Source organism: Cynocephalus volans, chromosome 11, assembly GCF_027409185.1.
Source record: "Cynocephalus volans isolate mCynVol1 chromosome 11, mCynVol1.pri, whole genome shotgun sequence".
In the NCBI taxonomy this organism is placed as follows: Eukaryota; Metazoa; Chordata; class Mammalia; order Dermoptera; family Cynocephalidae; genus Cynocephalus; species Cynocephalus volans.
The window spans coordinates 98469815-98584003 of NC_084470.1; the positions used below are offsets into that span (position 1 = coordinate 98469815).

A 114189-nucleotide genomic window follows, 5' to 3' on the forward strand; every position below is an offset into this window, starting at 1 on the left:
GATTTTAACCTCTTCCCACCTTCAGAGGCATTTGGGACCTCCAGTTCCTGAGCTCTCTTTCCCTGCACCCCACCTTTGCATGCAATTGGCCAAGAGAGGAAAATGAAATCACTTCATGTTCTGTTTTCCAAACTCTGAAGTTCTTTGACATATCTTACCTTTTACTGTCTTTCTCCTTTTCTCTTTGGCCTTGTGTGTTTTTATCTTTTTATTATTGAATTTTCATTTCAGTGGGGTGACCTGAGGGAGCAGAGAGAAATTGTGGGGTAAACTTTTGCTAAAAGGCCTACAGAAAAGTGGGCAAATCATGAGTCAGAGCTCAATGAAGCTTTTCAAAGTGAACATGACTGTGCAACCAGCACACAGACTGAGAGCAAGAGCATGACTGGTCCCCCGAAGCCCAGATGGTAGTTCCAGTCACTGTCCCCTTCTCTAAGGATGGCTACTACCCTGCCTTCTGGAACACTTTTTATGAGGACCAGATAGTAAATAGGTCATGGGGTCTCTGTTGTAGCTATTCCACGTTGCCCCTGTGCATGAAAACAGCCATATGCAACAGTAAGTGAGTGGGCACGGCTGTGTTCAAGTAAAACTTTTTTTTACAAAGAAAGGCACGGGCAGGATTTGGTCTTCAGGCCAGTAACATTAACTCTTTTTTGCACATGGTCCCCTCCCCTGCCACCCAGTTATGTGAGACTAATTTCAGAGACTAATTTCTAGACAAATGTGGCCGAGAAGTCAAGGGCTCCCTTCTTCCACCCAGATCCATTCATAGAGCCGAGTCTCTACTTCAGGCCTGGGTCCCTACGACCGTCATGTTGGCTCATTCACAGGGTGGAGACTACTCCTGGAGGGGCAAGCTGAGAAGACCAGAGGCTATTTCCCTACCCAGCACTCTGCCTACGGAACTGGGTGTCACTCTGAGAGAAGTGAATCACTTCTTCTGCCCCCAGGTTTTTAGCTGCGGCTCAGAGGTTTTGCCTAGGGTGAGAGACAGATCATAAGTTCAGAGAGCTCCAAAACAGTCCCCCCAAAATGGACTTCATTTATCACAGAGAGTGGGGAAATTCAAACCTAAAAGCACTCTCAAAAACAATGGAGATTTTGGTGATAACTTTGTGACAGCAATAAGATAAACTGCAGACCTGCGAATTTACCAAAGACCCAAAGTTAACTGGATCAAATTGTGGAGCAATTTGTGCCCCAGAGCATCATGGAAAACCATAGAGCAATCAGCCGGCAACTAATGACGGCTCATCTAGGTGTGATACCAACAGAGACAGACAGCTTAATAGAAAGATCTGGAAAAGAAGACAGCCAGAGAGAGCCTGCTCAATTTATTGTCACTCCAGGGTGACTGTGGGCATGCCTGTGGCTACAGCCTCTGAGGAACAATATCAGAGGCTACCCACTGTGGGGGAAATAGACCTCACTAAAATGATCCAGCCAAGGCACTAAACAAATTGACAAGCAAACAACAACAAAGCTCCTGGAGAAGAGCTGGACATCAGTGAGCAGAGCTGGTACAACATATTACCTAAAATGTCTACCTTCCAAAAAATTATGAAACATAGAAAGAAAAAGTATGACCCATACATGGGAGAAACAAAGCAGACAACTGAAACTAACTGTGAGAGGAGCCAAGGTCAGATTTAATATGCAAAGATTCAAAGCAGCTATTATAAATATGGTCAAAGAACTAAGGACTCCATGCTTAAAGAAATAAAGGAAGGTCTGATGACAATGTTGCATCAAATAGAGAATATCAATAGAAGGTTAGAAATTATGAAAAGAACCAAGTGGAAATTCTGGAGTTGAGAAGTATAATAGCTGAAATAAAAAAAATTAACTAGAGTGGGCTGGGCTGTGGCTCACTTGGGAGAGTGCGGTGCTGATAACACCAAGGCCACAGGTTTGGATCCCTATATAGGGATGGCTGGTTAGCTCACTTCAGAGAGCGTAGTGCTGACAACACCAAGACAAGGGTTAAGATCCCTTTACCAGTCATCTTTAAATAAAAATAAAAATAAAAATAGCTAGAGTGTTTCAACAGTAGATTTAAACTGGAAGAAGATGGAATCAGCAAACTTGAAGACTGATAGAGATTATGCAATCCTGAGAATAAAGAATAAAGAAAAATGAGCAGAGCCTCAGAGAATGTGGGATACCACTAAGTGCACCGACATTTATGTAATGGCAGTATTAGAAGTAGAGGAGAAAGAGGCTATTAAAAGAAAAACGGTTGAAAACTACCCAAATTTGATGAAAAACTTTTACATATCCAAAAAGCTCACTGAATTCCATGCAGGATAATCACAAAGAGATACACACCCAGACATATCATAATAAAAATGCCAAAAAACAAAAACAAAGAGAAAATCTTGAAAGCAAGAGAAAAATGGTTTACATACAAGGGGGCCCCAATGAGATTAGCAGGTGACTTCTCATCAGAAATAATGGAGATCAGAGGGCAGAGACATAACATATTCAAAGAGTTAAGAGAAGAAACTATTAACCAAGAATCTTATATGCAGTAAAGCTATTTTTCAAAAATGGAGGCAAAATAAATACATTCCCTCACAAATCTGAGAGAACTTATTGCTAGCAGATCAGTCTTGAAAGAATACTGAAGGAAGCTCTTCAGTATGAAAGCAAGTGACTCCAGACAGTAATTTTAATACACATGAAAAAACAAAGAGCACAGATTAAAGGTAATTATGTAATTGTAAAACACAGTTTAAATGCATATTTATTCTTTTTTCTTCTCTTAATTGATTTAAAAAGTAATGTATAAAATAATAAGTAGGGGCTGGCTGCTTAGCTCAGTTGGTTAGAGTGCGATGCTGATAACACCAAGGCCCAGGGTTTGATCCCTGTACCAGCCAGCCACACAAAACAAAGCAAAAGAAAAGAAAAACAATAAGTACATAATTATATTGTGGGCCCTACGCCACATAGAAATGCAACATATTAGAAATAAAGCACAAGGGAAGTCGGGGGAGCAAAACTGTATTGGAGTAAGAATACCAGATGGGAGCTCAAATGCATAGGAACAAATGAAGAGAATCAGAAATGGTAAATATAAAAGGTTACTATAAAAAATTCTGTATACTTATCTCCTTTCTTCTCTTATATATACATTGTGATTTTATAAAGTAATGCAATTATTACTTTAATTTTAAAAGATATATAATTATATAAAGTAATAATTATAACAGTGTATCATTTGGTATCTAACATGTATCGATGTAATATGTATAACAATAATATCATAAACGGAGAAAGAGAGAAAAGAGCTATATAGAAGTGACATTTCTACATCTTACTAAAGTTAGTATAATTCCAAAGTAGATTCTAATAAGTTAAGATGTATATGATAAGTCCTAGAGAAACCACCAAGAAAATAACTTTAAAAAATACATGAAGGGCCGGCCCATGGCTCACTTGGGAGAGTGTGGTGCTGACAACACCAAAAGAAAAAGAAAGGAAAAAAATTAAAGGACTTAAAATGTTACACTAGAAAAGATTCACTTAATGCAAAAGAAAGCAATAAAAAAGGAATAGAGGAACAAAAGGACATGAGACATATGGGGAAAAAGTGAGATAGCAGATATAAATCTGACTATATCAATAATGACATTAAATGTGAATGGATTAATCTAAACAAAAGGCAGAGACTGTCTGACTAGATAAAAGTCAAAATCCAAGTATATGCAGTCTATAGAAGACATAATTTATATTGAAAGATACAAATAGGTTGAAAGTAAAAATTTGGAAAACGCCCCCCCCAACATCTGCAACCTGCCCAGCAATGACCACTGAGCCACTACTGGAAATGCCCTGGGCTCCCAAGCCAGGCTAGTTGGAGAATGAGGGCTTCAGCCACACCCCCTGACATCTGCATCCAGCCTAGGAACGACTAAGCTGCTGCTGGAAGCCCATTGGTCTCCCCTGCTGGAATGAGGGGGGTGCCATGGGCCTTGACCACACTCCCCCTCTTTCCTCCTCTCCCCACCATATTTCCTTTCCCCTTCCCTTCTCTCTCTACCCCCAACTACTCTGCAACAATATCTTAGAATGTAAAAAAAATGATATTAATTTTAAAAATTGGGAAACATATTTTATGCTAACAGCAACCATAAGAAAGCTGGAATGGCTATACTAATATCAGACAAAGACAATTTTATTATTTATTTATTTATTTTGGCTGCTAGTCAATACAGGGTCCTGAACCCATGAAAGGTGTTACCAGCACCATACTCTCCCAAATGAGCTAACTGACCAGCCAAAGTAGACTTTAAAATGAAAAGTGTTATTAGATATAAAGAAGGACAAAAAGAATTATGAAAGGGTTAATCCATAAGGAAGATAAAACAATTATAAGTATATATGCATGTAACAACAAAGTTCCAGAATACATGAAGGAGAACTGACAGAATTGAAGGGAGAAAAGAGACAATTCAATAATAATAGCTGGAGATTTCAATACCCTACTTTCATTAATAAATAATAACTAGGCTGAATATCAACAAGAAAATAGAATATGTGAGCAACTTTATAAACCAACTAGACCTAACAGACATCTACAGAACACCCCACCCAACAACAGACAGAATACACATTATTCTCAATGTACATGAAACATTCTTCTGAATAGGCCACATGCTAGTTTATTAAACTAGCCTTAATAAAATTTGATAAAATTAATTTAATAAAATTAAGCCTTAATAAAATTGAAATAATACAAACTGTATTTTCTGAGCATAATTAAAAATCAATAATAGAAAGAAATATGGAAAATTTAAAAATATATGGGAATTAAACAACACATTTCTAAAGAAACAATGTCAAAGAAGAAATCACAAGAGAATTAGAAAATACTTTGGGATGCTGAAAATGATGACACAACATGTACATACTTATGGGATGCAGAAAAAGCAGTGCTTAGAGTAAAATTTATAATTTAAGGTCTCTAAATCAAAGAAGAAAGATATAAAATCAATAACCTAAGGTTCCACCTTGAGACACTGAAAAAAAGAAGAAAAAAATAAACCAGAAGGAAAAAAATGATAAATTTTTTAGAGAGAAAATTAATGAAATAAAGAATTCAAAAACAATAAAGAAAATCAACAAAGCTAAACATTGGCTTTCTGAAAAGATCAATGAAATGGACAAACCTTTAGCTAGACTGTTGGAGGAAAAGAGAGAGAAGACAGATTATTAAAATCAGGAATGAAAGAGGAAATATTACTATTGGCCTTACTGTAATAAAAAGAATTGTAAGAGAACAATATGAAAAACTGTATGCCAAAAATTAGATAACCTAGAAAGACACAAACTACCAGAATTGACTCAAAAAGAAGTAGAAAATCTTAATCAACCTATAAAAAATAAGGAAATTGAATTAGTAATAAAGGAACTACTCAGAAATAAAGAAAAGTCTAGGCCCAGACGGCCTCACTGGTGAATTCTACCAAATATTAAAAGAATTAATACCAATTGATTGCAAACCCTTCCATAATCTGGGAGAGAAGGGAATACTTCCCAGTTCATTTTATGAGGCCTGACACCATACCACACAAAGCATCACAGGGAAGAAAAAAGCAACAGACCAATATTTCTGATTTACATATAGAAATGGTCAACAAAATCCAACAAAAACCAAATCCAACAGCATATAAAAAGGATTATATACCAAATCAAGTGGGATTTCTCTCAGCAAGCAAGGTTGACTAACTCTAAAAGTCAATGAATATAATACTCCGATAGAATAAAGACCAAAACCAAGATGATCATCTCAATAGCTGCAAAAAAAGCATTTGAAAAAATAAAAACAACTCAACAAGTAGGAACGGAAGACAGCTTCCTCAACCTGATAAAGGGCATCTATGAAAAATCCACAGCTAACATCATACCTGATGGTGAAAAACTTATGCTTTTCACCTAAGATCAGAAAAAAGACAATAATGTCCACTTCTATTCAACACTGTACTGCAGGTTCTAGCTGGGCACTTAGACTAGAAATAAAAAAGAGGCATCTAGATTGGAAAGAAGAACTAAAACTATCTTTATTTGCAAATGACATATCTCGCATACAGAAAATCCTAAGGAATTCATTGAAAAGTAATTAGAACTAATAAGTGTTGGCAGCAAGATTGCAGGACCCTCCATGTATCAGTCAGCTGCAAACAAACAAACAAACAAATAAAAAGCGGTAGGATACAAAGTTGATATACAAAAATCAATTGTATTTCTATAAATTAGTGTGATGATTAATTTTATGTGCTAACTTGATTGAGCTAAGGAATGCCCAAATAGCTGGCAAAATTGTTTCTGGGTGTTTCTGTGAGGGTGATTGCTGAAGGAATTAGCACTTACATTGTTAGATTGAGTAAAGATCACCCTCACCTGAATAAAACAAAAAAGGAGGAGGAAGTGCAAATTTGCTCTCTGTTTGAGCTGGGACATGCATTGCCTCCTATTCCTGGACACCAGCACTCCTAATTTTTGGGTCTTTGGATTCAAACTGGGACTTACACCTTTGGCTCCTTGGTTCTCAGGCATTTGAGTTTGGACTGGAACTACATCCCTAGCTTTCCAGGGTCTCTAGCCTACAGATGGCAGATTGTGAGACTTCTCAGTCTCCATAATTCTATGAGTCAATCTCTATAATAAATCTTTCTATGTATCTATAATGAATATATCCTGTTGGTTCTGTTTCTTTGGAGAACAATAAACAATCCAAAAGTTAGAAACAATTCATTAAAAATAACATAAAAATACTGAGGAATAAATTTAACAAAATAAGCATAAGTTGTACATTAAAAACTAAAAAACAGCACTGAAAGAAATTTAAGAAGATCTAAATAAATGAGAAGACATCTATATTCTTGGATTAGAAGACAATATTGTTAAGATGTCAGTATTTACCCAAATTGATCTGTAATATCAGTGCAATCCATATCAAAATCATAGCTGAATTATTTGCATAAATTGACAAGTTGATCCTAGGATTCATGTGGAAATCCAAGATCCAAAACAATCTAGAAAAAGAGTACATGTGGAGAACTCACACTTCCAAATTTCAAAACTTATTGCAAAGCTACAATAATACAGAAGTACAGTACTGGCATAAGGATAAACATATAGATCAATGGAATAGAACTGAGAATCCAGAAAAAATTCCATACACTTATGGTCAGCAGATTTTCAGCAAGGATGCCAGGACAGTTTGATGGGTGTGGAATATACTATAAAGTATTTGTACTTCACAGGGCCTGGTTTTCCAAAGCCTTGCAGTTTCAAATATTGACCTTGCAGAGGACTGGAAATTTTCCTCAGGCTATAAAGTCTCTGGTATAAAATAAAGATTTGTGGCACAGCAAGGTTGCTGGCTTAAGGACAGACTAGTTACTGATTATTATGTAAAGATACTGAGAAATTGCTATAAGATCACTTAATTGTCTAATGGAATGTCATCTGACTCGTTTCACTGAATGTTACCAGCCTATATTGTTAAACTATAATTCCACCTATGTTCTTTTCCTGTAACTTCCTGGTCTGGAAAATAAATGCAGGAAGAGAAACCCATTTGGGGTTAATTTCCTGAGGAAGGGATGCCTCTTGCTGGAGGGTCCCGGGAAGATTAACCACTTCGGGGTCTCTCATTGCTCAGAAGAGATGGACTTTGAGTAATCCTTTGTGTCTCCATCACCCAGGGGAAGTGGGGTGACAAATCCATGGGGGGGCAAAGCAACAGATTGGGGAAAGAATAGTCTTTTCTACAAATGGTGTTGGGACAGCTGGATGTCCATAAGCAAAAGGATGTAGTTGTGTACCTCACACCATATACAAAATTTAACTCAAAATGGATCAAAGACTTAAATGTAAGAGCTGAAACTTTGAAATTCTTGGAAAACATAGGTGTAAATCTCCTGACCTTGGATTAAATAATGGTTTCTTAGATATGAAACCTAAGGTGTACAAGCAACAAAAGAAAAAATGGAATGGAAAAAAATAAGGGACTTGTGTCTAGAATATTGTGTCTAAAATATTTATTTGTGTCTAGATACTTACAACCCAAATAATTACAACCCAATAAAGACAAATAACTCAATTTAAAAATGGGCAAAGGATTTGGAAAGACATTTCTCTAAAAAAGGTATATAAATAGCTAATGGTCAATAAATGCATGAGAAGATGTTCATCATCAGGGAAATGCAAATCAAAACCGCAATGAGATCTCCCTTCACACCTTTAGGATGACCACATTCAACAGTACAGAAAATAGCAAGTGTTATCAAGAGTTTGGAGAAATCAGAATCTTTATATATTGCTGGAGGGAATGTAAAATGGTGTAGTCACTTTGGAAAACAGTCCAGCTCTTTCTTAAATAATGAAATGATTAATGATTAATTTGATAATTAAATTAATAATAATTATTATTAATTACTAATCATTTATTGTTTAATCATCAAATGAGTTATCATATGACCCAGCAATCCCATTGTTGATGGGGAGGGCCTGATTTTGAGACAGAAAACTCTTTTTTTGGATGGGGGCGGTGACAACTGGAGAGTGTGTGCCCGTATTGTTACTTCTTTTTCTGATTGAAAAGTTGCACCCATATGATTAGAAAACACTCAGACATGGCAAGCGCAAACAGCACTGTAGTGCAACTGTTGCAGAGATGACAGCTGTTAACAGTTGGGGACGTGCCCTCAGACCGGTTCCTGCACATGCACTGGCATCTGTCTGCTCACAGCACCATCAGAGCAGGACAGCTTTGCCTGTTCTGCACCTTGATCTCCGCAGTTCACGGTGTATCCTTGTGCGTGCACACTTACTTCATTCTTCTTGACAGCTCTGCAGTGCTCCATTACATGGCTCAACCTGATTTATTTAGCTTATCTGTTATTGGTACTCTTTTACGTTGGAGAAATTCTTTTAAAGCTAGCTCAGTCCCATTTTAGAGAAATGCAAATCAAAAAAACAAGGAGGTGTCATTCTATAACCATCCTATTGGCAAGCATTAGAAAGGTGGATAGTGCCAGACTTTGGAAGGGTGCAAGTCAGTGGAACCGTGTGCCCCGCAGGCGGGGTGTGGCCGGCACAGCCAGCCTTGCCCAGGGAGCTGGCACAGGAAGGCCAGTTCAGTTGGGATGTTCCCCACGGAGAGTGACTGCTCATGCTGGCCTTTGAGGAGATGTGGGAACTTGTCACTGTTGCATCATTTAGCAGGGAATTGGGGACAATGTGAGCACTGTTGGCAGGGGCAGGGGGACTGAGTGAGTGTACTGAGCACCTGAGATATGGCTCATCCTAATGGAGAGGTGCTGGAGTGTAAAATACACACAGGATTTCAGGGACTTAGTACAAAACGAAGAGTGGGAAGCGTCCCGCTCTATGTACACACCTTACTATACATACTTATATTTATGGATGTTTATATTAGATATGTTTCCAAACGACAATATTTTGGATATATTGAGTTAAAATACATGATTTACAATATTATAAGTAATATTATATGTTATTAAAATATATATTGAAATAATATTAAGATATATTATTTAAAATAATTTCATTTTTTTCTTTTTTTTACTTTTTAAAAACGTGTCATTTAAAATGACGGATGTGGCGTGTACTGAGTTTTTGCAGGACAGCACCACTTGAGAATGCTCCTCAGCGGTGAGTGGCCCTGAGCAGACTGATCAGATGTCCCTGGAGCCAGACGGCCAGATCTTGAGAACACAGGAATGGAGGCGCGGGGGCGTGAGATGGCAGCCTGGGGAGCCCCTGGCCCTCCTTCCTCCACGGAAACACTAAATAAACAACTAGAAACTGACTGAAATAACTTGGTAGGAGTCTGGAGATCAGTCAGATTGTACAGGTAGAAGGTAAGCCCTGCTATGGAGGAAAATAAGGCAGGGGAGGTTGCAGGTGGAATCTGTGGGGGCTAAATTCTGAACAAATGGCCAGAAAGGCCCACGGAGAAGGGGGAGGACATGGAAGAGGTGCAGGGACTGGCGTCTGGGATGTCTGGGAGGGGTGGACGAGGCCAGAGTGGGGGCCTTGCACACACTCTGGGGACCTGGCCCTTCCCTGGGATGGGAGCAGCCAGCGGAGCGAGGGCACGTGCTTCACGACTCAAAGGCTCACTGTAGCTGCTGTGGGGGACGGGGTGGAGGGGAAGCTGGGTCCCGCTGGGAGGCCGGTCGGTGGTCCAGGCGAGAGACGAACGTGGCTGGCTTGTGGGCGGCAGGGATGGAGATGAGAGAGGGCCCCAGATTCGGGTATATGCTGAACAGGATCTGCTGATGGGCCAAGCGGGCCCCACTTGAAGGAACGGTTTGTTGCCGGTTACTGACAGGCTTCTCCCAGAGGTCAGCGCTGGCCTTGGCTCGGGGCTGTCAGCTGACAGCCATCCACCGTTCAGAGCCTCTCTGGGCTCGGCCCGCCCCGTCCGCCGGGTCCCACTTCATTTCTCCCTGGGCCGATCCCACCTCTTCGCTCCCAGACCCCCGAGCTCCCTGCGCTCCCAGCTCCATCCCGGCGTGGGCTGCTGGGGGACCCACCCCCACCCCACTCTGGCAGGCGGGCAGTGGAGTGTTAGGAAAGGAGGGTCAGGATGACCCAGGGACTTTCGTCCTGAGCAGCTGCTGGCGGGGTCGCTGCAGCCGAGGTGGGCGGGGGCTGCTCCTCCCGGTGCCTCCCCTGCGGCCAGCACCCACAAGGTGGCGCTCGGCTTCCTTTCTGTGCCTTATTGACCACAGAGGCGTCGTGGCCCGGGCCGGCGTTGTGTGTACCCCACAGGGGCCGGGGCCTCTGAATCTGAGAGAGGAGGAGGAGGGGGTGCGGCACAGCCGAGGGGAGGGGCAGGCATGGCACAGTTTGTCAGCAGATGCGCCTGGCTCCTGGGCGGGGTGTGTTTTGTTTTGTTTTGCTAAAGGGCAAGACCATGATGCAAAAAGGCCACTGGTCCCTCCAGTTCCAACTTTTGGCCCCAGCAGTAGGCAATGATTTTGGTGGGCTGCTTCTCAAGAGGGTCACCAGGAGCTGGCCCCTTCCCCTCAACCCATTTTCCTCTCTACAGTGACAGGTTTATTCCTCCGCCCCAGAGTTCAGAAAGCCTGAGCTGTGCCAGATTTTTTTCTGCCATCTGTGGTCCCACTTCCTGACCCTGCAACAGGGGAAATCCCATCTCGATGGTTCATTTCTACCCTCCCTCAGGGTGCGGAAATGTAAACAGACGGGCTTGCCAGGCACTGCAGGACCCTGCCTGCCAGCCTGCTCCTTCTCCCGCATCCTTCCTCTCCTTTGCTCTGGTAGTAAATTGGTGAGAATTAGTTGTCAACACAAAAATTGGAACGTTAGCCTTCAATCCTATTTGGGGGGCAGAAACCCAGTAACGGGGCTGCCTGGGAAAGACCTAGGCCTGACTTATAACAGACACATGAGGACGTGGTGCAGTGTGGCGGTTCAGGGCTCTGGAGTCTGATTCAGAGCTTGAACGTTGTCCCAGCGTAGCACAATTGCTGCCACGTGAACCTCACCACAGCCGCTGCTGGCATGTGCCATCACCTTCTCTGACTGGCCCCAGGCCTCAATGTCTCCTGGGCCCATCATTGCTGTCCATCTGCCACCACTGCCTGGTCCAGAGCTGCGGTGACCCAGCAGAAGCTGGATAGAGGGCAGCTGGCCCTGTGGCAGCAGCTGCAGCTGTTGCTGGTCCTGGCAGTTGGGCTCTAGGTCCAACACCTGCTCTTGTCTGTCATGGGTGCCTGATTGTCCTTTGATTCAGAAATAGAACTTTCAGGATTTGGACTAAAAGAATCAGAGCTGTGGTGCTACTTATGGGCACAGGAAACCAGAAACCACCTAAACAACAGCAGTGATGGTGACGGTGGTGACAGCACACCGTGAGCCCACCAGCACCAGGTGCTTCTGGCTGAGTCCTCACAGTAACCCCAGGAGGCAGCCCTTACTTCACGGATGAGGAAACTGAGGCAAAGAGAGGTTAAGTGACTTGCCTACGAACTTCTGTGTCCCCAGCCACCTGCCCAACACCTCCCTGAATGTGGCCGGATGTCAGACAGTCCTTAGCATACCCCTCTCCCTGGCGGTTCCTTGTCCAGCCAGGTGGAAAGACAGCTAGGCACGTGCAGGTTAGGGTCAGCAACAGGCCTGGAGCAGAATTCGGTAGCTTCGCCTCTGAGCTGCCCCCTCCTCTTCTGTACTCTGCCCTGCAAATCCCAGCTCCCTGGCCTCCCTGGCGCCAGCCTCCTGGCTGCGCTCTGCTTGGGTTCCTGCCGCCCGCGCTGCAGCAGGGAGCCAGGCGGCCACGGCACCTCCTCACCTGCTTCCCTCTCTCCGGGATCACAGTCTGGAGACTGTGTCCAGTGCCTGCTGGCCAATGTCTGCAAAGAGGTATTTTGTATAATTTGTCCAGTTTCTAAGTGTTTACAGCTGGAGGGCAAGGTTCATCCAGTAATTTCCATGTGGCTAGAAGTGGAAGCCCTCTGTATATTAAAGAAAATCATGTTAACAAAAATCCACGTTTTCCTATTTTATTAAGAGGTTTAAAAGTTGAGAATCTATGTTGAATTTCTCAAAATCTCTTTTTGCCATCTACTGGGATGATCATGATTTTTTTTTTTTTGATCTGTTAATATGGTGTTTTATGTTATTACCTTTCCTAAAATCTGAACATTTTTTCCCCCAGTTGCAAGGCATTTCGTCGACATGGCCTTACTTGATCATGATCCTTAACGTGGAGTTGTCCTAAGGCTGGATGGAGAGAAAGTGGCTCAGGGAGGGCTGGCAGTGGCTGCCCCTCCCTTCCTGTGTCCAGTTTCTGCAGCCAGTCTTGAGAATATTGGTGTCCTAGAAGGGTCAGGCCAGTTCCAGCCCCAGAGGCTTCCATGTGGGGATAGCCCTGAGGCTCTGGGGCCAGGCCTGACTCCTGGTGGACCAGTCCCTTCTTCTCATGGGTTGGGGGGCTGGGTGGCCTTTTCCTTGGGGTTTGTTCAAGACCCAGAGAAGAAAGCCTTCTCTGTGCTATGGTCCCCTCCAGGCTGAAATGGGGTCCAAGGCATCCTCAGTTTGAAAGGGAGCTAATGGAAACGACACTTGCAGTTTTTCTGGCCATTTTCAGCTCAGTAATGCACACTGGGAGGATCCAGGTGGCTGGGATGACTAGAGCTTAGTCACAGCTGGTACATGTGGGTGGATGACCTTGTCCTTCTAAACCCTGGTCTCTCCCATTGTAAAATGGGAGTAATCATCCCAACCCTACGTGGACAACTGCAATATGGGATGGCAACTCCAGAGTCATGCTTAGACAAAAGAGGCACTTGCCATCGGCAGAATATGTAACCAGCATCTCATTTACAAAGAGAGAGAAGCACCTTGGTCTCTGCCCTCCGCCTCTTCTCCTCTTCCTGACCCCAGCAGCTGGGGAACTTCTTGCACCATTTGCCTCTGTTGAGAGTGTTGACTCAATCCAGTGTAGACACACGAAGGCCGTGGTGTTAATGTGGAGCCGACACCCTGTCTGGCTCGTCTGTCATGGCCACATTCTCCAGTAACGAGGCTGGTGTGTGATGTGCTTGGGGACAGCAGGTCTCTCAGCTCTTCAGTTGTAGAGGTCAGTGGCTCATCCTCAGCAGACGCTGCAGTCTGGCTGCCCTGACCTGCTTCAGGGACTACAGGGGACCCTATGAGCATCTGCTAGTTCTCATGAAGGTTAGGCCTCAGTGAGGGACCAGCAGCTTTCTGCAGTGGAAAGTATGGGTTACCAAATCATGGGTCTTGGGGGTCTGGGGAAGAAGGGGTCCACCCTGCCTTGGAGCCTGGGCTGTCTCAGATGGACGGCCTCCCTGGGGCAGAGCTCCCAGCTGGCTTCCAGAATCTCTCAGGAAATTTATCAGTGAAAGACTTATTTTTTATTGTGGTTAAATACACATAAAAGTTACCACTTGGACGTTTTAATGGTTCTGCAGCATTAAGTACATTCATGTCGTTGTGCAGCCATCACTACCATCCGTCCATCCACAGAAGCCTTTCCGTCTTGCAGAACTGAAACTCTGTATCTATTAAACATAACTCCCGTTGCCCCTTCCCCAGCCCCCGGTGCCCACCGTTCTCCTGTCTCTACGAATATGACTATTCCAGGAACCTCATATAAGTGGAATCATAGAATACTTGTCCTTTTGTGCCTGGCTTATTTTGCTCTGTTTAATGCGTGTTGCAGCATGTGTCAGAATCTCCCTCTTTTTTAAGGATGAATAATTTCCATTGTGTGGACAGACCACAGTTTGTTTATCATTCATCCGCTGATGGGCGCTAGGGTGGCCTCCACCTTTTGGCTCTTGTGAATGTGCTGCCATGAATGTGTACAAGTCTGTTGAGTCTCTGCTTTCAATTCTTTTGGGAATACACCCAGAAGTGGAATTGCTGGAAAATGTGGTAATACTCATTTAACTTTCTGAGGACCTGCCACACTGCTTTCCACACGGCTACACCATGTCACACTCCCACCAGCAAGGCACGAAGGCTCCAGTTTCTCCATGTCCCCCCAACACTTATTTTTTGTTATTTTATGTACATGCAGAAAAGCCAAACAGTTCAAATGGTTGCACACTGAAAAGTCAACCATCTTCCTACCCCGGTCTGCAGTCTCGCAGTTTCCTGTTTCTTGTGTATCATTCTAGATGGTTGTGTGCATACACAAGCTTATTTGTAATACATTGCCTGCCTTTTCACGAAGACGGCAGTTTCTGTACAGACACTCCCTCATCCTGGTTACTGGGCGCCACAGCTTATCCCGGAATTAAACCCGCAGCTCCGTTGGCCTTGACTTTTTTAACAACTGCAGAGTATTCCTGGTCCAGATAGGGTCCTCCGACCAAAGATGACAGCAAACTGGCCTGGATATGCACGAAGCAAGGCCAGGAGAGAAGCAGCCCTGGGCTTGGGGGCCAGACTAGGCTCTTGGAGTGACCAGCCCAGCCGAATTTGGCAATTGTACCACGTAAAACAAAGCATCTGATCAATAATTCACTTCATGACCAATTAATTACATTCCTTCTTTTTCTCTGACCTTTGGTCTTCTCAGCCATGTGGGGCCATCTAAGCAAACAGTGGGATTGATCAGAGCCTGAGGCCATTCTCAGGTCAAACACAGCTGGGGCTCAGCTCAGCTGAGGACGTGCCCCTGTGGGACTGTGGGCATCTGTGTGGCATCTGTGTAGCTCTGACCATCTCACAGTGGGGTCCTCGGTCAGCACCCCCCAGGCTGGAGTGGCCGGCCAACCTCCCACGAGAGCATCTTTAAGGTCCTGTCTGGCCCAGAGAGTCTATTATGCTGCGGCGCTACAAGACCCTCTAGTTACTCCCTTAAACATTTAGCATTTTGTCAACTAGTACTTGCACAGAAACATTCCAAAAAGTTAATGAGCAGCCACCATTCCTTTCCCTACATCCAGGCCCGATCCTCATAGGCAGCACCTTGAACTAAATTCAGCTGCCTTTTTTGGGAGGGTGGGTAGTTCCCCATTTTTCTTACCTTTTTTTTTTTTTTTTTTGGTGGCTGGCCTTGACCCTTGACCTTGGTGTTCTAATACCATGTTCTAACCAGTTGAGCTAACCGGCCAGTCCCACATTTCTATATAATATGTTTATACTGCCCTTTCTTGGTTTATCAATCTCGGATGCTACAGGTTGGTAGCCAAAGATTTAGCAATCTTACACACCTCTCCTCCTCCACCCTCCGCAAATAGTTACTTTTCTTTTTTAGGATATACGGGGCTTAGACATTGTGACTATGTGAAATTAGTCATTTCAGACCCAGTGGCACACTATAATTAAGTTTCCATTCATTTACCTTGTATTTTTTAAATTGAAACATAATTGATTATACATATTTGTACAATATACAGAGTTGAGTATCAATACCCGTGTGCAGTATGTGGTGATCGAATCAGGATAATCAGTATATTCGTCAATACACAACACACCGTACTTTTTGTTTCTTCTAGTAATAATTGCTTTATGTTTTCTTTGTTTTGTTTCACGGGTTGGCTGGCTGGTATGGAGATCTGAACACCTTGACCTTGGTGTTACCAACACTGCGCTCTGACCAACTGAGCTCACCGGCCAGCCCATGCTTCATGTTTTCGCTTGCATAATTCTCTGCATTTATGTACTTAATCTTTCCTTATGTTCTTTCATTTTGCCAGTAGCTCATCTAGTCTCTCTGTTTTTGTTTCTGTATTGGAACTCTTTCCTGGGGTCCTCCTTTCCCTTTCTCCCACCTGCGGTGGGTGCTCTCTGAGCCCACAGCAAGTTGGCTGCCCTGGGTCTTACCAAGACCATCCTTCTGGTAGGATCCACTGCTTCCTGGTCCCATGTCTTCCTTTTCCTTGGTTTCCTCCCACATTCTGCTTGAGCACATCCTTGAGGAGCCTCTTCAGAGGCACATGGAAGGTGGATGTGGCAGTCCTGGAGCATGGCTGCTCTTTCTCTGGCTCTCCTGTTGTTGAGAGGTGGGTCTCTGTCCTTCCCCTGGACAGCTAATAAAGCACAGAGGAAATGACATGAGACATCTGAGGGTGGGTCCTGCGAGGCCAGGCTGCTCTGCCTGGTTTGCTGGAGCATCTCCTTCTGGAGCTCTGAGGCTGCCACGTCCCTGTGGAGCCTGGCCTTGGGGCCATCTGCACCACCTAGCAGGCCTGTGAGTGATACTGGACGGGTATCACCAAGGACCTCCGTCAATGTGAGGAACAGACACATCACCCAGCTGCGCCCTGCCAGAGTTCCTGGCCTCCAAAGTCATGAGATATGATAAAAGGGGTGCTGCTTAACTGAGGGGCACAGTCATGCCGTCAATGACCTGGTTCTTTCTGCCCCACGTTTTCCCTCCACAGTGTGAGTTTTGTCTAGGGTGGCCCCTGTGCATATGAGCTCCCTCTACCTCTGCTAGGGAGCAGAGGGTTTCCCAGAGCCTCTCAGGTGTCCTCGCTGGCCATGGAGGTCCCCAGGGCGGAGAGCTTCCAACAACCAGGCATCCCTATGCACACTCCCCTTTCTGTCCTCCCCATGGCTCCCACCTGTGGTGTGTGAGAGAAATCCTATAAACGTTGTATGCACACAACTGTGTCCAGTTCTTGGGCAATTTAAGGGACCTGGGGGTTGTAATAGGCAGAGTAATGGTTCTCCTCAAACGAACACATCCTAGTCCCAGAACCTAGCCCAGCCTGGGCTGAACAACCAAAGCCATCTGGGTGGCAGCTCTCTCTAAGGAAACCTGGGAGTTCCCTTGCCAATAGGGGCCCCTCGAAAGACATTTTGGCTGGCTGTTCCCATCTGGTCATACTCCTGGCATCTTCTTGCTCTCGGAATCTGCCAGCAAGTGCTGGTAGCCTCGCCTCGGGCTGCTCTGGTCTCCACTGCTGTTCCAGCCCCACAGCTCCTGGCCAGTTCAGGCTCTGACATGGGCTCTGCACCACCTCCTGCTGGGTCTGTTCCCGCCTGTTCAGCCACACTGGGCTATGCAGTGACCTTCCCCAAGGACTTCCCTGCCTGCAACTGTGCTCCTGGGGCAGACCCGACTCCTCATCTCCTTTCCTTGGCATCCTTCTGGTTATCAGCCACCCTGGAATCAGCCCACCTGCTGCCCTCCCCCGCCCCCTGGCCCCTCACAGGCCCGACTCAGGGCCTCTGCTGCCCTTGCTCCTCCAGGAGGCACAGGAAGTCTTGTCCAGATAGAACTCACATTTGAAGAGAAATATGAAAAGCAAAATGAAAGCCATCTTTTATTCGTACAAATTTATCTTGTAAGTTCAAATTGAAAGTGTTTGCTCATTATGAAGTCAATCAGAGAGGACAGTGCTGCTGCCACCTGTCACACAGGCTGGGTCGGGCGTGGTTGACAGCCCAGCGCTTCACCAGCCCCTGGCAGCCTGATCACCCTCCTGTGTGTCTCTTGCTCAGTGTCCCACAACCCCGTGCTGTGAGATAAGAACTAGCCCACCGTAGTTTAGAAGAGCCTCCATGCAATATTGGGACAGCCTTCAATAAAAATCAAAAGAGTGCTAGGAAAATATTTCAAAGTTGAATCTCTGACAATATCTAACTACAGGAGGGCAGGGGCATGTTGTTTTTAATTGCAAATATCAGAGTCAGCACCAAGAAGCACCCGGAGCTTAAAATAAACTCTAAAGCCAGCCAGCCAGCAAGCCAGCCAGCCAGCCAGCCAGCCAGCCAGCCAGCAAGCAATCTATTACATAGAATTAAAGAAAAATTAAGATCCCATCTGAAATCTGTGAAGAACCTGTTTGGATCTCGGGGGTTCCACAGAACAAGTTTGGGAAATGCTGCCTCATGATGCCTGCCTGTCCTTCGGTGCTAAACCAGCTCAGGCACCAGCCGTCCTGGCTCCAGGCAGGGTCAGCACTCTCCTCCCTCAGCACTCTCTGGAGGGCTCGCATTAGACAGGAATGGCCTTTTACCTCGCCTTGCCCCTCACGAGTGGGCAGGGGTCTCACCTGGTGTGACCCTCAGGTGCCTCTGCTGAGCTACCTCCGGGCCCTGAAGGCATCGCCTAAGGCGTCAGGAGCCCAGACCTCAGCTAGCCTTCACTGGCTTGTCAGCCTCCAACTGGAGGGGCCAAGCGTCTGGTCCTGGGAAATTACGAACCTCCTCAAACCACATGCATGTCTCTCCCTAAAGTCCCGGGAGATCCCAAAGAAGTACTGGGTTCTGTTTGGGCACTCTGCTTTGGGAAATGCTGGTGACAATGACAATGGCATTAGTAATAATGACTGCGGCTTATGCGTTTGTCGCTTCGGTACTTAACAGGCACCTCGCCCAGCCTGTAAAGCGCGTGTGGTGCTTCCCTCCACTCTGCAAGTGGGGAAAAGAGGACGTGAGGAAGGCATCCTACCCAGGAGCGCACAGCCAGCCAAGGAGCAGAGCTGGGACTACAGCCAGACCTCGGACCCAGGGTGTGTAGGAGATGGGCTGCGACATTCCGACAAGGCCTCCTTGAGCCAGGGGAACGTGGTAGCTTCCAGTGTGCTCAAGAGGTGGAGCAGGTGCCTCACCCACGGCTGCCAGCAGCCGGCACAGCCCACTCAGAGGAACGGCTCTGTCTTTGCAGCAAGAAAGAAAATGTATGGATTGTGACCCTCCACCAGGGAGAAGAATGAACTCATTTTCACTCAGATCCCTAGATGTGCTGAGACCAAGCCCTCTGGCTCAGAAACACTGCTCCCTTCTGGCCACAGAAAGATTCTTCCATGTGCCAAGTGCTGCAATGGGCACTTGGGGTGCGACTGCAGAGAGAGACCTGGCCCTGCCCTCCTACAGCCTTGCCTACTTGGGACAACCTACGCTTGCCCTGCTCCCCCACCAACTGGCTCGATTCTGTTGGACCCGCCTCTCTGCCTGGGCTAGCTGGAACTCAGGGCATCGGCTGACGGCTACCACTGCCACACAGCTCTGCACCCAGCAAGAGCTGTCTCTATTCAGTCTTTGTCTCTCTCTGGGGAAACCCAAGGGAACATGCCTACCACTCCTGCTTAAAAAAGAACCTTGTGCAACACAAAACTCGAGAAATTGTTGAAGAACAGTTACCAAAATGCATCCTTTGAACCTGCTGTGCCTCCAGAAATACAGGTTGTGGGAAAAATAGATGGATTTCCCATGTATCATTTAAATGTCATCCCTAAAACATATTTCGGGAGTGACCGTTTCTGACTGGGCTCCACCAGGGGCTGAAGCAGCAGGCTTCATCCTTATCCTCTGACACTGGGAGGACATTGCAAAGGCTAGGCAAGAGCACAGCAGGCGGCCGGAGGTGCTGCCTCCTCTCCCCTCACTCCAGAGCCTGTCCTGTCTCTGGGTTGAGAGGATTAGGCCAGTTCTGTTCAGCCAGGGCCAACCTGGCAGAAGGTAGCGTATGTCTGTGAGCCAGGCAAGTCCAGCCCAGGACACTCCCTACCGACCCCAGAGTGCACGGGGGCCGCAGAGCCCACACCTCTGTTCTGGACACAGAGATAGGCGGGACTCTCTCTTCCGGAGGTCTGGCTTGAGTGCCTAGCCTGTTAAGAACCTGTGGCCACTGCCGGCCCTGCTGTTGGGTGAGGTCGCTGCAGCAGAAGGGTGTTCTGAATAAGAACAGGCAGTATTTTAAGACGGAAGCCAGGGCATTGCACGAAGAGAAGTCTTACTTTGGCATCAATATTTTGAGATAATTCTCCTGCTCACAGACCAGGTCCAAACCCCTCATTCTTTCAGGTGTTGGTCATTTAGCTACAATCTACTTTTTTAGTCTTAGTAGCAAGCCCTGTGCCCCAGACCTGGCTGGGCTGTGACAAACATGTTCAGGCCACCTCTCGGCCTTTGTTTGGCTGTTTCAGGACCTTACCATCAACTGCACCCATGGGACCATGTCCTCCTCATCCCTCACACCTGATGAAAGACATGCACTGTGGGGACGCTATTCTTGAGTCCCCAGCAGAGCGAACTCCCTCCATCCCCTGCATTCCTGTGGCCCTCCCTGCCTGCCCATGCTCCTCTGTGGCTATCACCCCTTCCCCTTGTAGTGTCTTCTCTACCCTGTGGGAATGGGAGGTCCCTGAAGGCAGAATCTGCACCCTCCTCCCCACCTGCCTGTGCTCCTCTGTGGCCATCACCCCTTCCCCTTGTAGGGTCCCTGAAGGCAGAATCTGCACCCCCTCCCCGCGCCCAGCACCCACTGCTTCACACGCTGCGCTGCGCATGCAATGCACATGTCTGCTGACTGACAGATGCCATGGCAGTCTGCTCTGAGGGCCTCCCTTGTGACACAGCGGGAGGCCCTCCGAAACACCAAGCTCAGTGTTCACTGCCTTCTTCTACCAAATCTGAAGGTGGAGGGATGAGGTCTCGGGGGTTCATCCTGGCCACCAGGCACACGTCGTAGCTGTCATGCATGAGGACGTTGATGGCTACCACGTTCCATTGGTTTTCCCATGGATCCAGCTCCAATATTTCTTTGGAGATAACCTCGTGGCGATCTGAAAAACAGTAAAGTGGGAGACACAATATCACAGGGGTATTAAGTTCAGAGGTCATTGTATTAAACGACTTCCTCTAAAAAGCATCAAAAAGTAATGAACAAACAACTGAAAGAAGTTGTTGTAATGGAAGATACCGTGTTCCTGTCACTGAAGAAACTGAGAGAGGCCACTTACAACCCACATGTAAAAATCATTCAGGAAGTTCTGACGGGATACACAACTGTCTTAGGTGGAAAGGATGTTCCTGTGCCATGCCAGTGATTCGGTGACGATGTGAGCACGGGATGAAACTGCCCTTATTCTACACCCATGAGAGGTGGCCCAGCCGGAAACATGTAACCTTGTGCTGGTTGCTGCCCTCCCTGAGCTTGTGTTTCCAGTAGAGATGGAAACACAGCTAGGATCCTTGCAGGAAATAGATGGTGCAGCCAAATGGGGCAACTTGGAGAGCGTTTACTTCAGGACTCCAGGCAGTAGGCAGCACCGCACCCAGACCCGAAGGCAGGGAAGGCATCGGCACCGTCTGCAGAGCGCCGCCTCCTCAGCAGGGAGAATTCATACTCTGCGCTTTGTACTTTTGTATGTGATGGTTAGTCAGGTGGGCCACACAGTGAACCAGGAGGGACCCAGGAAAACAGTTTATTAAGCTTATAGATCCCAGAGGCACAGGCACGGCATGCCACGCAGGGCCATGTGGGAAAGACGCTGGGTGGTCAGGAGGCAGAGGACAGGGGCCAGGGGAAAGGTTAGGCCTCCCCCCAAATTAGGTCTCTGCCTATTGGTTTTTTTTAATGTAAGATATTTTCTACTGATTTTCTCAATATTCTTTATTTACTGAAAGGTATTTAGAACACCGTTAGTTTTAATTTATTTATCTTTTTTCCAAGCATCCATTCAGTCGCTTGTTCACCCACTTCCTCACTGAGCACCTCCTGTGAGCCAGCTGCTCTGTTGGGGATGAACACATCACAGTGGACAGTCCGGGTCTCAAAGCGCCTGCTGCACGCACTGCTAACTTCTAGGCAAGCTGCCTCTCCTGGGAGATTCAGAAGGGTGGTCCTGGGGACCATGTGCCCCTCTGCTGCCCAGCCTGGCTGGTGCAGCCAGAGGTGAGCACTGACTCAAGGCAAGAGTGTTAATTTCCTGCCTGGCCAGCAAGAACATGGTGCAAAAAGTAGGACTGAATCAACCAGACTCTTTCTCTCTGGGATTTCAATCTGGAAATACCAAGGGAATGAAGCAGATACGTGTGATAGAAAAATGAAAATGGCAACTATACAGATTCTGCTATTTAGTTCTTTAATAAAAACAAAACTGCTGACCCCTGACATAGAGCAAGACCTGGGAGGTAAAAAATGGGCTACGTCCAAGCCAAAGTAAGTCAGAAAGCAGAAGCCATAAGAAAGCAGAAGCCAGGAGGTAGAGCCGTGAGTCTCAGTGTGGCCTCAAGATTTCCCAGGGTGACTCAGCACCACTGGGCGGGGATGGTGAGGAGAGGGCCCAAGGGACAGGCACCACCTTCCGCCTTTCTCACTCTAACCTGTTTTATAGACTGGGCCTCTGTTTAAGGTTCACCCAAATAAAGGGTTCTATTGATAGTAGAAGTTTGGAAACAACCGAGGCAGAGATCAGAACAGAGTCAGCGAGGCAGGCGGTCAGAGAGGGGAGCGACAGCCTCAGGGTGGCTGGCAGGCACAGAATGACTGCGTTGTGTGTGGGCCAAGGTCTAGGGTAGCTGCACTGCTGTGTTTATCGTCCTGTAGACCCAGAGCCACTTTTGAGTCTGTCCTGAGGCTGGGGGGTTGTGGTTATTTTTTCTCCCCTGGGTCCCCGTGCCCAGGCATCTTTCCAATAAATCTTCCTATGCTTGAGGAAGCTTGAGGAAGTACATGTCCTTTGCAACTGAAAGAACTTAACTAAAACAGAAATAAAGATGAACAAGACACGTGTGGTACAGTTCCGTGTTTCAGAGCGAAGGCTTTGAAACCAGACTGACTGAGACTGAATCTGGCTCTGCTACTGGGAAATAGGGTGACTTGGAACAAATTACTTCATGGTTCTGTGCCTCCTTCTCCTCATCTGTAAAATGGGTCTATTATGACAATACCTGCCTCACAGAGTTGATCTGAAGATTACACGAGCAATTGCAAATGTATTATATGTGAAGTCCCAAGAGCAGTGTCTGACATATATCGAAGGTTGGCTGTTGTACTATTAATATTGTGGAAATAACAGTCCAGTGGGAGGGAGAGGTGTGCAGATCCTACGTAACACGAGGGATGGGCCCACAGGGACATACAGACACTAGCTGGACCTAGATGGGAGAGAAGGGTCTAATTACACTTGTGTTTCCTGACCTTATATACAGAAACCCTAAGTTTTCCTTTGTGCTTTAGTCTATATACTCCTTTTGATGGTGTAAGAAGTTTAAGTGGAATACTTCTTTTTTGAGTTTGTATAGTCTTCTCATATTTTTTAATGCCAGAAAGAATGCGCATTCCAGTAAGTTCTCTCCACGCTCTGGCCAGTGTCTTCAGCTTGACTTCTGCCCACCAGAAAGGCCTGTCTTTGACTTTCAGTATAACAGAGTTCCCACAGACCCTTGAGGAGTTTATCCCACGTTTCATGTTGCTGAGGTCGGTCAGTGTGTTCACATATATTTTGGGACTTGAGGTTTGTTTGTTTTATTAGGTTTTGGGAAAAAATTCTATAATCCAGTGTCCTGCCGTCTTTCCTCAGAAGTTCCCAGCTTTCTCTCCAGCGTCTTTGTGACACACAGAGTTGTAAGAAAAACCATCTTTTTTATTTGACACCTGAAAACTCCTAAATCATTCTTCCTAACTTGCAAACTGGAGTCATACTGGATTCACATAATTAATCTGAAATGTGACCTGTTCAAACAACAATAACACAGGAGTAAATCCATATTTATAGAAGTAATTCTATTTGTGCCAGAATCTCTTATGTTAATAATAATTACTACTTATTGAATACCGTTAGGTGCTTTAAATGTATTATCTCATTTAGTCCTTTAAACAACAATCTGAGGAAAGATTTATTATTTTCTTCATTTTGTAGAAAAAGTAACAGGTCCAGAGAAACGGATTACTTGCCTAAGGATTTACAACCGGTAAGTGGCAGAACCAGGATCTGAATAAACACATGAAAAACGGTACCTTGAGACAGTCTGGAATCTAAACACAGAATGTGTATCAGATGATAGAACGGGTATCAGGTGAATTACATTAATTTTGCTAGGGGTGATATTGGCATGGCGGGTGTATTAAAAAATCCATGCAGTTAAAGAAGGATGCTGAAGTATTTACGGGTGAAATGGCCTGATTCTTAAATTTGTTTTAAAGCACTTCAGATAAAAAGAAAAGGAAAGAGAAGAAAAAAAGTTTGTTGGGGCATAGGTAAAATAAGATGGGCAAAACTGTCGAAGCTGGCGTGGTCATATGGATTTAAGTGCACTATTCTTTCTAGTTTGGCATATAACATGAAATTTCTAAAGCAAAAAAAACCAACAACCAAAAAAAACCAAAACAGGGGCTGAGCCTGTGGCGCACTCGGGAGAGTGCGGCGCTGGGAGCGCAGCAAAAAAAAAAAAAAAAAAAAAAACCCAAAAAACAAAAAAAACACAAAAAAACAAAATAGGATTAGTATAATTTTGATTTGATTTATATTAAATTTGTGAATCAAATTGGGAAGTATTAACTATTTAACAGTTTTCCTAATCAGAAGCATGATATATTCCTCAATTTTGGGGGTATGGAGAGTGTTTTATATCTTTCAATGTAACGTTTTTTTTTTTTTTTTTTTTTTTTGTCTTTTTCGTGACTGGCACTCAGCCAGTGAGTGCACCGGCCATTCCCATATAGGATCCGAACCCGTGGCGGGGAGCGTCGCCGTGCTCCCAGTGCTGCACTCTCCCGAGTGCGCCACGGCTCGGCCAAATGTAACTTATTTTTTAAAAAACCCCAATGAATATACTAGCAGTGCTGAAGCTAGGAAATGAGGTTAGACCTCTCACATCAAGCCAGAAACTTTGAAAAGTGCTAGAGACAGAATAATTTGAACCAAGCTGAAAGATGTATCTGAGAATTTCTTTCATTCTATTTGGAATTTTTTCCCATCCTCTTGAAATGGGTACTTAATTCATTTATTTTCATTTTTTAATGTCTTCTAATACATGCATTTAAGTCTATACATTTTCTTCTGAGCACTGTTTTTTAGAAGATTCCTAGTGCAGTTCAGATTTCTCCATAGTTTGTAATTTCAGGCTTGAGTTCTGTTTTAACCCAAGATTTATTTAGAAAGATGTCTTAAATTTTCTGATTGAGTGCATGTGAGTGTGAATGTATGTGTGTGTGCTCGAGTGTCCTTTCACTGTGAATTTCTAATTTAATTGCATTGTGGGCAGGATATGTGGCTTCTATACTTTCTACTTTGGAAAATATATTGAAATTTTGTTTTTCCCTAATTTATTAGTTAATGTTTTACAAGTATTTAAAAGGAATGCATATTTTTCTGTTTGGCATAGGGTTCTATATTTCTATGAAATTAAACTTACTAATTATGCTATTTAAGTCTTTTATACCAGGGCTGTGTCAATAGACCTTGCTGTGATGCGGGGAGTGTTCTGTAATCTACACTGTCCAATACAGTAGTGAATTAGTCCTTTTTTGTTGCTTATAACAAAATACCTGGAACTGGGTGATTTATAAGAAAACAAAATTTATTGCTTACAGTTTGGAGGCTGGGAAGTCCGCAGTGCAGGGAACACAACTGGTGAGGGTCTTGGTGGTAGCGACAGTGACCCAGGTGTCTCACATGGCAGGAAATGGAGAAGCAGAGAGAGACTAACCTGCTCATCCACTCTTCTGTTAGAGCTCTCAGAGCCACTCCAATGAACACCATTATTAATCCACTCACTCATCATTATTAATCCACTCATTATTAATTAATCACCTCTTCAAGGCTCCACCTTTTAATTACCATAATAGGATTTCCCAGCCTCATAACAGTCACCGTGGGATTAAGCCTCATTTATTGGGGGTTGCGGGGGGCATCCAGTCTACACTAAGTAGCCACAGCCACAGGTAGTGTTCAAGTAATTTGAAATGTGGTGAGTGAGACTGAGGAACTGATTTTTAAATTTTATTTCAATTTAACTAGCTTAAATCAGAATTCAAATAGACACATGTGGCTACTGACGATTGTGCTGAGTAGCTCAGCTTTAAGCTTCTTTTTGCTTTAGTTTTTTAATCTATTTAATCTGTCAATTTCTGAGAAAGGTGCCTTAAAGTCCATGCATTTTTTGTGGATTTGTCCATCTATCTTACAATCTCTAATCGTTTCTGCCTCATATGTTTCAATGTTGTGATGTCAAATACAAAAGGAGTCATGCTGTTGTATGGGAGCTCTTGATGGCAACGACAGAAACCAGTTCTGGCTGTTGTATCAGAGTTCTTGGTGGCAATGACAGAAACCAGTTTTGGCTGGCTTTAGCGAAAAGGGGATTTGTTGGAAGGAAGGTAGCTTACCAGATTGAGGGGAGCTGGAGGCTTGGCAGTAGCCCCATCTGGCCACAGTACTACCACTGCCCCTTCCAACTGGTGGGCACTGCTGCTGGACATGGCCGCCATCCCCTGCTGAACACAGGAGTGAGAAGCCTAATGGCCCAATACTGGGACTTTCCATCAGCGGGTAGATGAGAAAGGACCTCATTTGGCCTCCTAGTGGGAGCAGGGCACCACATCCTAACAGTGAAGGGCCTGGGCTGTGGGTGGCCAAAAACATGATAGATATCTAGTACAACTGTTAGGTCTTTTTGTTTGTTCCTCCTGTCATGGTGAAATAGCCTTCCCCGTCTCTACTGTCATTGTCTTGGAAAGCATATTTTACCATTACCACACCTAGTATTAGTTTTGTTTTGTTTTAGTTAGATAAAGGCTTCCAGTGTCTTTATTCAAATTAATGCAAGCTGGACCTTTTAAAATTTCGGAGTAGATGGACTTTTCTGAATTAATTTGCTCATTTCAGTGTTTATTGGGGACTTTTTTTTTTAAACCATGTATGCATATGCAACCATCTTCCCTAGAAATCTCTTACTTCATTTACGTGGAATAAAAATTACTACATTAATGGCAAAGTAAAAAATAATTAGAGAGCTTTCTTAACTGTGAAAGAGAGGGTATACTCAATTACAGACCTTTTGTACGACTTCAGAGATGAACTCTTGGGAAAAACACAGACTTGTCAAAATTTCCAAGAACAGCCTGACAACTCTGCACATCCTCTTGGGGGGTCATTCTTGGTGTTTTCTAAATTTTTACCGTAACAGAGCTCATAAAGCAAGGAAGAAATGGTTGGTATTTGTATCTACCTATTTTTGTGAGTTTGGGATTTTGAAATACTCTCCACTAACAAGGAAAAAGAAACAGGAGGTTGAACCCATGCCAGCTCTATTCAATTTCGTTTTCCAAAAATTGACACACTAGATGCAACAGCATCTTACTCATTAAAGGAGTCAGGAAATTCTCCTGCATTCTGCCACCTCCAATAGTAAGCATTTAAAAACATTATTTTATGTGAAAACAGGCGCAGATAAGTTATGGAGTAAATAAAACGTTCACATGATTTTTGAAGTGAATAATGAGGTATCAGAGAAATCCCATGCGTGTGGTGGGTGTCCTGGGCTGTCCCCCATGCTTTCTAGGGCGGGCTCTCTGCTGTTGGATGCACTCGGTGGAAAAGGTTGAGATGCAAATTTAGTCTAAGTTTCAATCCTTGAATTCAGTCAGACTATCCACAAACTGAAAACTTAGAATGTTTTTGGTCCCTTGTAGAATCATTTTTTGTTTGTTTGTTTTTTTGACTAACTTGCTATTGAGGACACTTCCTTCTACCCATGTGAGGCTATGGGGAGAAATTTCTCTCATGTTTAAAAGATGTAGATCTTCTAGGCAGTGGTTTGTTCTTGCCCTGAGGACACTGCAAATCTATAACAGGGCATGCTTTCCTTTTTGCTCTGGCCTCTAGCAAGACCAGAGATAAACTGGTGGTCTTTGGTGCAGCCAGCACATCAGAGCTTTGGGGCACATTTATATACCGACTTTACCCCTGTCTTGCTTGATTTATTTTTCTAACTGTTTTCCCTTCATCCCATTTCCTGATTTAATTTCTGTCTTGTGTTGTATGTTGCATTCTATCTTGTTATACTGATGACCCTCGATGGTTGATAAGCCATCTCAAATCCCATTTCATCTTGCACAAGTGAATGTATGAATAAGTAATAACTCACAAAATGAGGAACTGACCCAGTTCACTTAGCTTGCCCCAGCTGCTTGGCATATCCTTGGGTGAGGATGTTACCTACCTACTCTAATGGTGAAGGAGCTACCTGTCAGTGAAAGGGGAACTTTAACTCTCCTGACTCAAGGGAAAAGAAGAGGGTCATGAGTGTCACAAACAGGCATGACCAGCAGATGGTCTAGGCCAGTGGAAGAGGCTGATGGTCCATTCAGGCGGGCAAAAAAGAAGCTTAAGAGTGGCTGAGTACACGTATGTACTTGCTTGTCTGCAAATGCAGTGGAGGGGAGCAGCAGTTCTGTACAGTGCTCTACAGTAGAACAGAATAATTATAAAAGTTTGCATAGCAACATTCTTTTTCTTTACATGAATTTACTTAGTTAATGAAAAATTTTATATTTTCTCCAAACTGAAGGAATGGATATGCAAAAAATTTACAAAGAGATTAATACCTTAAAAAAATGTAGCAGAATTCCTGATGGATTCATTCAACAAAATAAAAAACAAACCGAGAGCTTAAGCAGCAGGTTAGAGCAAGAAGAAGAAATCATTTCAGATCTTGAAGACGATCTTTTTATAATAACCAAGGCAGACTTAAAAAAAAAAAAGAAAAAAGAATTTTTTTAAAAATGGAAAAATTCCTAGATATAGAGAGAGACACAGATCTTCAGATCCAGGAGGCTCAAAGATCTCCAAACAGATTCAATCCCAAAAGATCTTCTCCAAGACACATTATAGTCAAACTGACAAAGCTCAATGACAAAGAGAGAATCTTAAAAATAGCAAGAGAAAAGTGTCAAGTCACCTATAAGAGAGTCCCCACCAGACTAACAACAGACTTTTCCCGAGTGCGCCACGGGGTCGGCCCTAACAACAGACTTTTCCATAGAAACTCTACAGGCCAGAAGACAATGGGATGATACACTCAAAATACTAAAAGAAAAAAACTGCCAGCCAAGAATACCATACTCAACAAGGCTATCTTTCAGAAATAAGGGAGAAATAGTGTATTTCCCAGAACACAATAACTGCAAGAGTTTACCACCACACAACCAGCCCTCAAGGGAGAAATGCTCAAGGGATTCCTACATCCAGAATATGAAAAACAATAATCACTACCACAAATACACAAGAAAGAACAAAACTCACTGATAGAACAAAAAATGCAAATGAGAAAGAGAAACTAAATCTTACCACCTCAAAAAACTGACATAAATCAAAGACAATAAAAGGGGAAGGAAGGAATAAAAAATATTTAAGACATCCAAATGAAAATTGACAAAATGCCAGGAGTAACAAAATACCTTTCGTTTTTTCGTGACCGGCACTCAGCCAGTGAGTGCACTGGTCATTCCTATATAGGATCCGAACCCGCGGCGGGAGCGTCGCCGCGCTCCCAGCGCAGCACTCTACCGAGTGCGCCACGGGCTCGGCCCCAAAATACCTTTCAATAACAACCCTAAATGTAAATGGATTAAACTCCCTACTCAAAAGACACAGATGGACAGATTGGATTAAAAAACTAGACCCAACTAAATGCTGTCTTCAAGATACTCACCTCACCTGTAAAGACACACACGGACTAATGGGGAAGGGATGGAAAAAGATATAGCATGCCAATGGAAACCTAAAGTGAGCAGGAGTAGCTATTCTTATATTGGATAAAATGGGCTTTAAACGAAAAACCATAAAAAGAGACAAAGGAGGCCACTATATAATGATAAAGACATCTATCCAGCAAGAAGACATAACAGTCATAAATACATATGTACCCAACATAAAGCACCCAGATATATAAAGCAAATACTATTAAACCTAAAAAAGAAATAGACCCCAATAGTATAATATTTGGGGACCTGAACACCTCTCTCTCAGCATTGGACGGATCATCTAGGCAACATATCAACAGAGAAATACAAAATTTAAACTACGCTTTAGATCAATTGGACCTGGCAGATATCTGCAGAACATTTCATCCATCAACTACAGAATATACAGTCTTCTCATCAGCACATGGAACATTCTCCTGGAGAGACCACATGTTAGGTCACAAATCAAGTCTCAACAAATTTAAAAAAAAAGAAAGAAATTATTTCAAGAATCTTTTCAGACCACAATGGATTAAAACTTTATTAAAATCGATAAAAAGTGAAACTCTGGAAATTAAACAAATACATGGAAATTAAACAACATGCTCCTGAACAACCTATGGGTCCAGGAAGAAATTAAACAGGAAACTAATGAAAATAAAATTACATCATACCACAACCTGTGGGGATTTTCCTAAGAGGAAAATTTATTGCAATAAATGCTTACATCAAAAGATTAGAAACATTTCAAATAAACAACTTAATGCTATACCTCAAAGAACTAGAAAAACAAGAACAATCCAATCCCAAAATTAGTAAATGGAAAGCAATAATTAAGATCAGAGCAGAACTAAATGAAATAGAGACCCAAAAAATGATACAAAAGATCAATGAAACAAAATTGGGTTTTTTTGAGAGTATAAACAAAATGAACAAACCACTAGCTAGACTAATTAAAAAAAATGAAGACCCAAATAACAAAAATTGGAAATGGAAAAGGAGACATTAGAACCGATACCACAGAAATACAAAGAATCATTGGAGATTATTATAAACAACTATATGCCAGCAAATTTGAAAACCTGGGGGGAAATGGATAAATTTCTGGACACTTACAAACTAATGAGACTGAACCTAATGAACTGACCAATAACAAACAATGAGCTTGAAGTGGTAATCAGAAGTCTCCCAACAAAGAAAATGACCAGATGGCTTTACTGCTGAATTATACCAAATGGTTAAAGAGGAATACCAATCCTCTTCAAATTATTCCAAAAAATTGAAACAGGGGCCATTCTCCCAAACTCATTCAACGAGGTTAGTATTACCCTGATACCAAAACCAGACAAAGATACAATAAAAAAAGAAAACTATGGGTCAGTATCTCTGATGAACATAGACACAAAAATCCTTGTATTAGTCCTTTTTGTGTTGTTATAACAAAATACCCGAAACTGGGTGATTTATAAAGAAAAATGACATTTATTGCTTACAGTTTCTGAGGCTGGGAAGTCCAAAGTCCATCTGGTGGTGGCAACAGTGACCCAAGGGTCTCACATTGCAAGATGGTGGAAGCAGAGAGAGCAAAGAGAGTAAGAGACTCTCCTCTTCTTTGAAAGTCCCCAGAACCACACCCCCAATCACCATTTTTAATCCATTCACTACTGCACGGTCCTACAATCTAACCAACTCTTTAAGGCTCCACCTTACAATTACCATAACAGGATTTTCCACCCTCTTAACGGTCACAGTGGGGGCTAAGTTTCTAATACATAAAACTTGGGAACACAATTCAAGCTTCCATAAGTTTTGGGGAGACATTATCCAATCCTCAACAAAGTACTGGCAATCAGAATACAACAACACATCAAAAAGATTATACACCATGGTCAAGTGGGAGTCACTCCAGGGATGCAAGGATGGTTCAACGTAAGCAAGTCAACAAATGTGATACACTACATCAACAAAATCAAGGACAAAAAAATACGATTATCTCAATAGATGCAGAAAAACCATTCAACAAAATTCAACATCCCTTCATGATAAAAACTCTCAGTAAATTAGGTATAAAAGGATACTACTATCTCAACACAATAAAAGTCATATGTGACAAAACCATCACCAATATCCTGAATGGTGAAAAGCAGAAAGCTTTTTCCTCAAGAACAGGAACAAGACAAAGATGCCCACTCTCACCACTCCTATTTATCATAGTATTGGAAGTACTAGCCAGAGCAATCAGGCAAGAGAAAGAAATAAAGGTCATTCAGACTGGAAAAGGCAAAGTCGAACAGTTCCTGTTTGCAGATGACATAATCCTATATACAGAAAAACCTAAAGACTCTACCAAAAAACTCAGAGCTGATAAATGATTTCAGTAAAGTTGCAGGATACAAAATCAATACATAAAAGTCAGTAGTGTTTTTATACTCCAATAATGAATTAGCAGAAAAAGAAATCAAGAAAGCAAGGCCATTTTCAATATTCACCAAAAAAATAAAATAAAATAAAATACCTAGGCATCAATCTAACCAAGGAGATGAAAGATCTCTTCAATGAGAACTACAAATCACTGCTGAAAGAAATTAAAAAGGACACAAAAAGATAGAAAGACATTCCATGCATTTGGACTGGAAGAATTAAAACATTGTGAAAATGTCCATACTACCCAAAGTGATCTACATTCCCATCAAAATACCAATGACATTCTTCACAGAAACAGAGAAAACAATCCTAACATTCATATGGGACAACAAAAGACCCTAAATAGACAAGACAATCCTGAGCAAAAATAAATAAAGCCAGAGGCATAACATGACTTGACTTCAAATTATACTATGAAACTATAATAACCAAAACAAAATAGTACTGCCAAAAAGTAGACACTTGGACAAACGGGACAGAATAGGGAACCCAGAAATAGACCCACATATTTATACCCAACTGATCTTTGACAAAGGCAACAAGAACATACATTGGGGAGGGTTTTCAAGATGGCGGGGGCTGCAGCGGCTGGCGCGGAGTAGCTGAGGTGAAAAAGGTGGCCACTGGGCCTCAGGCAGCCCGGAAACTTATGGACCTTCCTCTCGCCATCTCTTAAGGGAGGACTGCTGCTGCTGACGGGTCGTGGGGGGTGACCGCCACTTTGCCCCCCAGCAGGAGAGGCTGCCTCATTTACAGGCAACAGCTTTGAAGTGTGGAGCAGGAAAAGAACTGTTTCTTAGCTGCAAAAGCGAGTCTCGAAACAGGGAACACGGCACCAGGGCTGCTGTGGATGCAGCCAGGATCCCGGAGGCCGGGACCGCGCTGAAGGCGGCCAGCTGCCCTATTCAGGATTCGAGGTTTCAGGCCAGCATTAAAGAAGATTCCAGGGAGCGCCCGAGCCGCGCCGCGACTGAACAGCCCGAGGCGGCAGCGGCCGAGAACTGGGAAAGGCGGCAAACCAGAGACAGAGAGCGAGCACCCGACCTGGCACAGCACTGTGAGTGATCCCTGGCATAGCTCTGTTCGGGGGGTGGATGCCCACGCGGCTCCCACCTGCACCACCAGGCCACTCACCGCCCGGTACTGCCTCCATTTTCCCAGGTGCGGGCAGCTCCGCCCTGCTCGGCCATCACTGAGCCCTCCCACTTGCTTGGCCTGGCGCCGGGCTTTCCAGAGCCTGCGGACCGGCCTCGGCTCCAACTCCCTCCGCGGTTCTCTGGCGGGGCTGGTGGCAGGGGTGTCCCGGGCCGGTGTCGGGAGGGCAAGGTAGTACCTGTCACTCCACCATACCCTGGACTCCGGCCCCAGGTAAACTCCCTGTTACTGGGAGGCAGACACCATCTCTGCGGCCACCAGTTTGGAAAAAAGCCTAACGAATTTCTGGTTGGGAATAGTGTGGTAGGAGAGTTCCCAGGTCCGCTTGAACCGGCCGGAGACCAGGCTGCAGGTGGGCGCTAGACTCGGTTTATACTGGGGGGATACAAAGATGAACAAGACCCGGGAAAGATCTACATAGTGCTACAAAGGCACCCAGAGAGACCGGTCGTCTGTGCCCAGCAGAAACCTGGTAGACTTCCTGGGCGAGGCGGTGCCGAGCAGGGTCTTGAAGGCCCAGCTGATAGACGAGGGGTGCAGAAGACACGCCCCAGCCCAGCACAGTGCGCACAGAGTGGGGAGACGTGTGACCTGGGAGGCGGAGACTCGACAGAAACCACACACCCGGTGGGGTTGCTATTGCAAGATCTAACAGCCTGGGCCAGAGCACACGGAACGGGGAGAAGTCCTGCACGGGAAGTGAAAGCTCAACAGAGATCACACACCCTGTGGTACGTGATCCACCAGCCCAGCAGAGTCCAAGCTGACCAGAAAGGTGGCTCCCCGGAGAAGCCCAAGACACGAGACAACCACACACACAAGGCACTAGAGGCCAACTGAGCAGTCACGGAGGGAGCCATACCAAATTGGCAACCACAGCAACATCCTAGTTAGTCATTAGTCTCAAACCGGTGGTCTGTGCAACCCCCTGCCACAATGAATAAACACCAAAAAAAAATACCAGAAATACAAAAAATCAAGAAAGTACACCACCAAAAGTTAATAAATCTCAAACTCTAGATCCTATAGAACAAGAAGCCCTTGAAATGACTGACAAGGAATTTCGAGTGATAATTCTAAGGAAACTGAATGAGATACAAGAAAACTCAGCTAGACATCATGATGAAATGAGGAAAAGTATACAGGATCTGAAAGAGGAAATGTACAAGGAAATCAATGTCCTGAAAAAAAATGTAGCAGAACTTGCTGAACTGAAGAAGTTATTCAACGAAATAAAAAACACAACGGAGAGTTTAACCAGCAGGCTTGTCGAAGTTGAAGAGAGAACCTCTGAACTTGAAGATGGGCTGTTTGAAATAACACAAGCAGACAAAAAGAAAGAAAAAAGAATCAAGGACATTGAAGAAATTCTGAGAGAGATATCAGACAACCATAAGCGATCAAATATCCGAGTCATGGGTATTCCAGAAGGGGAGGAAAATGGAGATTCCATTGAAAACATATTCAACAAAATAGTGACGGAAAACTTCCCAGGTATAGGAAAAGTCACAGATCTTCAGATCCAGGAAGCTCAACGATCTCCAAATGTATTCAACCCAAAAAGACCTTCTCCAAGACATGTCATAGTCAAATTGGCAAAACTCAGAGATAAAGAGAGAATCTTAAAAGCTGCAAGAGAGAAGCGTCAAATCACCTATAAGGGAGCCCCAATCAGGTTAACATCAGACTTTTCATCACAAACCCTAAAAGCTAGAAAGGAATGGGATGATATTTTCAAAATACTAAAAGACAAAGATTGCCAGCCAAGAATACTCTACCCTGCAAGGCTATCCTTCCGAAATGAAGGGCAAATAGTATATTTCTCAGACAAACAAAAACTGCGGGAGTTCACTACCACAAGACCACCCTTACAAGAAATCCTCAAGGGAGTACTGGGTTTGGTTCCTGAAAAATAACTACCACTGCCAGAAAAACCCAAGAAAAATCTAAACCCGCTAGTATAATAAAAATGGCATTCATGAAGAGAAAACAAGCTAACAAAAACACTATCTACAACCTAAGGAACCAACAAACACAGAAAACAAACGGTAAATCAGAAAGCAAGGAACAAAAGACACCTAAGACAACCAAACAACCAATAAAATGCTAGGAATAAATCAACACCTTTCAATAACAACTCTTAATGTAAAAGGCTTAAATTCCCCAATTAAAAGACACAGACTGGCTGACTGGATCAAAAAGCAGGACCCAACTATATGCTGCCTACAAGAGACCCACCTCACCCATAAAGATTCACACAGACTAAGAGTGAAAGGATGGAAAAAGATTTACCATACAAACAGAAAAGATAAACGAGCTGGAGTAGCTATTCTTATATCTGACAAAATAGACTTTAAACTAAAAACCATAAAAAGAGACAATGAGGGACACTACTTTATGATAAAAGGACTGATCCATCAAGAAGACATAACAATCATAAATAGGTATGCACCCAATGTTGGAGCAGCCAGATTTATAAAACAAACTCTATTAGACCTAAAGAAGGAAATAGACACTAATACCATAATAGCAGGGGACCTGAACACCCCACTATCAATATTAGACAGATCATCTAGGCAAAGAATCAGTAGAGAAACACAAGATCTAAACAATACTCTAGACAAATTGGAATTGGCAGATATCTACAGAACATTCCACCCAACAACCTCAGAATATTCATTCTTCTCAGCAGCACATGGATCATTCTCCAGGATAGATCACATATTAGGTCACAAATCAAGTCTCAATAAATTCAAAAAAATTGCAATTATCCCATGTATCTTCTCAGACCACAATGGATTAAAACTAGAAATTAATAACAAACGAAACTCTGGAAAATATACAAACACATGGAAATTAAACAGCATTCTACTTAATGACATATGGGTCCAAGAAGAAATCAAGCAGGAAATCAAAAAATTTCTTGAAACTAATGAAAACAATGATACATCATACCAAAACCTGTGGGATACTGCAAAAGCAGTATTGAGGGGAAAATTTATTGCATTAAACGCTCACTTCAGAAGAATAGAAAGATGGCAAGTGAACAACCTAACACTTCACCTTAAAGAACTAGAAAAACAAGAACAATCCAAACCTAAAGTTAGCAGATGGAAAGAAATCATTAAGATCATAGCAGAACTGAATGAAATTGAAAACCAAAAAACAATTCAAAAGATCAACGAATCAAAAAGTTGGTTTTTTGAAAAGATAAATAAAATTGACAAACCATTAGCATGGCTAACAAAAAAAAGAAGAGAGAAGACTCAAATAACAAAAATTAGAAATGAAAAAGGCGATATTACAACTGATTCATCTGAAATACAAGGAATCATTCGAGACTACTATAAACAACTATACGCCAACAAATTTGAAAATCTGGAGGAAATGGATAAATTTCTGGACACACACAAGCTCCCAAAACTGAACCGTGAAGACGTAGAAAATTTGAACAGACCAATAACAATAAAGGAGATTGAAGCTGTTATCAGTAGGCTCCCAACAAAGAAAAGCCCAGGACCAGATGGATTCACAGCAGAATTTTACCAAACATTCAAACAGGAATTGACACCGATTCTTTACAAACTATTCCAAAAGATTGAAACGGACGCAAATCTCCCAAACTCATTCTATGAAGCAAACATCATCCTGATACCAAAACCAGGTAAAGATATAACCAAAAAAGAAAACTACAGGCCAATATCCTTGATGAATATAGATGCAAAAATCCTCACTAAATTACTAGCAAACAGAATACAGCAACACATACGTAAAATTATTCATCACGATCAAGTGGGATTCATCCCAGGGATGCAAGGTTGGTTCAACATACGCAAATCAATAAATGTGATACACCATATTAATAAACTCAAACACAAGGACCATATGATCATCTCTATAGATGCTGAAAAAGCATTTGATAAAGTTCAGCACTCATTCATGACAAAGACCCTCTATAAGTTAGGTATAGAGGGAAAGTATCTCAACATAATTAAAGCCATATATGCCAAACCCACAGCCAATATCATCCTGAATGGGGAAAAGCTGAAAGCTTTTCCTTTAAGAACAGGAACTAGACAAGGATGCCCACTCTCACCACTCTTATTCAACATAGTGTTGGAAGTACTAGCCAGAGCAATCAGAGAAGAGAAGGAAATAAAGGGCATCCAGATTGGAAAAGATGAAGTCAAACTGTCCCTGTTTGCAGATGACATGATCCTATATATCGAACAGCCTAAAACCTCTACAAAAAAACTGTTGGAATTGATAAATGATTTCAGCACAGTAGCAGGATACAAAATCAACACACAAAAATCAGTAGCATTTCTTTTCTCCAATAGTGAACATGCAGAAAGAGAAGTCAAGAAAGCCTGCCCATTTACAATAGCCACCAAAAAAATAAAATACTTAGGAATTGAGTTAACCAAGGAGGTGAAAAATCTCTATAATGAGAACTACAAACCACTGCTGAGAGAAATTAGAGAGGATACAAGAAGATGGAAAGATATCCCATGCTCTTGGATTGGAAGAATCAACATAGTGAAAATGTCCATAAACTACCCAAAGTGATATACAAATTCAATGCAATCCCCATCAAAATTCCAAAGACATTTTTCTCAGAAATGGAAAAAACTATCCAGACATTTATATGGAACAATAAAAGACCACGCATAGCCAAAGCAATGCTGAGCAAAAAAAATAAAGCTGGAGGCATAACACTACCTGACTTTAAGCTATACTACAAAGCTATAATAACCAAAACAGTATGGTACTGGCATAAAAACAGACACACTGACCAATGGAATAGAATAGAGAATCCAGAAATCAACCCACACACTTACTGCCATCTGATCTTTGACAAAGGCACCAAGCCTATTCACTGGCGAAGGGACTGCCTCTTCAGCAAATGGTGCTGGGATAACTGGATATCGATATGCAGGAGAATGAAACTAGATCCATACCTCTCGCCGTATACTAAAATCAACTCAAAATGGATTAAGGATTTAAATATACACCCTGAAACAATAAAACTTCTTAAAGAAAACATAGGAGAAACACTTCAGGAAATAGGACTGGGCACAGACTTCATGAATACGACCCCAAAAGCACGGGCAACCAAAGGAAAAATAAACAAATGGGATTATATCAAACTAAAAAGCTTCTGCACAGCAAAAGAAACAATTAAAAGAGTTAAAAGACAACCAACAGAGTGGGAGAAAATATTTGCAAAATATATATCTGACAAAGGATTAATATCCAGAATATATAAGGAACTCAAACAACTGTACAAGAAGAAAACAAACAACCCGATTAAAAAATGGGCAAAAGAGCTAAGTAGGCATTTCTCTAAGGAAGATATACAAATGGCCAACAGACATATGAAAAAATGCTCAACATCACTCAGCATCCGGGAAATGCAAATCAAAACCACATTGAGATACCATCTAACCCCAGTTAGGATGGCTAAAATCCAAAAGACTATGAACGATAAATGCTGGCGAGGCTGCGGAGAAAAAGGAACTCTCATACATTGTTGGTGGGACTGCAAAATGGTGCAGCCTCTATGGAAAATGGTATGGAGGTTCCTCAAACAATTGCAGATAGATCTACCATACGACCCAGCTATCCCACTGTTGGGTATATACCCAGAGGAATGGAAATCATCAAGTCGAAGGTATACCTGTTCCCCAATGTTTATCGCAGCACTCTTTACAATAGCCAAGAGTTGGAACCAGCCCAAATGCCCATCATCGGATGAGTGGATACGGAAAATGTGGTACATCTACACAATGGAATACTACTCAGCTATAAAAACGAATGAAATACTGCCATTTGCAACAACATGGATGGACCTTGAGAGAATTATATTAAGTGAAACAAGTCAGGCACAGAAAGAGAAATACCACATGTTCTCACTTATTGGTGGGAGCTAAAAATTAATATATAAATTCACACACACACACACACACACACACACACACACACAAACGGGGGGGGGAAGAAGATATAACAACCACAATTATTTGAAGTTGATACGACAAGCAAACAGAAAGGACATTGTTGGGGGGGAGGGGGGAGGGAGAAGGGAGGGAGGTTGTGGTGATGGGGAGCAATAATCAGCCACAATGTATATCGACAAAATAAAATTAAAAAAAAAAAAATCAAATCTATCAAAATATATATATAAAAAAAAAAACATACATTGGGGAAAAGACTGCCTCTGCAATAAATGGTGCTAGGAAAACTGGACATCCACTTGTAAGAAGAATGAAACTAGACCTCTTGCCATATACCAAAATCAACTCAAAACAGATTAAAGACTGAAATCTAAGACCTGAAACTATAAAACTCCTAAAAGAAAACATAGGGGAAACACTTCCAGAAGTAGGACTGGGCAAAGACCTTATGAATAAGACCCCAAAAACACAGGCAACAAAAGAAAAAATACACAAATGGGATTATAACAAACTAAAACGCTACTGCACAGCAAAAGAAATGATTAACAGAGTGAAAAGACAATGTACAGAATGGGAGAAAATGTTTACAAAGTATCCATCTGAGAAGGGATTAATATTCAGAATATATAAGGAACTCAAACAACTTAATAGTAAAAAAAATAGTCATTTCTCAAAGGAATATATACAGATGTCCAACAGACACATGAAAAATGCTGAACATTACTCAGCATCAGAGAAATACAAATCAAAACCACACTGAGGTATCATCTCACCCCAGTTAGATTGGCCATTATTAAAAAGACTGACAATCGGGCTGGCCCTGTGGCTCACTTGGGAGAGTGCAGTCCTGGTAGCGCCGAGGCCGTGGGTTCAGATCCTATATAGGGATGGCCGGTGTGCTCACTGGCTGAGCATGGTGCAGACAACACTGTGCCGAGGGTTGTGATCCCCTTACTGGTAAAAAAAAAAAAAAAAAGACTAACAATAACAAATGCTGGTGAGGATGCAGGGAAAGGAGAACCCTCCTACACTGTTGGTGGGACTGTAAATTAGCACAGCCATTTTGGAAAACAGTATGGAGGTTTCTCAAACACCTACAGATAGAGCTGCCATATGATCCAGCAATCCCACTGCTGGATATATACCAAAGGAAAGGAAATCATCATGTTGAAGGGATAGCTGTACTCCCATGTTTACTGCAGCTCTATTTACAATAGCCAAGAGTTGGAACCTACGTAAATGTCCATCGATGGACAACTGGATAAGGACAATGTGGTATATATATGCATACATGGAATACTACTCTGCCATAAAAACAAATGAAATTCTGCCATTTAGAGCAATATGGATGAACTTAAGAGAAAATTATGTTAAGTGAAATAAGCCGGGCACAAAAAGAGAAATACTACAGGTCCTCACTCTTAAGTGGGAGCTAAAAAAAATAAACAAATAAACAAAAAGAAAGAAAGATACAAAAATCACAATAATTAATTGAACTTTTAAAAGGAGAGAATGAAACTGAGGTCATCAGAGGTGGGAATGGGGGGTGTCAATAAGAAATTGGTAAAGGGCTGCAAAATATGATTACATTGTGTAATGCTGAATATCCTGATTATCCTGATTTGAGCACAATATATTGCACACAGGTATTGATATTCAATGGTGCATCCCACAGATATGTACAATCAATTATGTTTCAGAAAAAAAAAATAAAACATTTACATATAGTAAAATTGACTTTTTGGGGGGTTTATTGTTGTATGAGTTTTAACACACATGCGGATTTGTGCAGCCACCACCACCACCATCAGGACATAGAACAGTTCCATTCCTGTAAAAAATTCCCTTGTGCTGACACAGGCAACAAGAACATACACTGGGGAAAAGACTGTCTCTTTTAACAGTCAAGGGTTTGTCGTCAAACCTTCCCCATTCCTAGCCCTTGGTAAGCACTGATCTGTTCTTAGTCCCCGCAGTTCTGCCTTCTCTATAAAGTCAGATAAGTGGAATAATGTAGCATGTCAACTTTTGAGTCTGACTTCCATGACTCAGCACAGTGCCTCAGGTACTTATCCATGCTGTGGATGTTTTATCAGTTTGTCCCTTTCTATTGCTGGGCAGTGTCCATTCTATGGTTGTGCCACAGTTTGGTTCATCTGTTCAGGGACATTTGTGTTGTTTCCAATTCTGGTGATTATAAATAGCTACATATACATGCACAAGTTTTTGTGTTAATATGGTTTTTTTCTTGGGTAAATACCAGTATTGCATGCTGGGTCATGTGGCAAGTGTATTTTAACTTTATAGGCAACTGCCAACTGTTTTTCAGAGTTGCTGCACCATTTTGCCTTCCCACCTGCACTGAATGAAAGTCTTAGTTGCTCCACATTCCCATCAGCACTTCTTATTGTACTGAGAAATATTAGCTGTCCAGACAGTTGCACAGTGGTATCTCACTGTGGTTTTAACTCACATTCCCTGGTGGCTAATGATGCTGAGCATCTTATTTCATATGTGCATATCAAGAAAATGTGCTGGAGAGCTGGCTCAAGTCTTTCGCCTGTTTGTTTGTTTGTGTGTTTGTTTCCTCATTGTGGAGTTCTGTGAGTTCCTTGAATGTTCTGGACAGTCTTTTGTTGGACTTATGATTTGCAAATATTTCCTCGTAGGCTGCAGCTTGTCTTTTCATTCTCTTAACTGTGTCTTTTGCACAGCAAAAGATTTTAATTTTGATAAAGTTTGATTTATCAATTTTTCTTTTATGGGTCATGATTTCAGTGTTGTATCTAAGAACAATTTGCCTAATCTAAGGTCATGAGGGTTTTCTCTTATGTTATCTTTTAGAAGTTTTGAAATTTTATGTTTCACATTTAGGTCCATGAGTTGATTTTTTTGTGTCAGGCATGAGGTATAGGGTAAGGTTCTTTTTTTTGCATGTGGATGTCGAAATGTTCCAACACCTTTTGTGTTTCATAATTGAGTTTTGGTAGTTCTTGGCATTCAAGGAACTTGTCCATTTTATCTTAACCATCAAATTCATCTTTAGAGTTGTTTGTAGTATTCTTCTTATCAGCCTGTTAATGTCTGTGAAGTCTGTCATGATTCCCTTTCTTTTATTCCTGATATTGGTAGTCTGTGTCTTTTCTCCATCGTTTTCAGTTTGACTAGAGGTTTATTCATTTTATAGTTCCTTTCAGAAAACCAGTTATGGCTCACTGTGCTCTCAATTACTCTTTCATCTTCAATGTCTGCTGCTGTCATATCATTTCCCTCCTTCTGCTTGCTTTGGGTTTATGTTGCTCTTCCTTTCTAGTTTCTTAAGGTGGAAGCTTAGATTGTTGACTTGAGACCTTTCTTTTTCGTTTTTGTTAAGTTCAAGATATTTTCTAATTTCCCTTGAAACTTCCACTTCAGTACATGAATTATTGGAAATGTGTTGTTTAATTTCCAAGTATTTTCCTGTTATCATTCTGATTTGATTTCAAGTTTAATTCCATATGGTCAGGGAGCATACTTTTTATAGTTTAAAGTCTTTTAAAAATTTAAGATTCAGTTTATGACTCAGGATATGGCCTGTCTTAATGAACATTCTGTGGGCCCTTGAAAAAATGTATACTTTGCTCTTGTTGGATGGTGTGTTCTATAAATGTCAATTAGATCCAGTTGATTGATGGTGATGTTCAGTTCTTCTATATGCTTGTTTATTTTCTGACTATTTATTTTATTGTTTATTGAGAGGAATGCCAAAGTCTCCAAACGTTATTATGGGTTTGTTCATTTCTCCTTTCAGTTCTATTGGTTTTAGTTTCTTGTATTTTGAAGCTTTGGGTTAGGTGCATACACATTTAGCCTGGTTATATCTTCTAGGCAAATTAATCATGCTATTATTATGTAATGTCCCTTCTTATCCCTGGTAATAGAACCACTCCAGTGTTCTTTTGATTAGTGTGCGCATGGATATCTTTTCACATCCTTTTACTCTTAACCTACCTATGCCATTATATGTAAATTTGATTTCTTGTTGACAGCATACAGTTGGGTTTGGCTAATTTATTCACTGTGACAATCTCTGTCTCTTAGACAATAATGTAATTAAATGGATGTGGGTATTTTCGTATAAAACTTTATTTACAGAAAATGATGGTGGGCTGGATTTGCTTTATGGGCTATAGCTTGCCAACTCATGGTTTAGACCATGATATGTAATGTAAATACTAATATATTTGAATTTGGGTCAGCTCTTTTATTATTTTAAATTTTTTTTCTGTTTCCCCTCTCCTGTCTTTTTGGAATATTTGAACATTATTAATTCCATTTAAATTTATTTTGAGTTTCAATTATACCTTTTTTTGTGTGTATATATATTTTTAGTAGTTTCTCTAAGGATTATAACATACATATTTAACTTTTAACAAACCACTTTGAATTACATCTTATCATTTCAAATGTAACGTAGAAATCTTTCCACCATATGGGTCCCTTACCTCTCCACCCCTGCCTTTATGTTATAATTGTCATCACAAGAAAACATGGCCCAGGGAGATGACCCTCTCTGTATAACATGAACATACATTGAAAGCACTATCAGACAATGTTAAAATTTTTGCCATCAACAGTCATACATATTCTAAAGAACTGAGGAGGAGAAATATAGTCCATCATATGTAATCAGATATTTAGCATTTCTGTTTCTCTTCCTTGAGTCCTGAGATTCCACGTTTCTCTATGGTATCATTTGTTTTCCATCTGAAAAACTTTCTGTAACTTTCTTTTTAACAGTAGGTCTGCTGGGAATACGTTCTTAGTTTTTCTTTATCTGAGAAAGTGTTATCTTAACTTTGCCCTCCTTCCTGAAGAATTCCAGATAATTCTTTTTTTTCAGTGCCTTAAAATTTTTTTCCATTGCCTTCTGGCCTCAATGGTTTGAGAAATCTAGTCATTCTGATGTTATTCTCTCATATGTTATCTGTTGTTTTTCTCTGGCTTCTTTCAAGATTTTTTTCTTTGTTTTTAATTTTCAGAAATTTGATTATAATATGTGGGTTTTTCCAAGTTTATTCTGTTCTTAGTTTTGTGGGCTTTTTGAATATATAAATCTTTGTCTTTAGCCAAATCTAACAAGTTTCAAACCATTATTTCTTCAAATATTTTTTCTGCACCCACACTCTTCTCCTCTCTTTATATGACAATTCATATTAGACCTTTTAGTATTGACCCATACTGAGCTGTTCACTTTTAAAATTTTTCTCTTTGTTATTTAGATTTGATAATTTTTATTTGTCTATCTTCTAAGGCACTCACTCTTCCCTTTCATTTCCTTTGTGCTGTTGCACCCATTCAGTAATTTTAAAATTTCAATTATTTTATGAAAAATAAAATCAAAAAGTTCTAAGATTTCCACTTGTTACTTTTAAAAGTAATTTCTATTTTTCAGCAGATATCAATTTTTCTGCTTAGACTGAGGATTTACATACCTTTCAAAAATGGTCATTCTTACTTCTGGGAGCACCAAGTCTTAGAGACTGCTTTAAAGTCTCTGCTTAGATATTTTAAAGTCTATGCCATTTCAGGGCTGGTATCTGTTGATGGTCTTCCTTCCAAGCATCATGCAAGATGTTGATATTTTCTTGGTTCTTGGGATCTCAAGTAATTTTGAATTATATGCTTGGTATTTTGAACATGACTTTGGATCTTATTAAAATCCCATGGAAAATGTTGATTTTGTGTGTGTGTGTGTGTGTGTGTGTGTGTGTGTGTGTGTGTGTGTATGTGTGTGTATGTGTGTGTGTTAGCAGAAAACTGACCCAGTTAGGTAGGCCACAAGTTCCTAGCTACCCTCAGTGGCTGTGTTTCCAATGTCTGTTCAGTTCTCAAAGTCTTTGTAGTGCTGTTTGGACCTGCTCCATTGCCCTCACTGGGACTAAGCAGGCTGGGACTAAGCAGTGATTCATCTTTCAGATCAGTTCTCAAAGTCTTTGGTATACAGTTTAGGGCTAAATCATGCCTATGCAGCTTGGGGGTGAGCCCAGAAATTCACATGAAACTTTATGGGATCACTTTCTTGAGCTCCTATCTGCAATCTTCTTCACACTTTTTGATCCCAGGGATTCCCTGGTCTCCTGGCTAAAAGCCTGGGGCTTTAGGTTCCCTGCTCTGCTGCACAGTTTCCATGAATGTGTATGCCTCCAGAGCAAAATGGTAAGTTGACGAAGAGAGAAAAGCATTAGGGACTTTCCTCACACTCTGGGGACCAAAGTTCCCCTGGTCAGAGGGAAAGGTGCCATTGTAGCCCCTGCTGCAGTCACCACCTGGGGCTACCTGGAGCTAGGGGAGTGGGGGGCTGGGTTAGAGAATGGGGGAAAAGGAAAAAACCACATTTCCCCCCACTCTCTGTGACCCATGGGGTCCTTTTCTTGCTCCTTGGAACAGAAATAGAGGTCTTCTCTTAGAGCTCTTTCTGTCTATTCTTGGTTTTCCTTTTTTGTAAGAACTTTTAAAATTTTATTTATTTATTCTTGGTTTGAAGTTCCAGGTTTCAGGCTGTCTTTGAGTCCAGGCCAAGAGATATCAAGGGAAAAAAAAGGGACACATCGCTGATTTGGTGGCACTTCAAGTTCTAATTTCCTTCCCCAGTCTGCCCACTCTCATTTACTTTTCAGAGGTCTCAGATAGCTGCTCCCAGAATTCTGTCCAGGGGTTTCAGTTGCACTCCATGGGAAAGGCAGGATGGCATATGCTCGCTCCATCTCGACTGGAGCCCAGCATTCCAGTCTGCTGTTAAAATCAGGGAATGGTTCTGGTTTTTGGTCCAAAGAGATGTTGGGAAATTGCCTCAAGAAAAAATAGAGAACAGAGTTCCTATGGCACATACACACAATGGAACACTGTAGACCTATAAAAATGAACAGGGAAGATATCAGCTATCTTATATGGAAAAGATTTCTGGGAGATATTGTTAAGTGAAAAAAGTAAAATGCGTGGTTTTAAACAATCTCCTCACAATTGCCTGTTAGTTGCAAAGAAAAAAAAATAACTACACAGTGGTGAAATTAGACAGTATCTTGACCAAGTAACTAAAATTAAAATTGCCACAGAGTGGCATATGGACTTGATTTGCCTCCAGATGTGATGTCCTGAAGACATCAGTCATGTAATATTCCAGCCTGGAATGCATAACCTGAATTTAACCATAAGGAAACATCAAATAGACCTCAAAAGAGGAATATTTTATTTAAAAAGGAGAAAATTGTATTTTTTAAAAATGTCACTTTTGTAAATAGGCAAAAAAAAAAAAGTGTGTAGAAATGTTTCAGATTTAAGAAAACTAAAGAGATGTGTCAACAAAATGCAATACCTGATCCTAGACTGATATAGACAGGAAAAAATGCTATAAAAAGGACATCATTAGGCCAATTTACAAAATTAGATTACTAAAGGTAGAGTAAATAAAAGCAAGGAATCAACATCAAAATTCCTGAAACTGTTAGCTATCTGTGTTGTGTAAGAGAATGTTCTGATTCTACATACTGAGCGTTTAGGCGTCAAGGGCATGGTGTAGGCAACTTACATATGGTCAAAACAAAATCATGTATGTCTGTATGTATAGGTGTATGCACATGTACAGCCAGATAGATTAAGTGGATGGGCAAATGTTAAACAATGCACACGAGGCAAAATGTTAACCATAGGTGAATGTGGGTATTCATTATACCATTTCCATTTTTGCAACTTTTCTGTAAATTTGAAATTATTTCAAATAAGAATTTAAACAAGAACAGAGTTCCCTTAAATACTATTCTCTCACTGCCACTGTGATATCAGTGGTGCAAACAGCAGTAACCAATGCCAGGCTTCTTCTGCTGCCTGAAATCCAGTCAATAGCGGACTTTGTTAGCCTTTCCCAGTTTGCTAGAGACTGGAGAGAAAATTCTATCCCAGGCTAACAGATCACTGTTGATTGTTCAAATTTGCAAACACTTATAAAACGTATAAAACTGTGAGGGTGTATAGATCTGTGTGTCAGCTCATCACAGAGCACTGAGACTGAGCTCCTAATCATGGATGCATTCTAGGAACAGGATGCAAAACCAATGATCACATAAGAAGATGCCGGTGCAAGCTGAGAATGCCATTCTGCCAACGCCACCCCACCCCACCCCTGCAAGCTGAATCTGTCTTTGCTGGCTCCTACAACATTCCTGGTGTGCAATGAACCTTTGTTTAAAGGTGGGTGGTTAGATGACACAGAAGAGATTGTCAGAAACGTCAGCTGACAGATCAGATGTTGGCCATATCTCCTCTGTGATCTCAGTTCCAGAACATGCTGACTACATCCATCTGCTACTCTTTGCCTGAGGACAATCTTTCAGCTCAAGTGGAGCAAATTGGGAATGCTGAGATGTTCCTTTGAGGAAGGATACCTCAGATTCCTCACACTTTGAGAGGGACAACCCTGGGCACTGTCTCCTAGAGTTTTCCAGGTGGGACTGAGCCCCAGTGGCCCACAGTGCTAACCTGTCTGATAGTACTCCCTTACTGGGCCCTTTCCTTTCCTTCCTGAAAGCATCTCCCAAAACACTATTTGCACTTGAATCCTTGTTCCAGGGTCTGCTTCTGGGGGAACCCAAACTAAGACAGATGATTATTTTTATTCTTTGGAAACAATTAAAAATGGAGGCAAATGATATGGAAGGGAAGGGTCAGATGGGATGGAACAAGGGACTTGCCCTTAGCAATCAGGTCATGAACAAATGCAGGGAGCCACAGGATTTCAGGGTGGCATTTTAGCTTCTCACTCTGTAGTGACAGGAGGTTGCTATCCACTGAGGACATTACCTTCCCGATGGTCCTTACACGAACCAGTCCACAGCCACTGCTCTGGTGTCTAGGGAGAACAGTGTCGAAAGGCCAGAGTGACAGCGCAGGATAAAATGGACAGCTGTTGAGCCCTCTCGCCCGGCTCCATGGTGCTCTGAGAGGAACAGGGATGGAAGAGATCTAAAGGAAGGCATCGGGCAGACTAGGAACAGGAAGCAGTAGAAGCAGAGGGGCGGTGCCTCCCACAGTAGGAGCTTAGAACCCGCCACTGTTCCTCTTTTGCCTTCAGGGCAGGAGGCTGAGCTAGATTCTGGAAATTGTTCTCAGGTGTTCTGATATAATTACTCCCTCTACTTACTACTAAGCATGCTTTTAGTTTTATTGTATTGATGCTTGTTCTGTAATTGGCTCCATTCATTTTGGAAGTAGAAGTGGTACATATGTACGGTGTATGCATATACTGGTGTATGGTATATATTGCATGATTTATGTGAGGTTGAGAATGAAAGTCACAGCTCTCCTCCAGGATGTCACAATTTCTCCAGGAAGGACCAAAATACCAAAGGTAAAGCAAACAATTTCAATCGCACTATGTTTCTCTTTGTAGTCAATAGTCCTAAGGTAAATAGAGTTGACAGTGTAGTAGCCAACACAGCTAGTGGCCACCAAAGCTTTGTACCTTTCTCAATTTTTAATTTTGAGAAATTTCAAACAAACAGAAAAGGTGAAAGAATAGTACAATGAATACTGGTGTATTTTGCATCCAAATTCAATAGCAGTTAATATTTTGCCATATTTTCTTTACCACCCCCGATGTATACACATATACACACGCTTTTTTGTGAAACCCTTAAAAATTAGTTGTAGGCGTGACACTTCACTCCTAAATACTTAGCGTGCTTCTTCTAAGAATAAAGATATTCCTTTACATAGTCACAAAACCATTATCACACTTAAGAAAAATAACATTAACTCTATAACATTAAGTAATATCCTGTCCATATTCTAATTTCCCCAATTGTCCCCAAAATGTCTAATAGAGCTGTTATTTTCAAACCAGGATCTAATAAAAGTTGATAATTATATTTGGGATATCCCCCATCTTGGGTTTTTTCTCATGATTTTTTTTTTTTTTAAGAGGCTGGGCCAATTTTCTTGTAGAATGTCGCATGTTCTGAATTTATCTCTTTATTTCCTCATAAGGTCATACACCTTGTTCCTCTTTTACTTCCTATGAAATGGAAGTAAAGTGTAGAAGTTTGATTAGACACAAATTAAGCATTTTGGTGGTGGTGGGAGCAAGAAGACTTCATACTGTACCATACAGGAAGTAAATACTGTAAAATTATCCCATTATTAATAATGATTATTTGGTTACAATGGTGACCATCCATCTTCTCTGCTGTGGAAGTGTGTTTTTTCTTGTTGCAACTAGTGTGTGATGTATTGAGTAATACTTTGGTATTATGTAAATATCCTGTTCTTCATAACCTTCCAACCAATGCTTTTAGCATTCATTGATAATTTTTGCATAAACTAATTATTACATTAGGGGTTAAAAAATGATCTTATCTATCCCTCTATCATTTCTTCTACATTTATTAGCTGGCATTTTCTTTTTTTTTTTACCAGCTGGCTGATACAGGGATCGAACCCTGGACCTTGGTGTTATCAGCACTACATTCTAACCAACTGAGCTAACCAACCAGCTCCAATTAGTTGTCTTTATTTAATGTGTTCCAATTATAGTTCATTATGATTTTTGGTGTTTAAATTATTCTAAATTTGACAAGGACTGCCCTTTTAGGCTGGCTTCTGTGTTTCGATATGATGACCTCCTAAAGTCTTTGACAATTTACTTGCTTTCTAGTGTAACAGGATGTCCTGAGCTGGCCTTGTGGTTTCTGTGCTCCAAACCTGGAATCAGGTGTTTTTCTAAGAAGCATTGACACAGTCTAAGCAGCTGTCTGACTCCATTATCCCACTAACAACTTCCTTATTTTGCCATCAGTTAGCTCCTTCAGGGCTGGAACTGAACATATTTGTGTCAGTGTCTCTGGGCTTGTTACCTAGTAGGCATTTAATAAATGTTTGTTGAGTGAATGAAAACCAACAAACATCAGCTAGGGCAGAGGTTCGCAACCTGATTGCGTGTTAGAATTGGAAGACTTTTTAAAAAATATTGATGCCCAGGCCCCATACCCAAATATTCTGATTTAATTTGTCTGGTATGGAGAGAGTTTAGCATACCAGATAAAAATATAGACTTTGGGGCTAGACTATCTAGGTTTGAGTCCCAAATTCAGTTTACCCTCTGTATGACCTCTTTAGGTGGCTTTAGTGTCTATACCCATAAAATAAGAGTAATAATAGTATCTACCTTGTAAGCTGTTGTGAGATTCAAATGAATTAACACACACAAGGTTCTTAGAACAGGCCTGGCACAGAGTCAACGCCAGGTAACTATTAGCTCTCAATTTTATTCCACATTTGTTAGTGAGAGAATTCATTTTTGAAATACTTCCCAATGCATTTCCTCTTTCTGATAATTCAGATTTGTCCTCTGTAGCCTTTGCACCACTAAGACTGGGCCACGATGCCGTTCTAGAGAAGACAGAGGGGGTGATTTGAAGGAAGTTCTTGCTGGACAGATAGGGGAGGCAGAGAGCCTCTCCAGTCCTGGGTGAAGGAGGGAAAGATTTGGAGAGGATGGTATATTAGTCTGTTTTGGTTGCTTACAACAAAATACTTGAAACGGTGATTTTTAAAGAAAACGAAATTCATTGCTTAGAATTTCTGAGGCTGGGGACATAATTCAATCCACTACAGATGGGAACTAAAGTGGAAATGTTGCTTGGGTCCTGTAGAAGGTAGCCAAAGACGATGGTGAAAATGGCTCAGATGTGTTGGAAGCAGAAGGGAGGCAATTCCCCGTTCCAGAGCCTGGGCCCACTTGGGCACCCAGTGTGAAGTTGAAATGGAGATACTGCAGGCCTCCCTGTGCCCTCAGCCTGCTCGCAGAGTTCCCCTGTCATCCTGGAGGGAGGAAAGAGTAGCTGCAGACTGCAAGTAAGTGTGTGTGCCAAAGAGGGGCTGCAGCAGGGATGAGGGGTCCTGCACTAGAGGGTCAGGGGAAGCAGACTGAAACCAGAGCCTGGAAGGAAGATGCAGACGAGTCTGAAAGAGCCAACAGCTGGAGCAAGAGCCAAAGCTGGAACTTTGTCAGCAGGGAGCTGGCTGAGCCCTCTGGGAGCAGCCCCTCTTCCTGGGATGTAGAAGAATCCTGGGGCACACTTGAGCTAGAAAATATGGGTGGGTAGGTCTTTGGTATTCAGTCCACCATGGTTGTCACCAAGACGCCCACTGTCCAGGCCTACATGGTCCCCTGAAAGGCAGGATTTCTGTGTGTCAAGCATAGGCACAGGAATCTTTTCCAAGTTCCTAAGGCCAGTGTTGTCATCTCTTGATATAGCAGGGCATAGATTCTTGCCACTAGGTGTCATATGCCACCACTGTCTTCTCTTTGTCTCAGGAAATCTAACTCTGTCTCAAGAATGGGCCATTTCTGCCTCTTCCACTCAAAGAACCTGCCTCCAAGCACTCTCCCCATGGGCAATTCAGCTTAATTCTTCTGATGAGTGTGGAACACAAAAGCTGATTACTTTGTGGGGAGAGAAGGGGAAGAGCTCTGAATTTTTTCCTTTAACAACAGTTTTATTGAAGTATTATTCATATATCATAAAATTCACCTTTTAAAAGTATATAATTCAGTGATTTTCAGTGTATTCACAAAGTGTGTGACCATCACCACTATCTAATTTCAGAACATTTTTATTACCTCCAACGTAAACCCGGCACCCATTAGCAGTCACTTCCCATTCGTCCTTCTCCCAGTCTCTGACAACCACATATCCTCTTCCTGTCTCTATGCACTTTCCTTTTCTGGACATTTTATGTAAGTGGAACCACATGATGTGGTCTTTTGCGATTGCCTTCTTTCACTTAGCATGATGTTTCCCAGGTTCATTTATGCTGTAGCATGTGTTAGTACTTCATCCCTTTTTCTTGCCTACAATTTTCTACTGCATAAATATACCATATTTTACTTATTCATTTATCAGTTGATGGACACTTGGGTTGTTTCCACTTTTTGGCTGTTATGAATATTACTGCTATGAACATTCATGGTCAAGTTTTTGTGCAAACATGTTTCCAATTTTCTTTGGTACATATCTAGGAGTAGAATTGCTGGGTCATATGGAAATTCTATGTTTAAACTTTTGAGGAACTGCCAGACTTTTTTCCACAGCAGCTCTACCACTTTATAGTCTCACCAGCAGTGTATGAAGTTTCTGATTTCTCTAATCCTGCAAACACTTATTATTGTCTGTCTCTTTGATTATAGTCATCCTAGTGGGTATGAAGTGTTATCTCGTTACGGTTTTGATTTGCATTACCTTAATGGCTAATGGTGTTGAATACTTGGTCATTTGTTTATGTTCATTGGAGAAATGTCTATTCAGGTCCTTTGTCAATTAAAAAAAATATGTATTTGTCTTCTTATTGTTGAGTTGTAAGATTTCTTTATATATTCTAGATACAAATTTCTTACTCAATGTAATTTGCAAATATTTTTCTCTCATCCTGTGGGTTGTCTTTTCACCTTCTTGATGGTGCCCTTTGAAGTACACAAGGTTAAAATTTTTTTTTTTTTAAATTTTATTTTGTCGATATACATTGTGGCTGATTATTGCTCCCCATCACCAAAACCTCCCTCCCTTCTCCCTCCCCCCCTCCCCCCCAACAATGTCCTTTCTGTTTGCTTGTCGTATCAACTTCAAATAATTGTGGTTGTTATATCTTCTTCCCCCCCCTGTTTGTGTGTGTGTGTGTGTGTGTGTGTGTGTGAATTTATATATTAATTTTTAGCTCCCACCAATAAGTGAGAACATGTGGTATTTCTCTTTCTGTGCCTGACTTGTTTCACTTAATATAATTCTCTCAAGGTCCATCCATGTTGTTGCAAATGGCAGTATTTCATTCGTTTTTATAGCTGAGTAGTATTCCATTGTGTAGATGTACCACATTTTCCGTATCCACTCATCCGATGATGGGCATTTGGGCTGGTTCCAACTCTTGGCTATTGTAAAGAGTGCTGCGATAAACATTGGGAAACAGGTATACCTTCGACTTGATGATTTCCATTCCTCTGGGTATATACCCAACAGTGGGATAGCTGGGTCGTATGGTAGATCTATCTGCAATTGTTTGAGAAACCTCCATACCATTTTCCATAGAGGCTGTACCATTTTGCAGTCCCACCAACAATGTATGAGAGTTCCTTTTTCTCCGCAGCCTCGCCAGCATTTATCGTTCATAGTCTTTTGGATTTTAGCCATCCTAACTGGGGTTAGATGGTATCTCAATGTGGTTTTGATTTGCATTTCCCGGATGCTGAGTGATGTTGAGCATTTTTTCATATGTCTGTTGGCCATTTGTATATCTTCCTTAGAGAAATGCCTACTTAGCTCTTTTGCCCATTTTTTAATCGGGTTGCTTGTTTTCTTCTTGTACAGTTGTTTGAGTTCCTTATATATTCTGGATATTAATCCTTTGTCAGATATATATTTTGCAAATATTTTCTCCCACTCTGTTGGTTGTCTTTTAACTCTTTTAATTGTTTCTTTTGCTGTGCAGAAGCTTTTTAGTTTGATATAATCCCATTTGTTTATTTTTCCTTTGGTTGCCCGTGCTTTTGGGGTCGTATTCATGAAGTCTGTGCCCAGTCCTATTTCCTGAAGTGTTTCTCCTATGTTTTCTTTAAGAAGTTTTATTGTTTCAGGGTGTATATTTAAATCCTTAATCCATTTTGAGTTGATTTTAGTATACGGCGAGAGGTATGGATCTAGTTTCATTCTCCTGCATATGGATATCCAGTTATCCCAGCACCATTTGCTGAAGAGGCAGTCCCTTCGCCACTGAATAGGCTTGGTACCTTTGTCAAAGATCAGCTGACAGTAAGTGTATGGGTTGATTTCTGGATTCTCTATTCTATTCCATTGGTCAGTGTGTCTGTTTTTATGCCAGTACCATACTGTTTTGGTTATTATAGCTTTGTAGTATAGCTTAAAGTCAGGTAGTGTTATGCCTCCAGCTTTATTTTTTTTGCTCAGCATTGCTTTGGCTATGTGTGGTCTTTTATTGTTCCATATAAATGTCTGGATAGTTTTTTCCATTTCTGAGAAAAATGTCTTTGGAATTTTGATGGGGATTGCATTGAATTTCTATATCACTTTGGGTAGTATGGACATTTTCACTTTGTTGATTCTTCCAATCCAAGAGCATGGGATATCTTTCCATCTTCTTGTATCCTCTCTAATTTCTCTCAGCAGTGGTTTGTAGTTCTCATTATAGAGATTTTTCACCTCCTTGGTTAACTCAATTCCTAAGTATTTTATTTTTTTGGTGGCTATTGTAAATGGGCAGGCTTTCTTGACTTCTCTTTCTGCATGTTCACTATTGGAGAAAAGAAATGCTACTGATTTTTGTGTGTTGATTTTGTATCCTGCTACTGTGCTGAAATCATTTATCAATTCCAGCAGTTTTTTTGTAGAGGTTTTAGGCTGTTCGATATATAGGATCATGTCATCTGCAAACAGGGACAGTTTGACTTCATCTTTTCCAATCTGGATGCCCTTTATTTCCTTCTCTTCTCTGATTGCTCTGGCTAGTACTTCCAACACTATGTTGAATAGGAGTGGTGAGAGTGGGCATCCTTGTCTAGTTCCTGTTCTTAAAGGAAAAGCTTTCAGCTTTTCCCCATTCAGGATGATATTGGCTGTGGGTTTGGCATATATGGCTTTAATTATGTTGAGATACTTTCCCTCTATACCTAACTTATAGAGGGTCTTTGTCATGAATGAGTGCTGAACTTTATCAAATGCTTTTTCAGCATCTATAGAGATGATCATATGGTCCTTGTGTTTGAGTTTATTAATATGGTGTATCACATTTATTGATTTGCGTATGTTGAACCAACCTTGCATCCCTGGGATGAATCCCACTTGATCGTGATGAATAATTTTATGTATGTGTTGCTGTATTCTGTTTGCTAGTAATTTAGTGAGGATTTTTGCATCTATATTCATCAAGGATATTGGCCTGTAGTTTTCTTTTTTGGTTATATCTTTACCTGGTTTTGGTATCAGGATGATGTTTGCTTCATAGAATGAGTTTGGGAGATTTGCGTCCGTTTCAATCTTTTGGAATAGTTTGTAAAGAATTGGTGTCAATTCCTGTTTGAATGTTTGGTAAAATTCTGCTGTGAATCCATCTGGTCCTGGGCTTTTCTTTGTTGGGAGCCTACTGATAACAGCTTCAATCTCCTTTATTGTTATTGTTCTGTTCAAATTTTCTACGTCTTCACGGTTCAGTTTTGGGAGCTTGTGTGTGTCCAGAAATTTATCCATTTCCTCCAGATTTTCAAATTTGTTGGCGTATAGTTGTTTATAGTAGTCTCGAATGATTCCTTGTATTTCAGATGAATCAGTTGTAATATCGCCTTTTTCATTTCTAATTTTGGTTATTTGAGTCTTCTCTCTTCTTTTTTTTGTTAGCCATGCTAATGGTTTGTCTATTTTATTTATCTTTTCATAAAACCAACTTTTTGATTCGTTGATCTTTTGCATTGTTTTTTGGTTTTCAATTTCATTCAGTTCTGCTCTGATCTTAATGATTTCTTTCCGTCTGCTAACTTTAGGTTTGGATTGTTCTTGTTTTTCTAGTTCTTTAAGGTGAAGTGTTAGGTTGTTCACTTGCCATCTTTCTATTCTTCTGAAGTGAGCGTTTAATGCAATAAATTTTCCCCTCAATACTGCTTTTGCAGTATCCCACAGGTTTTGGTATGATGTATCATTGTTTTCATTAGTTTCAAGAAATTTTTTGATTTCCTGCTTGATTTCTTCTTGGACCCATATGTCATTAAGTAGAATGCTGTTTAATTTCCATGTGTTTGTATATTTTCCAGAGTTTCGTTTGTTATTAATTTCTAGTTTTAATCCATTGTGGTCTGAGAAGATACATGGGATAATTGCAATTTTTTTGAATTTATTGAGACTTGATTTGTGACCTAATATGTGATCTATCCTGGAGAATGATCCATGTGCTGCTGAGAAGAATGAATATTCTGAGGTTGTTGGGTGGAATGTTCTGTAGATATCTGCCAATTCCAATTTGTCTAGAGTATTGTTTAGATCTTGTGTTTCTCTACTGATTCTTTGCCTAGATGATCTGTCTAATATTGACAGTGGGGTGTTCAGGTCCCCTGCTATTATGGTATTAGTGTCTATTTCCTTCTTTAGGTCTAATAGAGTTTGTTTTATAAATCTGGCTGCTCCAACATTGGGTGCATACATATTTATGATTGTTATGTCTTCTTGATGGATCAGTCCTTTTATCATTAAGTAGTGTCCCTCATTGTCTCTTTTTATGGTTTTTAGTTTAAAGTCTATTTTGTCAGATATAAGAATAGCTACTCCAGCTCGTTTTTCTTTTCTGTTTGCATGGTAAATCTTTTTCCATCCTTTCACTCTTAGTCTGTGTGAATCGTTATGGGTGAGGTGGGTCTCTTGTAGGCAGCATATAGTTGGGTCCTGCTTTTTGATCCAGTCAGCCAGTCTGTGTCTTTTAATTGGGGAATTTAAGCCTTTTACATTAAGAGTTGTTATTGAAAGGTGTTGATTTATTCCTAGCATTTTATTGGTTGTTTGGTTGTCTTAGGTGTCTTTTGTTCCTTGCTTTCTGATTTACTGTTTGTTTTCTGTGTTTGTTGGTTCCTTAGGTTGTAGATAGTGTTTTTGTTAGCTTGTTTTCTCTTCATGAATGCCATTTTTATTATACTAGCGGGTTTAGATTTTTCTTGGGTTTTTATGGCAGTGGTAGTTATTTTTCAGGAACCAAACCCAGTACTCCCTTGAGGATTTCTTGTAAGGGTGGTCTTGTGGTAGTGAACTCCCGCAGTTTTTGTTTGTCTGAGAAATATACTATTTGCCCCTCATTTCGGAAGGATAGCCTTGCAGGGTAGAGTATTCTTGGCTGGCAATCTTTGTCTTTTAGTATTTTGAAAATATCATCCCATTCCTTTCTAGCTTTTAGGGTTTGTGATGAAAAGTCTGATGTTAACCTGATTGGGGCTCCCTTATAGGTGATTTGACGCTTCTCTCTTGCAGCTTTTAAGATTCTCTCTTTATCTCTGAGTTTTGCCAATTTGACTATGACATGTCTTGGAGAAGGTCTTTTTGGGTTGAATACATTTGGAGATCGTTGAGCTTCCTGAATCTGAAGATCTGTGATTTTTCCTATACCTGGGAAGTTTTCTGCCACTATTTTGTTGAATATGTTTTCAATGGAATCTCCATTTTCCTCCCCTTCTGGAATACCCATGACTCAGATATTTGATCGTTTATGGTTGTCTGATATCTCTGTCAGATTTTCTTCAATGTTCTTGATTCTTTTTTCTTTCTTTTTGTCTGCTTGTGTTATTTCAAACAGCCCATCTTCAAGTTCAGAGGTTCTCTCTTCAACTTCGACAAGCCTGCTGGTTAAACTCTCCGTTGTGTTTTTTATTTCGTTGAATAACTTCTTCAGTTCAGCAAGTTCTGCTACATTTTTTTTCAGGACATTGATTTCCTTGTACATTTCCTCTTTCAGATCCTGTATACTTTTCCTCATTTCATCATGATGTCTAGCTGAGTTTTCTTGTATCTCATTCAGTTTCCTTAGAATTATCACTCGAAATTCCTTGTCAGTCATTTCAAGGGCTTCTTGTTCTATAGGATCTAGAGTTTGAGATTTATTAACTTTTGGTGGTGTACTTTCTTGATTTTTTGTATTTCTGGTATCTTTTTTTTGGTGTTTATTCATTGTGGCTGGGGGTTTCACAGTTCACCGGTTTAAGACTAATGACTAACTAGGATGTTGCTGTGGTTGCCAATTTGGTATGGCTCCCTCCGTGACTGCTCAGTTGGCCTCTAGTGCCTTGTGTGTGTGGTTGCCTCGGGTCTTGGGCTTCTCCGGGGAGCCACCTTTCTGGTCAGCTTGGACTCTGCTGGGCTGGTGGATCACGTACCACAGGGTGTGTGATCTCTGTTGAGCTTTCACTTCCCGTGCAGGACTTCTCCCTGTTCCGTGTGCTCTGGCCCAGGCTGTTAGATCGTGCAGTGGCGACCCCACCGGGTGTGTGGTTTCTGTCGAGTCTCCGCCTCCCTGGCCGCACGTCTCCCCCCTCTGTGCGCACTGTGCTGGGCTGGGGTGTGTCTTCTGCACCCCTCGTCTATCAGCTGGGCCTTCAAGACCCTGCTCGGCACCGCCTCGCCCAGGAAGTCTACCAGGTTTCTGCTGGGCACAGACGACCGGTCTCTCTGGGTGCCTTTGTAGCACCATGTAGATCTTTCTCGGGTCTTGTTCACCTTTGTATCCCCCCAGTATAAACCGAGTCTAGCGCCCACCTGCAGCCTGGTCTCCGGCCGATTCAAGCAGACCTGGGAACTCTCCTACCACACTATTCCCAACCAGAAATTCGTTAGGCTTTTTTCCAAACTGGTGGCCGCAGAGATGGTGTCTGCCTCCCAGTAACAGGGAGTTTACCTGGGGCCGGAGTCCAGGGTATGGTGGAGTGACAGGTACTTCCTTGCCCTCCCGACACTGGCCCAGGACACCCCCGCCACCAGCCCCGCCAGAGAACCGCGGAGGGAGTTGGAGCCGAGGCCGGTCCGTAGGCTCCGGAAAGCCCGGCGCCAGGCCAAGCATGTGGGAGGGCTCAGTGATGGCCGAGCAGGGCGGAGCTGCCCGCACCTGGGAAAATGGAGACCACACCGGGCGGTGAGTGGCCTGGTGGTGCAGGCGGGAGCCGCGTGGGCATCCACCCCCTGAACAGAGCTGTGCCAGGGATCACTCACAGTGCTGTGCCAGGTCAGGTGTTCGCTCTCTGTCTCTGGTTTGCCGCCTTTCCCAGTTCTCGGCCGCTGCCGCCTCGGGCTGTTCAGTCGCGGCACGGCTCGGGCGCTCCCTGGAATCTTCTTTAATGCCGGCCTGAAACCTCGAATCCTGAATAGGGCAGCTGGCCGCCTTCAGCGCGGCCCCGGCCTCCGGGATCCTGGCTGCATCCACAGCAGCCCTGGCGCCGTGTTCCCTGTTTCGAGACTCGCTTTTGCAGCTAAGAAACAGTTCTTTTCCTGCTCCACACTTCAAAGCTGTTGCCTGTAAATGAGGCAGCCTCTCCTGCCGGGGGGCAAAGTGGCGGTCACCCCCCACGACCGGTCAGCAGCAGCAGTCCTCCCTTAAGAGATGGCGAGAGGAAGGTCCACAAGTTTCCCGGCTGCCTGAGGCCCAGTGGCCACCTTTTTCACCTCAGCTACTCCGCGCCAGCCGCCGCGGCCGCCGCCATCTTGAAAAAGCCCAAGGTTAAATATTTTAAAATTTATTTTATTTATTGAATCAAAATCGATTATCCATTTTTGAGGCTGGGGTTGAACATTGAGATATGTTGATTAAATCAGTATTACTAGCATATATATTGTTACAAACCGTAATTATTCTTTATGCCCCTTGTCCAACCTCCCCCCTTCCCCCATTCCCTCCCCCTCCCCCCTCTAATTGCCCTAGATTTCTTCTCTCCTTCTGAAAGAATAATGGTACTTTGTTAACTTGTTGCCTAGATGATCTGTCCAATGCTGAGAGATGTGATCAGGTCCCCCAATATTATCATAGAGCAGATGCTGCTTCTGTCACTCTGAAATGGGTTTTGTGGAAAGAGACATCTTCTTCTTTTCTTTGTCTCTGCTGGTGACTCTTCTTGTTGAATGCACTCCAGTGGTTGGTGGACCATCTGCATGGTGGCTGTGACATCAGGTCACTTTTGCAGCAGCCATGGTTATTGTGGTGGCTGTGGTGGGCCACCCACGTGGGGCTGCTGTTTTTGGCATGCTTCTTGGCACTGGCGGTATGCCTGGTTGTGGGGTATGTTTGTTCCCCTTCTCCGTGCCTCTGGTCCTGGGCAGGCCCCAAGGTGCTGGCGCCATGTGCCTGGTTGTGGGAGAGGGGGTCCAGTCCCCTTCTCCATGTCCCGGGTCTCTGGGTGGGCCCCAAGGTACTGGTGCAGTTTGTCTGGTTGTGGAAGGAGGGTCCGGTCCCCTTCTCCACGCCTCGGGTACCCAGGTGGGTCCCAAGGTGCTGGCATGGTGTCCCTGGTTGTGGGAGAGAGGTCCAGTCCCCTTCTCTTTGCTTTGGGTCCCTGGGTGGGCTCTGAGGTACTGGTGTGGTGTGCCTTGTTGTGGGAGGAGGGTCTGTTTCCTGGCTCCATGCCTCGGGTCACTGGATGGAACGCAAGGTGCTGGCTTGGTGTGCCTGGTTGTGGGAGGGTGGTCTGGTCCCCGACTCCATACCTCGGGTCCCTGGGTGGGCCCCAAGGCACTGGCTCAGTGTGCCTAGTTGTGGGAGGGTGGTCTGGTCCCCTTCTCCATACCCTGGGTCCCTGGGCAGGGCCCAAGGTGCTGGCACGGTGTGGCTGGTTGTGGGAGAGATGTCCAGTCCCCTTCTCCATGCCTCAGGTCCCCAGGCAGGCCCTGAGGCACTGGTGCAGTGTGCCTGGTTGTAGGAGAGAGGTCCAGTACCCTTCTTCATGCCCCGGGTCCCCAGGTGGGCTCTGAGGTGCTGGCATGTTGTGCCTGGTTGTGGGAGGGACAAGGTTTAAATTTTGATGGGCAACTTATTTTTGTGTGTGTGTTCTTTAGGTATATATAAGAAAACATTGTCTAATTCACAATCACAAGAATTTATGCCTATTTTTTTTCTAAGAGTTTTATAGTTTTAGTTCTTATGGTTAGTTTTTTGATCCATTTTGAGTTTGTTTTTATACATGGTGTGAGGTAGAGGTCTAACTTCATTCTTTTACATGGTGGTGATATCCAATTATTCCTGTACCACTTGTTGTAAAAAGGATCCTTTCCCCATTGAATTGTCATGGTAGCCATGTTGAAAATCAATTGACCATACATAGGAGGAATGATTTCTGAAATCCCAAGTCTATTCTACTAATTAATATGTCTATTACTATGCCAGTACCCCACAGGCTTGATTACTAGAGCTTTGAAGTAAGTTTTGAAATTAGGAAGTATGAGTTTTCCAAATTTGTTCTTGTTTTACAAGATTATTTCAGCTATTATGGGTCTCTTGCATTTCCATATGTTTTAGAATCAGCTTGTCAGTTTTTGTATGCAATGTCTTACAGTTTGTTTAGGTTTCCAGTTTCCTTCAATGATGTTTTGCGGTTTTCAGTGTACAAGTCCTACACTTTTTTGTTAAATTTATTCCTAAGTATTTTATTCACTTTGATGCTATTGTAAATGGAATTATTTTCTTAACTTCATTTCATTTTTGAATTGTTCATTGCAAGTGTATAAAAATACAATTGTTTTTTGTATATTGATCTTGTGTCTTGCAACCCTTCTGAATTTATTAGCTCTCATAACTTTTTTTGTAATTCCTTAAGATTTTCTAAATAAAAGTTCAAATCATATGCAATTACTTATTGTTTTCCAATCTGGATGCCTTTTGTTTCTTTTTCTTTCCTAATTGCTCTGATTAGAACCTCTAGTAAAATACTGAATAGAAGTGGCAAGAGTAGACATTTTTGTCTTCTTCCTGATTTTAGAGCGAAAGCTTTCAGTCTTTCACTATTAAGTATGATGTTAGCTGTAGATTTTTCATAGGTGCCATTTATCAGTTTGAGGAAGTTACCCTCTATTTTGAGTGTAATTTTGTAACGAAAGGGTGTTGGATTCTGCAAATCCTTTTTCTGTATCTATTGAGATGATCATCTTGTTTTCGTCCTTTATTCTACTGATATGATGTACTATGTTGATTAATTTTCAAATGGTGAGCCAACCTTGCATTTCTGGGATAAATCCTTCTTGGTCATAGTGTATAATTTTTTCTGTATGCTGCTGGATTCAGTTTGCTGGTATTTTGTTGAGGATTTTTGCATCTATATTCATAAAGGATATTGACCTATAGTTTTCTAGCAATGACTGTCTAATTTTGGCATTAGGATAATATTTGCCTCGTAGAGTGAGTTGGGGAGTGTTCCCTCTTCTATATTTTGTAAGAGTTTGTGACAAATTGGTATTATGAACTCTGACCTTCCTGAAACACAATGCTGGCTTTCTCATCCTGTGTTGGAGGTAGACAGCAGAAACTCCTGGTGAATCCCAGGACTCTCTCAAGAACTGTGAAGGCTCTGGGATTTTATAAGTTAGCTTGTCATAGTTTCATGGATGCTGATAGAAGACATGAGACTCCTAGGTCAGAGATGAAGGACAGTGTCACTCATAGCAACAGTAGCAGCTTTTTTATGTATCAGCGATTTTTATGCCAGTTATTTGAGCCTCTGTTCCCACAGGGCAACATGAAGAGTCCCAGCAAAAACCTGTACCATAAGTGGGTTGCATTAACCGAGAGAAACCCTGAGCTTAGGGAACCTGATCTCATATAATGGCCAGTAAGCATGCCTGCCCTTTGCTGTGGAGTGATATACTATTTCTATCTTATAAGGCTGTCTGCTATACAAAGATGCTTGAAAAGATAGTACAGAACAAAGGCAGTCAGTGCCTCTACTCATAAGACATGCAGAAACACATGAGACTCAAGGAGAACTGTCTCCCAACCAACTCATCTGTTAATATTTTCTTTAATATTCTCCTTGTTATTCTTGTACTATATTTATATATTTCAAATTTGGTTTTTGTTTTACCAGTTACACATTTACATAATTTAAATAGTCAAATAGCTTTAAAAGTCTTATTCCTTGAAAACAGTTGTCCCCTGCTCAACTCCCCAGTTGCTGCATTTCTTCCCACTCTGATTCTTCTGGCATCGACCACTATATCTAGAAATAACAATTTTTATATTACTGTCATGTCTTGATTTCCCAGATGAAGGCATTAACTCTTGACTTCCACTGAGGAAAATGTGGATTTAGCTTTCTTTCACATCCCTACCATCTCTGCCTACTTTCTGTTTCCCTATTTCTCCAGTACAGTTAAGGCATAGTTTTGGTTAGCTCAATATTTAGTATTTTCATTATTATGAGGAAATGAATTATTTTCATTATTATGAGCTGTGTGGCATAACTTTGCTTTCCTACACAACTTACTATTTTCTCTGAAGTTGTCTTATTTTTGTTAGTTTTCATTGCTCTTTTCCAAATGTACATCAGTTTTCTCTTCTTCAAGATATCTCCCCCAGAGCTCCCTGCCCAGGTCCTTTCTGTACTGGATGCTCTTTAGGCCTGCTGTGCAGCTGTTGTTCTTGGATCCTCCTTCATTACCCTCCCAGGAATTTCCTTTTATCTCTACTACATTTAATCCTGGACTACCTGGATCCCATGCCTACTCTTTCTTGGTTTATACCTTCATTTTTGGTGAAGCATATCCTGATAAAAGGGCACACAGGAGAAAAATTTTTTGAGACATGGCATGTCTGAAATTGTGCCCTCACACTAAATTAATAAGTCAGCAAGTACAGAAGTGTAGGTGGAAAATAATTTCCCCATAGAACTTGTGAAGGCATTTTCTTCATTTTTTTCTAGCTTCCAACTCAGAAGTCTGATTCTTGGCACTTTGTATAAAACTATTTTTTTCCTCTCTAGAAACTTTTAGAACACTTTATTTGTCCTCAGTGTTCTGTAATGTCACAACACTGTGCTTTATTTGGGGTCTGTGTTCACCTATTTCCCTGGGCATTCAGTGTATCTTTTCAATCTGGTGACTTAAACTCTGGGAAATTTTCATGTAAGATTAATTCCCCTCTATTTCCTCTGTTCTCTTTTGCCAGACACTATGATACAAGTGTTGGACCTCCTGGATATGACTTCTCTTTCTCTCATTTTCCATCTACAGTCATGTAGATGACTTAACGACAGGGATACTTTCTGAGAAATGTGTCATTAGGTAGTTTTGACATTGTGTGAACATCATAGATTGTCCTTACATAAACCTAGATGGTATAGCCTACTACACACCTAGGCTATATGGTACAGCCATTATAATCTTATGGGACCGTCATATATGAGGTTGGTCATTGATAGAAATGACATTATGTGGCCCACGACTGTAACTGCTTTCTGATCTGCTTTCTAAGAAGTTTCCCCACTGTATATACCCTCCAAATTTTCCAATGTAGATGTATTTCTGCTACAATATTTTTAATTTTCAAGAAAACTTTTAAATATCCCTTTCCTATTCTATCAATGCAGTATTTTCTCTTATCCTTCTGAGGATGCTTCTCCTGGCATGGGCTCTGTTTCCTCCAATCTGCTTTTCTTTATTTGTTCTGATTTGTCTTTCATATACATACTTTCCTCAAATGTCTGGTGATCCTTAGCTGTGGGATATCATAGAATATTCTTCTGTGAGATTTTCTACAGGGCGATCTGGCTTTGCTTTTGGAGCTGCTCAGATCCCTAAAGAAGAAACTTCCAATCTCTTGCTTTGAGGGTATGGCTGTCCACATTCTGGGAGCCAGGGAAGAAAACTGGGGATCTCAATATTCAGTATGCAATATTTCACTTAATTCCCCTGTTTTTAGTTTGGATGCCTGACCTCAACTCCTGTCCTTAATCTCAACCTTTGTTGGGGCAAAGGAAGGTCTTTATTTTACTGTAGAGAGTAGGGCAGGAGATTAAGGTCTTCTTGTCTTTCACCTAATGTTCATGTTTTCAGCGTTGTCTTCATTTCCTCTTCTAGAGTTACCTGTTGTTGCCAAATACTGAGATTATCTTGGGTTCTGTGTTATTAATTAGGGTGTTTGTTTTTTGCTTTTCTTGTTGACAGTATAGTATTAAACTTTCTCAGGTATAGTTATGTAACTGTAGCTTTTCCATTAAAATTTATCCCCTGCTTAAGATTGCTTTTTCTTTCAGTAAAATTCCAGAACTAACTTTTCATTTATTTCTTCCTATCTGCCTTTTGAGATAATGTCTTTGGGGCAGAAGTCATGAGTTGTGCTCCTGGAGGTGTTTTTCAGGATCACTGGAATTAGCTTAGCCTAACACAAACCAAGTTGATCCCACAGAACTCTCTACTGAGCCTGCATGAATGCCTGATGGGTGGCCTTTTGATGTTAGAGGGCCAAAACCTCCACCTCCAGATCCTGTTAACAACACCATTTTCTGAACATGCAGAGATATACAGATGGCTTGTGCCTGTGCAGATCCCTGAAGAACTCCCTCAAACTCTTTAAACAATCATGATCCCCCATGTCCTTAAAAATATACCTTCTTTCCTGCTGTGGATCAGACAGATTTGAGATACAAATCTCCTGTCTTCTCACTTGGCCGCCTTGGGAATAAAACTTTTTCTCTTCTGCAAAGACTGGTGATTTGGTATTTGGCTTTCTGTTGTGTGCGGGAAAATGAGCTCCATTCAGTTTGGTAATGGTGAGTTATTACTCAATCTGCTTTTCAGTTTCCAAAATCTTGTTGCTATTGTCCTTTTTCTCCTTTTCTTTGTCTGACAGTGTTTATTCCATTTACTTTAATTTTAGTGGGGCTTGGAGAGAGAATAGAGGTGTTTAACCTACTATTTTAATCAAAACCAAATTACTATATTTATTATGTATTTGTATTTCCCATCAACTGCTGAACATCTCAAGATTGTATCCCAAACACCTGTTCATGATATGTTTCAATAAATTTTTATTGAATTGACAAGATATATTAAAAAGATTAATTTATTGACTGTTTTTTCTTAATATATAAATGGAACAAACCTGTATTACACAAGGAGAGAAAATTTAGTGTCTGTTTTTAGGTCTGATGATGAGCTCTCTAGATCATATTGGGCATGCTATCATACAATTGTTCTAGTTGCATAAAATCCCAGTGACAATTCATCCAGCTAACCCCAGACAATCTACCATCTAGAACCAAATAATTAAAATGGACTTTGAGCACTCATACAGCAAATCCATTTCCCTCCAGCTGAAAGAGAGGTTGGCTCATTGTATGAATTTATATATAATAAAATATATAAACTGGAGGACATCAGTTTGAAAAACTGGAGGACATCAATTCTCTAACTCGATATTATACAAAGAAAGATAAAGAAACAAGGCAAAACAAAATGCTTCTAGTCCTTAGACAAGAATTACCACCCATCCCTCAGGAGGGCCTGAGGCCATGCCCTTGTATTCTCTGCCCTTCTTTTCGGGTCAAGAGAAAGCCTATGGCCAGAGGATGGAGAGGAGTGCACATGGTCACAGCTGGAAGAGAGCCTGCTGGATTCGTGGGCCCAGCATCTGCGCTCTCCCTCCCGACTCCTCATATCCCTTCTTACATTCATGCCTTGAACAAAGGGTACTTATTAGGCCTCCTTGCCATGCCAGGTTTCTTGCTGCTATGATAGGTTACAACCTTTACCCAAGCATGGCATCTGATGTATAAAGTAAAAGATATTAAAATAGTTTTTAAAACCTCTTTTGAAAGTCCTCAGAAGAACAATTAGAGAAATAAAAAGTAAAGCTTTTTATTATGGGAATTTCAAGCATACAAAAAAGCAGTAAAATAAGGCCCCATGTACCCATTTTCCAGCTTTAACAACTGTCAACATTTACCAGTGTTTCAAAATCTATTCCTTCCTTTCCCTCCATTTTCAAAAAAATATTTGTTGGGATAGATTAAAACAAATTTCCAACAGCATATTATTTTCACCCATAATATTTCTAAACAATCCATAATTGTCCAGAACTTTTTTCTTTCTCTTTTATATAAAACTACTATGCCATTACTACCCCTAACAAAATTAATAACTCTATGATATCACCTAACACCCTGGTCCATATTCAATTTTTCCAGGTTATCTGAAAAATATCTTTTCACAGAATATTTGTTTGAATCAAGAACCAAATAAGGTCCACTCATTGTATTGAGTTCATGTATCTCTTAAGTCCCATTTAACTTGTCATGAAAACCTTATTCTTTAACTTACATATAATTACGTGCTTAAAGAATGAAGGCAGGCTCATAAAAGGTCTGCTTCACTGTAGTACCAGCTTTATTCTGATATACCATTCTTCAACACTTTAAGTGCTCTTGAGGGATGTGTTTCATGGGTATGTACTGGCCTAGCGCTTCTGTCAGTGACATTAGAACTCAACAGTTACTCATTTTTACTCTAACTGTATTCTGCCTTATTTACTGAGGCAACTAATCAAACTTTGGAGACATCTGCCTACTAGATTTATGCATATTTTTAAATCTCCCTGATACATTAAAAATTATGAATCCATACCATGGAATGCAATGATGGTACAATTAGATACATGGAAACTAAGCTCAGTAATAAAAATATGCATTAGGTATTGCTTTAGAAATACTTTCAAGCTATTTATTTCAAGTGGTAACAGTGGGGTAGGAGTAAGAGAGTTTTCTAAGTCTTGATCAATAAAGTCAGAGATAAAACCCAGCACTTCTGGGCATTACTCCACTTCTGCCAGTTCTTCCCATTTTTACATCTCTCCTTTACTTTAGTCCTACTGTCAGGCATCAGTCTACCTTTCCCATTTCTCTTCTCTTCATATTCAACCACTATGTATGGAGTGTCTGCTCTGTGCCAGATACATTATAAACCAGATCCTGCTGAATTCTCACAGCAGCCTGTGGAAGTAGTAGCTCCCTTTTGAAGAGGTGAGAGCCCAGGTCCAGAGGTCTGGGGAGTTGCTCAGGGTCGCTGAACCCTACAAGCCAGGCTCTGCCAGTGCTTGCACTGCTTACAGGGGCACTCACTCACTGGTGATCATGTTAGTGAAGGGAGGTCAAAATCAACACCAAAGGAGGTTAAAAACCATTTAAAACTGGGCCAATACCTGCACCATGGAATCCCCCGCAGACATACAGTTTCCCATCCACTGCTCCTGCATTGGTAGAATTGGTTCGAAGGGAGAGCAGGGGACTTGGCATGGGTGGGCCCTCTCGCCAGAAGTCCCCATCTGGGTTGTAGATCTCAACCACATCAAGGCATTTTCGAACCTGGCCCGTGTCTCGACCTACACAGCCAATGCCGCCTAGAGAATAATACACAGAAACAAGGTGATCAAGAACTCAAACTCCATTGTAGGCAGCATCCCTTCCTGTGCGGTTGGTATCAGGTTTACAGGCCTTTCACTTTTTCTTGCCTGGTGCTACCTTTAAGAGAATTTCTAAGCAATAGTGATGTCTGCTATGTTTTCCATAGCCAAATTTTATGTCATTTTTATTCATAGATCTCCCTCTTTTTGTGCTTAGGCATGAGACTGATTCTACTCCAGGCTTTGTATTTCTTTTTTTTTTTTTAAAAGATGACCAGCAAGGGGATCTTAACCCTTGACTTGGTGTTGTTAGCACCATGCCCTCCCAAGTGAGCTAACTAGCCATCCCTATATAGGGATCCGAACCCGTGGCTTGGTGTTATCAGCACCACAGTCTCCCAAGTGAGCCACGGGCTGGCCCCAGGCCTTGTATTTCTACGTACCCAATACTGGTTCACACAGTGGGCATCGCTTCACAGTAAGAATTTCAGGTTTGAATGTGGGGGTAACCTGACTCTGAAATCTGCCTTGCTGCTGAGCATTAGCAATGACTTTGCTGATCTGGCTAGCTGGGGATGTGTCATTTCCAGCCCTCATCATTGCAAGCTAGTTTCTCCCTCTCTTGCTAAGTTGCACAAATCTTTCCTAAAGAGAAAAGGGCTATTCCTTGGTAAATTTCAAAGGCAGGCCCTAAACCCAAATGCCCTGTGCGTCCTCCACTTTTGGATGATACAGTGCATTCAACAGATATTAAGTGCCTACTATATGCAAGGCTGTGTGCTTAGTTATGATAAGGAGTTTAGAAAAATGAATAAGGCATGTTTCCTGCTCTTAAGGAATTAACGGGGTGGAAGGGGCCATGTACGCAAATACACAGAATATAGGACATCATTACAGATATCTTAAAAGAGACAGAAATTAGATTCAGAAGTCCAGAGACTGTAACAAGTAACAGAAATAACATTTACATAATCATGACATTAAGTACAACCTGCCACAGGAAAAGCAATTGTGTAAGAAATAAGAAACTCAACTTTGAAGGTGATCATTTTGGTTTCCTCCCAAGTCCCACAATAAAAGGTCATAAAGATCAGAGCTGTATTCTCCGACCTGAAGGATGGCTCCTGAGACTGAGGTGAATTCCCCAAAGGAGGGACACTCCTATATTTGCAGACACTCTTGTCATCAGTGACCTCATTCCATCCAGACCCCTGCCTCATCTGCACGACCAATCAGAAGACTGTAAAGTGCTGGCCTCGTCTAAACCAGCTGTCTTTCACGCAGAGAGGGTCCTAGAAATCATTGCACAGGTGACTGGTATTGGGGTATGTTGTTTACAGCAACACTGAAACCAAAGCTAAGAACTGCTTTGATCGCATGGCTTTTACAGGATGTATCACTTACTGAGAGATTAATCAGATCCTGCCTTGTGGCATTTCTTCCTTCACCGCTGTTAACACCCTTTGCCCATCTTTGCATTAGTCAGGTGGTATTTCCATCATCCTGTTTTCCTATCTTGCTCACCGGACTGAGGTCTTCAGTCCTGCATCCCAGTACCTAGCACAGTGCCCGACACGCTGTGTGTCTGAAACAAACGAATTAATGAGAACCTTAACTTCCATACACTTTCCCTGTCCATCCAAATGAGTGCACTGTGAACTCACTGACAGCAAATGCCACTGTTCATGCACCTTATGTTTCACAGGGCCTGCCATACAGTACTCAGTGAATCCAAGACTGATGGGGACAGCTCATTTTCACCACGGTGGGAGGTCATGTCAGGCATGAAAAGTGATGAGCAAGGACTTTGGAGGAAAAGTCTTTATTTTCTCTTTGCTGATGGAGCCTGGCCTGTTTCCTATTGCAGTCTGAATCCAGGGGCAGAGGCTATAAACTCAGGAAGCTCTTAGCTGCTTTCTCTCTTATCCAGCTGGATAAATAATTTAGCCCATTACAGTGCCAAGTCTGAGCTGCAGCATTTCCAAGGAGGGGAGGCACTGGCCTGGGTTAACTGCACAGCTCTGCTGTTCAATGTGGCGCTGGGGCAGCGAGAGGTTTCATAGCCTGACAAAAAAGTGAAATTTCCTATTTGTGGGGCAAGAAGGCCTCAAACATAGGATTTATCTGTAGCTACTGAATCCAGCAACCACCCATTAGGTAAGAATAAGATGATGTAGTTGTCTGTTTCTGTTAAGTGCAGGAGAGATGTTATTAAGTGGGTTTGTATTGCAACCACTTGGGAAGACTAGTTAAGTGGAAGCACACAGGTTCAATGCAAGTCACTGGGAGTCAGGCTGGGGAACGTTGAGCAACCAGAATCCTAAATGTAGCTCAGGAGTTTCACATAAAAGCCCCTTAGAAAAGCTTCCCCAGCATAATGCATATAATGAATGGGTATTATTCTCTTGATTTTTGGAATAATTAGAGTGCTTGTCATTTTTGTTGCTCTGTTACCAAGTGTATTTAACTGTAATGCTCAGTCCTTACTCTACAAAACTAACCTTTTGAATATGTGCGCTTTCTATTTGGTTGGCAGATAGTTCACAGGCTCTACTCCAGGGGTGACATGGGCTTACAGGGTGCTCTGTCTTTTTTTCTGACCATTAGTACCCAAATACATTCTGTCTCACTTGGATGTAATTCCACCATCAAGTACACTCCATTAGCAGCAGACTTAATGAGCTTAAAGAGAAGGTGAATCTTGATTAGATAAATAATCAAATAAAAGCATGATCTTATTAATAAGTCAGCACCAGCACTACAAGAGAAATCTTTTGATGAGAGAAATCCTAGGGCAGGATCAGCACATCTGTAGAATTTCAATGAGTACCTCCATATCTTAAATTTACACAAACCTCAGAGCCTGACTTCTTTATTAAAAAACAAACAAACAAACAGAAATTATCTTTGCAAGTAAGACCCAAATGGACCTCAAAGCAAAATGTGTAACTAGGGTGTTTTTTGGGGGAGAGGCGTGGAGAAAATTATAGAAGAGGACAATGCCTCCTTCTCTTCTTTTTCATTTCTACAAAGATAAAGATGCCCTCTTCTTGTGTTCAGGTATTATAGATTCTTTCTGTTGTGGGGGGTGTGGGTCCCCTCCTCCCACACAAAGCCTGGCAGGGAGCTGGCTGAGGGCAGAGGGGGAGTGGTACTTCTCTGACATTCTCCAAGGTGCCCTTGAATACAGTGGTGCTGGCTCCTGAGGCTCTTCGGCCTGCAAGGTTGCCTCAAGGGGGCAGACTTATTCTGTTCTCCCCTGGAAAATCCCAGATAGAAGGGGAATTTTGTAATAGTTCTGACAAGCTTTCAGAATTGCTTGCTTTGCTATACCAGCCTTAGGGAAATGTGTGTGTGTACCTACTGCTGTAGGTACCCACGTGTCATAGAAAAAGCATGTGGACTTTCGGAAACAGACAGACCCTGGTTTATATCCCTGTGTCACCGCTGCTAGCTGGACAGAGTTGGTAAATTTAATTTTGCTAAGCCTCAATTTTCCCATCTGGAAATTAAATAATGCCAATTTCATAAATTGTTGCAAAGACTAAATTATTAGATAACCATGCAAAGGAAGAGAAGGATAAGGAGGAGCTCACATTCGTTGTATACCTATTCACAAGTACCACCACAGGAACTTTATTTCATATATTTATTTTCATGTGCTGCATGTAAGCACAATGGCTTGCATGCAGTAGATGCTCACATGTCGATCTCTGTTCTCTTTCACATTCTAGGATGTTGCATAAGAATCCAGTGTTTGCTGGTGTTGCTGAAATCTTCCATTTGATTACTCTTAAGTTAGTTAGTTGTTATGTCTATAACTGATGGCTTACTAACTGTAAGGTCAAATCACTTTTAAAAGTTTCTTCTGAGGTTGGATAAAGAGAATCAGAAGCTTAAGGGGCTGGGAAATAAGGAGAGCCTCCTCTCGGCCTCCAGGGAAAGGGAAGAGCTCCTGACACAGCTGAGTAACTCATGGAGCTGTCAGGTGGACATCGTTAAAGACAAAGGATTTACAATCTGTAGATTTCTAGAAGCAAAACTGTCCCACATATCTGAGTGGATGGGTTACTGTTGGGAAAATATAGTAGAATGGTCAGGACCCCTCAGATGTTCAGAATCTTGCCGAGTATTTGATGCAAATAGGCACCTGTGCCCAGGTGTTCCTTGGTTATTGTCTAATGCAATTGTGCATGTGTACCCACGTGTCCTGGGCTATGACTTAAGTAAAAAGGACGAGTGGCTGTGATCCACGCTGTCCCCCTGTCCCCAGGGGGCCACATGGAGGCCACTACTGCTGTTGGAGGCTGTGGCTGTAAGCTGTTATTGCCGCTGTCCCCGGGATGCCCTGACAGGCTGCCACTGCTGCCACTGGACCTGTAAGCTGCTGCTACCATTGCTGAGGACTGAGCTCATGTCGTCTGCCAACGGCTCCTGGGATCTTTCCCAGTTACCTAGCGTGGACCTGCATGTGAGTGTCTGTATGCCCTAGCCCTAGCTTTACAGCTACGTTCTGACTCACATATCAAATATAATCTATTCACTGCTGATATAATGTTTGTGACAGTTTGTTTCATTGTCACACGAGTTGTTGGCTCTCTGACTTTTTTCCTTTCTCATTTTAGAATTCCAGATTTGGAGCCTACAACCCTAGAAAACATGAATCTGGCTTCTTGTCACTTCCTTAAGTCTAATACAGGGGTCTCTTGGGTATTTTCAGCAGGCCTGCCTGCTTTGTCACCAAATTCTGGATAATGTTAGGGAGTGCCAATCCATAGCATGTCCTGGGCTCACAGAACATGGGTTGACAGTCCCTATACACACTATAGCCATTCCCTTCACCTGCTAACTCTTCACTGTCCTTTGCTAGCTTTTTCTCGCCAGGCTAAGGAAGCACAATCATCTCTCTGCATTTTGTCTGCTACCCCAAACGGATTTCCATGAAAACCAACCAAAGGGCTGAAAGGGAAGACCGAGATCCATTTCTCAGAGTGCGACTTTGCTTGATTGTGGAGGGAAAATAAAGTGTTTGAATTGCCTTACAGCTTCCAAGAGGAAGTGTAAACAGTTGAGTAGAAAGTTCTGGAGCTGAGCCCTACATGTCAAATAAGTTGCAATTACAAGATGTTGCCCCGTCTGATCCTGAGTGACCCCTGGGCTATGTCTCCCAGTACTGGGCCTCAGTGGATTTCTAGTCAAGTCTGGGCCTTTCAAACCCTAGGCCCCTCTTTTCCTGTGTCTTCCCCAGCTCTTCCCCAGCTTGTCCTGCAGGGGTCCCAGCAGGCCCAAAGCCTGAGCCCACAGGAGACAGCAAAGTGGGGAGAGCTTGAGCACAGTGTGTAGGAGCAAGCTTAGCAATGTCCTGTAGATGTCACAACAGGACAGAGACCACAGCCCAGACAGATGTCCCATTGTCTTCCTTATCTCAGGTGTCACCCAGTTCTGTGGACTGTGCTGCCTCAACACCTCTCCTGTCTATGCCTTCTCCTAAGGGCATACAGAGCTCTGATGGCCCAGCCCTGCTAGCTCTTTCCTTCTCCTCGCCCCCCCCACCCCCTTAGGCTCCAGGCACACGCAACAGCTCCCCACACAGGTGAGGCTGTTTATCTCCAGGGCTTTGCTTAGGCTGATCTGTCTAGAATGGCCTCTCCTCTCTTCCTCCTCAACTCGACGAACTCCTGCTCCTTTTTTAAGGCTCAGCTCAACAGCCTCACTCTCACAGTCTGTCATGTCCCCACATAGAATCAGACATTCCTTCCTTTGGGCTTCCTTTGTCCTCTGAACAGAAATCAAGATTCCTGTAAAAATACTGGCATATTGCACTTATTTATCTCTATGTCTATCTCTCTCCCTATTAGATTAGACTGTAAGTCCCTCAAGGGCAGAATAACATCTAATTGACATCTGTATCCCCAACACTTTCTATGCTGGGCACAGATGGTCAAGAAAAAACGAACTGAATGTTCCTCACCCTCACCCTCACCCCAGGTGTCTATTGTTCTTACACCTTTTTTTTCGGTCAAAACAGAAAGCAATGATTGGCTTTCCAGTGGCAAGTCCTGAGTCCAAAGAGCTAAAAACTCACTGCCTGGGCGATTATAAAAGTCACCTTCTTAAGGAATCTGAGCCCAGACATTGAGAAACTGTTGGTGTGAGTCTACCGCAGGCTTGTCCTTTTCCGCAGGTTTGCTGCCTAAGGGATCATTAACCTCTCTTCACGTGGCTAGAACTACCTAACAGGACACAGGCCGAGTTCCACTCATATGTCTATGAAGCGGCCCTGCAAAGAACTATTAATCAAATACATTCTGCAGTTTTTTTTTTTTTTTAAAAGATGACCGATAAGGGGATCTTTACCCTTGACTTGGTGTTACCAGCACCACACTCTCCCAAGTGAGCTACGGGCTGACCCCCCAAATATATTCTGCAGTTAAAAGTGTAAGAGACACAAAATACATGCCCTTGAAGGCAAGGCATACATCTTTACATTCTGAGCTGCCAAGCATAATGTATCTCTTCTAAGGATACTTGACAGTATTTGTTAAAAGAATATTAAAGAAAAAAGATCATATGTCTTTGGCATATTTATCTTATGTCTAAATAAGTAAAATGATTTACAGAAATAATTTGTGCTCATTTTCATACTTAACCCCAGAACTGGCAGAGGAAAGAAGTGATAAGAAACTGATTACAAATATCAATTAGAATAAACTAATTGAAGAAAGATAATACATTTTACTCAAAATGACAAGTTTTTTTTGATAATTAATGTTTTCCTCTTTATAGCATAAAATTTTCCATTTAAGTCTTTATGGTGTTAAAAATATGTATTACATCCTTATCAAGCTAGGGCTAGGGCTCACAGACCCTTCAAGCCCATTGTACATACTGGGTTACAAACCCTTTATATGCAGGTCCATGAGCTAGATAATAGGAAAAGATCCTGGGAGCCGTGGGTAAAAAATTAATAGGCTTTATTCAGAGCTAAGAGCAGCTGCCTTAGTGGCCTCCTGGAGTGTCCCGAGAAGCCTTGTGTATCAGAGCCTTTAGTCCTTTATAGTTAGGTCCATAACCCAGGACACCTGGATGCCCATACACAATTACATTAGATAGTAACCAAGGAACACCTGGGCACACGTGGATTTTTACAGCAAATGCTTGGCAAGATTCTGAACATCTAAGGGGCCCTGACCATTTTCCTATATTTTCCCTACAATCCTTCTCTGCCTTAATGAATTGAAGACACCAAATATAATTTAAGACTTTCTTAAGGATTCAGGAGTAGCAATAGGATCTATTCTCTTGATAGCCATAGATACAGATGGTTCTACACTGTAATTTGCATGAAGACATAACTGAGATTTGCTTTCCTGAATAAATCCTTGCTATTAAGATGTTTTTTTTTAGCAATTTACTTCTTTTTCATAAAAACAAAGTGCCAAATGTGTAGTTGCACGACCCTTTTAACATTATGCCTTCTTGCAAACACACTAAACAGAGGCTGAGGCAGCATTCTCCCAAGATATTTCTCATCTATCCTCCATAACATTATCAGCACTGTTCATCAGGGTTTTCACACTGTAAAAGCTTCCAAACATTCTCTAATTTCAGAATAAAAAATATTTAAAACTTCTAGTTAATTAAAGCAATTTGAAAGTAGGATACCCACTTCTTGTATGTACTAGTTGTCATGGAATAATAAGTTCATGTTTGTTGGTGTTTCTTTTTCTTTTCTTTTTGCCCATAAGACACGCAGAGGCTGCTGGGAGGTCAAAGACTAATATGAAATCATGTCTAATACAGCATTCTAATTACATACTGATTGAATAAAGTGCAATTTCTAACTCATTGTCACAATGAAATGTGGAATGCTGACTCTCTGTGGACTTTTAGGATATCAGTGATAAAAATTATTACAGTTAAGCTGAAATTTGGGAGGCATAGGCAAACTTTGGTCTTTTAGAGTACTAATTTCTGAGTTTCCCCATTGAGGGTGCTGGATAATAAAGGTTTACAACCCTTCATGTGCTTGACTGGAAATACATTTTATGGGTACTTATAGCAAAAACAGTGAGCCACTCACTCTAGTTCAAAGCCTCTTCAACTGTTGAATCTCTAAACCCAAGTTTTTCTCTGCACAAGGAGGCACTGGGAATATCCTGTCTGACTTCTCTGGCCATGGTAAGTATGTGTCTCCCCTTGTTCCACAGGAGCTTAAGAAATGTGTCATTTAGGCACAGAACACTCTTGCAATTAGATCACAGCATACCTGACAGCCTGCTTTAACTTAGTGCCAGGATACTTTGACCAAACAACCTTACCCAGCTTCCTAGAAGACTCAAGTGCACAGTGAAGCTGTTGAGGGGAAGAGACATAGTCTTATTCACCCCATGACTCTTCTAAAAGCCAGCCCACGGACCGGCTTACATAACACATGCTTAGTAAATATCTGAGCATGTGATACTTTCATTAACATACCACCACCATGTCACTTTCCTCACCATATCTATGTTTCCCAAAGTGTAGTCCTCTCATTATTAACATCAGAATTGCCTGGATTCAGATTCCTATGTCCAACTTCAGACCGACTAACTCAGAATTTGCCAAGGGTGAGAGGCAGGAATCTACCATTTAAATAAGCAACCTAGGTAATTTGAAGAACACAGATTTTAAAAAATTGTTTAGAATTTTATCAAAAGAAAGAAAAAGGCAAAATCTTACCACAATAAAACTTGGTCTTCTCATCTCATAAAATAATTCACCACTAAAGTGATCTTTGAAATGCATCTATATAATAACACGAACCTTTTATGTAACTTTTCCCTTCATTACTCTTTAATGGCACTCAAGCTGAGACTCAGGCTTAGATGATGCTGTTATGTTTTCATTAAGCCAATGAGGCACAAAATGGCTTTCTGGAGAAAACAACATTGATGGTTTGGGACATTAGCTGTGTGGGAAGACTTAACATTAGCTCTCTCCCTAGACAGGGAAATGAAAAGTCCCCATTTAAAAAAATTATCCACAAGGCCTGTAACTCTGATGATTTCTGTGGCATTTCACGTGATAGAAGAATAGGATAGGCTACAGAGAGAGAAAATTCACTTCAGTAAGCAAATATTTGCCAAGCATCTATTGCATAAAGTCAGCCCTGGGCTGCTTTTAGAAGAGACACAGAGTTGAGTAAGGCGAGGTGTCTTCTCCAGGCAGCCTGCCTATGACATGGTGAGGGCAATGACCGGCAAAGCAGCGTGCTGGGAGAACCAGTGTGAGTCACTCTGACCAAGGGGTCACACAAACGCCTCAATCCCAAGGAGACGGGATCGTTGCCGGACCCTGAGCATGTGTAGGAATTAGCTTGACAGAGGATGAGGTGCCACAGTGGAGGAAAGGCTAAGCAGAGGCACGTTGTGCCAGGAGACCACCCCCAGGCCGGCAGCTGCAGCTGAGGCTGGCTGGGGCTGGGTGGGGCAGCTGAGCTAGGAGCTGAGGCTGCACAGGCGGGCTGCAGCCGGGCTGCGAGAGGTCTGAGGGCTTCCACAGATGGATTCTGGTGCTCACTTTCTTTTTTTTTAGATGACCAGTAAGGGGATCTTAACCCTTGACTTGGTGTTGTCAGCACCACACTCTCCGAAGTGAGTGAACCAGTCATCCGTATATGGGATCCAAACCCATGGCCTTGGTGTTATCAGCACCACGCTCTCCTGAGTGTCCACGGGCCGGCTCCTGGTGCTCACTTTCTCTATCTGATTTTGCCTGACCCATCAGGCTGAAGCAACTATGAATACAATTTGACTTTCTAAAAACACGTGATGGAAATTCTAAGCATATTTATGAATACACATTTTCAGTTCAGAAGTAAGAATAATTTATTCAAAAGCATAACTCACAGTATGAGATCTGAAAGGCTTGCTAGTTTATCTTACACACAGGCTTTTTTTTTTTTTCCCCAAAGAAAACGCCCCTGGTATCATATTTAAATCAGTATTTCATAATAGCCACTCAACAAATGCTCATAACTAGATTCTATGAGGTGGAGCCAGCATGTCCTATCTTTCTCAAAATTTTACTAATATGTATGTGAATTTAATTCATTTCTACTTCATTATTTATAAAAATAGGACTTAAAACCTTGAAAACAAGGAGTTAACATTTTCTATAGCAATAGGATATATTAACCTAAATTTTTTGGATTGCCTTTTTAGACAAGTAGGATATATTTTGGATTAAAGTAGCCTATCTCTCTCTTATAATGAGCTTTCACTATACAAATAATAAAATATTTTTCAAAATATAAGGCATCTTTGAATGCATGGCCTTATATGCACCCTTCCGTTTGGTCTCTGCCTGGAGGATTTCTGCATTGCTGTCATTAAGTACACAGCACCACTCCCTCCTGCACTTCCAAACAAAAATGGTTACGTTCCTGAGAAAATTCTCAAGAAAAAAAGTCAACATGAAAATCAGCCATTTTAAATACCTATACACTATGTAAATTATTTTAAGCTTTCCAAGAAGTTATCCAATAGAAGAGCCAATTGCAGTGTGGTAAAGCTGATAAAACACACATGTAACCACATGAACAATGGAGTCACTTAAGGAAAAAAATCTAGCCATATCTTTTTCTTTATTTTTATGTTGAGGAGGCAATTTATATATTTCCAGGAAAAAAAAACCTATACAATGTATGACTAATATACCCCTTGGCTGGTTTGCCACAATTCTAGAAGCTGTTTTCATCTAAATTCAAATTATTCATGGTGCCTCTGACAATATACCTTTCAAAGACAAGCATTTCCACAATAGAAATTTAGCACAGATTTTTTAACTGAGGCCAATATTCTACAATTTTTACATCTCAAACCAAACCTCCAGGATCAGTATTAGCCACCATGTCCAGTAGTTTAATGTTTTCATCTTTAGTTCTTATGGGAAGAATACATTCTGGACAATACTGTCAAAGAGTTCCTCCCATGAAAATATGTACATACTCTGTACAGAAAAGCAGGCTGTGTGAATGTGTGGTATGTCATTAGTGCCTATTTACAACAGGAGGAAATGAAGGAAGTGGAAAGACGTGGTCCTTCACCCTAAATGCATGAGGACAGCATGACCCCAGCACAGTGATGCAGACTACCAAAGACAGGACATCTGGGCTGAGCATTATTAGGGCATGAAAGCATAAAGGACACCTTCCCACTTATTACAAGCAATAATGATTATTACAACTATTATTTATTGAGCACTTATTATATGCAAGGCACAGTATTTAGCATTGACATAATATTCTCAAGCTTCACAACAACTGCATGAGTTAACGATGTATTAGTATTATCCTCATTTTATGAATGAAGAGAACAGACTTGGCAAAGTTAAGCAACTTGCTCAAAATCACATGGATAAATGGAAAAATCATATTTTTAAAGGCATTGAGAAGCATGGAAACAATAAGGACTAGATGAACTAAAATTCCATAGAGGGAAGAGCCCTCTCTGGGCTGTTTTCAGCCACTGAGGTATTTGCTAATTCTGGACCAAATGGACACAGACAGAGGGACTCTAGTGAAGAAAAGAGAAACCAGGAGAATTTTTGGTGATTGTGTGGGTCTGGTGTGAGATTGGAAACTAGAGGATCTGCAAAGGGGAACCTCAAACACATGGCCAATTTTCCCCTCAAAAGTGCTGATTATTGGGGCAATCTGGGATTCTGGGCCAAATACTTCTGTTAGAGAGAAATCTCTCACAGTTGCATGATATACAGGCTACACTGAAGGGTCTTGCCACAAACATACAAGTGGTTTCCCTCTTGAGATATTTGTTAGGTTTTGAAGCTGTTCAGGGAGGCTAAGGAGCTAAGATAAAAAGCTCTGAAGGAAAGAACTGAGTCCTCTTAGTTTTTCAGTATAGAGGAGATGTAGCCACCAGGCTCCAAATCCAAAGCCTGGGAGGACCATGCCCAAGGACAGGGACAAACTACAGGTAGACTGAGTCTTACTAAGGCTGCAATGCAGCCCTGCTAATCCCTGACTGCACTGAGGTTATCAGTACCTTGCTCTGTCTTCTCTCTTTGGCAGAGGATATCATCAGGATCTTCTATGGTTTAAACTTCCCATTCAGTATACAGTAAAAAATTACCAGACATGTGAATAGGCAGGGAAATATGACTGATAAAAGAAAAAACATAACAGAAGGAGATTTATAAACTATCCAAATGTTGGAATTAGCAGACAAATAAAATAACTGACTAATAAGATAAAGAAAAGAGGAAAGATGGACAAAAGGGATAAGAAAATTGGAGAAATTCACCAAATAATTGGAATCTATTAAAGAGAATAATGTGGATGTTCTAGAACTGAAAAATATAGTATCTGAAAATAAGAACTTATTGGATGGATTAATAGCAGTCTGAAAACATTAGAAGACAAGATCAGTGAATCTGAAGATAGCTCAATAAAAAATATCCAGACTTAAATATGGGAAGGAAAAAGTGTAGAAAAACAATCCAGATAAGATCAAAAGAGACACATGGGACATATCTGAAGGTATAGAATACAACTAATTGGAATCTCACAAGGAAAGAAGAGAAAGAAAAAAATACAAGCAATATTTTAAAAGATAACAGCTGAGAATTTCCAAAAAAACTGATGAAAACATCAATCCATAAATTCCAGAAGCTAAATGAATCCCAAGCAGAACAAAAACAAAGGAAACATACTTAGGCAGATCATAGTCAAATTGCTGAAAACACAAGTGAAGAGAAAAATCTTAGAAGTCAGAGGAAAAAAAGGACACATTACTTTCAAAGCAACACAAAGAAACTGACATTTGCTTTTTTAAATAAAAAACTATGGGGCATCCCCTCCCACCACCCAAACAGGAGGCAAGTGAGCATCCACAAACACTGTTCCATGCAGGAGGTCCACCACAGACGCTGCCACAGCTACTGTCACCACAAGGATAGCTCGCCACCACAAGGACAGCTCACCACCACAGTAGCAGTCAGGACCATCCTGCAGGCAGCCCACTGAACACTTGACTATATCAACACAAGGAGAGTCACCAGTGGAGCCTGCAAATAGAAGAGGGGTTCTTTCTCCTTAAAGCCCTCTCCAGAGTAATAGAAGAAACAACTTCTCTACCAGACGGCCAGACATCAATGATGAGATACTAGAAATACAATAAACAAGAAAATATGACGCCACCAAAGGAATACAGTAATTCTCAAGTACTAGACCTCACAGAGCAGGAAACCCTTGAAATGTCTGAAAAGGAATTTCAAGCAACAATCCTAAGAAAACTCAAAGAGATAAGAGAAGACTCAATTAAAGAACACAATGAAATGAGAAAAAATATCCAGTATATGAAGGAGGAAATTTATAAACAGATTAATACCTTAAAAAAGAATGCAACTCCTGGAACTGAAGGATTCATTCGGTGAAATAAAAATCACAACTGACAGTTTAAGCAGCAGGTTAGAGCAAGCAGAAAAGAGAATTTCAGATCTCGAAGATGGTCTTTTCAAATTAATCCAGGTGGACAAAAAAAAAAAAAAAAAAAAGGAAAAAAGAATTTTTAAAATGGAGAAAATCTAAGAGAGCTAGGAGACAATCTTAACCACACAAATGTCCCAATCATGGGTGTTCCAGAAGGGGAGGAGAAAGGAAAAGGCATTGAAAACCTATTCAAGGAAATAATAATGGAAAGCTTCCCAGGTATAGGGAGAGACATGGATCCTTCCTCCAGGAAGCTCAAAGATCCCCAGACAGATTCAATCCATAAAGGTCCTCTCTGGAACACATTATAGTCAAACTAGCAAAGCTCAAAGACAAAGAGAGAATTCTAAAGGCACCAAGAGAAAAGTGGCATGTCACTTCTAAGGGAGCCCCAATCAGACTAACAGCAGACTTCTCAACTGCAACTCTATAGGCCAGAAGAGAACAGGATGAAGAAACTTGCCAGCCAAGAATACTGTACCCAGCAAGGCTATCTTTCAGAAATGAAGGAGAAATAGTGTACTTCCCAGACAAACAAAAACTACAGGAGTTCACCACCACACATCCAGCACTGCAAGAAATTCTCAAGGGAGTCCTGCATTTGGAATCTGAAAAACAATAATCACTATCACAAATACACAAGAAAGAACAAAACCTATTGTTAAAAATGCAAATGAGAAAGAGAAAGAAACTAAATCTTACCACCTCAAAAAAACTGACAAACACCGAAGATGAATAATAAAAGGGGAAGAAAGGAATAAAAAATATTTAAAATATCTAAACACAAAGCAATAAAATGCTAGGAGTAAAACAATACCTGTCAATAACAACCCTAAATGTTAATGGATTAAACTCCCAATTCAAAAGACACAGACTGACTGACTGGATTAAAAGATTAGACCTAACTATATACTGTAAAGACACACACAGACTAAAAGTGAAAGGATGGAAAAAGATATACCATGCACATGGAAACCAAATGAGCAGGAGTAGCTATTCTTACACTGGATAAAGTGGAATTTAAACCAAAAATCATAAAAAGAGACAAAGAAGGCCACTATATAATGATAAAAGGACCTACCCAGAAAGAAAACATAATAATCATAAATATGCATGCACCTACATCAGAGTACCCAGATATGTAAAGCAAACACTATTAGACATAAAGAAAGAGATAGACTCTAATACGTTCTCAGCACTGGACAGATCAACTAGGCAACAAATCAACAAAGAAACACAGGATTTAAACTATACATTAGACCACCTGGACCTAGCAGATATCTACAGAACATTTAATCCAACAAGTACAGAATATACAGTCTTCTCATTTGCACATAGAACTGACATTCTCCAAGACAAACCACATGGTAGGTCACAATTCACATCTCAGCAAATTTAAAAAATTCAAAATCATTTCACATATCCTTTCAGACCACAACAGATTAAAACTGGAAATCAATAACAAGTGAAACTCTGGAAACTATACAAATACATGGAAACTAAACAACAGTTTCTGAATGACCTATGGGTCCAAGAAGATATTAAACAGGAAATCAAAAAATTTCTTGAAAGTAACAAAAATAAAGACACATCATATCAAAACCTTTGGGATACTGTAAAAGCAATACAAAGAGGGAAGTTTACTGTGATAAATGCTTACATTAAAAGAATAGAAAGACTTCAAATAAATGACCTAACACTACACCTCAAAGAACTAGAAAAACAAGAACAATCCAATCCTAAAAGTAGCAGACAGAAATAATTAAGATTGGAGTAGAACTAAATGAAATAGAGACCCCCAAAATGATACAAAAGATCAGTGAAACAAAAAGTAAGTTTTATGAGAATATAAATAAAATACACAAAACATTAGCTAGGTTGACAAAAAAGAAAAAAAGAAGAGAGAAGACACAAATAACGAAACACAGAAATGAAAAAGGAGACATTATAACCAATAACCACAGAAATACAAAGAATAATTACAGAATATTATAAACAACTGTACACCAACAAATATGAAAATATGAAATGGATAAATTTCTGGACACATACAAATTACCAAGACTGAACCAAGAAGAAACAGGAAACCTAAATAGACCTATAACAAGTAACAAGATCAATGCAGAAATCAGCAGTCTCCCAACAAAGAAAAGCCCAGGACCAGATGGCTTTACTGCTGAATTCTATCAAACCTTTAAAGAAAAATTAATACCAATTCTCTTCAAACTTTTCCAAAAAATTGAAACATAGGCCATTCTGTCAAACTCATTCTATGAGGCCAGCAGCACCCTGATACCAAAACCAGACAAAGATACAACAGAAAAGAAAACTTCAGGCCCATATCCTTGATGAACATAGACACAAAAATCTTCAACAAAATACTGGCAATCAGAATACAGAAACACATCAAAAAATTATACACCAAAGTGGGATTCATCCCAGGGATGCAAGGATGGTTCAGCATATGCAAGTCAATAAATGTGATACATTATATCAATAAAATCAAGGACAAAAACCATATGATTATCTCAATAGATGCAGAAAAAGCATTTGACTAAATTCAACATCACTTCATGATAAATGCTCTCAGCAAATTAGGAAGAGAAGGATACTGTCTCAACACAATCAAAGCCATATTCAACAAACCAATTGCCAATATCATCCTGAATGGGGAAAAGCTGAAAGTTTTTTCCTTAAGAACAGGAACAAGACAAGGATGCCCACTATCACCACTACTATTTAATATAGTATTGGAAGTACCAGCCAGAGCAATCAGGTATCCAGTTTGGAAAGGACAAAGTCAAGTTGTCCCTGTTTGCAGATGACACGATCCTATATATAGAAAAACCTAAAGACTCTACCAAAAAACTCTTAGAGCTGATTAACAATTTCAGGATAATAATTTGCAGTATACAAAATGAACATGTAAAAACCAGTAGCATTTTTATGTTCCAATAGCCAACTGGTAGGAAAATAAATCAAGAAAGCAAGCCCATTTTCAATAGTCACCAAAAAAATAAAAAACCTAGGAATCAATTTAACCAAGGAGGTGAAACATCTCTACAACCAGAGTTACAAAACAATACTGAAAGAAATTAAAGAGGACACAAAAAGGTAGAAAGACATTCCATGCTCTTGGACTTGAAGGAGTAACATTATGGAAATGTCCATACTACTCAAAGTGATCTATACTACCAAAAGCAATCTACAGATTCAATGCAACCCCCATCATAATACCAATGACATTCTTCACAAAAATAGAAAAAACAATCTTAACATTCATATGAAACAACAAAAGACCCCAAATAGCCAAAGCAATCCTGAACAAAAAAAATAAAGTCAAAGACATAACACTGTCCAACTCCAAACTATACTACAAAGCTATTGTAATCAAAACAGCATGGTAGTGGCATAAAAACAGACACTTGGACCAACGGAACAGAATAGAGAAATTAGAAATCAACCCACATGCTTACAGCCAACTGACCTTTGACAAAGGCACCGAGAACATACATTGGGGAAAGACTGCCTCTTCATTAAAGGTACTGGGAAAATCAGATCTCCATATGCAGAAGAATGAAACTAGACCTATACCTCTCACCATATACCAAAATCAACTCAAAATGGATTAAAGACTTAAGTATAAGACCCCAAACCATAAACCTACTAAAAGAAAGCATAGGAGAAACATTTCAGGAAGTAGGACTGTGCAAAGACTATGAATAAGACCCCAAAAGCATAAGCAACAGAAGAAAAAAATAAACAAATGGGATTATATCAAACTAAAAAGTTTCTGCACAGCAAAGGAAACAATCAACAAAGTGGAAAGACAAACTACAAAACGGATGAAAATATTTGCAAACTATACATCTGACAAGAGATTAATATCCAGAATCTAAAAGGAACTCTAACAACTAACAATAAAAAACCAAGTAACCCAATTAAAAAATGGGCAAAGGAACTGAAAAGACATTTTTCAAAGGAAGACATACAAATGGCCAACAGGAACATGAAAAAATGCTCAACATCACTAATCATCAGGGAAATGCAAATCAAAAACACACTGTGCTATCATCTCACCCCAGTTAGACTGGCCATTATTTAAAAGACTGAGAATAACAAATGCTGTTGAGGATGTGGAGAAAGGGGCACTCTTCTACACAGTTGGTGGGGCAGTAAATTAGCACAGCCATTATGATAAATAGTATGGAGGTTTCCCAAACAACTACAGATAGAACTATCATATGATCCATCAATCCTACTTCTGTGTATATACCCAAAGGAATGGAAATCACCATGTCAAAGGGATACCTGCACTCCCATGTTCATTGTAGCTCTATATAAAATAGCCAAAATATGGAACCAACCTAAATGTCCATTGATGGACAACTGGGTAAGGAAAATGTGGGGTGTGTGTGTGTGTGTACACACAATGGAATACTAATCAGCCACAAAAAAGAATGACACTCTGCCATTCACACCAACATGTATGAGCTTGGAGAAAATTATGGTAGCGAAATAAGCCAGAGACAGAAAGAAAAATACTGCATGTCTTCACTCATAATAGGGTGCTAAGAAGGAAAGAACGAAAGAAGGAAAGATAGAAAGGAAGGAAGGAAGGAAAAATGGAAGGAAGGAAGGAAGGAAAGATGAAAGAAATGAAGGAAGGAAGGAAGGAAAGAAGGAAGGAAGAAAAGAAGGAAGGAAGAAAGGAAGGAGGGAAGAAAAGGCCATAATAATGCATTGAACTTTCAGAAGCAGAGAACAAATAAATGGTTACTAGAGGAGGGGGGGGGAAGGCGAGGGGGGTTGAGGAGAGATTGGGTGAAAGACATAAAGAATAATTGCAATTTATAGTGATGAATATGCTAATAGCATTGATTTGATCATCATATGTTGTACACAGGTGATGGTAGTCAATGCTGTACCGCCCAAATAAATATAACCAATTACACTTCAATAAAACAAAGGACTATGAAAGCCAGATGAAATAGACTGACATATTTAAAATGTTGAGAGAAAAATGTACTGACAATGTAGAATTCTAAAACCAGAAAAAAAAAAAACTTTAAAAATGAAGACAAAATAAAGACATTTGCAGACAAAAGCCAAGAGAATTCATTACTATCAGAACTGCACTACCAGAAATATTAAAGAAAAAAATTTAAGGATAAAGATAATTTGTCTTATTGGAAAGCTGGAAGCCTACAACTTCAGGAAACAAATTAAGATCACCGTAAATGGTAATTTTGTGAATAAATATAAAAAGTTGTTTAAACAACAATAACCACAACATAAAGATATGTGAAATATATGACAACAAAAGTACAATGGGTGAAGGGCTGAAATCAAACTTGTTAGATTCTTATATTGTTTGAGAAGTGGTAAAAATATTAACTTAAGGTAGACTGTAATAAGTTGAGAATTCATACTGAAATCTCTAGGGCAACTAATGAAAAATAACATGTATGTATAATTTTAAAAAATGGAATAACAATACTTGATGCAAAAGAAGGCAGGAAAGAGGAATGAAGAACAGATAGGACAAATAAAAACAAACTGCAAGATGGCAGACTTAAACTTAACTGTTTTAGTAATTATATGAAACAGACATGGTCTAAACACCCCAATTAGGACTAGATTTTTTAACAAGTCACACTTGAAATATACTTTACAATTTTGCCTTTTGGATTTAGATCTTGATCAATTTAGACTATATATATGTATAATTTTTGTGAATAGTAGGAGGTAGAGTTGTAATTTCATTTCCACTCCATACATATCCCCAATTATCTCAGCACCATTTATTGAAAAGTTCAACCTTTTCCTGCTGACCTTCAATACCATGTCTGTGATGTCAAGTGTCCATACACATGTGGATTTGTTTCTGGGTTTTCTATTTTGTTCCACTGAAATATCTGTCTGTCCTTACGCATGTGTTATGCTGCTCCATGTATTACAGCTTTATAATACGTATGAATCTTCGATAAAGCAGGCTGTCCCACCTTATTCTTGTTCAAGTGAAGTAGTATCTGAATACTATTGTCCCTTTACACTTAAACATTTTAGAATCAGTCAAGGTAAAAAAAAAAAAAATGTTCAGAGTTTGAGACTGCCATGTATTCTGGGAAGAACTGACATATTTACAACATTGAGCTTTCTGTCCATGAATATCATATATGTTCCCCCCCATTTTGAGATGTTCTTTAACGCCTCAATAAAGTTTTATAGTTTTCTGCAAAAAGGTGTTGTTCAACTTTGTTGGGTTTATTCCTGAATCCTTGATATTTTTTATGCTATTTTGAATGGTATCTTTTCCTAACTGATTTTAATTTGCATTTTCCTAATGGCTAATGACGTTGAATATTTTATCATGTGTTTATTTGCCATTCTTATATCCTCTTTGCGTAAAGTGTCTGTTCATGTCTTTTGCCTATTTTTTGTTGTTGAGTTTTGAGAATTCTTTACATATTCTGGATAAAACTTCTTTGTCAGATACGTAATTTGTGAATATTTTCTCTCAGTCTGTAGTTTGTCTTCATTTTCTTAGTGTGTTTCACGGAGCAAAAGTTTTAAAATTTGACTTGATAAATTGTGGCTTCCAGTTTATCAATTAGAAAGTCCAATTTATCAATATTTTCTTTTATACATTGAGCTTTTGGTGTTATGTCTAAGAACTCTTTGCCTGGCTTAAGATAACAAAGGTTTTCTTCTATGTTATCTCCAAGAAATTTTGAATTCTTATATTTTGCATTTACATCTATGATCTTTTTTGAGCTAGTTTTTGCATAAGGTGAGAGGTTTAGGCTGATGTTTTCATTTTTCCATACAGATGACTATTTGTTCCAACTGTCTCAATTGTACCCATGAAATTTTAATTTATAGAGGTGAATGATGAGATGAGAGGTGACTGCCACTGGAGGAAGAATTTATTAGAGTTCACGAGAAAAGGGAGCATGCCTTTCCAAGGAGGGGCACGTAGAGACGTACCGAGGTCACACAGAGGTGGAGGAACATAGGGAAAGTGTGGGTGCAGGCTTCACCACTATGTGGCAGGAAGCTGCTAGGTAGAGATGTCCCTTTTGGGCAGGCAGTAAAACAGATGTTGGGGTCTGTGGTTGGTAATTTTTTTTTTTTTTTTATTTCGGTGAATTCTCCTAGTAGCATTTCAGGATTTCCTTTCTACCTTTATTTTTTGTCAGTTTGATTATGATGTGTCTGGGCATACATTTTATGGGTTTATTCTATTTGGAGTTTGCTCAGCTTCCTGAATTTTTAAGTGTATGACTTTCACCATAGCTGGAAGGTTTTAAGCCATTATTTCTTCAAATATTTTTTTCAGCCATGCTCTTACTCCTTGAAGTCTGGAAGTCCAGTGACACATATAGGAGACCTTCTGCAGTAGTTGTGCAGGCTCCTGGGGTTTTATTCACCCTCTTTCAATGTTTCTCTTCCTGCCATCCAGACTGGATGCTGACCCACATTTACACTCACTGATCTGTCCTCTGTCATCTCCATGTAGCTGTTGAGTGAGTTTTTTATTTTGGATATAGCATTTTCAGCTCTAAATTTTCCACTTGTTTTTTCTTTATATCTTCTATTTCTTTGCTGAGGTTTTTTACTTTAGCATTTATTTGAAGAATGTTCATAATAGATTTTTAAAGCATTTGTAGAATAGCTGCATTAAAGCCTTTGAAAGGTAATTCCAGCGTCTGTGTCACTTTGTCATTGTTTTTTTTCCACATGATATAAGATTTTCAAGGTTCTTTGTATGTTGAGTAATTCTGGATTGCATCCCGGACATTCTGATTATTATGAGACTCTGAGTCTTTTTAATCCTGGAGAGAATGTTGATATTTTTCTTTTCTTTCCTTTCCTTTTAACCATTTGACCTGGTTAGGTTCAGGTTGCAGGTTCCAACCTGCCTTCTATGCACTGTGGTTCCAATGTTATTTGTTGTTCAAAGCCTGTGTAACATTCTGACTCTCATTAGCACACTACAAAGAATAGAAATAACAGATCACAGCCAGGCCACAGATGACTGCTGGGTGCTGCACTTATTTTTTTTCTCTTTTGTTTTTTCATTTATTCATTTTTTCCTTTTTCAAATTAATTAGTTACTTATTATTATTTACATTCTAAGACGTTGTGGAGCAGCTGGCGGGGAGGGGGAGAGGGGAAAGAGGAGGGATATAGGGTGGTAGGAGGAGGAAACATGGAAGGTGGGGCATGCTCGAGGCATGCGGCACCCCTCTCTTTCTGCCAGGAGAGCCCAGGGGGCTTCAGGCGGCAGCTTGGTAGTCGTCACTGGGCTGAATGCGGAACTCAGAGGGGCGTGGCTGAGGCCCTCAGCCCTCTGGTTCTGGAGCCTGGGGCCCTTCTGGAGGCAGCTAGGTGGTCATCACTGGGATGAATGCAGACGTTAGGAGTGTGGCCAAGGCCCTCGGCCTCCATGGCCCTGGCTCAGGGGCCTGGTGCACTGGCAGTGACCTGGTGGTTGTCGCTGGACTGAATGCTGATATCTGGTGGGGTGTGGCTGAGTGCCTTGGCCCTCCTCCCACCCCAGCTTGAGAGCCTGGGGGGCTTCCAGTCCTTCTAGGTTTTTATAGTCCTATTTGTGTATTTGTATTTGTGTATCTGGTGGTGTTAGATCTTTACTGGTTAATATCAAACTTTGTCTCTGATCTGTGGGTATTTTGTTTTTCTGTCAGTACTGTGTTGGGTTATTTGCTGTTCCCATCACTTAAACTGTGCTCTGGAACTAATTTGTTGCCCTTTGCTTATTTCTAAAATGTGAGAACTTCCTGTGGGGACCAGCATTCGAGCCCTGTGGTTGAGCTAAATTGCTGGTTTGCTGCTGATTCTCTGGGGCTCAGGGTTTTTGTAGCTCAGGGTTTGTTGACCTTGTAAGCACATCTGGATCTCATGAGGTCTGGTACACCTGAGTTGTGTGGAAACTCTGGTCTGGGCCTGAGTCTTTTCAGCACACTGCACCCTCTGCAGTTCTATATTCCTGGCCAGTCTCCACTGAGTGGTCCTGTACAGCCTCTAAGTGGCTCCTTTTTTCAGTTTGTTGTGGCTCCTTGCTCCTGTTTGGGTCCATGGGATCATTTTTGGTGGTTTTGCTAGCCTGGGGATTACCAAGGCCCTCTTCTCTCCTGACACCTCCAAGCAACTTCACATGAAAGGCACGGCAGTGGTTTTGCCAGCTCTTGATCCATGTGCTCACCAGGGCCAGCCTTGAAGTGTCTGGGGCTTGAAATAGTTGGAGCAGTCCTTTCTTTCTCTCAGCATGGCTTCTCCTGCCTTCATGAACTCTGTAGGTCTCTCCTCCTCTTCCCCTAAGCTCTAGCCTGGTGCACTTATTGAGACATAATTTACACACCATATTATGCACCCATCATGGGTATGATTTAATGATTTTTAGTAAATTTACAAAGCCATGTGGCCATTGGCGCAAACCAGTTCAGGTAGGTAAAGTTGGTTGATAGTGCTATTTGAGTCTTCTACAACTTTGCTGATTTTCTTTCTGGTTGTTCTATTAATTGTTGGTACTGTGATAAGTCTCCAGCAGTGATTGTCTATTTCTCATTTCAATTTTTGCTTCATGTATTATAGGGCTCTGTTGTTGGGTGTGATAAATTTATAACTGATATATTTTCTTAGTACACTGAGCATTTTATCATAAAATTTCCCTCTTTGTCTGTTGTAATAATTCTTGTTTTAGTCTATTTGTCTGATGATATAGTCATTTCAACTCTCTTCATGTTAATGTTTGCATGGTATATCTCTATCATTAAATGATAGTAAAACTTTCACCCTATTTGTGTATTTGAATTCAAAATGTCTCTCTTATAGATAACATATACTTGGTTTTACCTTCTTATTCATCTGAAAATCCTTGTCTTTGATTGGAGCATTTGGTCCATTCCCATACAATGTAATTTTTTGTGTGTGTGATCAGTAAGGGGATCGTAACCCTTGGCTTGGTGTCGCTCGCACCGGGCTCAGCCAGTGAGCGCACCAGCCATCCCCATATAGGATCCAAACCCGTGGCCTCGGCGCTCCCAGCGCCGCACTCTCCCAAGTGAGCCACAGGGTCGGCCCCATTGTAATTTTTGATATGGCTGAATACACACCTGCCATTTTGCCATTTGTTTTCTGTGTCTCACTGCTCCTTTTTCCCTCTGTTCCTCCTTTATTACCTTCCTTGGTATTTAACAAATTTTTAAGTGGACTATTTAAATTCTTTCGTTGACTTTTAAATTATTTTAAAAATTTTTAAGTGGTTGCTCTAGAAATTCCGATATATAGGTTACTTTATCTCAATCTACTTCAGATTAATTTAATTAGAAATAGTTACTTTGTTCCAATATATCCCCATTTCTTCCTCCTCTATTTTCTGATATTGTCATATATACTATATCTACATCTGTAATGAACTCAACAATATAGTGTCACAATTACTGCTTTATATTCTTATATTTTTTAAAGAAATTAAGAGAAGAAAAATATGTATTTATATGGTCTTTTATATTTACGTACATATTTACCATTTCCTGTGCTCTTCATTTCTTCTTGTGGATTCAAGTTACTGTCCAGCATCATTTCCTTTCAGTCTGAAGGATTTTAGTATTTCTTCAGCATTTCTTATAAGTCTGCTAGCCACAACTTATGTCAGTCTTTGTCTGGGAATTTCTTTGTTTCAACCTCATTTTTCACAGATAGTTTTAATTAACATAGAATTCCTGGTTGACAGATTTTTTTTTTTTCTTGCAGCACTTTGAGTATATTATTCCACTTTCTTTTACTGTTCCTGGTGATAAGTCATCTATTGTAAACTGCTGTTCCCTTCTTCACAATGTGTCACTTTTTCTTGCTGCTTTTAAGAATTTTCTGTCTTCAATAGTGCTTCCATGATATGCTCAGGTGAGGGTCTCTGTGAATTTATCCTATCTGAGGTCTGATGAGCTTTTTGTATCTGTAGATTAATGTTTTCCTATCAAGTTTAAGAAGTTTTTGAACATTATTTTTTAAATATTTCTGCCCCTTCTCTCTTTATTGCTCATCTTCTTTTGGGATTCCCTTTATATTTCTGTTGGTGGGATGGGAGTATTAATGTTATTCCACCTGTTTCTGAGGCTCTGCTAATTTTTCTTCACCTTTTTTCTTTTTCGGATTATATAATTTCTATTGATCTATTTCAAGTTCATTCTTTCTTCTGACATCTCGAATCCTCCTGAGGCCATTTAGTGTAATCTCCATCTGAGTCATTATACTTCACAGCTTTAGGATTCCCATTCGGTTCTTTTAGATAATTTCCACTCTTCATTGATGTCATTGTGGAGTCACTGTCATCTTATTTTCCTTTAATTCTTTAAAAATGGCTTATTAATTCCTTGAATATTTGATGGCAACTTCGTAGACTTTGCCTTCTAAATCTAGCATCCAGGCCCACTCAGAGACAGCTTTTATTGAAGGTTCCTCCCTGCCTCCCCACTGCCACACCACCCCAGATATATGTCATTGCTTCCTTGTTTCTTTTCCTTTGCATATGTTGTAATTTTTTTGTTGGTAACTGGACATTATAGTTAATATATTGTAGCAACTTCTGATCTTCATTTTCTTTTTTTCCTTTGAGGGTTTTAGAGATTTTGTGTTATTTTTATTTTTTGCTGCCTTTTTGTTGTTGCCTTTAAGTAATTTGTATGGATCAAATACACCTCTCTTGTGATTTCTGCTGTCTCTGCTCTCTTCTTAAATTTTTCATTTTTATTTTTTGACCTAGTAATTACCTTTATTTCTGCATTACTTAGTGGCTGCCAATGACTAGCTGTTTAAGGCTTCCACCCTCTCTTGGTAGATCTGCATATGAGTTGGGGAGTACATTCAGAGTTCGGGTAGTTTTCAAGCCTACTGTGGCTTTTACTTTCTGCCTGGCCCTCTCAGGTTTCCCTGGACAGGTGATCAGCCTCCTAGTCATCCGGGAATGTGTGAAGAGCTTGGGCCCTCTTAAGCCTCCCCTGCATGTACCTGCAATCAGGGTTGTGCAGAGAGCTTGGGCCCTCTTTGGGGCTGCATGTTTGTGTAGCTTCCTTGGCCTCAGGGATGTGTAATGAATTTATCAAGTTCCTCTATGACTCTCTCATTTCCAGGATCTCCATTTTAAATTTCTGGCTAGTTCTTTTGTCTGTTGCTGTACCAACCAGGACTAAAACCACAGGCTAGGAGAGCTACAGGCTTTTCTCGTTTGCCACTGTAAGTGTAGTTTTTCCGCCTTCCATTCCCAATCATGTCAGTCTCCTCTGGCAAACAAAGCTGCTAGTTTCCACAGCCAGCCCACTCTGGTAGAACTACCACATTGAATGCACTGGGGTGGGGATATGGACAGCCCCAGGAGAGAATGCTGCAGACTGCCTGAAGTCTGACTTCAAGCTGAGCATTTTTTTCCACTTAAACTCTTCTCAACTTGTTTATTTCAGACTGATTTCTAGAAACGGCTGTTTTGGACAAACTTATCTGGTTTTATAGTTGCTCTTTAGGGAGAGGATGTCAGTCTTTTCACTTCTCCACAGTTGCAAGTCTCCTGCTTTCACTTAGTGTTTGGCCTGTGCAATTCTTACTGCATGACAAATCTTGGAAGCTTTAAAAAATATGCTTTACCCAACATTTTTAAGTATTTTCAGTAGAGGATCAGTCTGGATATCAAGCCATCCATACAAAAGAGACTTACTACTTTGTTTTTATGATCATTAAATGAAATTGTTTATGCAAAAGATTCAGCAGGGTGTCTATAATATAAAGGGGCTCAACAGACAGTAGTTATAACATCTGAATATTTATATTGTAGGGATATTACATACATTATTTTATTTAATCTTAATAACTCTAAGAGGTGGGCATTCCAATTTTAATATCAGCCACAAAAAAGAAAAAAAAAATTTACTAGACCAAAGACATGCAGGTACCAAGTGATGGAGCCAGAACGTCAATCAAAATCTACTCAACTCCAAAGCTGGTGGCTTCTCTACTTCACCACCCTGCCTACCTGGTGAAGGAGGTTTCAGTGGCTGCTCTTTGGGGGATATCCTGCAGACTATGTAGGAGACAGTAAGGAATTAAATTCTTACAGGTATTAGAGAGAGGGCTTATTGGCAGTGACCCTAAACACAGAGGTATACATATAGATTCTCAAAAGTAGAAAGGGCTTTTGCTAAGACAATTAATAAATGACTGTAAGGTACCTGTGTGAATCATTAAAACTGATAAGGTTTTAGCGTTCTATATGATATTTGCACAAATTCCAATTATATATACAGTGAACAATTATATCTGAACTAAGACCACCACAAAAATACCTAAATGACTGAACTTCATTTCCATTCCAAAGCTTAAAAATATATTCTGGAATTAAGTAGTGAATGTTGGGGAAGTTGACCCTTTTGGAGTGAGTCTTACAAGGTGGTAAAACTTATTGGGGTGACTATGAATCTGGTCCCCAGTTGTGAATATCCAGAAACTAGATTCTCAGCTACTGCAAAAGCCTTTAATCTGTTCTGTGTATCCACACCTCACCAGTCATCCTAAAATATATTTTAATGATGTTGCTTCTGTGTGGTTTCTCACTGTTCACTATTATGTTCTTTTTATTTTTAGCAATTTTTTCTTCTTTCTTTCTTTTTTTTTTTTTTGTTGACCAGTAAGGGGATCGCAACCCTTGGCTCAGTGTCATCCGCACCATGCTCAGCCAGTGAGCGGACTGTATCCCTATACAGGATCCGAATCTGTGGCCTCGGTGCTACCAGCGCCGCACTCTCCCGAGTGAGCCACGGGGCCAGCCCCACTATTATGTTCTTAATTCTTCATCCACAGGCCTGTATAATCTGGAGACCACATTACAATTCTGTTTCTCACAACTCCTTGTCCCTGGTGGGCTCATTACTCACTCTCCTTTTATCCTCTACCCACAATATCTCCATTCTCACCTCCAAACCACTATTCATGCCATTCTCCTCTCTTGTTCTTCCCTGCCCCTCCCCTCTCCCCCCTCACCTGGAGCATACTCTCTTCTCTATTTCACCAACTCAAATCTTACAGATCCTTTAACATCTACATCCTTTCATTCATTCAGTGGACATTTGTCCATGCCATGAAGTGTAAGTTCCCAAGAATGTCTCTAAGGTGCCTTTCCCCATATAATTTACCAAAAAAATTATCATTTTTATTCCATATCTAGCTTAGTTGTGGCTCCATATTAAGGTGATATCTCATTCTATTTCAACTGATACATCACTTTTATCCCACTTTTGGGTGCCTCTAATTTTAATATGTGTACTAGATTGGCCCTTCAATCCCTAGATTTATATATCTATCCCAGGCAATCTATCACAGCTTAGGTATTGTCTCTTCTGGGCCTGTAACATAGCTTATGATTATAACAAAGTATGAAATAGATATCCAGAAAAATACTCGACTATAATTATAAGTGAGTCTCATAACTGAGTCTCATAAACTACACTGCATAATATTCTTGTTCTTAAAATCATAAAACAACTATTAAGACTTGAGTGCACTACTTTACTCCATGCTGTGCAAACAGCCAAAAGATAATAGCCTCCTTTTATTTAAAAAAATCATTTGTATTCAAATGCATATTTCTTGTTTTTTCCTTGCCGTTTCTTTGCTACCCATCATCTTCCCTACGTTTTTATGCCAGTTAGCATCAATGCAGCTGGGAGGAAATAAAGAATTGATGTAGTCATCCTTTTACCAGTTTGGTCGGCCTCCTTATCTTGGTCTTTCTTTCCCATACTTAGGAGAGGTGGGGGGAGATGAAAGGATGATGTTAGGGAGATGGAATGTACTCAGAAGAGCAAAGGACATAATAAAACAGAAAAAAAAACCCAACAAGGAATGAGGAAGAATAGGGGAAATATAGGGGATGTTCTGGAATTGTTTTTATCCACTTTAGTGGAATTGAACCGAAGTCTTTCACCAATCCCTGCTGGTTAGTATAAGACCATACATATTCAAGAGATAAGGAAAAAATGCATTCAGATGAAAATTATTTGATAATACCTCTATCGACATTTGGTGGGTTAGACAAAATGAAGAGGGTTGGCATAATCTGTGACACAGTCTTACCTATGGTGAATTCCTTGTCTAAATAGCACAGATAACCATAGTTGGTTGGCCAAATCGACTGGAGTCAATTAAAAGTGGCCAAAGGCTTATTCCCATTTCAAAGTACATTACTTGGTAATTTATAAAAGGATGTATCGCTACAGTTTTTGCATTACAAAGTGCTTGAAAATCCCATAAAAATAATTTTGCTCTCAATAAGACAGTGCACTTTCATTTAATCTTATTTGACTGTATTCTAAAAACAAGAAATAAAACAAAATTGTTGGCTAGTTATGTATACATTTGAACTGTGATGCAAGGGGAAGGGAGAATATTTCATTTTTACTGAGGCAAACTGCTAAGAAAAATAAAAGTAGTTATACTCTGTAAACAATCTGCTGCTTCTTACCCAAAACATAAATCTCACTGTTGACTACAGCTGTACTGAATCGGTACTTAGAGTACTTCATGGGTGCTTGCGCTCTCCATTGATCTTGGCTGGGGTCATACTGCAACAGTTTGTTGCTCAATCGATCAGGTTCTTCATCAGGAAGATCCATCTGTATGAAATATGACAGTCAATATAATAACATACCATTTAGAGATCTTTATGAGTATGTGAATGTAATTAATCAAAGCAGACAGCCAAGGGGATAAAAAGAGGTTAACTGTAGAATCTCAAACTAACAAACACACTAAATCCCATGAGTTGAGGTTATAAATACACTGTCAGTATCAGAAGAATTTATATTCAGTAATAATGGGGCTAAGGTGCAAATGATCTGTGATCTTAGCAGTGAGACACTACGGATTTTTTAAGAGCAAAGCAACCGCAAAGCTTTAAAAATGAAACCAAGCTTTCTTGAATAGTAAAGTGTAATTCTTTTACCAAACTCTATAGTTGTAGATTTTAGTAATATTTGTGAGAAACTAATAATAATAATTTATGTCATTTTTCTTCATATTTTTCTAATCCATATGGAACAAAGTTGCAGAAACATTTTAGTGTTTTAGTAATTAGAGTATTTTTGCACCATAATTATGACCTATACAGGAATGGTCTGAACTTAATTTTTAAGACACATGAATGAATATAAATAATTTGCCATTATTTTTACATGCTTATTTATTTATATATTTTTTAATGACGAGAGAGAGTGCAAACTGAGTAGATTTATCCTTACACAGATGTGAGGGGCTTCTCCTACTCATGAATTAACGCTTTTCGTATACAATGTATCTGGAACATTATGTGACTTCAAGCTAAGGGTTCATAACTGTCTTTTTTATTTTTGGATGCAAGTTTCAACAAAAAAATAATTGCCATACTTATGAAAGTTGTATGTAATTAATCTTACTTAACTACTTTAAATACACCAAGAATTATGATCACTTTGGTGCACTCACAATTCCATACTATCTTGTAAATTAATATGTCAGGTACTCAATCAGATTAGCGAAAGCCTTTATTATGAGATAAATGTTCATGTGTTATCTGTTCAAAGACTTAATAAATGAACAAATATGGACTTTACAGTTTTAATTTTCCTTCTAATTTAAGTGTTCAATCTCAAGTGAAAGAAAAGTAAAGCAAAGCTTCTAAGTTGTCTTTGGAGCTTATTCATGCAAAATTAACTATGTAAATGGATAGTTTTGAAAAAATTTAATTGCAAATAATTTGTCAGCCTTCAGCTACTAGCTGTGATGAAATCTGTACTACTTTTTGATATACAGCATAAATAAAAAGTGAGTTAAATGTGAAGTTTAAGTTTTTACCACAGGCATGATATAATATAAATGGCAAAATCCAAGGTTATGAAATGAATGCTAAAAGTATCAGTCTTATCATGAAGCAAATATGGAGGAACAAGAAATAATACAGGAAAATTAAATTTACTGAATGGAAGACTGAATGGCCAGGGCAGAAGGTGGCTGGAGTGACACCACTGTGAGTGCTCTAAGGCACCAGGAGATGACACCCAAAGAAAGGGAAAGGACTGCTGTGGTCACTCTGACCTTTCAGTTTTGGCTTGCCATCACTTCACTGGGCTTCGATGTAAACACTATTATGGTTTCTCTATCTGCTGATGCCCAGCAAAAACACAGTGTTTCCAATTACAATATACTTCTGTAGAAATGACTGTGCCAGCACAGAATTAGTATTCCGGTTTCCCACTTACAGTCAGAATTTTAAATATGGAAAAGACCTACAAGTTACTTGCCCCAAGTCACACAGCTATTAAAACAGACAAACTGTGGTAAGTATCCAGCTTCTCTGTCTACTACTTAGATGCTTCCTACAGATAATCCCTCAGCACAAGCATCTTCATATTTAGCAAGAATGGGAAGGATTATGGAGAACACAGCAAGAACACTGAATGAAGTAATGTCTATGAGTAACACACCTTAGAATTCATCCTAAGTTGCTTGAACACTTTAAAACCTTAAGTTTATATTCTACAAAAGAAAACAAAAAACATTTCACCAAAATGCAAGTCAGTCTCTTTTAGTATTCGACAACTGCAGCATTTTTCAACACAGCAGCCAGACTCAGCATAGCCATGCTAATTAGGTATACCAGAAACTTCTTAACCTGAGGGGTCCAGCCTCCAATCACATAGAGTTTATTGTTCACTGTCACTACCGCGTGGCACGCCAATTGTAGTGGAAGGGGAGCCACTCTCTTCCAATTGTCATGTTCTACAGAGTACTTGTCAACACAGTTTGTAATAAGATACTGGTTTTTAATTTTCATCTGTCCTCCTACAACATAGAGGTCATTATGGACACTGCCCAGAGCATAGAGCTCTCGAAATTCAGTTGTGCATAACTTTTCCCAAAACTGGTTTCCTCTATCATGATACCTGTAAATTAACACAGAGAGAACCCAGAATTAGAGTTAATGTGAAAACAACTTACCCAAGAAATACACTTATGTTTATTTTCCAACTAAAAACAATTAGATCTGGTTTTTCTAATTGGAGGGGGAAAACATTAATACAAGACAGAGGTATAGATGTTTTTCTTAAAGGACTGATGTACAAAACAGAATGTGCTTAAAAATGGTTAACCACGCCTACCTGAGGAATTTTAGGAAAAATGATGTATGTAAAAAGTATATACACAGGACTAGCCTTCGTTTCCTAATTCTGAAAAAGAAAATCAAGAACAAACAGGGAAGTCTTTCAGAAAATCATGTGTAATTTTACCATAAACAAGTAAAATTAAAAAATTTAAAAAAGGAAAATTTAATTTTACTTGTTTATGGTAAAATTACACAAAATGCAAAAACATCTTATTCTGTGGACAAAAAATATCACTTTAATAATAAAGAAATCTAACATCTATATTAATCTACTAGATATGGTAATTTCAGTAATTTCTTCCAAGAATAGTTATATTGATCTGAGAAGAGTCTTGGGAGATAGGGACACTAGGATATATGGTTTCTCAATGCCTTCTAGAGTCCAACACATCAACTGATTATCAGTGTATGTGTGGTGTATGGGGTGCATTATAGAACCACTAAATATATGAGTTGTGTCTATCCTCTGTCTTGCCTCATGGTAATGGTGAGTCTGTCTTCTCCAATCATGATATGGGATACACAGTCTGAGAAGAATAAAAGTACTTGTGGGGACAGTGGGATAAACTATGTGAAATTAAATGTTCCAGAAAATCCAGAAAGTATACCTGGAATTCAGAACTAAAAACAAAACACAAAAACCAGGAAGACATGGAAAAATTTTAAAAATAGTTATTTTGTTTAGAGAAAGATGAAGAAACTATGATACATGTTTTGCATAGAGTACAATTTTTAAGAATAGCACTTATTATGCATCAAACATTTGACAATTAATTATATTATAGGAGTTTTTCCCAGTTGTTCTGGCCAATACCTACTTTCCTCCCCAGAGATAACTTATTTCAGGCATGACAGGGAAGTTGGAAGGTATGTTCCTTTCCTAGAGGGCATGTCTAGCTTGTCACAACTGAATGCAGAAATTTATCAAATCTTATGGCAGAAGGTCCCTAGAATCACAGGTGACATTTTCACCACTATTTTTTTTTTTTTTTTTTTTTGTCGTTTTTTCATGACCGGCACTCAGCCAGTGAGTGCACCGGTCATTCCTATATAGGATCCGAACCCGCGGCGGGAGCGTCGCCGCGCTCCCAGTGCAGCACTCTACCGAGTGCGCCACAGGCTCGGCCCTCACCACTATTTTTAATTGTATGGATTTTAGAAGAGAAAGGAGGATTAGGTGTCTATATGTGGGTCTACTGAAGTAAAGCCAACAGAATGAATAGACACATAGAACTAAAAAATGGGTTTTGGTTTTCTGAGACACAGTTTGAGAAAACACACCAGAAATGAAACCCATGAAGGTTAGGCAGTACAAGTACCTGTTTGCTGGGTGACTTGCTAAACTGATTTTTATTTACCATTTAGAATTGAAAATGGGGAGAGAAAATTCCCAGATAAAACTATAAAGCGTATTATTAAGAAAAGTGGATATGACATATAAAAGAAAACAGCAGTGACAAAAGCAAATTAAATATCAACAGAGGTCAATAATTTAAAGACAACACTTATATCCTCAGCTGTTTGTATGACAAAGTACGGGAGATAAGTAAAGGAGATTGAAAAGCACAGCTTTGTGAAAGGAACGACCTACCAGCATACTAATCTACTTCCTCTTTTCTGTCAAGAAGAAATATATCTGCATGGAAATCTATGAATACAGAGTAGAGACAAATTGAAAACATCTGGACAAAGATAAAAGGGATAAGATGCAGAAATAATATAGAGGAAAGTACCACAGGATGATATGTTTCTCACACATATCACAAAACTGGCACTAAAGTGACCTTCAGTAGTGCTAGAAGACTATCCTGACGTGACCGGAAGTTTCATTTAAGCCCAAAGCAATGCTTCCGATAATTTCGTTATTTACCTTGCTGACAATTTCACTACTGGAAGAAATGATGAGGTAACTGATAACTTTTACCCTAGTTCTGACCAATGTGGGACAGCTGGTTGGTGATGGGAACCTGGTTGAGTTCAAGATAGATCAGAAGGGAAATGTGAAGTATATAGTCAAAAATGCTGTAAGAAGGGGACGTGGGCTTTCAGAAAGAGTTGAGAGAGAAGATGTTTGAGGATCCAAATCAGAAGGACACTTTGACAGGGGTGGATGTTTATTAAAAATACATTTTGATGGCAGAATTGTGCACCATTTTGATGAGGAAGAAAAAGAGCTTTCAAAAAAACCTGAGATACCTGGTCAAGAGGCTCTGAGATGGGAAGAAGGGCACCTCACCAAGAGCAAGTACAAAACGAGAGGCATGGACCTAGAAGTCGCCAGAAAAGCCAAAGCTTTCTCTTCCTGGAAGGGCTTGCTGTCCTGGCTCTGCAGTCTACACCTGGTAATCTGAAGCAGGCTGCTCCTGCGGCTCAGTGACTTGGTTGGCCTTCATGGGCACAGGTCCAGGCCGCCCATCCAGGGCTCTGCATTCCCTCCCCATCACTACTAGGGGAAATGAGACACGTCTTCAAAGTACAGATGTGAAAGGGGACAGGCCTAAAGCCTGAAAAAGAAAATGTAATGCTAAGAGATGACAGAAAAATAGCAGGCTCTTAATTCTTTCTTTGCCCCATCTTCACTGTCAAGAACAATGACTTTCTCACTGAAAAGTCTTAAACCCTGATAAGAGGGAACTGAGAGGGGATGGATGGGGAAGTACCTCCTATTTATTCTATGCGCATATTTCTTATTTACTTAGATTTAAGCACTAAATACTCACTGAATAGTTACTGAATAAACAGTAAATAAATGTCTATGTTCTCACAAACAAGACTTAGATGATATGCTACTTCTTAGCAGGCATACTTGTTCCTCTTACTACAATTCTAGGGTTGAAGCAGTCTCAGGCTACAAACATTTTACAATATTGGAGGTTTACAAAAAATCCACAAATTGACACAGGATGAAAACTGACAGATAATTAGTAATTTTTGGTTAAGCAAAGAATTATTACTCTGAATTATGAACTAAAAAATCAGTTCAAAGGCATCTGTGTTAATAACCTTTCTCCTTGTTAGAAGTTATGTCAAGGTCTTTAAAAACATGTATTATGCAAAAAATATGTAAACATGTGAAACACATAAAAAATTGTATTATGCCCTACCACATGGATAAATAATGCAAGCTAAAAGTGAAAAATACAATGGGATAATAAAATAAATACATTTAACTTATGCAAATTCAACTGTATGTTCTTAACAATTAAAAGAGAAAAAATAATTTTAAAATGTGAGTGATTTCATTATAAATGTTATATACATGCTACATTTATATTTAGGGTTTTATATTTCTGCATATTCTTCTTTATGGGAGACTTGCAGGGTAATGTTGACTACATGTAATTTAAAATCTGACCATTCTTTCAGCAGTACTTACTTCTACTGTTGCTAACATCAAAGCAAGATAATTAAATATGCTGCTAGATACAGACCTATAGATTTCAACATTCTTGTTCTTTTGTCTAGAGAGTTTAGAGGCACTTGCTTCTCCAGCCACAATTATAGTGTTATTCTCCATGACAACACCAGTACACACAGTTCCTAAACCTTCCCCGTACTTGGGGGATGAGATGAAATAGGTCTTCCGTGATGCGGGATCATAACAAAAACTGGCATCCCCATAGTTTCTGTGTCTTGATCTGATCCCTGAGGAATTGTTGCCAATGCAAAGCAGAAGACTGGTAGTCTCCATGCCATAGCGAAGATTTAGAGAGTGCTGCTGGGGTGTCTTGATGGCTTTGAATGCATTCTGAATTATGTCAATGCAATGTGCATCACACAGAAGCATTGTGTTCCTTTTTAGGGCTTGTCTTAAAAAAGAAGGACTTATAAGTTCCAATCTGACTTGCTTCAAAAGCTCAACAAGATGTTCTGTGCGCAATTCTTGGTTATGATTTACCCATCTCAGAACTAAGTCCAAAATGCTCTCCTCTCTGGATATGTTAAGATCATCTGATTTAATGAGCGTTAGAAATTGGTGCACATCAATTTCTAGTATTTCTTCATGTAAGCTCACCTCGGCAAAGTGCTGATACAAATATTTCTTCGATTGGTCGGATAAATCTTCAGCTCCAATCTGCTTTGCAAAATAATAGATACCTACACAGTTGGAGGCATCCATGTGGCCCATCATATATTTCTGACACACATTAAAGACTTCTTCCATTTGCATAAAATAGGCAGCCATTGCTACCGTCTGTACATTGGCATTATTGATCTCCAAAGCTGCACTGTACATGTAATTTAGTAACACTGACACACTTTCTGCTGTGATGTCATAGAGTATGACTTCCCTTTGAGTACACTCAAGTAGTCCACAGGTGAACATAGCTTTGAAATAAGGACTAAATGCAGCCAGGACCAATCTGTGGCAAGGAAATTTCTCCTCTTCTGCTATGAGTACCACATCAATCATTTCTTCTAATTCTTTCATGTTCTTAATTTTATTGAGTAAATTCAAGCTATGTTGGTATTTTTCTTTTCCCTCAATCTTGCACTCCATGATACACGCTGCAAAGTTTCTAAGTAAGTCTGCTTTAAGTTTAGCTTGATTCCTGAAGAGGTATTTGCATGTCTGATTACTCACAAATTAACAGAGATGTCATGAAACATTCTGAGGGAAAGAAAAGAAACAGTTTTCTTCTAAGAAAAAATTACGTATAATTTAAATATGCAGCATTAGTTCTAAAAAGTATTTATAAATAAATATTAGTCATTCCAAACAGAGAAGTTTAAGACAACTACTTTAGTATCTGAAAATAATGTCTTTGATTGCACAAACAGTGAATTATTAAACACTAAAACAATATTTTCCTAATCAGCAGCAGAGATTTTTCTAGGGCTGGCAGGTCTTCCCACCCAACATGAATGAAGAGAGTAGTGATAAGATGGACACATTTTGCAATTTACCAAATACAGCTGACCCCCAGGCAGAGGGCACAGCAACATCAGTTAACATTCTCTCTGAAGAAATACGACATCATCCAAAAGGTTATGTGCACTCCTCCAAAAAAATGCACCCAAATGTTACAATGGCCAATCCATAAAATCATGACTGGGGATATACATTGACATGTAAATCATGACATGTAGGATATACACTGGTAGAGGGAAGACTGAAAAAAAAGCCCACTAAAATTCTGCTCGAGCTTTGATATGGGACAAATAATTCAGAATAGTAGATATTGCAAAGACCATTTCTACTGGGCTTTGGAAAGTACAACCAGATGTCTGCTATGAGTACTATGAGAATTTACAATATTTGAAACACAACTAAATCATCCTAAACTTAGAAAATGCACACAATCATCCAGTTTCTCTATCCTCTCTCCTTGCTCAGCTCTTCTTTGTTCCTTATTTTCATGGTGGTAGAGACAGAATCACTTCTCGCCTTGAAAAGCATAGTCTAGTTAAAAGTCTCTTTAAGACAGTTGTCTGATCTTCACCTTCCCAGGGGAATGGAAACAGCATGTCCCAAGGAAGTTATTTAGCTGTTTTGATTCAAAGAAGGACATTCCTCGAGTCAGAAGCCTTAATGTGAGGAGAGGATCTCAAGTCTCTGCTACCTTTTCTAGTTCTTACTTGGCTGTAAATTGCATATAATAAGAATAAACGTCGATGGCAGAAAAGTTAGTACCAGGAGTTAAGAAAGAAGAGAAAGTGATAATTTCAGTAAAATGAACACAAAATTTGTCAGCTATAAAGGTTAGAAATTTTCTAAATTTCTGTAACCCTGTAGAGGATTAGAAATCTCAGGTGTCTCCATGAGAAACGGCATTTTTTCAGTGTTCATTTCAGGAAACAAGTGTTATACATGACAGGAGTGTTTAATTACATAACAGCAACTACAAGACCTAAGAAACACTGTGCAGAAGTGTTTGGAATTATAACAATTAGCCAATCTTGGAAGCCATGTACTTGAAGTAGGAATAAAACCCTCCTTGCTGGGTGTTCTGGCATCAGTGGCTCACTTTTATTAAAACAAAAGCTTAAGACCTTCTTGGCGGGAGCTTACTGGTTAAAAGGGAAGCTTTGCTTTTTACTTTTATTTGTTTTAGATTTTTTACAAAGAGAATCCAATTATGGGTAATGAAGAGGTCATTATATTTCTGAACTCTGCTACAACACACTATGACTAGCCCAAATCATATTATGTAGGGTTCCTTATACATAAACTTATCAATCAACTTTATAAATGACAGCTACTACTTCCAGCTGAAAAGCATAAAGCTTTCTCATAAGGAAATACATATTTGAAATTTTCTACTATTCCACTTGTACTGATAATTCAAGAATCCCTCAAAAAGAACCAATACTCATAATGCTAGAAAGTCATATGTAGCTAACAACCTCAGCTCAGACCCATCAGTTCCCCAAATGCTGATCTCAGTGTTGCTAGGTCAGAACCAAGAAGGTGGGACCCAAATGTCATGACTACAGACCTAGGACTTTGGATCTTTAAGGCAGGAACCAAACCACCCTTGTTGGACTTTTTTGGCATACGTGTTGTTTTGATGAAAACACGGGCAGTACTAGTTTCAAAGAGAGGTAAGCAATGGAACAACTCATGAACTATGTGCTTGTTTTCTCTAGAAACATGTTATAGGTAATATCTTACAAACAACTTTATAGTGAACATGTTGGGTTTCTCTCAGCATCCAACCCACCTTCCCTTGGTGCAGCTGGGATGGAATTGAGTCCCATGCCCCTCACCACTGTGACTGGTTCAGGGACAGGCGTGAGACCTGAGGCTGGCCCAATCAGAGTGCAGCTCAGGTCTCTGGTTCACTGGTTGGAGATGTCCATGAGCTGTATAGATGGGAAGTCTGGAACTGCTGCAGCCATGTCCCTGTAAGCCAGCATGAGGACAGAACCAATACCAACACAGGGAAGAAGGCAGAGAATCCAGCACAATGGAATTTGAAACATGATTTACATCTGTATTTTTGTTTCGAGAGATAAACCATTCCCTTTATTGTTTAAGCTAGGTTGAATTGGGATTGCTGTTATTTATAACCAAGAATCCTTACTTGTAATAAGTGGCATATGTGGAAATATTAAGAAAAGATTGCCTAAGGTAATTGTGGTTACAAATTGTATACAGTTTTACTTTTCTTACATTCTTATATGTTCTATTATTATACTGTCAAGTAAAAGAACCTTAGAAATCTCTACCTAACCTTATTTCTCCTTAATTAAAGGTAACAATTATTTAAGTCACTCTTCTGAGTTTACCTCTTCTCATTAAATGGCCACAACATTTTACAGGTGAAGGAACAGAGTCTTTAATCCAATTCCATCTGACTCCAAAGTCTGCACTCTTAACCATTCCCTCTAGTGCAAGGGTCAGCAAACTAGGCCAGACAGTAAATATTTTAGGCTTTGCAGGCCATATGATCTCTGTCATAACTCAACTTTGCTATTGTAGCACAAAAGTAGCCAGAGACAAAATGTAAATAAATGAGTGTGATTGTGTTCCAATGAAATGTTTTATGGATATCGAAACTTGAATTTCATATATTTTCATGTCACAAAATATTATTTTTCTTTTGATTTTGAAAAGTCACTTAAAATTATAAAATCCATTCTTAGCTCATGGGCTATACAAAAACAAGTGGCAGGTTGCCAACTCCTGCTCAAATATTATAAATAAATCGAATTTCTAGATTATGAGCAGGACAATATCCTGTCTGGGTGATTAATTTCCACTCCTTTGCTTAAATCCAGCTGAAGAATTTTGAGAAAGGGAATGGTTCTGTTTTAAAAAGATCATCCAGTTGTCCCCAGATTACCAAATATAAATCAATTTCTCGAATAAAACACTTTACTTGAATGCAGTTTTTCTGTCTCAAACATTGGCTTCAACAAACAATAAAAAACAGAATTTCTTTTAAAACAGAAATGACTGTTTTAAAGATTTTAAAGAAACATTTATTATGAATTTTTTACATGGGCATTTATCTTCCTATTGCTTTTTATTCAACTCCTGGAAGCTATTCTAATTGCTATGGATTTACAGACCAAGTGAATTTACTGATGGAAATCCTGAAAAATTCCTGGGCAGTTAAATTAGCCACTACACTTCAAAACACATTCTCAGAATTGTTTCTTGTACATATATGGTGCCTAGAAGATATTGGCATGGCAAATGGGGACTTTGAAGTGAGACAGACCTGGTTTGAATCTCAGTCTAGCTGCTTACTTGCTGTAATCTTAAAATCATTTAACTTTTCTATAGTTTGGTTTCTTCACCTGTAAAATGGGGATAATGTATAAAAATAAAGTGGTCAGATTAGTCCTTGCCATCAAAGTGCTCAATAGATGAACATTATGGTTAGTTTACAGTGATATAGCCAAGTGCAGCTCAAAGGTTAGGAACATGGACTTTGGCTCGGGTTCCTAAGTCCTGGGTTTGAATCTTTGCTCTATTTTCTAGTAATATGAACTGTTTCTTAGCCTTTTTAAGTTCTAGTTTTCTCACCTGGGATTTTTTCTGAGAATTACTTAAGAACAGTTGGGAGAATTAAAGAAGGCCATGCATGTATAATATGTAATTTGCTTACTAAAATTTGTTTTGTAAAACTGAAGTAGGATATACCTTTACAAACACTTTTCAGATAATAAAGATATTTGGGTACATATAAAACCACTTGTGGGTACAGACACAGCTCATAAATAGAGATGACCGCAACTTTTTCTCATAATGAGGGCAAAACAAAAGTGTATAAATCATCAGCAAAACAAAAGTGTATAAATGTTTTGAATGATATCAATGGAAAGTCATTATCTGCTCCAATTTATAGAAGACTGAACTGGTGCATTCATAATAACAGTACCCAAAATAATGAAGAAAAAACGAATAGTAAAGATAAATATAAATCACAAGAATAAAGCCTAATTATTTTGCAAATCCAAAATGCAGTTATACCCACTTCCACTATATTTAGTTTTGAGAAATGGACTGCTATAAATTTTAATGTGGCACAAAAATGTCAATTTCCTAAACACCACCAATATTTTGCTTTTACAATCTTAAATTTGATAATCTTTACATTATCTTTATAATTGCTACTTTTTCTAAATAATGGTTGATACACGACCATGCCTTCTTTTCTTTGAAAAGTCTCCATGTTTTGCTGAAGTTTAACTAGTTTAAATTCATAACAGCACTGTCTGAAATAGCAAAAATTTGGAAATAATCTGAATATCCATCAGCAGAACAGACTGTAATATATTCACTTGAGAATATTGTGCAGCAGAAAAAATATGAACTAGATCTACATGTATCAATATGGATGAATCTCACAAACATAATAATGTGTGGAAAAGATTGTAGAGTGCATGCACTAATATGTTTAAAATATGCAAAACAACATTACATATTCTAATAGAGTAAATGTAGATGACATATTCTGACAAAGTAAATATTAACAGTGGGTGAGTCTGCTAAAGGGTATATGGGAGCTTTTGTACTATTCTTGGGACTTTTCTGTAAGTTTGGAATTACATCAAAGTAAAAAAATTATATAGTCTTTAAGGATCCATACAATTGTATTGGAATATAAAGAAATGAAGAGTAATTATAAATACCAAATTCAGGATAGTGGTTGCCTTCAGGAGGTACGGAAGGAGGGGAATGCAAGTGGGCACGGATGACAAGGACTTTCCATGGCATAAATGTTTAACTTTTCCAGCTGTATGGGGGTACCCCCTATATACTTTATTCTTTATGCCTTTTTGCATATCTTAAATATTGCTTGAAATTAGTTCAAAATAAAAAACTGTACTAACATTAGTCACTTATTCCTTTTGAAAACCCTACTCACGTTGTACACTGTGCATTATGATACATACACATATCATATAGAGAGATCTAATACATAGATACACTATGAATTTTCTTTTTCTTTTCTTTTTTCAAGGCCAATTTACAAGTAACTGGAAAATACAAAAGATTACAACTTGCTGTCCAGCCTGAATGAGAACTGCTTTGAAAACCTGTGGCTGTAGCCCTCCCTCCATAATTTCCCTGGCATCAGCCTGTGTAAGAACAAAGGGCAGAAACAATTCCTGCTTCTGCTTTGGTGGGAAAAGAAGTTGCTGGATTCCTAAATTGGTCTTTATCTTTTCCCATAGAAATGTTCAGTATGGTGAGTAGGTTATAATCATGATAGAACTGATCAACATCAAAGCCTTGATTTTTATCGATGAAAAAACCAAGACTGCATAAATTCTAGTCTGTCTAAAACTCCCTTCAATAGACTTTGGTTGGCAAACCAAGGGACATCAACATTATGAGATCTGAAAGTGATGTCCCAGTTTTAACATTTAAAACAAAACCCTTTAAAAAAAAATCCTTTTGTAAGTTGGTAAATACCACATGTAAAATTATTACCCAACATTAAAAAAAATTACCCTTGGCCTATTCTCACCAACATTATTCTTCATTCAGGCATTACAAGGCCCTTCACAATCTGGCCCTTCCAACCTTTCCTGCCTCATCTCCTGGCTTTCCTTCCTTATATTTTTCAATCTTTAGTAGTACTGAGTCAGTAACAGTTTTAACACATGCATGCCCTTACACATGCTGCTTTCTATGTCAGGAATATCGTTCTCCCCTGTCCATGTAAAAAAATGTAACTGACTTCAAAATTCAGCTCTGCTATCCTTTCCTGGTTGCCTAACATCTCACATTGCAGCTGTTGCCCTGTTATTGCCATTTCCTTATGCATATGCCTCCCCCCCGCCCAATAATGAGCACACTGGGGGTAAGGGGCTTATATCTTCATCACTCCCATATTCTTAACGTGTCTGTGTTCATACCTGGCACATAAGAGTTGCTCAATATGGTTTGCTCAATTAAATTAATACTTTGTTTAGGCCTAAATTACAAGTTCATGATAACCTTTTTTTTTTTTCTTTTAGGCTTTATCCATGTTACTAAACATGTTCTACATATAAGTCATGCCTAATGCTTCAAGTTGCTATCCTCTTGTCCAAGTCAAGTAAATCCTCCAGAATCATTAACCTGATTCCCTTTCCTATAGCTAGATACATTATGACACCCACTTCTCACTCCTACCCTCAGAATTAATTCCCAGTAATCATCTGCTCTCTGGATGTGGCCCTCATTCTTAGGAAACAACTAAAGTCAAGAATTGGCTTCATTTATGCCAGAGATCAAAAATTGGCTGCTCACCAACTTTCCCCTTTTTTTGTACATCAGTTGCTGCATGCAAAGCTGAAACATTCCAGTCTCTATTGAAAAAACTGAAGATATGGCCCTTAATTCCCATGTGACGAGAGTGTGCAGGGACCAGACTAGTCAGAGGCCACCTCTCAGATGGCACATCCACTCTCCAATTGCCCAGCCTCCACCGTCCCTATTACAATCTAAGTGCCAGCCGTTATTCATATTCTTATGCTGTTGCTTTTCACAACTCTGCCCTTTTGCATTATCCTCCAGTGATTTAAGTTCGTGGCACCTAGTTCATTCTATTACATCCCCACACCGTTTAGTTTCAGCATCACCACTTCACTCAAATCCTGCACTTGCAGACAATGGTAGAAATGGCTCAGAACACAAGCACAACCCTAAATGCACTGAGTTTCCCACTAGGATGGAAAAAGGCCTGATTTCATAGTAATAACGCATCCCACACAGTAGGCATTAATGACGGCCGGGCACACGGATGACAAACACGTAAGATAGTTTTTCTTTCCTTTGCCGAGTTCACAGTGTTTGGCAATCTCACAGTGCTTTGCACTTCTCAAAGTACATTATTTAGCATGCCCTACAGCTCCGTAGCTTCTCTTAAGGGTCACGTGGGGAAGTGTAGGGCAACTATTTTACCGGCTTTCGAGGTAAGAGAGTTACCCAGAGACACATCCCACGTCTACGGAATTTAAACGAACTATTTTGAGCCACAAGGACAGAAGCGCCCCTCCCCCGCGGCGCTCACAGTCTAGTGAGGAGGCAAAACACGAACGGGCCGGACAGTTCGGACGCCGCCGCCACTACAGGGCTGCGAAACCGAACAGGGGCGAGGAGGCCGCCGCGGGGCAGAGCCTGCCTCGACCGGGCGGCGACAGCAGGGCCGGGGGAAGCGCGGAGGGGCCTGCTGGCTGGGCCGAGCTCCGGGCGCCGCTGCTCCGCCGCTACTTACAGAGGTGCCGCCAGCCCGGTCGCAGCCGCGATGGCGCCGCGACCTGGCCGGGGTCGCCGGGTCAGGAGGGCGGGGCAGCCTGACAGACTGCACTGCCCTATAAGGGCCTGTGCAGGCCGAGTGGTATAAATAGCCGGCGCAGGAGGGGGGCGCCCGCCGCTCCTCGGGCTGACAGGTGCTCGCTGGAGGCGGCTCCCACCACTCCGCCGCAGCCCGTGGCCCGCTCTGCGCCTGCGCAGGGTCTTCCCGCGCGGGTTCCAGGCGGCGGCTATCCAGCCCCCGCGGGCCGTTCTGCGCCTGCGCAGGGTCTTCCCGCGCCGGGCCGCGTGGCAGAGCCCCGGAGGTCTCCCAGGTTTGGGCGAGGACTCACGTTAAAATACAGTGAGAAGTCAGACTTTTTTAGGTGACAGATCTTCCCCTTAATCACCCTGTGTGTGATCTCAATGAGTACGGCCCACAGGTAGGGTTGCCAGATAAAACGTTAAATGTAAATTTCAGATGTTCAACCAATATGTTTTAGTGTAAGTATGTCCCAAATATTGCATGGTCGGTTCACATTTAACCAAGTGATCTAGTTTGGTTTTTGTTTTGGTCCTGTCTTTTTATTTGCTGCATCTGGCTACTCTACCTGAGTTTATGATTTTTGCCCTATATCTCTTGGAGTGGGAGGTTTTGTACAATCCTAAGAAAGGACTGGTTAGCTGTCCTCAGCTTTGGGGTGGTAGATGGTGGGAATCACAGAATATCTCCTATGTGGATAAGGCTAATAGGTCAGCTAGTTTAAAACAAAACAAAGTTGTTTTTAGTGGTTGTGAGGAAAATGTCAGGTTCCTTCACCTCATATCTGGCTGAGCATGACTCAGCATGTCTGTTGTAAATACCTTATGTGAGAGTGGTATAACTGCACATGTGCGCCCATGTGTTCCTTGGTTCTCTGACTCTAGTATAAAAGACAATGGCTGTAATCCACTGGGGCTGAGCTCGTGTCCTAATAAAGCATGTCAGCCTTGCCAATGGCTCTCAAAATCTTTTTCACCTACCCAACTCACAACCTGCACAGGTCTGTGACCCAGCCTGACAGTGGTGGTAACACAAATTTATTATCTTACAAACAAGATAATAATCTTAAAGCTCTGTAGGTCACAATTCCGAAGTGTGTCTCACTGGCTCAAATCAAGGTGTGAGCAGGGCTGTGTTTCTTTCTGGGGGTTCTGGGAGAGAATCTGTGTCCTTACTCTTTTCCAGCTTCTAGAAACTGTCTTCATTCTTTAGCTCATGGCTCCTACAAAGCAGAGCTGAGTCTTTCTCACGAGGCATCACTCTGACACTAACTCTTCTTCTGCCTCTTCTATTTTTTTTATTGTGGTAAAATGTGCAAAACATAAAATTTATTTACCATTTAAATCATTTTTAAGTGTACAGTCCAGCAGCATTAAATATATTAACAATGTTGTATAGCTATCACTACTATATATTCCAGATATTTTTCATCATCCCAAGCAGAAACTCTACTCATTAAACTATAACTTCCCATTTCTCTCCTCCCCCACAGCACCGGGGAACTTCTATTCTACTTTCTGTCTCTATGAATTTGCCTTTTCTAGGTACCTGATGTAAGCAAAATCATACAAAATTTGTCTTTTTGGAACTGGCTTATTTAACTTAGCATAATGTCCTCAAGGTTCATCCATGTTGTAGCATGGATAAATTTTCTTCCTTTTATAGGCTGAATAATATTCCATTGTGTGTAGGGTGTGTGTGTATCTATATCTGTGTATCTATATCTATATATCAATCACATTGAAAACAAAACAAATTCGTATTGGTAAGTAAAGTCCCTTAAAACACTTTAGAATTTTTTCATGTCAATGAAGAATCCTTGCATG

The 114189-nt window shown here is 40.5% G+C and overlaps 1 protein-coding gene across 2 annotated transcripts; it reads right to left on the reverse strand.

Moving 5' to 3' along the window:
• Positions 1 to 17791: 17791 nt before the first annotated feature.
• On the reverse strand, positions 17792 to 112371 carry KBTBD12 (kelch repeat and BTB domain containing 12). Of its 2 annotated transcripts, none has more exons than XM_063114366.1 (6): positions 112304 to 112371; positions 103571 to 104751; positions 99648 to 99918; positions 97464 to 97614; positions 68239 to 68436; positions 17792 to 21062 (listed from the first exon to the last, which is right to left on the reverse strand). In XM_063114366.1, exons 2-6 carry the CDS (start codon positions 104638 to 104640, stop codon positions 20881 to 20883), a joined length of 1872 nt encoding a protein of 623 aa, XP_062970436.1. In that variant the 5' UTR covers positions 104641 to 104751; positions 112304 to 112371; the 3' UTR covers positions 17792 to 20880. The 2 variants fall into 2 exon arrangements, with proteins under 2 accessions (XP_062970436.1, XP_062970434.1); XM_063114364.1 differs by lacking the exon at positions 112304 to 112371 and adding an exon at positions 106805 to 106950.
• Between the last annotated feature and the right edge of the window lie 1818 nt (positions 112372 to 114189).

Excerpts from the sequence above, each read along its gene's own strand:
- KBTBD12 (XM_063114366.1), bottom strand. The coding sequence starts at position 104,640 with ATGGAGTGCAAGATTGAGGGAAAAGAAAAATACCAACATAGCTTGAAT. Across the intron at positions 97,615-99,647 it reads TTGGAGGCTGGACCCCTCAG|ATGGATCTTCCTGATGAAGA; the intron begins GTTAAGAAGTTT and ends TATTTCATACAG. Across the intron at positions 21,063-68,238 it reads CGGGGGATTCCATGGTGCAG|ATCGCCACGAGGTTATCTCC; the intron begins GTATTGGCCCAG and ends ACTGTTTTTCAG.